This window comes from Phycodurus eques, chromosome 9, assembly GCF_024500275.1.
Source record: "Phycodurus eques isolate BA_2022a chromosome 9, UOR_Pequ_1.1, whole genome shotgun sequence".
NCBI lineage: Eukaryota > Metazoa > Chordata > Actinopteri > Syngnathiformes > Syngnathidae > Phycodurus > Phycodurus eques.
This window is the reverse complement of record NC_084533.1, coordinates 5,332,419-5,454,314: the sequence shown is the minus strand read 5'-3', so window position 1 is coordinate 5,454,314 and position 121,896 is coordinate 5,332,419. Positions and strand designations below refer to the sequence as shown.

Sequence of the window (121,896 nt, the reverse complement as noted above, 5' to 3'; positions counted from 1 at the left end):
TTCACAATTTAAAATAAAAATAAAAAGACATCTTGTGGTGTAATGTATCTCCCATCAAAGACTGGAACTAGAGTGCATAGTTTCATGGTTGCGGTGAAGCGATTTTCCTCCATATTATTCTGATTGTAGAAACCCACTGCATTACCAGCACCACCTCAAGACAATCAGCACTATTTCCTGGCATTTCACAATAAAGCCGTTTGGTCATCCGGAAGCATCGTGTGTGTGATGATGTGTTAAAATGATCTGTGCAATGTCTGTAGTAAAAGAGTGCATAATATAGGTCGGCCGGTCTAGCCTGTGAACTCAATCCCGACCATCGACATTAAGGCTGGTGGACGTACAACTGACGCACTGTAGCAGAGAGATGTACTTATACAAATGAGGACACAAATGATTCATTTCATGCAAGAACACAGATGCCAATGAACTTGATATTTTCACCATGGTGCATCTTATCAAACAGTCCAGTGGTACGATAACATAGGTCAAAATGAGTCGATGACATGGTTTAAGATTGACATCTATGCGGTTTATTGTTTGACTGTAAAAGCTTTTGAACACCAAAACCGCTTGCAAACGACAACATTTGAATTAGCCAACAGTGTGACGTCGTTTTGGTAATTAAATTCCTACATTATACTCGCCCACTCAACTCATGTGAACGATAACAGAGCATTTCCGGGTTTTGAGTGAACTTGTCTCAGCTGTCTAGTCTCAGTTTATTTTATTTTTTGTTTTACAACAACACTTTAATATATTTGTAATTTTTGATGTAACCGTGGATGATGAACTAGTGACACTTGCATTCATTGTCGCCAGCGATTAACGTCGTGGTCACTTCAATACACATGAATAGGAGCAGATGATGACCTCAAAAGGGCCCCCCTCTTATGTCAAATTGGACTCACAGCACTCCGCACTCTCGCCGTGCCATGTGAGAAGCAGCGGGGGGCAGGCTTAACTGTGGCGGCTCAGAGCTCTCTCTCACCCGGTGTGGGACACGATGATGAAAAAATGATGTATAATTGAAAATTATGGGCTTGGCTGACTTTGTGTACATATTTTCTTTTTTTCTGTACTTGATGCTGTAAACATACTTCCTGTGTTTGTGTACTGTATTTAAAAAAAACACTGAAATACAGAGGTTGGTAGTAACGCGTTACATTTACTCAAGTAACATTTTAGATAAACTGTATTTGTCAGAGTAGTTTGAATTGACCATACTTTTTGCTTTTACTTGAGTATTAATGTTAAGGAGAATCGATACTTTTACTATGATCGACACGTCGCTTCCGACTTTTATTTTTCTATTATTGCGTGCGCGATCTATTTTCAGACGTCATCTTTGACTTCCGCATAGGGCCCTCTTACACCAATCCAATGTGATCCCTAGTGTCATTTGACTCCAATTCACCAGTAAGATGGCACAAGGCAGTCACATGACTGCACACAAAGCCTTCGCGGGCCAATTAAAATGACTAATTTGGTGTGTGTGTGTGTGAGGGGGGGGGGGGAGTTTACAAACTCCGAAAAACAACAATTTTATGATGCAGTGTAGTTTAGAGTCTGCCCAAACGTGGATATTTCAGCTCACTTCTAACTTGAGAAAGCACCTTGCAGTAAATCGCAGACATTTCTATTGCTGTTTTGGCAGTGCATCTGGCAACATTAGCCCTATTTAATGGTTATAAGTCACTGTAAAACATGCTTCTTGGGGATACGTGCCATGCTGTAATCTTAAATTCGCTATCACACTCACACTCACTCACTCACTCACTCTCACACACACACACACACACACAATCAATAAGTCTGGTCAGCAAACAGCTTCTTCATTCAGTCACCGAAGTGAATAAAGCAAATAATGTTTCTGTCGGGCCAAATGCATGTGTTTTTGGTTTCTGGGCACTGAACAATTTAAATTATAACATTTTATTTTATTTGACGTTCATGGTCTGAGTATTATTATTTTAAATCAGAAGTTACTCACCAGTTACTCTTTACTTGAGTAGTTTTTTTCCCCCACTTAGTACTGTCTTACTCATACTCAAGTAAATATTTGGAGGACTACTTTTTATTTTACTGGAGTCATATTATTCTACAGTAACAGTACTTGATTACAATATTTGGCTACTGTATCGATCTCTGCTGAAATAACAACAAATCTAACAGTGACTTTGAACTTGACCATAAGAGCTGTAACGGACATGCTCTCGCCAGATGGCACCATGACCCCCAACCTCGGACTGGGACTGCATCCCTGTCTCCGCTCCCCCGCCGAGACAGACGGTCACAGAGATGCCTGGTCTATCTCACACGGATGCTAAATGAATTACCAGCCAGTCTGAAAGAGCTCATATAAACACATGTACCCAAAACATACTCAGTAAGTACTCCTTACATTTTTTTAATTGTACCTTATTGGATTCTGTAGGTGTACCTAATGCTGTGGCTGGTATGTCTTTGTACAGTATGAAATGGTAATGTATAAAATTACTGCTCGATAATTTTTTTAAACTAAAACAGAAATAAGATTTTCTTTTCTTATAACTATCAATGTTTTCATTGATAATGGAATGTTTTTTCAGTCTTGGATCCTGAGAATGCTCTTCTTCTCCAGATCATTCATCTCTTTGAGGATCAGAGCCACATTGTAGCGCAATTCCTGGAATTTAGCAGGTGGCACCTGCACAGGAAAACAATAAAATTATGTTATTTGATAAATTTGCACATCATGTGTTGATGCTCTGCTCCTGTTCTATAATCTGGTTGAATAACACAAATGGGTAGAAAGTATAATGACAGCCGGCTCACTCAGGCCTCCATTCAAGTCATTCATCAACCTCGAGCCTGAATTGAGGAACCTGGTATGGAGTGAGGCACCCCCTTTTGACTGAAGTAGCTTACTAATTTACAGAAAGTTTGGTATTTAAAATATTTTGGTGTAAAACTCGATGATTGCAACAACATATACATTACATAATAGAGCATTCTGTTTTAGATTGTAAACATTGTTTTGTGGCTTCTTCCTTGTTTTAGTTTTTTGTGTGTGACAGGAAACTGACTTTAAATAAATTGCTATCACACTACATTTATTAAAGTTCATTAAAACAAGTGCCTTCATCTCTTGTTGATTTTGGCTTTTAGTTGTATTGTAAATGTTTCTCAAACAACAACAAAAACTATTATCAAATCTGTCCAGACTTTACAGTCAGGTTCATAAATATTTGGTGAAGTATTTTATCTTCAGACTTTCAGCTTTAATTTGAGGGTATCTCCATCCAAATCAGGTGAACAGTATAGGAATTACAACAGTTTGCATATATGTCTCCCACTTTTTCAGGGATCAACTTTAATGGGAAAACTGAAGGGAAAATTCCCCAAGAAGAAGGAGGAACTGTAGACAGTTGTAGTAGAGGCCTGGCAGAGCATCACCACGAATGAAATCCAACGTCAAGTGATGTCTATGCGTTTCAGACTTCAGGCTCTAATTGACCGCAAAGGATGTGCGACCAAGTATTCAAAAGGGAAAGTTTGATTTATGATTGTTAATTTGTCCCATTACTTTTGGTCCCTGAAATAGTGGGACACGAACTGATGTAATCCCTACAATGTTTACCTGATTTGGATATCAATACCCTCAGATGGAAGTCTGCAGTTAAAGCACATCTTGTTCATTTAATTTCAAATCCATTGTGGTGGTGTTTAGACCCAAAAAGATGAGAATTGTGTCGATGTTCCAATATTTATCGGCCTGACTGTATATTTAAGAATTTAAAAAGTCGATTCCTGTTCATATAAATATAATCTGTTTTTTAAGTTGTTTTTTTTTTTGCGAGTGTTCTTTTTTTTTTTTCTTTTTTTTTTTAACTGAAAGTTTTGTTTGGTATTTATGATTGTATTATTATTATTCATTCATTCATTCATTTTCCATACCGCTTATTTTCACTGGGGTCGCACGCGTGCTTGAGCCTATCCCAGCTGACTCCGGGTGAGAGGCGGGGTACACCCTGAACTGGTCGCCAGCCAATCGCAGGGCACATAGAAACAAACAACCATTCGCACTCACATTCACACCTACGGGCAATTTAGAGTCTTCAATTAATTTACCAAGCATTGTTTTGGGATGTGGGAGGAAACCAGAGTACCCGGACAAAAGCCACACAGGCACTTGGGAGAACATGCAAAGTCCACACAGGCGAGGCCGGATTCGAACCCGGGTCCTCAGAACTCTGAGGCAGACGTGATAACCAACTGTAAACTGTGCCAGATTATCATTGCTATTATTATGTTTTGTGTACAGTGCTTTGTTACAGCTGTTGCGTAAGCGCTATATAAATAAAGCTGACTAGATTTTAGTAATTTAGTCAACCTCTTTCGATTGCAGTTTTGTTTTTAAGTTGTGCGTATATTCTATATGTCGTTTTTGGTGGTATGATCTACACACTCATTGGCCACAACAACAGGCTACTACTGCCAACTATATCAGCAATAATACACACAAGAGTATAAGAAGAGCTATACTCTTTGGATGTTGATGAACAAAGTTGAGCATTATCTTTGAAACAACATATTTTTAAGGTTGTACACAATATTATAATGTGCAGGTAGGTGTGCCTCATCTTTTGGCCAGGGAGAGTACACTATGTCTCTCGAGATAAGAAAAAAGTACATAAAGAATGCCTAACAACATTGTCTACTACAACATATTTTTTAGCATTGTACATATTCTTTAAGTTAGTTAACCTTATTGAAAATGATAAGAATAGTAAACGGCACATTGATAAATGAGTTGTTCCCATAGTAACGATATAATAGAATTTACTGATGAGGCCCAAATTCCAGATTAAAGTGCCACTAATTGTGCAAGTACCTCAAATTGGTGAAAATTTCCATCTGACATTTTCATCCGCATCAAGACAGACGGCTGCAGTGCTCTGGCCAACGAGCTGAGGAGACATAAGTGTCAAACTTACTCTACCAGACCCAGAACAGAGAAACATCTGTAAGATGATCAGCCTCCCGCTCTACATTACCTTGTAGAAATGGCCACATCCACTCTCCACTTAAATTCGTCGATTGTAGGCAGGTGGGGATCCCTCTGAGAAGTTGCTGTTTCTAGAGCTGCACGGCTGCAATTACAGAGAGGCAGCAAGGATGTTATCATTTCCCACGCTGAAGAAGCACAGTTAGTGTCACATGACCACTTCATTCAAAGGGACTACTCGAGAGTTGCTCAATTAGCTTGGTAAAAAAGTGATATCAGTTGGGACTTCAGAAGTGAGGGGATGCTCATCTTGCAGGTGGAGGCGATACAGTAAAAACTGAAAATGGAAATGTATAATTTCAGTACTATATGTGCTTTAATCATCCAACTTTATATGACGTATATGCAGTTGTCATTTTCTTTGAAATTGTGCAGCTGTTCTACATTCGCTCAGTTCATCAGGGAGACCTTTCACAACTTCACCCCACAGCCAGCTATGCACATGCTTTTTTTCAGTGTTGTGTGCATTGTTGACTGTTTAAATTTAAATAGCCCTCTTAAATTATATTGCCCATCTTTATCATTCAATCTTTTTGGGATGTTTAATGGTAAATTATGTCTGGCTTTATAAAGTATTTCATGCAGTTTTTAAGTCCACCAAATCCTGAAACTTCTATATATGTGATTTAAGAAAAAGACAATTTATGTTCGTAATTACCCTACATTATTCACGATCCTGATGGCTCTTGAATGTTACCCCACACCTCCACACAGTAAGAAAAGTATGGTTTATAAATAAATTAAACTAAAAAATAAAAAGTGCCGTGCAGTGTATACATTGACTTGTGAGTCAAAATGTGCCTTGTTTTACTTGGGCTAGTAATGGTTGGATATAAACTCATATTATACCGTGCCACCAGAAAGTATTCACACCCCTTCACTTTTTCCACGTTTTGCTATGTTACAGACGTATTCTAAAGATGATTTGTGTATAGTTTTTCTTAAAAAACAAAACAAAAACAAACGAAACCTCCATAAAGTATCCCATAATGACAAAGTAGAAACATATTTTCAGACAGTTGTGAAAATGTATTGAAAATGTAAACATCTAAAAGTCACGAACATTTTAATATTTAAAGATAACAGGTAAATAAGTATTCAGACCCTTGGCTTAATATTTTGTTGAAGCACCTTTGGCAGCAATCACAGCCTCAAGTCTTCTTGGGTATATCTCTACGAGCTTGCCACACCTGTTCTGGGGCACTTTCTCCCGTTCTTCTCAGCAGATCTTCTCAAAGTCAGTCGGGTTAGATGGGCAGTGTCAGTGGATAGCCATTTTGAGGTACTTCCAGAGATGTTCGATTGGATTGAAGTCCGGGCTCTGGCTGGGCCACTCAAGTACATCGACAGGCTGCTCCTGAAGCCACTCCTTTGTTATCTTGGATGTGTGCTTTCGGTCATTGTCATGATGGAAGGTGAATCGACGTCCTAGTCTGAGTTCCAGAGCACTCTGGAGGTAGTTCTCTTGAAGAATTTCTCTGCATTTGGCAGCTGTCATCTTGTGCTCTATGCGGACTAGTCGCCCAGTTCCTGCAGTAGAAAAACAGCCCCACAGCATGATGCTGCCACCATCATGCTTCACAGTAGGGATGGTGTTAGCCAGGTGATGAGCAGTGGCTCTTCTCCAGGTATGACGCTTTTAATTCAGGCCAAAAAGTTCTGTTTGATTTCACCAGACCTGAGAGTTTTGTTTCTGCAGGTCTGAGAATCCTTAAGGTGCCTTTTGGCAAACTCCAAGCGGACTGCCATATGCCTTTTAGTGAGAAGTGGCTTCCGTCTGGCCACTCGACCATAAAAGCCTGATTTGTGGGGTGTGTTCGCAATGGTTGACCTTCTGGATGGTTCTCCCATCTCTGAAAGGGAACACTGGAGCTCCGCCTTAGTGGCCATAGGGTTCTTGTTCACCTCTCTGACCAAGGCCCTTCTTCCTCAGTTACTCAGCTTGGTCAGACGGCCAGATCGAGGAAGGGTCCTGCATTTCAACTCCTCCACCAAGCTAAGAATGTTTTTTGTTGCTGCTCGATAGCGGCAACAACATCCTCCGCGAGTGTCAAGTTCTTTTTTGGTGGCATTATGTTTTTTTCTTTTTGCTTTGTTATGTTTCGTTAGTTTTGAGTCCGTTCACTTCTCCCCTTTTCTGTTCTCTAAAATTGTTTGGCACGGTGGAGCACAGCGGCATGCGACGTGGTCACTCACCGGAAACCCCCAAATAAGATTATTCTTTTCCTATATCCAGTAAACACGTTTTCACCATCAGTGTGAGGAACAGTGCAAATGATTAACCAGAAAATCACCCATTAACCACCATGTCCACATGGGCTGTTGTTCACGTCACTCAAGCATGGCAAGCTCAAATAGGCATGTGCTTGTATTTTGTGTGGATGGTGACCTCAAGTGGATAATTAAAATATCTGCACCTCCCGAAAGTGCAGTTCCACATATTAGCATTGATTTGCACATATGAAACTCATAAATGTATATAGTAATATAATTAACAATTGGTTGTTTTCCAGAACTTTGGAAATATAGTCATAGATTTTAACAAGAATACCCCAATCGCTAAACTGGACTTTTATGTTTGTTGCTGAACTGTGCCTAATGTTTCACGTAAGACTGTTGTGAGGGCTCTTGACTGTGGTGCACTTCATGGTCATCATCCAAGAACACTCCCAATAGTCTCAGAGCAGCACATCAAAGCCTAACTGAAGTTTGCCCAAGAAAAATGGAACACGGGGTTGACTTTTGGAAGTCGGTTCTTTGGTGTGAACAAAAGTTGAGCCGTGCGGACATAAGGATGCTGTTGAATGTTTGAAAAAGGAATGGCAAGGTCGACAATCCTAAAAATACAGTTTCAACAGTGAGGCATGATGATGGGAGCATAACAATGTGAGGCTGAACATTGTTTCATGGTACCATGAGGGGGGGAAGAGAAAAAAAAAAAAAAAAAAAAGGGATTATGTTGATATTTTGTGAACAACATCAAAACAGCTGCTGGAAGTCTAGGTTTGGGTTTTCACTAAGTTTTCTAATGTGAAAATTACCCAACGCATACATGAGAACTGGAACTGGAGGTAACTCCCTCTAGGAAAGTCATTCCTTTAAAACAGCTGTCATCATACCTCTTTTGGGGGGGAAAAAATCCAGCAATCTTGAATCCAGAAGTATTTACTAACGGCAGACCTATATGAAACCTCCATTCATTTCTAAAGTACCAGAGAAATTACTGACTACTAAGGTTCAGGAAAATCTAAGGGGAATAGCCTCTTTGAAAGGTTTCAGTCCGGCTTCTCCCCAACCCACAGCATAGTCATAAATCTGCTGGTGGAAGCAGATGCTGGATCACCATCATCACTGAGCCTCCCTTTTTCACTGCAGCTTTTTGACACAAAACCGGCCACGCGTCGAACTATCACACTCTGCAACAAACCGGTTCCAGTCATAACTCCTCGTCTCCTGTGGTGTCCCTCAAGGGTCGGCCCTTGGCCCAATTCTTTTCATTTTGTATATGCTCCCCGTGGGTCGTGTCACCAGCCAGCACGGAATAGCTTTTCATTAGTAGGCTGATGACACACACAGCCTTACATAAAAATGTACCATAAGTCCTCAGCAGTCACTCCGGCATCAGCAACACCATCATCCACATTCACCACCTTCCAGGAGATAGGTTTTTTTTCATTCACACCTTTCTGCAACTAAACACTTTTTCTTGCCAAGATATCCCCCTCTTATTATTTGTCATCTATTTGTCACCCATATACCCTCTGACAGAATACATCTATACAAAACCAGCTTCTTACGTCTTTAAAAACATTGTTTAATTCCTTCAGTCTGCGTCCCTGCCAGATGCTGAAACACGCCTTTGTCTCCTTCAGGCTGGACTACAGTACTATGATGACCTCTTTGGGATCCTGAGCAAGATCTTTCACAAGCTGCATTACATATTGAACAGCACTGCTCGTATCCTGATAAGTGTGAAAAAACAGGAACATATTACTCCCATCCGATACACTCACTTTAGTGGCTTACCTTTACCCAGCAGGTTGAATACAAAATCCTCGTGTTAAAACATCTCTGTATCCATTGCAAATAAATTGTATACGTATTATCATTGACAGCATAATCATACATAACAGTGGGAGAGGCAAGAAAAGAATGAATTGTAAATACACACCGATTTCCAAACACCACACTGCAGAAATCTGTGATGAAGTCTTCTGCTATCCTGGCGTCAAGACAAAAATGTTTCAAACAGGAAGGAAAGTAGCTGAAGTACATCAACACGATGTAATAAAGTCTACAGTTTTAGATGTCTTGTGGTTATCCGAATATTTTCCGGGTAAAGAGAAGTTCTATACCTTGCTACAGTGACGAAAGCTGAAGCATCAGCCAGGTAAAAGAATTTCTCTTTACCCGAATAATGTTTTTCTGACCACAAAAAATATCACATTTTTCATCAAAGAAGACATGATGAACACAATGGATGTAGCTAAGTCTTGATACTTGCCTCACTTCTCGAAGATCTTCTTTAAAGGCCTACACAGGAACATAAGCATTACGAGACAATTGCTTTCATATTTTAAACACCACTTTGTATCAAATATTAAGTTCCCTTTCAAACAAAAACTGAAGATTTTTAAAAATCTGAACAGGGAGAACATGAAAAATCCACACATTAAGGCTGGAGCTGAAACTTGAACCCAGAACCTCAGAACTGTGAGACTGATGTGCTCTCCACTGTCCAAACAAATGGGCATCCAGAGAGTAGGACTCTATGAGTATTGCTCTTACTCCCTTGAATGTGGGCTGTGGGTTAACTACTATTTATGAGGTCGTTTCAAAATGTGAGAAAGTGAAAATTCCTTCTGAGGTTGGACTATGAGGCCCCTTTTTATTATTTTGTTACTAAAATGATTTCCAAATTCCAACTGAAAACAAATGACATTATTTTGATATACAATGTTGTTGATAGATTCCTACACCATTTCTTCTCTCAATTACCGCTGTAGGGTTTTTTAATTTAAAAAAAATTATTGAAAAGATTCCTAAAAGAAACTAGGTCTGTTACATAATAACATGATTTACAAAACAGTGTCGCAAAAAAGTGTGGCACAAGTTTACCATAAATCAAATGGGATTTGAAAAATAATTTCATGGGACAGGCATAAGAGTACTGTTGTATCGATATCAAGTTGAGTAAACTAAAATATACACAAGATCCCAAACAGGAAGGTACTGTGTCTTTTCCCACACGCTATAGATCCAAATAAAGATGCAATTCATCCATCCATCCATTTTCTGTACCGCTTATCCACACGAAGGTCGGTCGAAGGAGCCTATCCAGTCATTTCAAATACTGCGGACCTCAAAACATAACAAAAAAAAGTAGAACAACTGATGGAAAGTTCACACTTTGAATCATATATTAGCGTGCTAACACACCTCATTCAGTTATTGCTGTTGTTTAATGTTTACTGTGCATCTGTTAAATGTTCAAATCCCCCAAAAAATTAAATACTGTGTATGTTCATGATGGCACCATGCAGACTAAAAACTACGTCATTTCACTTGTGCTTTTTCTCTTTTACCAAAAAAGTCATCCTGCTAATCCGTCTCAAGGTTCTGGAAGACAAAATTCTTGATTTGGGATTGTGTGCTGTATTGAGTTGCTACGCATCAGCTGCCTATTGCCATGATGACATGTCAGTAAACCTGAATGGGTCATTTTCCATATAATTTTATCTATAATGGTAAAGACACATTTAAAAAAAATAAAAATAAATAAAATGTGTGCATAAATGACCCTAACTACTCATTAAACTATTTTCTTTATACAATCGTAATAACGATAAAGACATGCAATAGTTGCGTCACTTTCACAAATTCCTGCATGTTCATTCATGTCAGAAATAACACATTTTATGTTGCGGTCTGCTATTGTGTGAATGCAAAATGGCTGCCACAGATACCTCTGGTGTACTGCAACAACATAATAAGGCGATCTTCAGTGGCATTAACAGTAAAGACAGCTTGAGTGACAAAGAAGGATCGTTCGTAAAAGAACCACACACAAAAAAGGAACTCTGAAGACACACAAATGCATTTGTGGTAGTTTTCATGGAAAATCAAATGCCTCCAAAAATGTAATTTGTATCTTTAGAAAACATGTTGCAAATCATGCAACTTAAATTGGGACACCTAACGGTAAAGACAAATGTCTGGCAGTAAAAGTTTGAAGTATTACTTCAGAATATGGTTTTCTTTGAAACAATTGTGACTTTTTGACAGATAACAACTGCCAATAATTAAAATACTAATACCAGTAAAATGTATTGATTGTCAAACGGATTTTTGGAATCAGAGGAGCATGTCTTTACAGTTATTGATCAAAATATGTAAACAAAAAATAGAAATTATATATATATATATATATATTTTTAAAGGCAAGAAACCAATAGGGCCTACTTTCTCTCACATTCTGAACCAGCTTTCAAGTTTATAACAATAAGCTCACCTCTTGTTTAAGTAATGACTGCGGTATACGAATAGCCTCAGACAACAATCTGTACATTCCAGCTACAATGTGACTGAGCTTCTCCTGTGGAAGGCCACTGTTGTCTGCTATTGACTTCATCGTGTCTCTGCAGTCCTTTCCCTCCAGGGCATTCACCACAACTGAAAATACAAAACATATTAAGTTGATGAACGTGTTTTTTGAAGCGGCTATTTCCTACAGTCACATTACTACAAACAAGCAATTACCTTTCAGTAATTTTCTGAACATCTCTTGCTCCACATCCTTCAAGCCATTTGACATCGACTCGATTTCAGGTGGTATTCTAGCACCCAGAAAGCTGGTGTCCTTTTCGTGGGAAAACGACATTCCTAAATATTATATTTTAAACTAAATACTCACTAATAAAACTTAAAACAGTCAAGTTTTGTTTTAGAAGACGTGACAACTTCCGCGTTGCGTCACATGACTTGTGGTAGCGATCGTAAACCTCGCGATAACGTATTTCTTGCGTTGACGATTGAGCTCACAGATTGAACAGAAAAAAGATACGCCAGCGCTGTGTAACAGCCCGGCGAACCAACGTGCCAATGTGGCTGTCATTTTGGCAGAGGCGACATTCCCATTAAAGGGAATTCGTAATTTGCTAATTTCTCGTATGATTTTCACGAGGTTTACTGTTTTGTTAATGCCGAACCGTGTATTATCAATAGAGAATATGGACTTGTGATAGGTTACTCCCAGTTCCTTTGTCGTAATTGTATGAAGTTCTGCGCATCCTTATGCAGCACAATGTGCCAAGCTACCAACATCCCTGTTCTTTGATATTCTTGTCGCACACACACAGATAAACACACACACACACACACACACACCCCCGGAATTCGCAGGCGACTTTGCCCCTACTAGCTTAGTTTTACCGTAGGCACGCAACTGAAGAGTGACGTGTCCTCTCTATCTATCTATATATCTATGATTGAGTTGGTCTGTGGTAAGGTTTTGCAAATGGAGGTTGCGGAAAATCTTTGAAAGACAATAGGTTGGTGTTTTCAGCCTTATTGTTTGCTCTCATTCGATTTAAGATGTGTTTAATGAGTTCAGAAGATACTCCTGTCTTAGTATAATCACTCTGGTGTCATTCGATGGCTGGTGTCAACGCCCCGTTGGTGTTTAGCAATAGCATCAATTATAGCCAGCGCAGCCTTACGACAGCACGTTGAGTTGCTAATCAAAACAATAACTTGCCAAACACATTACACCATCGATAATATTGTTGTATCTTTCTGCTGTATTTACTGCTCGCCAGTAGATTTGCCCTGTGTTTTACGGGACGATACAAATCGTGAACAGAAAGTAAAACAATAACGTAAAAGCTAGCCTGTGAAACTCTTCGGTTTACCGTATTTTACAATAATTTGGCCGAATAGGTCATTATGATGTAAATTGTGATGTGGTGATATCGGTATACTTATGTAGTTATGCAAGGAATACACTACAGACCGACTGGAAGCTAACTGATTAATTTTTTTTTAACACTTTTAAATCTAAACTGAAAGTTTTTTAGACTAATTCCACAATATACTCCCTATTTTTGTGTGTGTGTGTTTGTGTTTTTAATCTTCTGTGTCGTTTCTGTGTAAATATGTAACTGTATTTTGTATTTTCTGCTGCTTCTTGGCCAGGAATCCCTTGAAAAAGAGGTTCTTCATCTCAGTGGGTTATCTTCTGGCAAGTAAGTAAATAAATAAACAAAACGAAATAATCGCGTAGAATGCAGATCGGAAGAAAACTTGATGAACTTGTTCCCATCGGCTTTGGTGTTATGAAATGACTTGGAATATGTCTTCTCAGGTACATGTACACCATGTCGGATTCTCTGTATGAGAAGTTTCTGGCCCCAGAGGAGCCTTTCCCCCTCCTCTCCCAGAGAGCCAACCTCAGCGATGTGGGGACCCTGGACGTCAGTGATTTCAGCTGTCAGCTCTCATCCTGCCATAGGACGGACCCCCTACGCCGCTTCCACGGCAACAGGCGAGTACAATAATTTGTCTGACATCTATGAAACTTTTTGGAGACTTGGGCCAGGGAGGAACCTATTTTAAGATTTATCAGGAGACATTTTCTTCCATTTCCCTGTCAATGCATTAATCAGAATGCCCCCAAGTCCACCGACATCACACACAATAATGGAGAAAGCCAGCGTTTAAGCGATTTACACTGTATTTATTGATTATTATAAACACTTATGATCACCTATTTGTATCAAAATTGTCGTGGAGCTATGTCGTAGTCTCCATTATTTTGTAAAATCTAAAAAAAAAATTTAGTTTGATATTGCCATTCAACAATGAGTGTCTTTATTGTCACTGTAACAGGTAAAACAAAATTGATGGTGCATTCTCCTCAGACTGTAAAAAAGCAATTAAAATATATCACACAACAATAGAATCTCACACAGTAAATTTCTTTTAAAAGTGCAGTAGGTTAAGGCAATTTGACACAGTAGGGTTAGGGGCTCTCGTAAAGCTCTTGGATAAAAGCGTTTTCTTAGTCTGTTGGTTCTGACTTTTGATGTCTCGAAATTTTAGCTAGAAATTGTTGAAACTGTGAGTGTCCAGGGTGAGTCGGGTCCCTGAGGATGTTCGTTGCCTGCCTTAGGCAGCAATGCCAATAACTGTAGAGTTGCACCAAGGAAGGAAGAAAGAGCGTAGCCAGTAATCCTTGGGGCTGTGGTGACGACCCATTGGAGCACTTTCCTGTCTGCTGTCGTGCAGCTGCAAAAAAAAAAAAAAAAAAAACCCAGATGGAGTATGTTAGGATGCTTTCAACGCAGCATATCTGCTAGTTTTCAGCATAGTTGAATAAAATCTCTGAAGCTAAATGCCATGCATATCAAGGCGGTAATCAGCGTTTCTTTATTATTATTATATATATTTTTGAGTGGAACACTTTGAGGTCAGACCAAGTGACTTATTTCCTACTGCCCAGTAGTGAGGAATGCAGCAGCACAGTGGATCCTCGATTTACGACGATGCCAACACATGGTGTTTCGATCTTATGAACATGCTCAACAAAGTGTCGTCATGTGGCACAAGAAGCCATGCACAGTTACTGCCATACTTCCTGTTTGCCATTTGCCTGCTTTCTATTTATGGACTGTTTTTCATACAAATGTTACTGCTGCTTTAGTGTAGGTTAGTGATAGTATGGTTGGTTGAACACACTGGTCTCCACAATTGGTTGACAGGGACACGATTAAAGACAACAAGCTTTGTGGATTAAAACAGAGAGGAATTGTTTGTTTTGCTGGTTTACAGATGGCAGCATGCAACATAGCTGTGTTGTATTTAGAGGTGGGACAATTAATCGATTAATCAAAAACTGTTTTGATAATCGGTTAATCGTTTAAAGACATCGTTTGACTTACAATTGTCCAAATCCTCAGGATTTCAGCCTTTCAACAGTAAATATTCTCAGATTTCTGCAGTCCTCCATGAAAGTAGATTGATTATCTTTGTATTGAATCAAGAAATTTGCAAACGTCAGCTTTTACTTTGAAAAACAATGATGAAACTCTTTCCCAATTTTCTGACATGTTACGGAACAAACCACTTAGTAGGTATGGGAATCAAAAACCAGTTCCTGTCGAGAATCGGTTCTAAAATTTACAAATTATTTGCCAAATTTCCAATCGGTTTGCTTATCAATACTAAAAGGGAACAGTGACTTTATTGTGCACGTTTTGCAGCTAACGCAACATATGGACAATCTAACATTCATAAATTGCTTGGCCTGCAAGTGGTAATAATAGGGTATATACATCCCCTCCAAAAGGACGGCAAGGTAAATTCCTTTGTTTTTTGTTGTATACTGAAGACATTTGGGTTACAGATCAAAAGATGAATATGAGACAAAAGTTCACAAATTCTAGCTGTTATTTCATGGTAGTTACATCTAGATGTGTTAAACAACTCAGGACACAGCACCTCTTGTTCGAAGCCACCCACTTTTCAAGTGGGCAAAAGTATTGGACCAGACATTATTAAATTCACTTAAAGTGAATAACATTCAATATGTGGTGGCATTTCCCTTCTTGCAATAACTGCATCAAGCCTGTGACCCACTGACTTCACCAGACTGTTGCATTCTTCATTTGAAATTCTTTTCCAGGCCTTTACTGCAGCTTCTTTCAGTTGTTGTTTGTTTCTCTGGGTTTCTCCCGTCAGTCTCCTCTTCAGGAGGTAAAATGCATGCTCTATTGGGTTAAGGTCCGGTGATTGACTTAGCCAGTCTAAGACCTTCCACTTTTCCCCCTGATGAAGTCCTTTGTTGTGTTGGCAGTGAGTTTTGGGTCACAGCTTCTCCCGATTAGTTTGGATGCATTTTTCTATAAATTGCCGAACAAAATGGATTTGTAAACGTCAGAATTCATTCTGCTGCTACCATCATGAGTTACACCATCAATAAAGACCAGTGAGCCCGTTCCAAAAGCAGCCATGCAAGCCCAAGCCATGACATGACCTCCACCATGCTTCACAGATGAGCTTGTGTGTTTTGGATCATAAGAAGATCCTTTCACTCTCCATACTTTGGCCTTTCCATCTCTTTGGTAGACATTAATCTTGGTCTCAACAGTCCATAAAACTTTGTTCCAAAACTTTTGTGGCTCATTCCTGTATTTCTTTGCAAAATCCAATCTAGCCTTCCAATTCTTTTTGCTGATGAGAGGTTTGCATCTTGTGGTATGGCCTGTATATTTCTTTTCTCAAAGTCTTCGAATAGTGGATTGTGATACCTTCACCCCTGCCCTGGGGAGGTTGGCAGTGATGTCACTGACTTGTCTTTGGGTGTTTCTTCACAGCTCTCACAATGTTTCTGTCATCAACTGCTGTTGGCCGACCTGTATGATGTCTGTTGGTCAGTGCTAGGCTTTACACGATCAGGATTTTTGGGGCTGATCACCGATCACCAAGTTTAAAAAAACGATCACCGATTCGATCACAAGATGGAGCAATGTCTCCATTTGCATGACTTGTTCATTTATTGTATACACTTGTGTACTGTAACTGAGTACTGTATCAGAATCAGAATCATCTTTGTTTGCCAAGTACGTCCAAAAAACACAAGGAATTTGTCTCCGGTAGTCTGAGCCGCTCTAGTACGACAACTGACAGTCAATTGACAGAGAACACTTTTGAGACAAAAGGACATTGAGAAAAACTGTCACTGCGCAATAAAGGGTGGCTAGTTTTCGGGTAATGTCTTTACAGTGTTTTTGACATTTGTGCAACAAGATGCAGAGTCCTCTAGCAGTTAGAGCAGTTCGAATGACTAATATTGCAATAGTCCGGTGCAATGATCATTGTGCAAAGGGCGCCGAGACTTCAAGGAATGTATGCAGTTTAAAGTGACTAGTAGCGCGATAATCTGGGACAATGTTGATTGTGCAAATGTTGCAGATACTCCTCATGGATGAATCCATCCATCCATTTTCTGTACCACTTAGCCTCCTCAGGTCGCGGCCGTGCTGGAGCCCATCCCAGCTCAAAATTATTCTCTAGCATTTTAGAGAAAAGTTAAAACATCAATGACCTCGAGGGGGCATTCAAGGATTGGCCACTGACATATGTTTAGGTCAAATCAACATTACATGACAGAAATAATGGGTGCTAATTTACTGTAATTAAAGTGCTTTATTGCAATTAAATTACTTTAATAAATACTGTTAATGACATGCTTACTCTAATTTTCTCAATGTCCCGGCTATATGGACAGGTGTTGTCCAGAGGTTGCATCCGTTTGGCTTTTCTTTTTTTTTTATTTTTTTAATTTATTTATTTATTTGTTTTTCTTTCTTTCCCCCTCTCTCTCTCTCCCCCTCCACGCTACATTGCTTGAACACAGCATGCTCCTCCTTGTGTACATTCTTCAGGTGTGTTGAAGCATTTCGATGACGTTCCCCACAACATACTTCAGTTGTGCACAGACTGCAAATAAATTACGTGTTGTTTGTCTGAGACACCGGAAAATAGTCCCAGACCGGTGACATATTTTTCAACCGACATGATTGAAAAAAACTTTATTGGCTGTCAGGTAGTTACAGTACTGTGCCACAAGACACATGACAAGGCTAAAAATAAACTAGCTTTTGGATTCATACTCAACCACGAGTTAATGTCTTGTGCGAAGCCAATCGATGACGTCATTGATTAGATCGGCAAATTATGACATGAAAGCCGATCAGCATAAAATGCTAATTATCGACTGATACCGATCACACCGATCAGATCGGATTAAGTCTAGTCACTACACCAGTTGGTTCATTCTTTTTCAGGACATTCCAAATTGTGGTGTTGGCTATGCCCAATGTTTGTGCAATAGCTCTGATTGATTTTCCCTCTTCTCTCAGCTTCAAAATGGTTTGCTTTTCCCCATAGACAGCTCGCTGGTCTTCTTGTTTGCTCAATAGCAAATGCAGTTTTCAAAGGTGAAACCCAAAGCCAAAAACAAGCACTATCTAATGTTTAAGCAATCAATCTACAAGGCAACACCTGAGCAACTAGAAACATCCATCAGTCACATCTTCCAATACTTTCGCTCACTTGAAAAGTGCATGGCTTTGAACAAAAGGTGCTCTGTCCTGAGTTGTTTAACACATTATTTAGATGTAGATACCATCAAATAAAAGATGGAATTCTGAACTTTTGTCTCATATTCCTCTTTTAATCTGAAACCCAAATGTCTTCAGTACACAACAAAAACAAAAGAATTGACCCTGCTGTTCCCATAGTTTTGGAGGGGACTATAACTCTAACCATTCTGAGTAAGGGTGCCAAATTGCCACCAAAAGGAGCAGTAATTTGATGACTAGAAATGACACCAATTTAACTATACACTACTAAAAACGACACCACTGCAACCCTGTCTGTACAAAACACATTAAAAATGCATTTTAATGGCATCAAAACATGATACAGTTGCGGTGTCTCACTACAGCAATGCATTCTTGGAAACAGCACATGTAAATTTTCCGGATATTATGCTAAAATACAACCTACCAGAAACTGCGACCAGAAGTTTGCCTTGGCTTCTTAGGGGCAGTGTGGTGTGATGCATGCACGGAGCTACATGTTTACTGTAAGCTAAATTAAAAACAAAAAGGTGAGTCGAAGAAAGTCGCGATAGAACTTTAATAAACTCGTTTTTTCCCAGACTAGGTAGAATATATATACCTATGAGTATTGTTATATTGCTTGTCTGTATGTGTTGCTACATTGTTTGGGTGTTAATATTTGTTATTTGAAGGTAAAGCCCTCCTGTGATCAAATGCAAAATTTTGCTATCCAGTCAATAGGGTTTTACATTTAGTGTTAGCTTTAAAATGGCGATCTCTAAAACAATGTGTGCCTTATATTTAAATATACAATGTGTGTAATTGTGTGTATTGTGCGTTTAGCTTTACACTATACTCCAAGTGGGGTGTCACTAAACAGCTTAAACACACTCAGGGAGGGCAGAAAAATATAGGTTTCTCGTTTACTGAAAATTACACAGGGTGTGTTCAGGGTGCGTTTCCAACGCAGGAACTTGCATAGACAACCTGCACCACGGTACGTTAATAATGTTTCTTCTTCGTGAGAAGCCTGGATATAATATCCAGCGGGCATTTATCTTATTTTATTTCTTGAATTATTTTTTTAATGTACTTAAATTCCCGTGGGCATTTTTCTCCCACAAACCACAAATTTGAGAATCGACGTAGAATCAAACCATTAAGCAGCATTGAAAATGGAATCGGAATCAGAAAAATCTTATCAATTTCCATCCATACCAGTAACTCATAGATCATTTTACACTTGAGAATGAGTACCAGGATGCACATGTCTGGCAACAATGAGTCCCAGCCCTTGAACAATGAGTCCCTGCAATTTATATCACAGATTATAGATACAGTAATCCTCCGCTATATGACGGTTGTTACTTCTCTGTCCCGCTTTAATGCAGATTTTTGTTTGTACAATATGTTTGTCTTATACATTTCTCTTGGCTCTCACAATATATTATGTTTCAGCCTGCCACGATAAAAAACATTTTAGGACGAAATATTTTCAGCAAAACTACCGTATTTTCACGACCATAAAGCGCACCACATTAAAAGGCGCAGTCTCAGTTACGTGGTCCAGTTCTGTATTTAACACATACATAAGGCGCATCGTATTATTGGGCGCAGGCATGGTAAAACATACGCTAGCTTAAAACATACGGTAGCATGCATGCACGCTAAAACAATGTTATTAAAAAGGCAGCGGGAGCAAAACTGAGTTTGGTTGTACTTTATTGAAGTATTTAACAATGTACTCACGTTATTTTTTGATCAATCCTCATCCACAAATCCATCAAAGTCCTAATCTTCTGTATCCGAAATGAACAGCTGGGCAAGTTCTCAATCAAACACGCCAGGTTCGAGTCAGTCTCGTTGCCGTGCGGCTCCTCAGAAATAATGCCGGCGTTTGCGAAAGCTCGAACGAACAGTGCAAGCAGACACGTCAGCCCAAGCATCTACAATCCCTTCACAAATTGTGGCGTAACTCGCCCGGCGCTGCCTCCTAGTCTTAGTAAAGATGTGTTCGTCATCTGTCATCCATGGCTCCCACGCCCTCACTTCACTTTCAACGCCCTGTTTACACAAATGCCCAGCGGTTCGTCAGGCCTCCCGGAATAATGGCAAGCTTCCTCACTTGCTGCACATGGCAGAGTTACTGCACTCAGTCGAATTGTGACTTTACACGTTTCTCCCGGCTGTTCTTTGCCCATTAATCCATTGCTCGAGTTGGTCTTCCAACTTGGGCCACCTCGCCTTGTTTCCGCGTTTTGTTTTTCTTTTTTTTCCCCGCGGAAACTCAGCTTCGTCTTCTTGACTTGGCGAAGCTCGTTTTCCTGCTTCCTCCACTTGCGAACCGTGGATTCGTTGATCATGAATTCTCTCGCGGCTGCTCGATTCCCATGTTCCTCCGTGTAACTGATCGCTTGCAGTTTAAACTGTGCTTCGTAAGTGTGTCTCTTCGTAGGCGCCATTTTCGGGGGTCTTTAGCCAAACCGATGTTGTTTTGCACAATGCACACCCCGGCGCTATATACTTACTGGGGGCGTGCCTTTAGCGTTGTCCTTCACGCACCCTTCCCGCTTTACGTCCGCATGCTGTCCTCAGCCACGTCCGCTTTTCCTCTGTATAAGCAGCAGGAAATGCTCCCAGTCAGTCAAGCAGTCAAAAAAAGTAAAAAAAAAAATAAAAATAGACAGGTGGAGCGCTCATCACACAACATTTATAATGTTGGAACTCGTTGCACACACAAGGTGCCCCGTCCATTTTTCCATTTTTTTTCGTCCAGAAAATGTAAGACTTAAGTGCGACTTATGGTCGTGAAAATACAGTATTAGGATAAACAATAGTATCGTTGTTTTTTTTTTATGTGACTACTATAGAGCATAATCATTCAAGCACATCCTTTTTCAGAACACTTAACTTTCAATTCTAAAGCACATTGAACATTGGCATTGTAATGTCCATCCATCCATCCATCCATTTTCTGAGCCGCTTCTCCTCACTAGGGTCGCGGGCGTGCTGGAGCCTATCCCAGCTGTCATCGGGCAGGAGGCGGGGTACACCCTGAACTGGTTGCCAGCCAATCGCAGAGCACATAGAAACAAACAACCATTCCCACTCACAGTCATGCCTACGGGCAATTTAGGGTCTCCAATTAATGCATGTTTTTGGGATGTGGGAGGAAACCGGAGTGCCCGGAGAAAACCCACGCAGGCACGGGGAGAAGATGCAAACTCCACACAGGCGGGGCCGGGGATTGAACCTGGGTCCTCAGAACTGTGAGGCTGACGCTCTAACCAGTCGTCCACCGTGCCGCTGGCATTGTAATGTATCATTCAAAATAAAATATCTTAGATAAATACAAAATATAAGTCAGACTCAGGCTTTCTTCACAAAATTTACAATTTAACAAATATTAAACATTTGGCACATAAGTATAGAGTCACTAACCCACTAAAGAGGCCCAAAAAATGTCTTAAAGCCTGACAAATTTGTATTAATTAAAAAAAAAAAAAAAGAACACTGTGTTTGTACTCAAAAACATTTGAGCTTTGGAACTGTTTTTAAATCACATGCCATACATTTTATTATCACTGTTATTTTTCTCGTCTTTTTATTTATTGTATGAATGTTGTCTTATGTACTGTATAATTTCTGTTGCCTCTTGAAAAGAAGATTTTATCTCAATAAGCGTTTACCATGTTAAATAAAGGATAAATAAAATGTAAAATAAGGCCCGCCTTCAAGCTGCTGGACTGTGACGTGGGACCTTTACCTGTCAATCAAATGACGCTGAAAATCATCGTGTGTGTGTGTGTGTGTGTGTGCGTGTGTGTGTGCGTGCGTGTGTGTGTGCGTGTGTGGGTGCGTGAGCGCACGCGCGTGTGTTTGCTTGCACGCGCATGTATGTGGGGAGCACACACACAACTCCGAGCACTGACATTTTAACGATATTGCCTCGGTCGAGTGGTCGTTAGCTCGCAGGCTAGCGAATGTAATTAACAATTAACTTTCGCTTTGTCCCAGTTGTGTGCTTCTACTGAGCAAACGCCCTTCTGCCAGCGACTTGCAGAGTCGTGAGCGGCGTGGTGGGTGTTACGACCTCAAAGAAAATTTATCGAGTCCAGAAAAAACTCCCGTGTTCATTGTGTAGAATGATAACCTGCCCTACTCTGCCTCTGATTGGCTAGCATCAAGGCAGGATTTGCACTTTTGATTCACAGTGTGTGAAAGCTCTTCAACACACACACACACACACACATAAGGGGGGGACTTAAACCATGCATCTATAGATGCAGATTGAATATGTTTCATACGTCCCTGCTAATTTCTGTGCATCTCGATGCGGGACACACATCAGACCAGATCCCTGAAAGCACAAGGGCGTCTGACGCTCAGAGTTGCATCATCGGATAGAAACATTTTCTATTTGGGAGCATTGACACGGTTATGTCAAAAACTCCTCCACTGGGAGTGGGGCTGGTGGAGTAATTTCTGAGTGCGAGTTTGGCAGACTTTTACTGTAAACGGCAAAGGGAAAATGGAGGAAGGCATAATTGCGGTGTCCCACTATCCCGACCTCTGGGCCAATAAAAAAAAATATCGAGGCGCCTCTGCAGAGGCTTGCAAACTCCCTTTCAAAGCTTTTGCTCAGCATGAAATACGCTTTGAAGCGCTCTTCCTAGAACTCGAATGCTCACGAACGAGTTTTAACTCAGAGTTGCGGCCGTGAAATTAGTATGGGATATTTCCATTTCATTTTTTTGATGCTGTGTTCCCGCCTCCTCCTTAAAATAAGCAATGTTAGGGCTTTCTTTTCCAATAATGGCACATACATATTGCAGAGTTGCTGTCCGCTCAGCGGGGAAAGCCTCCCGACTTTCTTCTAGGCTGTTACATCGCTGCTTCCAAATATGGGATGGCCGCACCCCTATTGCTGTTGTCATCCTTTCACACTGAGCAAGTACAATGTGAAAAGGCCTTTACATGCTGTCTCACTGATTTGATAACGCTAGTTTCGTTTCTGATCACCATCCAGTCCATACATGCCAACTGATCTGATCTGAACTATACCATGGTGAAATGACCTGTATTGTTATACAATATGCCAATAGAATGGTTCCAATCCCAGTACTGACTGCGTCAAAACTGTTGTCTTTAACTGAGATTACGCTGTTTTCATTTCAAACATTGCTGTTATTGAATAGCCTGAATTTCCGTATAAACCAATTTGGAATTTTTGTAAACAATAGGCGTAGGGATACTTGCGGGTGGCAGAACGCGTGTTGACTAGCCCTGACCCGAAGTGAAAAAAAAATCAAAATGAATCCAACCATACATGTGGATGAAGTATCAACATTTCTGCAGAGAAGATGGTCCGATTTCCACTTGTAAAAGGACAGACCCCATCAGCGGGGTTTAAGGTTGAAGTGTGTGAAATTCAAAATTAATCCCTAGCTGAGTAGACTACAGCGTGCGATCTATTTCACTGTCAAAGAAGTATGTTAATGCTTCAATCCGAGCAACAGAAAAGCGAGTCTCAAGCAATCATCGCCATCTGAGTTAGATAACAGGGAAGAAGACTGTCTTCTTTTTGCCTAACAAATTGTTAGTCAAACAACATCAGTTAGCAAAAGAAACACTCATTGGTAGGCTAGGCTACTGTTTTAGTTCGGGTCAGGGCTAGTCAACACCCGTTCTGCCACCCGCAAGAATGCGTTATCACCGAGCACAAGAAGGCACGCTCAATCACTGCCATACTTACTGTTTTTTCGCTTGATTCTTTTCCATACCAGTATTTGCTGTAATTATGTCTTCTGTGTTAATTAATGTACAGTAGGTTAGTGATAAGGCTTTGGCGCTTACAAATTCAGGTTGTTGGCGCAGAACTCCTTCCTATTTGGCCTTAAACATGTACCTCTGCATTTTATTTGTACTGTAGATTTATTTGTATTTATCTTTTGCCGGTGCAGTTCTGAACACCTGACCCTTGAATTGATTCCTTGACATGTTGCTGTCCAGGTGGAACCTCACTTCCTGTGGCACTAGTGTGGCTAGCTCCGAATGCAGCGAAGAGCTCTTCTCTTCGGTGTCTGTGGGTGAACAGGACGACTGCTACTCCCTGCTGGATGATCAGGAGCTGACGTCCCTGGACCTGTTTCCAGAGGGCAGTGTTTGCAGTGATGTTTCCTCCTCCATCAGCACGTACTGGGACTGGTCTGATAGCGAGTTTGAGTGGCAGGTGGGTTTGTGGCGCAAAAACAAAACTATGTAAAGCAGTTTGGTCTCGTCCCAGACCGAAACATACATTGATGTAGATTCAGATTGTCAGATTATTATTATGAACGATCCACTCAAGATGGCCACTCATTCCCACCACCTACAGACCATAGTTGTTAGGCGCTATGTTCAGTGCTTGTCGTTACGAGATGTCAAGCACCAAATGGAGCAGAGTCACATCAACAATCTCATTCGGTGAAGCCAAGGACATGATTTGTATTCATACATTGGAAAAAGAAGGATTCAGAAAGCTGATGAAAACATTGGATCCCAGGTACGAGTTTCCCAGTAGGAAGTATTTTGCAGAAGACGCATTGCCTGAACTTTACAATAATGTCAGGGAGAAAGGTACGGCAAGTGTGTTGGCTATAAAACCGTTTTCTTTTCACTATCTGTAAGATGTCTGTGAAAAGTCCATATCGATGAACAGTCCATGTGTAAGAATGGTCTTTTTTCAAATCTGGGAATATTCCAGATACCATGTTAGGCCTTGGTGGCGGCCTGTGTGTTTTGTGAAACTCCTCACACTCCTAATCTGTCTTCCAGTTGCCAGGAAGCGACATCACTAGCAACAGTGACGTTCTGTCCGACATCATTCCGAGTGTCCCGAATTCACCTTGTTTGGTTCCCAAGAGGAAGCCGAAACCCCACCCTCACCGCAACCTGGATGAGCTGCCATGGAGTGCCATGACCAATGATGAACAAGTAATGCGACAGAAACCTGTCAGTTTTAACATTCGGGGACAAGATCAATGGGAACGCTAAAACCCGAAATTGTCTTCCAGGTGGAATACATCGAGTACTTGAGTCGTAAGGTCAGCACGGAAATGGGCCTGCGAGAGCAACTGGACATCATAAAGATCATCGATCCCTGTGCTCAAATCTCCCCCACGGACAGCGAGTTCATCATCGAGCTCAACTGTCTCACTGATGAGAAACTCAAGCAGGTGGGGCCACGAGTCAATTGCCCATAGAACGGGGCTTCCTATCAATTTTGTATCGTAGGTACCATTGTGGTATTACACACTGAACTGTATTACCTGATGGAAACGTCACTTACGAAAGAAACCAACAGTTCAACAGTGGCTGTTTGGAATCAGTCCGCTATATAATGATTTAGGAGTGTTGTTTGAATGTGCCCTTTTTTTGTCCCCTCAGTAATATCCCACAATGCATCTTGAAAACAAACTGGCTGCTCAAAAACACAGAAAAAATGTTTTCTGTTTCCTTTGTTGGATTGATTTTCAGCACGAGACAGATTCATGAGTTGTGACGCGAAAATATCTTTTACCTTTTAACTCCCTGCTCAACCAATTCGTACAGTACATTAAGAAAGCAAATAATCAGTTTTAAGGATCAGAGATGCTAGTTTGTTTGGTAGCTTGTGTTTTTAAAGGAGTGATTTAATTTGATATTTGTAAAACTCCAAGGTATGCTGTTTGAACCCTATACAGAGGAGATGAAAACAGAAACGTTCACTATTGTAATACAGTATTTCATATTTTATACAATAATTTAATGCATTGAAAAAACAGCAATGAACTAACCCCCCAAAAATGCAGTAAATCCAATGCCCACCCCCCCAAATAAAACCTTGAGCTGTGTATTTCTTTATGAAAGTTACTTCTCTCCCTGTTTTTGCCATTATTATGAATGTTTTAACCAAGTGACATCTCAACCATTTGGTAGAGGCTCATATTTTACCACCTGTTTGTGTTATAACTGCCCAAACGAAATATAAAGGGCAAACCTTTTGTGTTGATTGTTAAAAGCGTTAAAAAAGTAGAGCAACACATGACACCACAGATGAACAAAGTGATTTGTATTATTTTTTGTAAATTAAACTCTGCTAAAACAATATAACGTTGACCGTGTACATTTTAATTATACGAGACCGAGGCGTAATTAACGGCGCACCCAAGTAATTCAAATACTATTTTTCGCTTGACTGATGAGTGAACGATATTGTCTACGATAGAAAAATCCCCACATTAGGATTAGTGACTAGTGATTAGGGAGTCATGAATGAGTGAATGATTTTGATCTCACAGCGTGCGATCATTGATGTGTGTGCGCACCCATCTCCAGGTACGCAACTACATCAGAGAACATGGCCCGAGGCAGAGGGCCAGCAGCACCAGAGAGGGTTGGAAGAGGAGCAGCCACAGCAGCGCCAGCACAGGTGGCGTCAGCGGGGTCAGCAGCAGCAACGCCAGCATGGTCAGCTCCGCCAGCTCCTCTACCAGCTCCACGGCCTCCAACTCTGTCGCAGGTAGAATTGCTACTGAGTGGGACCTCCCAACCTCTTGCTATCTGACTTCTAAGCTCGAACGCAGTCCGTCTTTGCATTCTCCGGTGGAAACAGTTTTTCCATAGAAAACCATGGCAAGAGAAATAAACGGTCATACGTTAAACTAGCGATAAAATTATTCTCCCAGGACTCCCTGGAAGAAGATATCTTAATCTTAGAATTAACCATTTTATTTTCCAACACCAAAATGATCAATCAAACCATATAAATTCATTCATTTTCATTTACTCTAGTAACCTTGATATAGACATGTATACACACATACATACATTACAATGGATCTTAGTAATACTAAACCTTTAAACAACTGCAACCTGGACACACACAGAGTAGCAACCCATAAGTAGCATACAACAATACTCACAGGCATGTATTACCGGAGCTTACTTCATAGGGCACCACGTCTGCCCCCTTCTCCTTGCTTCTTAATTACGCTGCATCTCTTCCAGTAGACGTCAGTGCTGCCCGACATGCTACTACACTAAAGCGGCATGTCTCTAAATTCGGAACTGCCTCGAACAGTATACCAATAAAAATAAAAAATAAAATTATAGCTTACAAATCTGCGACATAAAGAGGGTGCAAACAATGAGCCGCGATATAGCAGGTTGACACTGTAGTTTGCGAGGGTCATTCTTTGTCATAAGTGTAAAATGAAGTCACCCAGAGTTAATCCTTTGTTTGTTGAACTGAGGTCAGTGAGAGCAGTGAGGTCTTGAAAGGTGGGTTGAATGCTGAACGTTTGTGCCCCTCTTGAGTCATATTACTCCTAGTAAAGTTTGGTCAAATTTCGAATACAACTGCGGGGTATGTATTGACTTGGGGGGGGGGGGGGGGGGATTGTCATGGGAAAATTGATTTGACATGAGTAAATTGAGTTATAGAACGAATTAAACTTGTTGTCAGGGTACCGCAGTATTTGTATTCACGCAATTAAAGATGATTACCAAGTCCAACACTTTGCTGTCACGGTGTTCTCCAGGTGGAACAGCTTCAGCCTGCAGTGGCAGCAGCATTGCTAACATTAGCAGAGCTCACAGTGACGGCAATCTTTCCAGCGCTGCAGAACGCATCAGAGATTCTAAAGTAAGACGGCTTTCAATCCACCAGCCCGGTCGTGTTTTTGCCAAGCGTCTCTCGTAACCTCCTCTTCTGGCGTGACGGTCACCTCTTTGTAGAAACGTTCGAAGCAGCGCAAGCTCCAGCAAAAAGCCCTGCGCAAGCGTCAGCTGAAGGAGCAACGGCAGGCCCGCAAGGAGCATCTGAGCGGCCTGTTCCTTAACGAGGAGGTGCTGTCGCTGCGGGTGACCGAGGAGGACGACCGCGGCGACGACCTGGACGTACTCATGTGACACCAGTGAATGAATCAGTGCTCCCTCTAACGCCCGTAGAGCTTGGCATGCTTAGTTTAGTGTTGGCTAACACAACCGTTTGGCTTTGCTGTTACTAAGAGCTTCTAGTAGCTCATGCTAAACGTGACCACTTATACAGTTAAGGTTTGACTAACCTACTCACAAAAAAGTTAGGGATTTTGGGCTGTTTGGGGAAGTATCAGGATGAAGCTAAAATGCAGGTGACATTAATTTGAGTCAATTCTGAATGCACGTGGTTTTAACTGTTCAGTTTTCCAGTTCTTTTTGCAAAACTTGTTCTCCCCAAAAAGAGCTGAACAGGAAAAATCACAAGAGCTGTTTGATCCATGAACATTTTCAACGATGTCCATTTCTGCGATTCCTCTCGTCTTTTATCTCCTTTGCAACCTGCTGATGACACGCTTGACGCTCTGCTCAGTGGCCAACATCCTCCGCCCAACAGTTGATCAACAAATGTGGGCACTGAGCTTAGTTTTCAGTGTCACCAGGAGGTTGCAATAGAGACTGGAAGAGTCACCGAAAGGCAGCTGTGGCATTCAGCTCCTTGTTAGAGAACAGCAAGTTGTGTAAGAAACACTGAAACATTGAACAAGTGGATTCAAATGTTTAGAGGTCAAATTAAGTTCACCCACAAAGTTATAGTGCATTTTGGGTTCATCCTGAGAATGTCACCTGAAAGCCCAATATCCCAACATTTTTGTGAGTAATGTACGAGAGGCAGTCCAAAAGTAACGGGCCCAATTTAATTTAACTGACTAATGATTGCATTTGTTTGCAATTCACTATATTCACTGTTTGGAGTTTCAATACTTGTTTAAAAAAAATAATAATAATAATAAAGCTTTGTTTAAGCCTATCCTCTTCCTGTCAGCCTTTTTGGAAATGACATCATTGGATGGTAGTCAGAAGCAGAGAGGTGTGATTGAATTTCTTGCTTTGGATGGGGAACCACCATTAAACATTTTCAGAAGGTTGGAAAATGTGAATGGGGTTATGGTTATGTCATGAATGATGACGCATGATGGTGATGTCATCAATGGTGACTGTACGATCTTCTCTGATCAGTGCCTCAAGATAGCACAAGTCCAAGGATTAACCACTGCTCTTCCTCTGCTTGTCATAGGGGTCACTCAAAGCAGGCTCTTGTTCTTCACCTTTGATCCCGGACCCCACTTTTGTATTTTGCTGCAGCCTATTGCAGCTTCCCCATATACAAAACTCAATGATTGGTAGGCTAAATTAAACTGGACTCATTGCTTGTTGACTACCCCTCATATATTTAAACTTGGCCGCTGTAATAGGCTAGAAGCTTGGATATTGTAGAAACAAAATTTAGCTGCGCTAAGCTCACTCACCGCTCCCTGAAACGCCAGGTCGAAAGTGTGAAGCGGACCAAGCTGAGCTTTGCTGTCGGTCTAATTTGTAGTTCCATTCTGCTGTTAAGGCTTAGAGGGAGCATTGAACCACATGCATGTTGAAGCCCGCGCCGCCTCTGTATGATTCAGTAACCTTCAGCATTGTTCCTTTTCCAGTCCATCCATTAACCAAATAAATGTATGTGTTGTAAATAATTGCATATTTACTGCTTGTTTTCATCTTAGCCCCAGCGATAATGGTTTAATTAAATGGGGTTTTCCCCTCTCTGTGTAAAAGTAGTGATGCCATTCAAATTTAGTGGTATTTTTCTTCATATTTAGAGTGGATAGTTTTGTTGGTTTAAGCATTTTTTTCACCCCCTGATAGCACTCCGAATGTAACTCTGCCACGCACAGATGAATGAATGAATGAATGAATCGACGGTCTTATTGGAAGTCTTATCACAGAGTGTGTTCATGTACCGTACTGTGCACGGCTACCACGGTTTCTGAATTCTCACGTCAAGCTAATAACTCCTTGAATTGATATACAAGGTTTGATGGCTTTGTAAGTCATAACCTTTTGGTTCGCTCCATCTCTTGACAGCCTTGACACGTCATCATATACTCTTAACTTTGGCTCTCCTGAATTGATTTTTAATTGCAGCAATTCTTCTTTTCAAAGCAGTTCTATGTATTCTGTAGTGTTTAAGTAGTAAAATTCTATTTTGGGAAGCAAAAAGATAATTTTGAAAAGAAAAAAGTCACAGTGTGATGCAATGAAAATGTGTAAATAATGTTTTGCTGATTATGACATTAAAATGATTGATGAAAATGTCAGCTGGCACGGTCATTTGACACTGAGGTTATGAACAACAGCACGTGAATACGTCGGGCACAAGAAGGCACGCTCAGTTACCATCGTACTACCTAGTTTTCATCTGATAGTTTTGGTCTTCATACTAATATTTACTGGAGTTATAGTATTATATTTATGGCCGAGACCTGGTGTTCATACTAATATTTACTGGAATTATGACTTTACTGCTGCATTAGCATAGACCAGTGATAGACAATCGAACGGAACCCAATAATAAACCGAGGACTCCTTGTAATTAAAAATGTAATATAACACGATGTATTTAGTATATCATGTTTGTCTACTGTTAAAATACTGAATACATGTTTGGTCTGGCAGTGTGGTGTATTGTGTGCAATATATAAAAGAAACTATACATCATGAATGCACAATGTTTTGTTCATCTTATAAGTAGTTGAAAAAAATTGTTCAGTCAACTAAAACCCCCCCCCCCCCCCCCCCCTCAAACAAAAAAGAAACATAGGCCTACCAGCTATAAATGAAAGGGCAGAAACTACGTTTAGGAAATTAAGACCTGAAGATTATACTTTCAAAAGTATACAAATTAATCTCAAGTACTAATTCAATACACTTGCCAATCGCAAAATGGGGAAAAGACCTCTTGGTGTCGACTGACAATGATTACTGGGCACAAATCTCTAGAAATATATTCTCAATGACCCAAAAAAAAGTCATTTACAGCTAAGCCAGTTCAAAGTACTCCATAGATCACACGTTACGCAATATAGTATGCATAAAGTGGGCTCTTCCAAATCAAACATTTGCACTCATTGTACTGAAAATGGTCCAGACACTTTTTTGCATGCTCTTTGGCATTGTACACCAATAAACCACTTCTGGTCACTAGTTACACAGCAACTTTCCTCAGTTTTGAACTGTTGGATTCCGATTTCTCCTAATCTTTGTCTGCTGCGTACTTTAAAAGGGAACGTTAAGAGAGTTGGTCACCTTTCATTAAAATGGTGACCCTTTAAGTTTGATTCTGTTTGCCTGGGAAACAATGTGATACAGAAATGTAATGTGTAATATAAAGTGACCAAATCATTTCTTGACATTTTAGACCCCTGTGTACACCATAGGGTCACTTGCATGCACTTGAACCCCTATCCTTCTGGATCTGTGAGGTTTTCCTCTGGGGATGTTGGGCCTGTTTCCCCCTCCTCCTCTTGGGTCTGGTTGTGTCCAAGTTGCCCTCCTCGGGGCTGCCGGGGAGGTGCCCGCTGGCCCCGCTCCGGGAGTCTGGTCCTGCTCCCCGGGTGCGGGCTTGGGGGCCGTCCTCTTCCTTCTTTCCGGGGCGCTCCGCCGTGGTTGTCGAGCCTCTCTCCCTTGGGCTGTGTGGGGTCCCCAGCTGCCTCGGGGCTTAAGGTAGGGTGCCGGCGTCTCCTGCCTTGGACGGACCCACCTTCTGGACCTTGTTCTGGTCGCTGGGCAATGGTCGGTATGGGGGATTACCTGTAGGTGCTCTGTCCTGAGATTTTTAACACATCTAGATGTAAATACCATGAAATAAAACCTGGATTTCTGAACTTTTGTCTCATATTCATCTTTTGATCTAAAACCCAAATGTCTTCAGTATACAACAAAAACAAAAGAATTGACCTTGCCGTTCCAATACTTTTGGAGGGAACTGCATATATATATATATATATATATATATACATGTATATATATATATATATATGGTTTGTCCATGTTGTTATTTTGAGAATGCCATATATATATTATATTTTTAAACTATTTTATTTATTGACAACAGAGCTACCGACTGAATACTCACAATAGGTTTTAGTGAGGATGATGAGTATTTTGATAATTCTACTACAGTCCATAGATATTACATAAAATCACGTACATGAGAATTGAATTTGAAACAAAAATTGGATACATGGAATTTCAATATTCACATGGAAATCGTTACGGTATTACAGTAGGGATTTTTGAATTTCAGAGTTAAAAATTGAACCTGGTTTAATACAATTAAGTTCTGGTGTTATTCCACAGTTCTTTTTATTGAAATAGAGTGCGATTTTAATGTTGTTCTGACATGTGTCCATTGGAATTGCTTAAGTGGCCTGGAAGAATATCATTGCAACTAATAATTTGGAAGTGTTGCTGTAAATCTCTAGTTTTTTTTTATTATTTAAAAAAAATGTATGAATTGAAGATATGTTTTAGTGCTACAATATCTAGAAGTGCTAAAAGTCCAATTTTTTTTAAAAATTATTATTCTGACGGTCTTCTTCATTGCGTTTGGTTATTTAAAAAACATTCCGGTTTCCGTAGAAACCGGAAGTACTTGGAATACGTGACGTAATTTTTATTTACAACGTCGAGAAGCTAGACTAGAAGCAAGGTAGTTTATGGTACAGTATTAGATGTTTTACAGTTATTCCGACAGTATCTAGTTGGAACTTTGAACGCTTACGAGGTGTTTGCATGGGGGCTCACGGCCATTTGGGGAATGAGCCCGAGTCTATCGACTACTCAGTTCACGAAGCGTGGAACGAGGCCACCAACGTTTACCTGCTGGTTATCCTGGTTAGCTTCGGCCTGCTCATGTACGCCAGAAAGTGAGCACACTCTGCTTCTGTTGCACCATTTCTATCGCTACATGCTTACTGTAATACTGTACAACGGGCATTCCACTATTGGAGGAACATTTTAGGCACCAACATTTTTGGGAAAAAAAAAAAACGGACCATTTAATTTAACACAATATTTTGTTTTTAAGTAAAAAAAAAAAAAAAACAAAAAACAGGTAATAAATTATTTAATTTGAGTCGTCCAGCCCAACCATCGACAATCCATGTTTAATTATTTTATTTTTCAACAAGGTCTGTTCACTGTACTTAATTTTTAAAGCTGTACTACGTAGACGTGTACTATGACATTTGCTATTTGATGAAATTGAGAAATGCAACTCTTAACAATTGCCAAATGGTTTGTCCATGTTATTTTGAAAATGCCATTCGGTTTGAAGAAATTAACCAAACCAATGGATAAAATCTGTAATTACCGTATTTTCACGACCATAGGACGGACCGTATTAAAAGGCATAATCTCAGTTACGGGGTCTATTTCTGTATTTAACACATACATAAGGCGCACCGCATTATTGGGCGCAGGCATGGTAAAACATACGCTATCTTAAAACATACGGTAGCATGCATGCACGCTAAAAAATTTTTTTTAAAAAGGCAGCGGGAGGAAAACTGAGTTTGGTTGTACTTTATTGGAAAGTGTGGAACAGAGTCTGGTAGAACAAATGGACCTTGACGAGCAGATGATACATTTAATTATTCTGCAATATCGATCGAGAAGGCGGCGGCGTAGGTGCTATGTGGAACGGCGATTACATCATCACAGCATGTGATTAAAACGGACCAATCACGAGAGATGATCTCCACGGCATTCTACGCGCGGCAAAATTGTTTTGCCGTGTGCGCGTCAAGCATAAAGTATAAAGAGGCCTTTAAGGTTTAAGTCAAAAACGTCCTATGTTGCTCTTATTAGTTGAACATAACATTTTGAAACAGGCCAAATTCAGATGTTTCAGTGGCATCCGCTCAAACTTCACAGAATACAATAATATTAGTTAGTCTTCTATCGTGTTGGATCCAGTAAATGTGTGATTTTTTTTTAGCGTCGAAGTCGAGGAACATTTTCATCTTTGTTAGAACCACAGAAAATCTCTACCGATTTTGAAAATTTCAAAAACTAGGTGGTCAAGGGATTTCCCAACAATGTAATCATCTGAAAAGAAAAAGTATTACCTTCCACGAAACGATGAGAACACGCGATTTTGGTGGACTTCCACTAAATTCACATGCCCGGAATCCGGCACAGCGAAATGGAAAGAAAATAGCGGCTGTTTCTCTGGATTTATTAACATACCTCCTGTAATGTCATTTTGTGATATAGTAACTGGATCGAGTTGGTTTGAGTAACACAACCCATTGCAGCTGAAAACATAAATATGAAGAAAAGAAAAATGCTGCTGAGTCATGTAGTTCACTCTCTTTTCCTCTCCCTCCAGATGGCTGCTGTTGCATGTAGTTTAGGGCCACTACTTTAGAACATAACTATAGCTATTTAAAATGTCAATGACAAAAAAAAAAAGTTTTAACAATTCCAAGAACCTCAACAAAATCACCCAAAAAGCTGATTCAAAACGTATTTTATCTATAATATTTTATATGTAAGTTGGTCATCAAGAGTTTTTTTGTTTTTTGTTTTACTGTAATATGTGAAATAAACGACAACTTGACATTTTCTATGGGTGATGCAGCCAAATGTTGTTTCGTTATGTAGAAATAAGCGGAAGATCATGCGCATCTTTACCCTGCCTCCCACTGCTGAGAGCAGCCCAGAGCCCAACTTCTATGACAGCCTGCAGAAGGTCCGCCTGAGACAACAGCTGGAAATGTACTCTCTAGGTTGGTATCAAGTCTGCTTCTCAGTTTAGCAGTAATTCAGTTGCCCCATCTGTAATGTGCTAAGGCAGGTATTTAGTATTGGAAAATGTCTCACACACCACCACACCGGTTTGAAATGACTGGCACCTGGTTGCTTTATGATATCCTAACCTAAAGTCCTGTTGTGTTCTAGCCAGGAAATATGATCAGCAACAGCATCAGGGCCAAGCAGACAGTGTGCAGCTTTCCATGGAATGAGGCTTCTTCTCTGGACAAGAAAGTCATGTACAGTAGCAAACAGATGCATGCCTTTATTTTGGCCAATTCTTGGGAAGACCGACGCATGAAGACTGAGATGTTCTGTTGTGGAATCAGTAGCTTATACATCTTGTGAGTTGCCACTTTAGCAACTTCAACTTCAAGTAACGACAAATGAGATGTTCTTTCATTTAAGACATGTTGGCATTTGGTTTCCATTATCCATTGAGTATCAAGTGATCAGGATTATCAAGAGGTTTTTTTTTTTGTTTTTTCTTCTCAGCGCCATTTAACATTCATAATCTTCAGTATTGAATGTTCTGAATTCATGGTTTTAAAATGAGAAAAATCTCTGCACCTCATTTTCTTCCCCCAGGTGGAGGGGGGCATTTCATGCTTTGCTGTCCCAGTTTTGCAGATTTTCATTACAGTAGCTTGATAGTTTTTGTTTTTTTTAATAGTGTTTGTACAATATTTTTGTGTTATTCATTGCTCTTGCTCTCAATATATTATGTTTAAATGTGTTTGTGTTGTTTTGTGTGTGTTAATAGACATTCAAAGATGTTAGGTGCCATAAATGCGACAAAAACATGCCAAGGGTATATTTAAATAGGCTATCACTTACTGCTGAGGTGGACTGGAATGTAAACCCCTACAATGGAGGGGGTGTTACTGCATACAAATAAGTTTATGAATGGGTAACCATAAGTTGTGGGCATCGTTTCTTGGCCAATGGACACTATATTGGTAAAATTGGCTTTATGAACAAGTTGTTATTCCGCCGAATGGCCACTGCATGGAATATGGGCGCTTGCTGCAATGTTGTCTGATGCTAGTGATGGCACAAGGATACTCGCCCACAAAACCAGGAACATTTCGGTGAAAATGAATCAACAATTCAGTTCTATATTGTTCTCAGTCTCTGCACAGGTTTTCAGCACTAAACGTACAATGTATTTAGCAACAAAACACAGATTTACATTTTGGGGCACTTATAGGACTTTATTGAGCTCAGGAAATAGGATCATTTTCTCAAATTCACACTTTAGTTGCTAATGAAGATTAATATTGATTGAACATTTTTGGTGGTAAATATTTGCTGGACAAGGGAGGAATGTTGAAACAGTCATGTATACTAACTTTAAGGACCTCCATATAGTGACTTTCTAATATGGACTTCGTATAAGTGTCACTTCGGTTTTGTGAAGGCCCCTCTGACTGCTACTTCTGTTTGACCCAGTTTTGTATTCACTTTGTCCCTATTTGGCTAAGACCACCCTGTTTCCTCTGCAGAGAGGACCCACTTTTGAGAGAGATGTTTATGTTGACAGCGCTGGCTTGGGAGTGGAGATCTTTGCTTGAGGCAGATAAGCTCCAAATTCGAATGCCCTGATTTCAGGCCTTTTGACACGAAAAACTGGCTGTGCTTAGCCAGCGCCAGCCCATATAACCAATGTGACAGCGTCATGGTGGATCAGTTGGTTTGTGCTAGCTAGCTTGCCAGCTAAACGTACGTCACGATTATCGACGCCGAATAACCTGCGGGCTAGGTTATTTGAAAGATTCGGGGCAGGGATAGGTTGGTGACCAGCTTAGTCAAGTTTTTGATCTGCACCCAGCCCTTGTTGACAAAATGGATATGATGTGACCGGACAAGTCTGCCCCCCCCCCCCAGAGAAAAAACAAACAAACAAACAAAAAAAACCCTAAACAAAACCCTTTGACCCAATCTGGTCGCCCAACTAAAATCGGGCTTGAACCGCCACTGGTGACAGATACCCACTGCTGGAGGCTTCTGGTTACCGATTGATTGAAGCTTGTGGCTGCTCGGCTCCCTGCACGTGAACGCTCGTGAGCCTGTCTGCAAGCCCCCCCCTACTCAGTAGCGGTGAGAGGGAAATATAAGCTCACCATACAATTACAAACAATATGGTAGAGGTTTTTACAGCTCGCATACACCTCTATCTGCCCCATTTGCTCAGTCACGTGAGTTTTTTTTTTTTTTTTTTTTTTAAACACACGAGTTAAGCGAGTCTAGTCAAAAATTCACATGCTGGGGTACTTTTAGCCATGTTTGAAGTTTAATACTAAAACGTCAGGGGAAAAACATGCTGAACATATACAAATTACCCACCCCCCCATCAAAAAAATTTACAGATCCAATATTGAGATCCTCGTCAATAATTCAGTGTGGTATGCGAGGACAAACTCTGACATCACCAGCAGAGAGCGAACTGGCGTAATGGGACCTCCAGTCTCGGAGGAAAAGCTCCTCTGCCTGGCTCTGCAGAGTCCACTGGCCTTGTTTGACCTCGGAGTCAGTCTGGTTCACCACCAAACCCACTCCGGCGGTCTCGGTGAAATAGTTCTCGGACCAGTTGGATGTGCCTGTCCGCACAGGAACATGTCGTTACTCTAATGCAGGAATGCCTGTGTCAAGAGTAGGAGTAACATACTGACCAATATAGAGAACTCTGTCGGTGACCATGTACTTAGCATGGTTGACTCGAGCAAAGGGGATCTTCATCTGCTCTGCTGTTGAAGGCACTGTGAAAACTTTCTGCATAGAAACCAAATACACAGTTTAGACTTGTTTGCAACCCTATTGGCAAATAATTGAGGCCATTGAATTCAATTGCACACCACTTCAATGTCACATTTCATCGGAGGCCTGTTGAGAACCAGCAGCGACTGCAGGAAGGTGAACATGGCGGCGGGCGAGTGCTCCCAGCAGCTGACCAGGAGACGGATTTTCACACCTCGAGTGCAAGCTGCCGCACGCAGGGCTGAGTCGATGGCGGGCCAGAACCTGAGACAAGGACAACAACAGTCTCAATGTGGAGGTCTTTCAAACAGTTATTAATACACAGTTACATTGCCTTGAAGCGTCCCAAATTGGGCGGCAGAATTTGAAGGTTGTCCCAGTGTAGCCAAGATTGCAATTGCTTCTCATAAATTACAGATATTTTTGCACGTCACTGCTCAGACTTGCAAAGTATTTTAATATGAAAGCTAAAAGTGGAGCGAAGTGAGCCTGGGCGTGTGACGAACATACAGTATCTCACAAAAGTTACTACACCCCTCACATTTTTGTCACTTCTTTTAAGGTCTATTCATGGGAGAACACTGAAGAAATGACACCTTTCTACAATGTAGTCAGTGTACAGCTTGTATAATGTTAACAGTGTTACGGTCCCCTAAAATAGCTATATACACAGCCATTAATGTCTGAACATCGAAGGATTTAAGCATTCATTGCTGGGAAATAATGGTGGCCACGCAAAATATGGACAACTTGGCAAAAACATTTGGACATTTTCACTAAGGACTACACTCACCTTTGCTGCCAGCAGTTTAGACGTTAAATAACAAAATAAATAAAACTAATAGCTTTGGGTTGAGATACAGTATTTTGAGGGGACACATTTCCACTGTTATACAAGCTAGTACACCAACTTATTTACATTGTAGCAGTATCACTTCTTCAGTGTTGTCCAATGAAAAGACACAATAAAGTAGGCAATACCTACCTTACTTCGTGAGTACCGATACCACGTATTGGGTATGCGTGAAGGTTGCCGATACTAGCCAACGAGACGTACGGCAAAAAAAAATAATATATATACATGCCTTGACCGTTATTGCTCAGGGCGGGCTTTAACATGGGCTCGCTTTTGGCGGACTGTAACCTTTTTTTTGGGTGGTAGCTGGCTCCTGCTTTGGGCGCACTGGGAGGGGGGGGGGGGGTGTTACGGCAGGGGATATCACCTCACAGGTTCTTACAGGTGTTTAGACACTATAAAAATTATATTGAACATCCCAATAATAAAGTATAAAATGTGAGGGGTGTACTCACTTTTGTGAGATACTGTAATTCAGGTCACATTGGTGCACAACCATTTGATTGGCTGTTATGATCAAAGGCACTGGTCTACAACTCAGGTGGTGACTACTCTACTCTTCCCCATACTTTTGTTAAATCCAAATGACAACTGTCCAAACAGCCAATTCGAAATTTTACATGCATTATACAATTCCAAAGGAACCAGATAGTAGTTGGTAACCTCAGTGGCTTGGTGAACTCAGACAGAGGAAGATAATCCATGACAGAGATGAAAACGAATTCTCGAGCATCACTGATGACGGACAAGATGGTGGTCAGATCATCTGAGCGGCCGCGGGCTGAGATCTGCGGGGGGGCACTCTATTGCAGATACAACCGTCAGGTAAAGTCTCTCAAATCTTTCATGAGACAAGTTCAACTGTCTCTAAAAGGATCAGTGTTTCAAAAAAACTACAGTTGAACTCACAGACAAATAGACTTTGGCGGCCACTCCGTTGAAGTTGACCTGCAGAGGATGCTGGGAGCTGGACAGGGCTGTGAAGCGAGCAGGCCAATACGGTGGCAGAGAGCCACTGAGGCTCCAGTACATCTCAAAGATACGAGCGGCGTCCTGAGCCAGGCAGCTGCAGTCCTCCACGGCAACACCCACCTCCTTCACCTGAATTCGTACAAAGTACAAAGAACGCGATTGACTTGCCAACGTAAGGTACAGTAAGTGCCCACATAAAGATAAAATATCATAATCCTATATGAGTCATTTTCATATAATTTGAGCAATAATGGTGAAGATGCGTTTAAAAAAATAAATACATAATTTTTAAAAAAATCCAATTGAGCATTTTTTTTCATGCCGGCTTGGTTTTGATATGGGTAAAAAAAAAAAAAAAACTCAAAACACTCAAGACGCATTTGTGGTAGTTGTCATGAAAAGGGCATCATAAGAAATAGGAGCAAATTTAATAAGCATCTTCAGAAAACGTTGCAAATCATGAAACTTCATTTCGGACGCCTAACGGAAAAGACATTTTGACAAAAGTTTGAAAAATTCTTAACTGTGGAATTTTTCTTTCTTAGAAACAATTTTTTGATGGATCATTTTTCTATTGATTATGTGAAAATGACCCATATTTATTTTAAAAAAACAAGTATCTGTATCCAAAGAATAAAAACTCTCCCTCCGCTTCTCCCTTTTACCTGACTCAAAGAACGCCAGTCCATGTTGGCACTACCCAAGTAGAAATGCTTCCGATCGATCACCAACAGCTTTGTGTGCACGATGCCTCCAGATAAAGACTTCAGATCCACCTCCCTGATGTTGGCACCTGATTTAAAAAAGGACACGGTCACACCGCCAATCAAGTTGAAAAGCTGCAAATGTCATCGTGACGTCATGTGTACAGTATAATTGTCAAACAAGGTCCTTCTATACCTGCCGCAGCCAATTCAGTCGTGTCTTGAGTCATGGTCTGAGGACCATTCACGGCTATATTGAGTTTCACATGTTTGGAAGGAAGTTGCTTCAGCCGCTCAAAGACCTCCCCCCCCTGTAAACATGCAGGAATGACATCAGAGAGATGTGGGCGGGCACAACTGCCGCACGATGTCGCGCCCCTCTTCTTGCCTGAGTATTGATGGAATTGGAAAACTCTGACTCGCTGCTCCGCAGCGACACGTACAAAGCGGCGATGCTGACCGAGCTGTTGGCCTCGTCGAGCAGCCTGAGCCAACTGGCGGCTGTACTCTGCTGCGGTGATGGGCTGGACGGGTACAGCCCAGCGGGGAAGCTCTCCACCAGATGAACTCTAAACATGGAAACCCTGTTTAAGTCATTTGCATCAACATATATGTCAAGACCTATTATTAACAATCAACCTTTGGTCTAAAATGCTCGAAATACAAAGCATTGTAATTCAACACACAGTAGGGCAAAAAAGTATTCAGCCAGCCAGCAATTGTGCAAGTTCTCCCACTTAAAAAGATGAGATGAGGCCTGTAATTTTCAGCAGAGGTATACCTCACCTATGTTAGACAAAATGAGAACCGTAAGTGGAGCAGAATTTCTTCGGGTAACCTTGGCCATATCTGTGCTTTGCCACAATTCTGTCTCTGAGCTCTTCAGGCAGTTCCTTTGACCTCATGATTCTCATTTGCTCCGACATGCACTGTGAGCTGTAAGGTCTTATATAGACAGGGGTGTGGCTTTCCTATTCAAGTCCAGTCAGTGTAATCAAACACAACTGGACTCCAATGAAGGTGGAGAACCATCTCAAGGATGATCAGAAGAAATGGACAGCGCCCGAGTTAAATATATGAGTGTCACAGCAAAGGGTCTGAAAACTTATAGCTGTGTGATATTTCAGTTTTTCTTTTTTACTAAATCTGCAAAAATTTAAACAATTCCAATTTGTATCTGTCAATATGGGGTTGTTGTGTGTACATTAATGAGGGGGAAAAAATGAAAAATGATTTTAGCAAATGGCTGGAATATAACAAAGTGAAAAATTTAAGGGGGTCTGAATACTTTCCGTACCCATTGTATGTCATGTCACATTTTTAAGCAATAAAACATCTGAAAATAAAAATGTCCATAACTTATTTGTATATATGGAGTACAAAAGTAAAAAAAAAATACAGCAGTTGTAGAAACACTAAAGGTGAAGTGCTTTTAAACGTAAATTGTTTATTTCCTCTAAGAGATTAATCAAAATGCACAATAACAACTTATTTGTTCACATGGAGACCAAAAGTTCAAACGTGATGACAGCTCTGTATTGAAAAAGTAAAATGCATGTATACTTCAACAATATTTCTTTATTAGGGTTACTAGGGTTATTCGGAAGGTATTTAAGTAACACCGAATGTGTTTAGTAGCATGTTTGCGGCATTGCGAGTCAAGCCGGTACCAGTACTTTCTTCGTCAAACCACACTCATTTTTTGCATCCGTCAACAAATTGGCTATATTGTGAGGCTTCTGTGGCCGTGTAGGGAGCTCTCGTCTGCACAACATGTGACAAAAATTCCCACTTGCTAGAAATGAAATGAGAAATGATAGTTAGGTACGTAGGGTTCAGTCACTCTTTCTATGGGTTTCAATCCATAATGACCCCAAATGTTAGATTTAAAAGTACAAGTCGCTCGCTTCACAGTTCACACTGCTGCTGCAAGCGCTCTCTGCTTGGGTAGCCATTGCGGTTGGGTTCCGTCCATTCAACGCGAACCACACCCCCAATATCCTGCAGCCCCACCTACCTACCTTTTTGCACATTTCCTACAGAAAATGTATTCTATACATGACCAAATCTATAAAAAGTACATATCCAATGTATTAGAATTATTTTACCTATCCCATTACAGAGGCAATAATGTGCTATAATTCGTAGCAGAGGCAGAGCGTCAAGAAATTACCCATATATATAAAAAATAAATACAAAACGACATACAAAGTCACAATTCTTTACATGCAACCATTTTCGGAAAAAAACATCCATCTCCTTTAAGATACAAGCCTCCTGTTATTGTTGGGACCTTGTTGTAATAAAGCAATGGGATTATAAAGGTCACTCTGCAAATTCCTCACCTACAATCTCTGCTACACTGCTCTGTGATGTGGCCCATGCCCTCCAGCCAGTGCAGCTCCAGATGAGCAGTGAGCTGGCTGACTGACATGGGAAGGCCAAAGCGCCAAATGTGCAGACCAAGAAGCAGCAGAGTCGCTGGAAGCAAGAAGCGGAGGGCGAAGCAGCTGCATCCAGATCCCTGCAAAAAGAGGGCATTTTTTTTAGCCTAATGGCAGCAGTGAAAATGGACAACAGCTTAGCTACAAGAATGAGAAACATCTTCAGAATGTGTTAGTGGTTCAAAAGCAGGGTGTGGGTAAACTCCTACACGGCAATAGGTCTCAATTGAGTCAATCATGTTTGCCAGCTTAATGCCCCCGTTTTTTTTCCAACCTGTCCCTGTTTGGCTGCTTAGTCAACCATACAGAAAGGTCGGTTTGTATGCCTTTTAAGGCCAAAAGAACGTTTCTGTGCCACAAGTGAGAGTTGGATATCGTCCATCGGTGGTTCTTTAAATATTGTGATGCCGGTAGGGATGTCCGATACCACTTTTTTCAGACCATTATCAGTTTTCACTCTTGATTACTCACCGATACCAGTAGTACTTTTGAGAAACAATGAGAGATAATTGTGAATTTCTTTCTGACGCACATGATGCGATGCTCTTGTGCCAAACTACTACAGTGTAACGCCAACTACTGTACAGGAGGACTTAATGTGAGATTTATTTGCCTTACAGTGGGGGAGTATTTAGTCAGCCACCAAATGTACAATTTCTCCCACTTAAAAAGATGGGAGAGGCCTGAAATTTTCATCATAGGTATACCTCACATATGAGAGACAACATAATGAAAAAAAAAAAATAAATCCAGAAAATCACATTGCCTGATTTTTAAAGAATGTATTAGCAAATTATGGTGGAAAATTTGGTCAATAACAAAAGTTCATCTCAATACTTTGTTATATACCCTTTGTTGGCAATGACAGCGGTCAAACGTTTTCTTGAAGTCTTCACAAGGTTTTCACACACTGTTGCTGGTATTTTGGCCCTCCATGCAGATCTCCTCGAGAACAGTGATGTTTTGGTGCTGTCACTGGGCAACACAGACTTTCAACTCACTCCAAAGAGTTTCTATGGAATTGAGATCTGGAGACTGGCTAGGCCAGTCCAGGACCATGAAATGCTTCTTACGAAGCCACTCCTTCGTTGCCCGGGCGGTGTGTTTGGGATCCTTGTCATGCTGAAAGACCCAGCCACGTTTCATCTACAATTCTTCCTGATGGAAGGAGGTTTTCACGCAAAATCACACAATACCCTTTGTTACTTTGGTCCCAGCTCTCTGCAGGTCATTCACTAGGTCCCCCCGTGTGGTTCTGGGATTTTTGCTCACCGATCATGAGAGATTATCAGTGGTCTTGTATGTCTTCCATTTTCTAATAATTGTTCCCACAGTTGATTTCTTCACACCAAGCTGCTTACTGATTACAGATTCAGTCTTCGGAGCCTGGTGCAGGTCTACAATTTTGTTTCTGGTGTCCTTTGGACAGCTCTTTGGTCTTGGTCATAGTGAAGTTTGGAGTGCGACTGTTTGAGGTTGTGGACAGGTGATTATCATACTGATAACGAGTTCAAACAGGTGAGATTAATACAGGTAATGAGTGGAGGACAGACTGAGCCTCTTCAAGAAGATGTTACAGGTCTGTGAGAGACAGAAATCCTGTCGGTGAATGTTTGTAGGTGACCAAATACTTATTTCCCACCATAATTTGCTATTAAAGTCTTTAAAAATCAGACAAGGTGATTGTCTGGATCCCCCCTGCCCCCCATTTTGTCTCTCATAGGTGAGGTATACCGTACCTATGATGAAAATTACAGGCCTCTCTCATCTTTTTAAGTGGGAGAACTTGCACAGTTGGTGGCTGACTAAATACTTTTTTGCCCCACTGTAAGTATCAGTGGCTGGTTTCATATTTTGAAATATGAAATAAGGCCGGTATCATCTCAATACCAAAAGGACCGGTGTGGTCGCCTCGGTAACGTGCTCTCTAGTATAGTTTTTGTTTTTGTGTTTTTCGTTCGTCTTTAGAGACATTACACGACTCACTTACACAAGGGGAGACTTGCTAACCATCAAGGAGGCTACTCCGGACTTTCTTTCACCTTTCTTTCGCGCAAATCCGCTCATTTCTTCCCCCGAGTTACTTACCGGGGACGGCGTCCGCGGTTTTCGGCCGCATGGAGACGGAAACGGCGCCACAGAGGGAAGCGAGCTGGCATTCAGGTGAAACTACGCAAGAGAGGACACAGATTGACGTTCCCGTCGATCCACCTCACGAATGTACGCTCCCTACCCAACAAAATGAATGAACTTCATCTTCTGTTAAAGACCAGTAAAGACTTCGGACGTTCAGCCGCCATGTGCTTCATGGAGACCTGGCTTTGCGACGCTGTACCCGATGGCGCCGACATGCTTCCCGGCTTCCATATTCATCGAGCGGACCGCGACGTGGACTCATCGGGGAAAACGAAGGGCGGCGGGATATGCGTCTATATCAACGAAAAATTATGTACGGACGTCACGGAGCTCAGCACACACTGCAGCCCACATTTGGAGTCGCTGTTTTTGAACTTTAAGCCATTCTACTCGCCGCGTGAGTTCGCATCATTCATTCTCGCTGGCGCCTATATTCCGCCTCAAGCTAACACGAACGCCGCACTGCTAACGCTCGCCGAACAAGTCAACAACATTTTTAAAAAACACCCGGACTCACTCCTCATTATTCTCGGGGACTTTAACAAAGCTAAACTCAACCACGAACTCCCTAAATACAAGCATTACATCTACTGTCCTACCAGGGAAAATAACATTTTAGACCACTGCTACACTACGCTGAAAAACGCAGACCGTGCTATACCTCGTGCAGCCCTGGGCTCGTCTGATCACTGCTTAATTCACTTAATACCGACATACAGGTAAGAACTTAAATGCGCGAAGCCTAGAGTGAAAACAGTGAAAAAGTGGACCAATGAAGCAAAGATGGAACTTCAAAGCTGTTTAGACTGCACAGACTGGAGTGTCTTTGAAAATTCAGCTGGCAGCCTGGATGAATATACGGACACTGTTACATGCTATATCAGTTTTTGTGAAGATGTGTGTGTCCCAACAAAATAATTTCGCATATTCAACAACAACAAGCCGTGGTTCACTGCTAAACTTCAGAAGCTTCGCCAAGCTAAGGAGGACGCATATCAGAGCGGGGACAGGGCCCTGTATAATCGAGCTAGAAACCAGCTGACTAAAGAAATTAACATTGCAAAGAGGAACTATGCAGCAAAGTTGGAAAAACAGTTTTGCGCTAACGGCTCTAAATAAGTCTGGCATGCATTCCAATCGCTGACTAATTACAAGCGACGATCCCCCCAAGCTGAGAACAATTGCACACTAGCCTACGACTTAAACGCCTTCAACTGCAGATTTGAAAAGGACACTTTCACACCCCACACCCACCTGGCCGCACCCCCGACCACAACCACACCTCTGACTTATGCGTTAACCATCCATGAACAGGATGTGAGTCTCAGCGCCCTTTGCACAGTGGTCATTGCACCGGACTATTGCAATATGAGTCATTCGAACTGCTCTAAGTGCTCGAGGACTCTGCATCTTTTTGCACAATTGTTTTTTGTCAACCTCTTTATGTCTCCAAAGTGTTCTGTAAATTGACTGTCTGTTGTACTAGAGCGGCTCCAACTACCGGAGACAAATTCCTTGTGTGTTTTGGACATACTTGGCAAATAAAGATGATTCTGATCTTCAAACTAACAAAAGATTGACAAAGCGGCAGGCCCAGACCATGTGTCCCCATCCTGCCTCAAAGTCTGCGCGGACCATCTCGCTCCAGTCTTCACACAGATCTTCAATAGATCTCTGGAACTGTGCGAAGTACCATCCTGTTTCAAACGCTCCACCATCATTCCAGTCCCCAAGGAACCTGCAATCTCGCGTCTAAATGACTACAGGCCTGTCGCTTTGACATCTGTGGTCCTGAAGTCCTTTGAACGTCTCGTGCTGGACCACCTCAAGAGTGTCACAGGTCCCCTGCTGGACCCCCTGGAGTTTGCCTACCAAGCGAACAGGTCTGCAGATGATGCAGTCAACATGGGACTGCACTTCATCCTAGAACACCTCGACAGTGCAGGGACCTACGCGAGGATCCTGTTCGTGGACTTCAGCTCAGCATTCAACACCATCATCCCTGAACTCCTTTCATCCAAGCTTCTCCAGCTCAGCGTCTCACCTGCCATCTGCCAGTGGATTTACAGCTTTCTGACGGGCAGGTCAGGCTGGGGGAGGCCACCTCATCCACACGCAGCATCAGCACTGGGGCGCCCCAAGGTTGTGTCATCTCTCCGCTGCTCTTCTCTCTCTACACGAATGACTGCACCTCAGCGCACCAGTCTGTCAAACTCCTGAAGTTTGCAGATGACACCACTCTCATCGGCCTCATCAAGGACGGTGACGAGTCTGCATATCGACAGGAAGCGGAGCGGCTGGAGCTGTGGTGCGGCCGACACAACCTGGAGCTGAACACGCTCAAGACTGTAGAGATGATCGTGGACTTCAGGAGGCATCCTTCGCCACAGCTGCCCCTCATGTTGTCCAGCTGCCTTGTGTCAACCGTCGAGACCTTCAAGTTCCTGGGAATTACAATCTCTCAGGACCTGAAGTGGGCGACCAACATCAACTCCGTCCTCAAAAAGGCCCAGCAGAGGATGTACTTCCTGCGGCTTATGAGAAAGCACAGTCTGCCACCGGAGCTGCTGAGACAGTTCTACACAGCGGTCATCGAATCAGTCCTGTGTTCTTCCATCAGTCTGGTTTGGTGCTGCTACAAAAAAGGAGAAACTCAGACTGCAACGGACAATCAAAACTGCTGAAAGGATTGTCGGTACCCCCCTACACACCATTGAGGACTTGCACGCTGCCAGAACTAAGACAAGAGTGTGCAAAATCCTCTCGGACCCTGCCCATCCCGGTCACCAGCTCTTCCAGCTCCTTCCCTCAGGTATGCGCTACCGAGCAATGCAAACTAGAACTAGCAGACATTCCAACAGCTTCTTCCCTCTTGCGATCAACTTCTTAAACACCTAACCTACAATTCCATTACAACATGCTGGCAATTGTTTGACTTGAGTTCGTTGTCACATTTCTGTAGGGCCAATCATACATTACTCGTGCACTCACTGTAGTTGTCTCGCCATGCTGCACTATTTGCATATACTGGCCACTCATGCCAGAGTAGCATCTGCTCCATTTGCACACTGAGTGAGGAGTATCTGCAACATTTGCACAACCAACATTGTTATCGCACTACTCGTCACTTTAAACCGCATACACTTCTTGAAGTCTTGGCGCCCTTTGCACAATGGTCATTGCACCGGACTATTGCAATATTAGTCATTCGAACTGCTCTAAGTGCTAGAGGACTCTGCATCTTTTTGCACAATTGTCAAAAAAATAAAAAATTTACCGGTATTACCAGATAACTAGAAACCCTTTACTGCTTCAGTGACTGTTTTTTTTGTCAGTGTCTTTATGTCTCAAAAGTGTTCTCTGTAAATTGACTGTTTGTTGTACTAGAGCGGCTCCAACTACCGGAGACAAATTCCTTGTGTGTTTTTGGACATACTTGGCAAATAAAGATGATTCTGATTCTGATTCTGATTCTGATCAGGGGGTTCGGCAACCCATACTCTCGAAGCACCCCCCATAAAACACTCCATGGGACACGATCAAAAGCCTTCTCCAAGTCCACAAAACCTATGTAGACTGGTTGGCTGAACTCCCATGCACCCTCGAGGACCCTGCTGAGGGTGTAGAGTTGGTCCACTGTTCCACGGCACAAAGGACATAAAGACATTGACAAAAAACAATTGTGCAAAAAGATGCAGAGTCCTCTAGCACTTAGAGCAGTTCGAACGACTAATATTGCAATAGTCCGGTGCAATGACCATTGTGCAAAGGGCGCTGAGACTTCAAGGAGTGTATGCGGTTTAAAGTGACGAGTAGTGCGATCATCTGGGACAATGTCGGTTGTGCAAATGTTACAGATACTCCTCAATTAGTGTGCAAATGGAGCAGATGCTACTCTGGCATGAGTGGCCAGTATATGCAAATAGTGCAGCATGGCGAGACAACTACAGTGAGTGCACAAGTAATACATAATTGGCCCCACAGAAATGTGACAACGAACTCAAGTCAAAAAATTGCCAGCTTGTTGTAATGGAATTATAGGTTAGGTGTTTAAGAAGTTGATCGCAAGAGGGAAGAAGCTGTTGGAATGTCTACTAGTTCTAGTTTGCGTTGATCGGTAGCGCCTACCTGAGGGAAGGAGCCGGAAGAGCTGGTGACCGGGGTGCAGACGGTCCGAGAGGATTTTGCACGCCCTTGTCTTAGTTCTGGCAGCGTGCAAGTCCTCAATGGTGGGTAGGGGGGTACCGACAATCCTTTCAGCAGTTTTGATTGTCCGTTGCAGTCGGAGTTTGTCCTTTTTTGTAGCAGCACCAAACCAGACTGTGATGGAAGAACACAGGACCGATTCGATGACCGCTGTGTAGAACTGTCTCAGCAGCTCCGGTGGCAGGCCGTGCTTTCTCAGAAGCCGCAGGAAGTACATCCTCTGCTGGGCCTTTTTGAGGACGGAGTTGATGTTGTTCGCCCACTTCAGGTCCTGAGAGATTGTAATTCCCAGGAACTTGAAGGTCTCGACGGTTGACACAAGGCAGCTGGACAACGTGAGGGGCAGTTGTGGCGAAGGATGCCTCCTGAAGTCCACGATCATCTCTACCGTCTTGAGCGTGTTCAGCTCCAGGTTGTGTCGCCCGCACCACAGCTCCAGCCGCTCCGCTTCCTGTCGATATGCAGACTCGTCACCGTCCTTGATGAAGCCGATGACAGTGGTGTCATCTGCAAACTTCAGGAGCTTGACAGTCGGGTTCGCTGAGGTGCAGTCGTTCGTGTAGAGAGAGAAGAGCAGCGGAGAGAGGACACAACCTTGGGGCGCCCCAGTGCTGATGCTGCGTGTGGATGAGGTGGCCTCCCCCAGCCTGACCTGCTGTGTCCTGCCCGTCAGAAAGCTGTAAATCCACTGGCAGATGGCAGGTGAGACGCTGAGCTGGAGAAGCTTGGTTGAAAGGAGTTCAGGGATGATGGTGTTGAACGCTGAGCTGAAGTCCACGAACAGGATCCTCGCGTAGGTCCCTGCACTGTCGAGGTGTTCTAGGATGAAGTGCAGTCCCATGTTGACTGCATCATCCGCAGACCTGTTCGCTTGGTAGGCAAACTGCAGGGGGTCCAGCAGGGGACCTGTGACACTCTTGAGGTGGTCCAGCACGAGACGTTCAAAGGACTTCATGACCACAGATGTCAAAGCGACAGGCCTGTAGTCATTCAGACTAGAGATTGCAGGTTTCTTGGGGACTGGAATGATGGTGGAGCGTTTGAAGCAGGATGGAACTTCGCACATTTCCAAAGATCTGTTAAAGATCTGAGTGAAGACTGGAGCGAGCTGGTCCGCGCAGACTTTGAGGCAGGATGGGGACACATGGTCCGGTCCTGTTGCTTTGTTAATCTTCTGTTGTTTGAAGATGCGTCTCACATCCTGTTCATGGATGGTTAACGCAGAAGTCAGAGGTGTGGTTGTGGTCGCGGGTGCGGCCGGGTGGGTGTGTGGAGTGAAACTGTCCTTTTCAAATCTGCAATAGAAGGTATTCAAGTCGTTGGCTAGTGTGCTATTGTTCTCAGCTTGGGGGGATCGTCGCTTGTAATTAGTCAGCGATTGGAATGCACGCCAGACTGATTTCGAGTCGTTCGGGCTAAACTGTTTTTCCAACTTTGCTGCATAGATCCTCTTTGCAATGTTAATTTCTTTAGTAAGCTGGTTTCTAGCTCGATTATACAGGGCCCTGTCCCCGCTCTGATATGCATCTTCCTTAGCTTGGCGAAGCTGCTTAAGTTTAGCAGTGAACCACGGCTTGTTGAATGTCCGAAATGATTTTGTTGGTACACAAACCTCTTCACAGAAACTGATATAGGATGTGACAGTGTCCGTATATTCATCCAGGGTGCCAGCTGAATTTTCAAAGACACTCCAGTCTGTGCAGTCTAAACAGCTTTGAAGTTCCATCTTTGCTTCATTGGTCCACTTTTTGATTGTTTTCACTGTAGGCTTCGCACATTTAAGTTCTTGCTTGTACGTCGGTATTAAGTGAATTAAGCAGTGATCAGACGAGCCCAGGGCTGCACGAGGTATAGCACGGTATGCGTTTTTTACCGTAGTGTAGTAGTGGTCTAAAGTATTATTTTCCCTGGTAGGACAGTCGATGTGCTGCTTGTATTTAGGGAGTTTGTGGTTGAGTTTAGCTTTGTTAAAGTCCCCGAGAATAATGAGGGGTGAGTCAGGGTGTTTTTTTTCAATTTCGTTGACTTGTTCGGCGAGCGTTAGCAATGCGGCGCTCGTGTTAGCTTGCGGTGTGATATAGACTCCAGCCAGTATAAACGATGCAAACTCACGTGGCGAGTAAAATGGTTTACAGTTCAGAAACAGCGACTCCAAATGCGGGCTGCAGTGTGTGCTGAGCACCGTGACGTCCGTACACCATTTTTCGTTTATATGGAGGCATATCCCGCCGCCCTTCGTTTTTCCCGATGATTCCATGTCGCGGTCCGCTCGATGAATGTTGAAGCCGGGAAGCGTGACGGCGCCATCGGGTACAGCGTCGCAAAGCCAGGTCTCCGTGAAGCACATGGCCGCGGAACGTCCGAAGTCTTTACTGGTCTTTAACAGAAGATGAAGCTCGTCCATTTTGTTGGGTAGGGAGCGTACATTCGCGAGGTGGATCGACGGGAACGCCAATCTGTGTCCTCTCTTGCGGAGTTTCACCTGAATGCCGGCTCGTTTTCCTCTGTGGCGCCGCTTCCGCATCCATGCGGCGAAAACCGCGGACGCCGCTCCGGTGAGTAACTCGGGGAAAAAACTGAGCGGATTTTCAAAAGTTGGTGACAGAAAGTCCGGAGTAGCCTCCTTGATGGTTAGCAGGTCTCCCCTTGTGTAAGTGAGTCGTGTAAGGTCTCCAAAGACGGACGAAAAACACAAAAACAAAGACAATACTAGAGAGCGCGTTACCGAGGCGGCCACACTGGTAGGCGCCATCTTGGAAAATATGGGCTGTTCGGTCCCTGTACGACCAATGTCCGAGTTTGGTCCGCATTGTTGGCAGTAAGTCGGACTCATTTCCAGTGAGGGTTGGACTCCGCCAAGGCTGCCCTTTGTCACCGATTCTGTTCATAACTTTAATGGACAGAATTTCGTGGGAAAGCCAAGGCATAGAGGGGTTCCGGTTTGGTGGCCTCAGTATTGCATCTCTGCTTTTTGCAGATGATGTGGTTCTGTTGGCTTCATCAAGTCGTGATCTCCAACTCTCACTGGAGCGGTTCGCAGCTGAGTGTGAAGTGGTTGGGATGAAAATCAGCAACTCCAAATCTGAGACCATTGTCCTCAGTCTGAAAAGGGTGGAGTGCCCGCTACGGGTCGGGGATGAGATCCTGCCCCAAGTGGAGGAGTTAAAATATCTTGGGGTCTTGTTCATGAGTGAGGGAAGAAGGGAACGGGAAATCGACAGGCGGATCGGTGCAATGTCTGCAGTGATGCGGACCTTGTATCGAGCCGTTGTGGTGAAGAAGGAGATAAGCCGAAGCTCTCGATTTACCGGTCGGTCTACATTCCTACCCTTACCTATGGTCACGAGCTGTGGGTCGTGACCGAAAGAACAAGATCCCAGATACAAGCGGGCGAAATTAGTTTCCTCCGCAGATAGGCCACTATCGAAGGGCGATTGGCCCTTGGAGATAGAGTGAGAAGCTCGGTCATCCGGGTGTGGCTCAGAGTAGAGACGCTGCTCTTCCGTATTGAGAGGAGCCAGATGAGGTGGCTCGGGCCTCTGATTAGGACGCCTCCCTGGTGAAGTATTCCGGGCATGTCCCACCGGGAGGAGAACCCAGGGACGACCCAGGACACGCTGGAGAGACTATGTCCCTCGGCTGGCCTAGGAACACCTCAGGATCCCCTTGGAAGAGCTGGAGGAAGTGGTTGGGGAGAGGGAAGTCTGGGCTTCCCTGCTGAAGCTGCTCCCCCCGCGACCTGACCTCGGATAAGCGGAGGAAAATGGATGGAGCATGCAAGAGAAGACATCTGTGCAGGAAGTATATTATAGGTACAGTGGGTATGGAAAGTATTCAGACCCCGTTAAATTTTTCACTTTTTGTTATATGGCAACAATTTGCTAAAATGATTTAAATTTATTTTTTCCCCTCGATGTACACACAGCACCCCATATTGACAGAAAAAAATTGAATTGTTGACATTTTTGCAGATTTATTAAAAAAGAAAAACAAATATCACACAGCCATAAGTATTCAGACCCTTTCCTGTGAAACTCATATTTAACTTGGGTGCTGTCAATTTCTTCTGATCATCCTTGTGATGGTTCTACACCTTCATTTGAGTGCAGCTGTATTTGATTATACTGATTGGACTTGATGAGGAAAGCCACACATGTCTATATAAGACCTTACAGCGCATAGTGAATGTCAGAGCAAATGAGAATTGTGAGGTCGAAGGAACTGCCTGACGAGCTCAGAGACAGAATTGTGGCAAGGCACAGATCTGGCCAAGGTTACAAAAAAAAAATTGTGCTGCACTTAAGGTTCCTAAGAGAACAGTCACCTCCAAAATCCTTAAATGGAAGACCTTTGGGACGACCAGAACCCTTCCGAGAGCTGGCTGTCCGGCCAAACTGAGCAATCGGGGGAGAAGAGCCTTGAGAGGTAAAGAAGAACCCAAAGATCACTGTGGCTGAGCTCCAGAGATGCAGTCAGGAGATAGGAGAATGTTCGAGAAAGTCAACCATCGCTGCATCCCTCCACCAGTCGGGGCTTTATGGCAGAGTGGCCCGACGGAAGCCTCTCCTCGGTGCAAGACACATTAAAGCCCGCAAGGAGTTTGCTCAAAAACACCTGAGGGACTCCAAGATAGTGAGAAATAAGATTATCTGGTGTGATGAGACCAGGATAGAACCTTTTGGCCTTAATTATAAGCGGTATGTGCGGAGAAAACCAGGCACTGCTCATCACCTGTCCAATACAGACCCAACAGTGAAGCATGGTGGTGGCAGCATCATGCTTTGGGGGTGGTTTTTAGATGCAGGGACAGGGAGACTGGTTACAATTGAAGGAAAGATGAATGCAACTAAGTACAGGGATATCCTGGACTTTCTTCAGAGTGCTCAGGACCTCAGACTGGGCCAAAGGTTAACCTTCCAACAAGAAGATGAACCTAAGCGCACAGCTAAAATAACGAAGGAGTGGCTTCAGAACAGCTCCGTGACTGTTCTTGAATGGCCCAGCCAGAGCCCTGACTTAAACCCAATTGAGCATCTCTGGAGAGACCTGAACATGGCTGTCCACCAATATTCACCATCCAACCTGACAGAACTGGAGATGATCTGCAAGGATTCCCAAATCCAGGTGTGAAAAAACTCATCACTGCATCATTCCCAAAACGAATCATGTCTGTATTAGCTCAAAAGGGTGCTTCTACTAAATACTGAGCCGGAATACTTATGGCTGTGTGATATTTCAGTTTTTCTTTTTTAATAAATCTGCAAAAATGTCAACAATTCAGTTTTTTTCTGTCGATATGGGGTGCTGTCTGTACATTAATGAGGAAAAAAATGAACTTAAATGAGTTTAGTAAATGGCTGTAATATAATAAAGAGTGAAAAACTTTTAACGGGACTTTCCGTACCCACTGTATGTTACTAAAAAATTCAAACCAACTGTATATCGAAATAGAGGATATCATTGGATAGAGGTTTGAAACAAACAATTTGTAAGAATCGGAAAGGATTAAGGGTTTGTGCCACTTTTTATGTCGCAAATCCGGCCAAATTTACTTGTCCAGAAATCATTGTAACTCATTAGGAAATTTGTGAACGAAATTTTTACTCTTTGGTATAAAAATGCCGGTATGTTAGTCTTATTAGTTGAAAATGTTATGCTTAAACGGGCCATTTTTAGATTTTTTTAATGGCGGCGTCCGCTCGAGCCATCTCATTTCAGGCCACACCGAGAGCAAGCAAATCGTCCGATGTGACTTGACAGAAAACAACTTGGTAAATAGCTAACTGCAAAGGATTTTGAGGCGGCACGGTGAATAACTGGTTTACACATCTGTCTCACAATTCTCAGGACCCGGGGTTCAAATCCGGCCTTGCCTGTGTGGAGTTGGCATGTTCTCCCGTTGCCTGCGTGGGTTTTCTGTAGGTATTCTGGTTTCCTCCCACATCACAAAAACATGCATGGTAGGTTAATTGAAGCTTCTAAGCTTACCCGCGACCCTGGTGAGGATATGCGGTGTAGAAAATAGATGGATGAAATGATATCGTTGCGTATGTGCAATCAATAAGCGTATCTCATAAACCTTTGTTGGACCTGATTATTTTGAATGCGCTTATCAAACACCAGCGCACCACGCTGCCCACCACCGGGTTGAAGTACATTTTCAACTTAGAGGAAACACCGCATTAGTTGGAACCTAGGGTTGCACAATTACATGGAATTTTACTCGTGATCGCGATTTTGGCTGCCACGATTAAATGAGCCTGATCGGCTGCAATTTTTTACATTTGAAATGCGGGCACTGCTGCATACGAAAAGTGCTTCAGTTGCAGCAGTGCCCACAACCTAGTCAGCCGGCCACTAGGTGGTGAACGTATGGTTAAGGCTTCATTAAGCGCCGAGAACGCACTCCAAGGCAAACTTCAACATAAAAGCCTAAAATGGCAATGATGTCCAGTTTAGTTATATATGAAGCTTTTATTTGGTTACGTTGGCGTGTCACGGTAGGGAGCGATTCACAATCGTTTTAACAGCTGCCTTCACTTCAACTTTTCGGCTGACCGCAATGATAAAACGCCGGGAGTAATCAGAGAGGGAAATCACAACTGTCGAGTTTTTTGCAGTTTGTGACCGAACTGTATTTGTTTCCATTAAATTGCAATTTATGATTCACACTTTGAATTGTATATTTATTCAGTTAGCCCTTGGTAAAGTAGAATTTCTTGGGGTATATTTATTTTTTATTATTATCTATCATTTATTCTTATTTGAAGATTCATTTTGCACCGAAAACTGTTACATGTTGTTTGTTGAAAAGTAGTGCAATAAAAATAACCTTTTTTCCCCCCAACATGAAGAATAATTGTGATTACAATATCGTGATTATTATTTTGGCCATAATTGTGTAGCCCTTTTGGAACTGTTTCCCGAAATTTTAATGGCATCATCTTGTGAATTTATGCCCCCCGTGACATCCTGCATGGCACTATCAAGTTAAGTGGGATGCTGTATAGTAGTAGTCTTCTATTAATTGTTTGCATGGGAGTTACTGTATGTGAGACACGACTGTTGAGAAATTATTGTAGTCGTCCTGTTCATAAAATGAGTTGTTACTCAATTACTATTTGTTTACAGACACCCCATGTAGTTCATTTTTACTAGGTTTCATTGTCTAAAATTGGTGTTTCAGACTTGTAAGTGAAGACGTCATGCACGGATTTTCTTGTGTGTGTGTGTGTTGAATGTAACTTGAAGTGAAGTGAGCTTTTGTACAGAAATGTTTGGCTTTCACAATACAGCTGATGTCAAAAAGGCAACTAACTCCTGCAGTCATTTGTGCACATCCTGTAGTTGCAACAGCAAATAAACAAGGTTTCTACAGTTACTGGTAATGGACAGGTTTAGTGGAAATTGAAACGGACTTTTCAAAACGACGGTAAACCTTTAACATGTAATCGGTCCGTGTCTAGACAGGAGTCAGGTTCTTTCCATGTTATGTGGAGTGGGAGTACTGATGAAAGGATGCAATGATTGGCAGGCATACACCTGTAAACTCACTTTTGTTGGCTGGGTCGATGGAGCTGTGGCAGGCTTCTCTGCTACCGCTGGACAGCCTGCTTCGTCATCAATTTCAGCTTCTTCCTTTACAACATCCTCACTGTCCATTTCGCTTGTTTGCGGCTCATTTCGGTCCTTGGCATCCCTGGAATCACCCATTGCCAGATCATCCTCGCTATCTATGTCTGATGAAGATCTCAAGTCCTTTGACTCAACTACATTTGCATCTTCGCTCTCCCATGGTGGTTTTTCGTCAACAATAGCCATTGTTTGGCTAACATCAGGCATGCAAGTGAGCTCTTTGAAAATTGTAAGAGGAATATTTCTTTTGGTTGCAATATAAGGCTTCTGGGGAGTTTCTTCCTGAGGCAAACTATGGCAGAGGGAGTCCATACACAGAAGGTGAGCAGTGGCAACGTCAATCTCTGTGTGTTGGATTTTGTTTTCCTCTGGTGAGAGACTCTCCTCTGCTCTAAGGGCAGGCCTGGGGCTTACCACCAGACTGGGCTGCACTCCCTCAGACAACACGTAGCCTTTGGGTGCAGCCCCTGCAGCCGCTTGGTCTGTGGTGCTCAGGATGATGAGGGCCTCAAGGCCAACTCTGGGGGAGCGGACTGATGGCTGGGAGTGTGCTTTGTCACGAGCGTCAGGAAACTTGGACTTTGATGCGTCAACACTTGCAGGTTTGTCAGCAGGCTGAAATCCAGTGACAGGAGGATCCTTTTTGGAGACAGGCAGCTCAACGCTCATAAGAGCAGGCCGCTTATGGAAAGTAGGGATGCGGGAGGCAGGCTTCGCACTTTTGCGGCTCATGTCGTCTCTTTCCTCGGGTTCTCTTCTTGGGGCCTTATCACCAAGACGGTCCAGCACAACGCTGCAGTGCTTTACTTCCTGAATAGGACATAACACTGCTTAGAATATGGGGTAAAGACAAGAACCCTGGGTGTTTCAAGTTAAAAACAACACTAGAAAATATTGATTACTATTACATCTAACTCCTAATCAAACAACTCGCGGACAAATTGATGCCATCTATTTAACAATGTTTTGTCAACTGTCTGTACTTGGGGGTCATCGGTCTACAACTGAGCAAAAACAAATCATACCAATGCGCCGCAGTCTGTCAGTCACTGTCTGCACACATTATGTTTACCATTTCCTTTCAGGTATCATTCGGACAGATGTGAGGCCATCAGTATTTGACAGCTTATGCATTGCAATTTTTATGGGCATATAATTCCCTTGCTCGTGTCTACCCAATTGACATTAGATCATTGTTTCAAAATTGCCGCTGGCAAGCAGTTTTTCTGTCCCTGACTTCATCCATCCATCCATCCATCCATTTTCTGAGCCGCTTATCCTCACAAGGGTCGCGAGGGAGTGCTGGAGACCATCCCAGCTATCATCGGGCAGGAGGCGGGGCACACCCCGAACCGGTTGCCAGCCAATCGCAGGGCACACATAAACAAACAACCATTCACACTCACACCCACGGGCAATTTAGACTCTTCAATTAACCTACCATGTATGTTTTTGGGATGTGGGAGAAAACCCACGCAGGCACAAGGAGAACATGCAAACTCCACACAGGCGGGGCCGGGGTTTGAACCCCGGTCTTCAGAACCGTGAGGCAGACGCTCTAACCAGTCCTCCACCGTGCCGCCCCCGCATAATCCATTTAAGAAAATAACACTTACACTGTCTAATACTCGGGCATGGGTAGCAAAAAGCAGCACCTGATGTGAAATAAAATTATCCATTAATACCAAAATTATTTCACCGGTGATATGGAAAATCTGCTTTTCTGACTGAGAATGTGAATTCGTCTCTCTGGGGCTCATCATTTTGGTTTGCAGGGTCACAAAAACACAACACAGCGACTCAATTCAGTTATCAAGTAAAAACTAGCTGACTTCAGTTTATCAAAAATCTAATCAAAGGGCTGCGTTGGGACTGAGCATCAACAAAAGCTTGATTTTGTCTTAATGTAAGGTTATCGCAATGTGTGCACCACACTGCTCCCAAGAGGTCAACCGTTTTTTTTTTGTTTTTTTTAATGGCTACTGTTTTGATACTGTATATTATTAACTTACTTGTTATTTATTTATTTTCCTGTTGTCCTTTGAAGTTATATTTAAAGTTGAGTTTTGGTAGTGGAGTAAGGTGCTATATTTCGAAATCAATAACTAATCATGTTTATTAATCATTATGTCAATAACAATCAAAAGAATCTTCTTTTTTCCCCCCCCCCATAATCACCCAGCCCTAGGATAGACTGAAAGATCAGTACTGTACATTGACACATAGGCGGCTAGATGTATAGACACATAGAGAGTTAAGTGGCTAGAGGGCGATGATAGACGCGCATTCAGTGTGTTCCAGATACCGTGTCATCGGTCTCCCCCACGGATTCCTCGTCACTGTGCAGTCTCTCCATCTCTCGGCTGTGCACAGTGTCGGAGTCCGACCCTTCTGACTCCTGTGCAACGGCAACCAAAAAAAAAAAAGGCAGTTGGGCCAATAGAATGAACACAGTGTAGGTGAATCGCGTGCCAACAAAGCGATGAGTCATCTCGGCCACGTGAAAAACGTGCTCGGAATGAAAAGACCTACCATGACGCAGTCGCTTGCGAGCTTGAACGCTTCACAGTCAGCAATGCGAAGCTCGCAAATGCTTCTACCAACATCAACCGGTGGTTTCGGAGCACCCTGATGCCTCCTCGCCTCGCCCCTCCCCCCGGTTAGCGACGCTACCGTTGGCGTGAGCGAGGAACTACGTGGCTCGCTGTCAAGTTTGGTTCTCTCGGCGGCGCAGGAGGGAAAAGGAAGGAAGCGGAAAAGTTGAGTTACTCACAGTGGACGTGGGCCTCTCCGGCAGGCGGGGGGACTTCCTCTTCACTGTCGCTGTCATTTCTGCTGCCTCACTCTCCTCCTGCTCCTCCTCGTCGTCGTCGTCTCCATCATTGCGGTGCATTGATTTTCTGGGCCGCAAAACCATCGGCATTGTTGAACCCTTGACCTTGAAGATGAAAGCGTGAATGCAAACTAAGTAATACACTACATTGGCTATCTGCTCGTTTTGGCGCCCGATAAATACTGCGGATTCGCTCAGTTTTAACATGCACTTTCTTTCGTAGGGTGAGTAAACAACAAACTGAAGTAACCGCGATTTCCTCCTATCGCTGATTGGTGGTTGGAAACAAAAACGGAGGCTACGCCTATTAAAGATGACGCACACGACGTAACGCGGAAGTAACGACGCGAACGTCGTCTGCTGAAGACACCGAAGCTTCGCCGTCAAATAAGGTGTGTATTTCTTACACTCCAGTCGTCATTTTATACGTTATACTCAAAAACATGTGACGGAGAGACATTATGAAATTGAGTCTCTTCGCGTTGTTGCGTTTAAAAGGGAACGCCAATGGCGTTTAGCTTAGTCCCTTGAAAGTTAGCATGTTGTTTATTATGGGTCGAACATCCGACCTGGTTGTCACGGCTGTCAATATTGTGTAGACGCCTCAACGTTGTACGAGTCTCAAGGTCCTCGTACCACTCCAGAAAAGTGATTTGAAGTACAGTTATAGTTCCATGATGTTAACCGGCTTAGTGATAGCGGTGTATTTAATTATGAACCCGTAAAGGACGACCAAGATGATCACATTCCCAAAAGCGGCTGTAACGTTATCTATAATAATGTGTCTCCTTGAAACAAGCTAACCTTTTTTTTTTTTTTAACCATTTACAGACCCTGAACAAGATAATAAAAAAAACTATAAATGCCATTTTAAATTTCATATCCATCAAAGCAAAGGTAATGTTAAGATTTCAATTTGGAGTTACTTAATCGCCTGCACATCTATATACAGTTAGCCTTGTTGGCTATATGAGTTTTAATGTGGGAGCAATTAGTCACATGGTCAATTGGGCTCTTATTCTTAGCAGAAAAAGAACCCTTACTGTGTAATCTCAGCTCATACATTTGGCAACGCACCAAATTACTTGAGGATTAAACGAACATGAAGGGAAAGACAAGCCACAGTTAATTTTATGAAATAAATTCAGAAATACCAACCTTAGCCTGCTGAATAGCTAATGCATGCACTCAAACCAATATCAACAAGAACAAATCCAAGAGCAACATTTAGCTTGATTTTCTACAACTAGAGAACTTTATTTAAAAACATCACTACATTGAATTCTGGGTTCCCATAATACATTTCGTTGACAACTTTGCCATGACTGTTAGTGTGAAGAATGCAGGAAATTGCCTGTTCACAGCGTGTCCTTTTGAGCTGTTGATCATCATATGATGTATATATATGATGTATATATGTATGTATATACATATATACATAAATATATTGTCACGATCGGATAGAGGCTGGAACCAAGAGCAGGTGGAGACAGAAAGGTTGTGATGAACAGTTTATTGAAAGGGGAATGGTCCTTGAGGTGCACTGGCGGGTGTTGGAGGCAGGGACGTGCGGCAGGCGGTGACAAGGACCGGCAGCAGGCTTGACGGTGTGGTGGCAGGAGTCCACTTGACGAGGAGCACGGAGGGAACGCTGATGACAAGGAGAAACACAGTGGTCAGAGAGATGGCAAGAAATTAGGTTGCTTACTTGAGACAGGTGACCTGTGGTACCGCTGGAGAAGCTGCAATACTCTGGCAAGGTTTTCCAGGATCAGGCAGGCTTAAATGCAGGTGGTAACGAGGGCTGATTCCTGACAGGTGCGCGGCCGAGGAAGGTGCTGGAAAGAAAGCGCCACCCAGGCTCCAACAATAGAACTGCAGGGCAGCTCATGACATATATATGTCTATATACATCCATCCATCCATTTTCTGAACCGCTTATCCTCACTAGGGTCGCGGCCTATCCCAGCTATCTTCGGGCGAGAGGTGGGGTACACGCTGAACTGGTCGCGAGCCAATTGCGGGGCACATAGAAACAAACAACCATTCGCACTTACATTCACACCTACGAGCAATTTAGAGTCTTCAATCAACCTACCGTGCATGCTATTGGGACGTGCCGCCTATATGTGTGTTTATAATGTGTATATATATGTATGGGTGTGTATGTATGTATACACACACACGGGGACAGTGCATCACTGGTTAGCACATCTGCCTCACAGTTCTGAGGACTGGGGTTAAAATCCCGGACCCGCCTGTGTGGAGTCAGCATGGTAAGCATTAAGAGACCCCAAAAAATTATTTTATTCATTACATATATTTTTAAATTAATCAGCCGATGAATCTGTTATCTGGCGGCACGGTGGACGACTGGTTAGCACACCTGCCTGTGTGGAGTTTGCATGTTCTCCCCGTGCCTGTGTGGATTTTCTCCAGGTACTCTGGTTTCCGCCCACATCCCAAGAATATGCGTGGTATGTTGATTGAAGACTCTAAATTGGCCGTAGGTGTGAATGTGAGTGTGAATGGTTTTTTTGTTTATATGTGCCCTGCGATTGGCTGGCAACCGGTTCAGGGTGTACCCTGCCTCCTGCCCGCAGTTAAATGGGATAGGCTCCAGCATACCCGGGACCCTAGTGACGATAAGCGGTTTAGGAAATGGATAGATGGATTAATCGGTTATCAGAATTTTATTCTGCCAAATATCGGAATCAGCATCGGCCTAAAAAAATCCATATCAATTGGGTCCTTTTTGACACAATGGAAAAAATAAGTCAAATCACTTGCATAACTAATATTTAACATTTAATTTCTGCTCATTTCATGCAGTCATTTTCTGCTTGGACTTTGAGTTTTCTGTTGTGAACCGTCCGACTTAATGAGTCCACCTGTCTGCCATCAGGTAACCAATGTTAAATTCTAGTTGAGAGCGAAGGGTCGTCATCATGGACCTTTAAGAGCGTTCGCGACCGCCATGGAAGCTCCAGTCGCAGCCGGCCCTCCTCCCAACTCTTCCACGCTGCCCGCCCCTCTGCCCCTGCGTCCGGCTCTGGCCCCTTCAGTCCAGCTCGGCTTCACCGCCCTTTACACCACGCTGTACGGCGGTCTCTTCCTGGTTGTGTACGCCCAGCTCTGGCTTCTTTATCTCTACAAACACAAACGATGGAGCTATCAGAGCATCTTTCTCTTCCTCTGCCTGCTTTGGGCCGCCCTACGCACCACCTTGTTTTCATTTTACTTTCGGAACGCACTGGAGGCCAACCACCTCCCTGTGGTGGTCTACTGGCTGCTCTACTGCTTCCCTGTCTGCTTGCAGTTTTTTACTCTGGGCCTTATCAACTTGTACTTCACTCAGGTGAGACTTGAGTGGGATTTCCCACTTTTAGAATAGATGCTGGATTAAAGTGATTTTTCGCAACATGATAAACATGATTGTCTCATTTTTCTGGTATTACAGGTGCTACTTAAAGCCAGAGAGACTTACAGCTCAGATGTGGAAAAACTGCTGTGAGTAAAAGTTGTAAAGGTGAACTAAACCCAAATATAAATATACAATCCATAATTCATTTTGGCTCAGGTGCACTGCCCGCTGCATGTACGGGGCGCTGAACGCTATCTTTTTCTGCGTCAACGTGGCCTGCGCGGCTCTCGGAGGCCGCGGTGATAGCGCAGAGCCGGGGGAGCGGACCTGGACCCTGGTCCTGGTCCGAGTGCTCGTCAACGACTTGTTGTTCATCCTGGACGCGGTGTTGCTCGCCGCCTTGCTGCTGCTTCTGACGCGGCACTCTCACTCCACCGGCCCTTACCTGACCAGCAAGGTGAGTCCATTTTTTTCTTTTTCTTTTTTTATTATTGTTGTTTTCATTTAACACACAATGAAAAGACAAAGGAAAATGTGGAGATACAAGTTTTGTATGGTGACAGTGATCTCAATTCACCTCACTTCGCACCAGGCAGTTTGGCAAATAGTGAAAAATTCTTAAAAAAAAAGAAGCTCCCAGTTGAAGTTTACTGTCAAACTTAGCATACAATGAAGACAATCACACCTCGTGTATTTAAAACAACCACATAACTTTGCCTTATACAAAATTCGGCTTGCCTAATGCTAACAAACAATGCAAAATGCCATAGACTGTAATTAATAGTAGTGGTGTCTTGGTGTTCACCGGATATTCGAACACAAATGGTGCATCAACACGTTTAAATAAGCATACAACACTACTCACTGGCATGTATTATCCCCTGCGAAAAACGGCTAATATTACTTGGCCTGACCGATACAGATTTTTTGAGGCCGATTCTGATATTTGGCAGAATAAAGTTCCGATAACCGGTTATTCGGCTGTTTATTTTTCAAAATATATAATGAATAAAATCTTTTTGGTCGCTTATCTCTTATAAGCATGAATATATTCATTACAGCCTAAATAAAAATTTGACTGTTTTACAACAATCGGTCCTTCAGTGTTTAACTTAACAACATGGAGAAAACATGGCCCTTTTTTTGCAGATTTTGTATTTTTGTTTTATGTTGTCTTATGTTTTAATGTGTGGGGAAAAAATCTGGAAAAGTCTGCAAAAAGCTAATGTCGGCCGATTAAATCCGTCGGGCCTTAAATAATATTACAGCTTACTAATTCTAAATTGGCGGCACGGTGGCCGACTGGTTAGAGCGTCAGCCTCACAGTTCTGAGGTGCGGGGTTCAATCCCCGTCCCCGCCTGTGTGGAGTTTGCATGTTCCCCCCGTGCCTGCGTGGGTTTTCTCCGGGCACTCCGGTTTCCTCCCACATCCCAAAAACATGCATTAATTGGAGTCTCTAAATTGCCCGTAGGCATGACTGTGAGTGCGAATGGTTGGTTGTTTCTATGTCCCCCTGCGATTGGCTGGCAACCAGTTCAGGGTGTACCCCGCCTCCTGCCCGATGACAGCTGGGATAGGCTCCAGCACGCCCGCGACCCTAGTGAGGAGAAGCGGCTCAGAAAATGGATGGATGGACAATTCTCAATTGTTGTGAAACTCTTCTTCGCTTGTGTCCGCATGAATGTATTACACTGCCCCTTGGTGGCCGAGTCACAGACACCAGAAGGATTTACAATGAATTCATCATGATGCACAAACTCTCAGATTCTTTACATTTGAATTAATTATGTTATATTTTTGTAAATTGCCATTGTTGGTTCTGCGATTTGTATACTGAATTCCGATTCCCATTTTTCTTAATATCGTTGGTTTGTCAATGCAATGCTTTGTATTTTGCCGATAAGTGAGTGACTTTTTAACACAATGTCATGAAAGCACACACAGTGATTGCAAGGGAAATTAATTTTTTTCGTCGGGGTCGGGGGGGTGATCGTTACAGGGGACCACAGTGTGTCGCACAGGAGTGCTCGGCGCCACAGTCATCTTGCTGTTTGCCAGCCGAGCTTGCTACAACCTGAGCGCCCTGGTTCTGTCTCAGAACCACCATGTTGAGTCTTTTGACTTTGACTGGTATAACGTCTCTGACCAGGTACTTGTTCCATGGTTTGGACTGAATTTTCCATTTGCCACAAGTTTCTTATGTTTTGGTTCGTCAGAGCTCATTTACAAGTTTTCTGTGCGCTGAAACAAAAAACTTGCACAAAACCTCTTTGCATGTGTTTTGTTTACAGGCTGACCTACGTAATGAATTAGGTGACAGGGGCTATCTGGCCTTTGGCGCCATCCTCTTCATATGGGAGCTACTACCAACCAGTCTGCTCATCCTCATCTTCAGAGTTCGCCGGCCTACTCAAGAGGTAGTTAAGAGTAGCTGGCTCATAAACTCAACTGCGTTCTCGAGGGAAAAGACCATTTTCAATTTGATATCGTAGAAATAATGTTTTCAATGGTCAAAAAGTTGACATGAAACCTTTTGTCAACTGTACTGGCAGTATTTTGAAGGGAAAATAAATGCATTTTTTTTTGGGGGGGGGGGGGTAAGAATATGTTGAATGTGCCCCCACTAGTCCAAACACAATATTCTGCTTAATATTTCGTTCGTGGGAAAATAATTCAACAGAGTAATTCCTCAATTTTCATTCATCTATGGGGGCCGCCTATGGGCTAAAATATGTACCACCAGGAATTGAATTAGAATTTACGAACTGAATTTGAAAAACATAATTTGAATTTGTATTAACCGAAGTCCAATAAACTTGAAAGTGAATGTAAGAATTTTTTGTCCGCAATGAAAATTCAAATTACATATTTTCACATTCAGTTTGATCATTTCATATCCAGTTAGACAAATTCAATTTCAAATGAGCTGTGGCAGACATCCGGGAACTGTAAGGAATAGCAATCAATGGCGATACACATATCTCGTCTTCGGCCAGTCAGCGCCTTCGTTTCTTATCACGTGACAGGGATTCTCCGGGAAGTCAAATCTTCTAACCGGAGACAGTATTTGAACCCTTATGCCACCTTTCCTTATCCCTTGTGGAATGTATCATGCGGTCAGAAAGAGATAAAAAGGTGCTTCCTTTCGAACGTAGCAAAGGACATATCAAACCGGCGTGATTAAGTCATCTTTCCGGTTCTTTTCCAACATAACGTCACCCAGGCATTGAACTCCATGCTTTAGCTTTACTGACACCTAGGGGTAGAAACCGCGCAGAGCACATCTTGATACAGACAGCACTGTTTCAAATGAATTTAGGGGGTTTACATGAATGAATTGGAGCATCCCTTGTCCATTTTCTTTTAGACATTAGCAGGAGATAAGCAGCTTGGATTTGCACAAAAAAATCATGCTTTGACCTCTGGTTCCATTTGGTGGTTTAGGGGTGTAAGTACACACCAAACACACCCCAATGCTTGGATTCATTCAGTATTTATAGGAAAAGCATTATAACACATCAGGTTCACAGTGTATTGAAAAATGTGATTTATAATGGGAATTAATAGTGTCATAGAATGGAATAATAGTGTCTCATCAATGTTTATCTCCTATTTCTAATAACTTGGAAAACGCACCATTTCTTTTTTAAGTTGAACTTGTTCATAACTGTGAGGCCAAATTTCAGCCCTGTTACCTTTGACTTTAACTGGTTTGTCTTTGGTAGAGTACATCAAAGTCCACAAATGTCCCCAAAAAATGGACAACGGCTGCGTAAGGGCTGGACTCCAATTCATTCATGTAAAGCCCTAAATTCATTTGAAACACTGCTGTCTGTATCGAGATGTGCTGTGTGCTGTTTCTATCTCTAGATGTTAGGAAAGCCTAAGGCATGGAGTTCAATGCCTGGGTGACGTTACGTAAGACGACTTAGTCACGTCGGTGTGATAGGCCCTTTCCTATGTTCGAAAGGAAGCACCTTTTTTTTTTTTTTTTTTTTTTTTTTTTTTTTTTTTTAAAATCTCTTTCTGACCGTATGATGCATTCCACAAAGGTTAATGGAAAGTGGTATAAAGGTTAAAATACTGTTGCCGGTTAGAAGCTTTGACTTCCCGGAGAAGCCCTATGCCACGTGATAAGAAACGGAGGCGCTGATTGGCCAAAGACGAGATCGGTGTATCTCCGATCGATTGCTCTTCCTCACAGTTCCCGGATGTTTGTCACCGCTAATTTGAAACAGAATTTGTCGAACTGAATCTGAAATGATCAAACTGAATGTCAAAATATTTAATTAGAATTTTCATCACGGATACAAAATTCGTATTCACTTTCAGGTTTATTGGACTTCAGTTAATTCAAATTCAAATTGCTGGTGGCACATATTTCAGCCCACAGCCGCCATGTTTGGCAATATCACACTCTGCTGTTAACTGAATTTAACGTAACAACTGCTTGTGCTCCTGCGCTTGCATTGCAAACATGCGTGACCAAACCCGGAAAACAGGATAAAAAGGCTCCCCGAGTCTGCTGCGATAGCTATCAGAACTACGGGTTGATAAGGCAGACATCCAACACGTAAATACTACTGTATGTACAGTAATACACTTTATAAAACCAGTGTATGTTTTTGACAATTGAGTTTTCTAAGTTAAAACTGTTTTCTTTTTTGGGGGGGGCTGGAATGGATTTAGTGTTTAAATTCATTTCAATAAGGAAAATGTATTTGATCCACATATGAATAAATTGAATGATGAACTTAGACAACGAATGGCATACTGTACTGTGTTTCTTTTACTCTAGATTTTATTTCCCGAAAATTATACTTGAATTCTGAATTGTATGAACACAAAGGTGCATGACTCAGTAGGTTCAACTGTATTTTACTATATGCTTTCCTACCAATTTTCTGCAAAGTAACGTGAAGTGCTCCTGGCAGGTCAGCAACTTGACCGTCAACAACAGGGTCCTATCTCGTCCTTATTTCTTCGATGACCCTCAAGGCAGCGATGAGGAAGTAGCCGCTCCGTGGACTTCGACCTACCAGCCTCACTCAAGGTTTGCTGACTGACTGCACCCATAGAGCCGGCACATCACGTGTTCATTTAATTTAACCTTAATGTCCTTCCTTTTTGCCAGCTGGTACGGATCAGAGACCACGCCTCTCCTGTTTGCTACCAACCCCCCAGACCAGAATCACCAGCACCACTCTTTCTACTCCACCCCCCAAAACTGACGGCTGAACGTGGTCGTGGGTCATGGCGTTCATCTCAAGGCAAAAAAACAAAACAAAAAACAGCTTGCTAGCCAGTAGAACCTCAGTCTATGTATTATTAGTGTATTTTTGCACTGAAAACCTCAGGAATTGTCACCAAACATTTAATACGCACCTTCTAGTGTTTTTACCTTTAAGATATATTGTTGTCGTCTCGCAAAGGGAAGCGACTTGTCATTGGGAAGACGTAGATTGCCAAACATTGAGACAGACAAGGTTAAATTTGGGTTTAACTGCATTTTGTCACTTTTTTAAAGAGGACAATCTACTATTAAAGTGGTTAAACACTGTGAATGAGCTCTTACAATTCCTTGAAAACATTAACATTCAAATACATTCCTTTTTAATAGAATGTATTTAAGAGTGGGATAGCCTGTCATAACAGAATGGAAATGCATCCACCAGTGGAAGATTTTCATTGTTACTGCACTCTTCCATCCCACAGTAATATTTATTTTGTGATTTCCCTGTATTTTGATGACATTTGTAACTTAATTGTATTTACAGTTTGGCTGAGAATTATAGACCGTACTTTTACATGCAGCTTTGACTTTATCACATTTACTGTTAAAAAAAAGATTGTCCAGCCTGTTGCCAAGAGCATGTCTGAACTTTAAGCTACATGAAAAAGGAGTTCTATTCTTGAGTGCTGATTAATCTGAACAACTAGTAGTAATTCTATGAAAATGCAATTTTTTCATCACTTCATAGATACTTGACAAGCAACCCCCCCCCCCCAATCCCTTATATTTAAATTGCAAATTAGTATATTTGCTTTTCACTTTTTCTAAGCTTCTGATTTCAAACTATGCTAAAAATGTGAAATGCAGGGCCAATTGTGTAAAATGTATATCCATTTTTTGTACAGCTTTATGCATTTTTGTTTTTCGTTCATAAAGTCCCTCTGAGGGATACTACAACTATGATGTGTTCCAAATGCCATAACAGTAAACGCTTTCATTCTCATTTTATTGATAAACTTCCTAGAATTAGTTTTAAACACAGCCTGAAAGAAAATGTTGCAGTTTTTCCTTTATGTACAGATCACCTTAATAAAACTCTATACAGTATGTACACATTCAAATCTGTTACAGCACCTGCAACGTTGGGGGGAAAAGAAAGAAGAAAAAATAAACAGGACACAGAGTCCTGATTTGTAAAGGAGAAAATGTTGATCAACTTATTTTTTTTTTTTTTTTTTTTTTAAGATCTTGTAAGTGCAGTGTAACAAGCCTTCTACTGAAGCCAGCTGATTAAAGGAAAAAAAAAAAACATGCAGGCACTGGGCTCACTGACAGCCAAATACTAATCGAAACCCCCATTTAAGTTCCTTTCAACTTAAGTGCCTGCAGTCCTCTCATTCCACTATTTATTGTTGAGTGAAACAGAAGGGGGGAAAACATGCTAGAATTCAGACACAGGAGTGAAAAAGAGCCCCTGGTTTAACCTCCCGCAGTTTTGAGTCCGACTCAAATTGGATCCTGTAGAAGGTGAGCGCAGCACGACCAACAGATCATCGATGTTCTGTTGGTCCACAACCATTTGCCGCCATGTCGGCTCAATCGTCTGCAGGCGGAAGAGGTGCCGTTTCGAGCTTCCGAAGCCGCCGGCGCCTCAACTCTGCAGCGTTTGGCTCGCCAACCTCGTCCTCCGATCCTTCATCAGTCTTGTCTCTTCTCTCGCTATCCCAAGTGGTGGATGTGGGAGTCGAGTCGTCCATTTGGACTGGAGCGCTGCTCACTTAGTCACAAAGAAGCACATTACTGGGATCAAAACATGACAGCAATTTGAACTTCGAAAGTTCAGGTTGAAGTTCTTACAGCTGGGGGAGGAGTTTTTCTCCCGACTCGGCTTGTCTGTGCCTGCACTAGCGGTGGCTAATGAAGCCAAGTTGTTTGTCCCGCTGGCTTCTCCTGCGCTGCCACTGTCAGACCTCGGAGGACTGCAGAAGAACAAAACATCGTTTTAGCCGGTAACACCGCGACTGATTGTCCTCTTGGGTTCATAGACCTTTTCGTAATGTTTCTAAACAATAGGCTCCAGGGTACGTCTGGATGCCGGAAAGTGACTATTGCTAATCTAAACTGAAAGCTATGACAATGTTGTTTGGGGTTGCGCCAACAAATAAACCCCAAAAGGTTTAAGGTTTTTTTTATTTCCTTAAAAAGAACTTAGCCAGTGGAACCCATGGGTGAGGAGGATAAATCAAGTGTATGTCATAAGAACGCATAGTAGCTGCTAACGTCAGCTCTACAGGGCGCTATCAATTTCAGCGTCAAAAGAGCACATCAAGGCCAGTGTTCTGTGTTCCTAGGAAGCAATTTACCTCATGGACTAACTATTAAATCACTATTAAAAACACTGATTTTAATAGTGTAAATAGGTGGTCTCAATTTTTCTGGGTGGGTCATAGACGACTAGTCAAAAATAAGAAATATAAAGATTCTTGCAAATTTGAGGGTGGCCTTTTATATATATATTTTTTATTCCCGTTACAGTATTTTGTAGAGGTTGAGAACCTTCGGTTTAACTCGCGCAGATGGAAAAACAATTGAGATACTTTTGGCAACATACAGACCCCCTTTCTAAAAGCAAATTAATATCAGGGAAATGTTTTCCATAACTCCATTCAAAAAGTTAAACTTTCATCGATTATAGATTCAGGGCACACAATTAAAACAATTTCAAGTATTTATTAGTTGGTATTTACATAATTTGGGCTTCCAGGTCATAAAACCTACAAAATCAGTAATTTCAAAAATGTGAATACTGTAAAGAAACCAGCCCAAATTTTGCAGGCCATAAATGTTTTAAACTGAGTGTCACACACTAGTCATCTACTAAACTCAAAGCACCTGCACAGGTTTCCCCAGGTGTCATTAAATTGCTTCAGTTTGGTTCAATTGTCATCAATATGGGGAAGACTGCAGACTTGACAACTGCCCAGAAGATCATCATTGATACCCTCCATAGGATGGGTAAGCCACAAAGGTTCATCGCTAAGGAGGCTGGCTGTTCACAGAGTGCTGTGTCCAAGCATATCAATGGAAAGTCTCGTGGAAGGACATAATGTGGCAGGAGAAGGTGCACCAGCAAAAGAGATGACCGTGTGCTTCAGCGCATTATCAAACAGAGAAGATTCAAGAATCTAGCAGAGCTCCACAAAGAGTGGTATGAGGCGGCTTCAAAAACCACCACATTCAGACTCATCCGGGAGATGGGCTACAACTGTCGGGTTCCTCGGGTCAAGCCATTTCTGAGCCTGAGCCACAATAGGAAGCGGCTCAACTGGGCCAAGGAGAAGAAGGACAGGACTGTTGGCCAGTGGTCTGAGGACCTCTTTTCCGATGAAAGTAAAGTGTGCCTTCATTTGGGAATCAGGGTCCAAGGGTTTGGAGGAAGACGGGGGAAGCTGCTTGAGGTCCAGTGTGAAATATCAAGTCAGTCAGTCATGATTTGGGGTGCAATGTTTGTAAACTCTGCTTTCTTAAATCCAAGGTCACCGCAATAGTCTTACCAGAATGTTTTAGAGGACTTCATGATTCCTTCTGCTGAGGATCAGTATGGAGATGCAGATTTCAGCAGGACCTGGCACCTGCCCATACCGCTAGAAGCACCAAAACCTGGTTTGATGCCCATGCCATCACACTGCTTGACTGGCCAGCCAACTCGCCGGATCTAAACCCCATTGAGAATCTATGGGGTATTTTCAAGAGGAAAATGAGGGGCACCAGACCCAAAAACAAAGAACTGACAGCAAGCATCAAGGATTAAAGCAAAGTGATTCCCAACGAAGTATTGATTAATGTAATGTTTGGAAAGTACCATATTTTTGTTGATTTAATGTAACCTTAATTTCTTTTTTTTCTACAACAACTGAGGTGTAAATGGTGCTTTTTTTTTTTTTTACCCCACAGTATTCAAATTTTTTAAATTGATTGTTTTTGTGGGTTTTATGAGCAGGAAACTCAAATTATGTAAAAATAAACAAATAAATACCTGAAATTGTTTAAATTGTGGCCCCTGAATCTATGAAAGTTAAACTTTTTGAATGGCTTTTCCATGATATTCACATTTTTTGGAAAGGGTGTGTAGCATCTGATTTCACACAGAAAATTAGAAGAAAATGAAGGGTGCTTACTTACGTAAGTGTGGCGACTGTGCTGAGGTAATGGTGGATGTTAAGCATGGCGGCATCCAGCAGGGTATGGATGTTTTGGAGACACTGCAGCCTGGCCTCCAGGCCCCGTCGACCCTCAGCCTCCAGCTCCCTCAGCTCCTCCTCTGACAGTTGGGACAGAGACGGAGGAGGAGGAGGCATGGACGACACTAAATGTGAAGAGAGGAGTGGCCCGTTTGCAAACCGATTTCAATGAAACGTGGGTAGGGGTCCAGCCTGCCTTATTGATGGAGGCTGTTTCCATAAATACTGTCATTTCCAAAATACTGTGAACATACGGTATATTGAGATTCCTCTCACACGACACTAAATTGTAGATTTTTGAGTTTTTTTATGGGTCTTAACAATATACAGGCAAGTTCAAATTTAGAGTGCGCACCTTCAGTGTAATACCACATTATGCCGTAACATGCCGGGGAGAAGTGAGGTCTACTAGAAGGGTAATGAATGGACGAACAGCCAGGGAAGGTCTCCCAACTCCCAAACTCCAAACAAAGTAATAGTTGTTGTTCCCAGAGCATAGAGAATATTTTAGAGACGGTGAAGTCTTGCACATTGTAAATAGTTGTAATAAAACAAGCTAAACGTTGCTATTTACTTAGTTCCTGCATGCTTGAGTGTTTGCCTTAGCTATACATCGGGCAAGGTTGACGTGTGCATTTTATTTCATGAAACCCTGACTGTTGGTTGTGTGGTAATTATTGGCCTTCCGGTCAGGTTTGCTGTATTGCAAATAAGTTACCTGGCGAGTCACCACCTTTGTATTCCTTGTGCAACTCATCAGCACTACAGTATATACCTGTGAATATTGCTGTATGCTCTGTTTTGTGTTGCTGCTACATGTGTGTTCAAGTAGCAGTTGATTGAATGTCTATAATTACCGTAATGTCAATGCTAAATTCTATTAGCCAGTCTATTGTGTCTTATTACATCTTACCATTAGGCTTGCAAACGTTTGTCAGGCGAACTTATATGGTTTAACATTCGGGTGTTTAAATATACTTGTTTTTGTTTTATGTGTCAGTTTTGCAAGAAACAATTGGAGATCACTCCTAAAACAGTTGAAAGAGAACAGCTGGGAATGAACAAGTTCTTTCCGACTGTAAATTTGTTAGGCTATTTTGCAGATTTTTAAACAAGTAAATGTTTCTTTTATAACCAAGAACGTCTGTTTTTTAAGGAAAAAAAACAAATGATCATTACACTATGTTTTTTGTCTTTTCAGAGATGTAAAATAAACAATAATTTTTCAAGGTAAGGTGGGAACAAGTACTTTTAACAAAAACTAAATTTTAACTAACAAAATACATGTACAGTGTTCCCTTGCTATATTGCGGTTCACGCACAGTGCAATGCAGATTTTGTTTTCATATTCATAGAGCGCATAATTCGCCATATCGTGGGATTTTGAGTGTATGCTGTTTAAAAAAAAAAAAACTAGTTTTCATTAAAACACCCTGCAAGAAATAAAATGTACAGTGTACCGTACTATTGTGCACTACTGTATTTTTAAGAGTTAAAAAGTGTTTAAGAGTTTAGAATCTGTTTATAAGTGTATGGTAGGGGTTAATGGGAGTGTGGGGAAGACAAATGAGAGTCTGAGGATGGTCATAAAGCTCAAAAAATATAAAAATAAGTTAAAATAATTAAAAAATATGTAGTCCCAACTTCCCGGATTTCACTTATTCCAGGGCTGATCCGGCACCTAATTTTGGCAATAAGCCAGGAAAAAGTCAAGAAAAACTCTGGTAAGCTTTAAATTGATAAATAGTGGCCTAACTTCACTGATTCTATGTATTCCTTATATTTCGATTCACTTTCTGATGTGATTATATGGCGAAATGTGGAAATGTTACATCTTGATATTCTCATACAAAGGCAAAGTGACTACACAAATACGTTTTTTTTAATATTAATAGTATTAATAGTACGATAGCTAAGCCTGTCACAATAATTACTATCTCGACTTATCGTTTGATAAATAAAATGTTTTTCTGGACTCGATAAATCGTCATTGTTGTGGTGAGTCAGCGCAAGGATCACCCAGTGAGCCAACAAAGTCGGACAGCTGTGTCATTAGCCGATGGATCGGTACACTCTTGCCGATGTTGGCTCCGTCCAATACGCCACAGCCTTTCTCCTCGTGCAGCGCGCACATTCACACAACTGACACACTTAAGCAAACGTTAACTATTATGTTCGTTAGCCTGCGAGCTAAGGAACTAAGCAGCTCGCTAAACCGCGGCAAAGTCGTTTAAAACGTCAGCACCTAGATCCGAGGTGTGCGTTAGTCCCCGATTAACACACACACACAAGGGAAAGTTAACTGTTTATTAAGCATAACCTCAGTGGCAGACCTTTTTTCAGCCAGTAGCTGGCTCCACCGAACATCAACATATTTGATTGACAGGTGAAAGGCTCCTCTTCAGTGGACCAACCACACAGTTTTGCAGCCCAAGGGTGGGCCGTATTTTTCAAGATTTCAGAAGCATTAAAAAAAAATAATAATAATAAAATAAAGATATCATTTATCGTGATAGTTTTAGGGAAAATATATAATCTTAAATTATCGTGACTAACTGTAGCAGTGATACACGGTGCAATTCATTTTAATTGCAAATAACTTGAAAACCCTGAAAAGACCACTGTGTTTAAAACACAGAAACTGTATGTAAAAATACTACTAAAACTTACTGAAAGGAGGAGGAGGTGGTGGCATGGGCAGCCACGGTGCAGTTGGGAAGGGAGATGGGGGAATGGAGAAGGGAAATCCAGGCATCGCAGAGCCCGGAGTGGCAGCTGTGGCCGGGTCTGCACCGGATGAAGTGGACTGGCTGGTACCTGATGGAAACATGGACTCAAGTTTAGCAACTCCGCAAACTGTATTCACTCGAAGGGTACATACGGCTGCTTGGCGTCATGGGACCAACCAGCTGCCTGTGCTGCCTCTGTGCTGCCCTGTGGTGCGTCGGCAGCACCGGGAGGAGCTGCCGCAGCTGGAGGAGGCATGGCAGGAAAGGGACCCCAGAAGGGAAAGAGACCTGGTGGGAAGCCAGGCAACATGCCGGGTGCCACTAGAAACAGAACCATATTAAAAGTATTACTTCCAATGATGCTCATATTGTCCACTGCTGTATTGCGGTTCATCATTCTCTCCCCCCCCCCCCCCGCTATAACACAGATTTATTTTAAGTAATTTTTTTATGGGTTTTACACAGGCCAGGCCAGATTTCGAGTTGCCCACCTTTAGTTTAGTACGAAATTCTGCCTCAACATAGCACTGACATCAACTGGAGGAGATACAGCGTAATATGTAGAAGAGCAAGAAGAAGAGGCAGAGAAGGTCCTCAACTCCATTAATAGGCATTGTTCCCACAGAGCAGAGAAAATATGTCTGAGTATTTGTATGTGTTGCTGCTGTGGACGTGTTAAAATAGCAGCTGTTTGAAAATATATAATCACTGTAGTCATCACCTATGCTAATTTCCATGAGCCTACTGTGTTTCCCATTGTTATTACGGTAAATTAGCTGACTTCCGTTAGATTAAATTATATGGTTTAGGTGAACATTTTGGTGCTTAAATATGTTTGTCTTTTATTTGTGTCAGTTTTACAGTAAACTTCATCTGGGAGTGACAAACAGCTTGAATCAAGCACGCTTTGCCCCTCTTTTGGAAAACTGTGCGAGTGAGAGTGCGAACAGGTGCTGAGGAATAATTTGAAAAGTGTTTTGTTTAAATGTGTTTAAAGTATGTAGGACAAAAAAAAACGTTTCTTTTTTTTTTTTTTTTTTTATACAGTCTCTCTATTGCAGATTTTCGCCCATTGCTGGTAGGTCTGGAATGTATCGCCCTCCATAAACGAGGGTTCACTTCATATGAATTTGCTCGCGCAGAAACAAAGAATGCAGCAGTTAAGATTCTGAATTCCAGAGTTCCATTCCTATGGTGGTGGCGTAACCAGAATTTGTACATCGAAATGTTTCTTAGAGGTTACACAGTTTAGCTCTGCAGTAAAGTCATAAATACAGTGAATACACTTTTAGGCCATAAATATACAACAATCAAAACATAAAACAACAAGTACGGCACTAACCAAGTGTGCCTTCTTGTGCTGAATGACGACGACTAACTTGCTTTGGCAATTTAATAGCTGAGGACACTTTAATGACATCTGACTATAGTGTTGTTGACAGGCAAGACGACAAAATTTTGGTTTCTTGATGCTCTCTCACCATTAGCTGGCTGGGCAGCAGGAGCATGCGCAGGGGCTACTGGAGCAGGGGGCGCAGCCTGGGCAGGGGTAGGGGTCTGATTATTAGACGCCCGAAGGACGTCCATACGACAGGTGGGGCAGGTCTGCTGCCTCTGGAACCAGGACCGCAAGCAACTGCGTGCGGAGAGAAATACAGAGAAGCTTTGGTTGTTTATTGCTTATCAATAACTACAGTAAAAACAATTCACAGATTAATTTATTAGGATGCTTTCTGTGCTCACCTCGGGGACATTTTAGTTTCGAGTATGTTTTTATTGACATGTTCATTTCTTAAGAAATTGCAGGTTGCATGTTTGTTTGTAGTCTACTTTTTATTTCATTCAGGTCTTACCTGGAGTGGAAAATGTGATTACAAGGTAGTTTCTTTGCTCCAGTGACCATTTCCTCCCGACAGATGATACAAACGTTGTCAGAGGCCTGCAGATCTTCAGGAGTGGCGTCAGGGTAGCTGATAATCAAACAAAGTCAAAAACAAAATTTAATTAAGTCTTCATTTTGACTTGTCCTAGCTGGAAATTAAATGATAGTGCTCCCATATGTTAGGTTAACATTTTAAATTTCAAATTAATATATAATTTGAGGATGTGAATTTATCAGTTGATCAATACCAGTTATAGCTTGTGGGAATGGGTATGCCTCCTTGGGTCCCTTGAAAGGCGCTATATTACTGTAAAATTGTATTAATTATCATTTATTCCTGGGATTTATAAAAATATAAAATTAAAAATAGTGGGTAAAAGTTAAAGTCCAGTCTCCTTTATGTTGACACAAAGAGGCATACACATGATGATCAAAGACAGCAACGCCCGGATTATGCTTGAAGATGACGTGTTTTTGTGTGCGTGTTAAGAGTGATTTCTTCTCCATGATCTGTTCGTAAAATGGTCAAGCACACAATCCTAAATGTTAAAACATGTTCAAGATAAACTGGTTGTGTTGATTTTATAATGTGCCCGCCGAAGTCATTAACCATAGTAAAAATGACAAGGAGAAGAGTTTTACTGCAACATTATATCTAGATGGGCTAACAGTTAGCCAAGCTGCTACCATTTCTTCTCCTATTTCTGTATCTTTGTATTTTACACCAGTCAGGATGTCCAGCGGCACTGTGCTGCCTCCCTCTCACAGGTGTGCTTTTGGGGTGGAGACTCCCAAGTTTAAGTGTAGAGATCATTTGTGTGGTGTGCTGTGTTTTTCATATCGACTGGACTTCACATTCATTATAAGAGCAATCAGAAAAGATACAGATGTATTTTTTCCCCCTCGTCGTGTGTGGTCTCTCACATTTTAAAATTCAGTTAAGATGTCAAAAACCATTACGGGTGTTCCAGGCTTAAGGTGACCATAAAATATTACCATCTTCCCTGTAGGCATTAAGTTGCTCGTGTCTGACTGTTAAGTTTTGAATCGAACCAGGACAATTGTGCTTGTTGAAGACATCTGGTCAGCAATAATTAAGTGTGATTCCAGACTTAACATTTTTTTTACTTAAAGTGGCACTAAGCAGATATCAGTGTTTTGTTTCTAAGTACATTAAATATGTTTGAAGATAAGTGCTGAAAACATATGAAAAGACAAAACAATATATTGCTGAATTGTTGAGATATAGCTTAAACATCTTTTTCACCATTTGAATTTTCCTGATTTTGTGGGCGGTGCTAAAACCCAGCCCCATAACGTCAATGGGCTGGTGCGTATACTTTCTAGCTTAAGTTCCCTCCCCCACTATATAAGGACAAAGTGACGTTGTTTCGTTTGGCTATGCTGCTCAGTTGTGAGTTAGCTGTGCTTAAAAAGGCCCATTTACCACTCCAGTGTGCAATTAGCAAGCTAACGATGGCCACACCCTGAAAATCTGTCTCCGCTGGATGCTTCAATTTACAGAACAGCTTGGTGATGTTTTTTAAGTTCCCAAAAAATGAGGAAATAAAAAAGTGATGGATTCACTTTTTGAAGACACGCAGATGGCAAGCTGAACAACAACACCACCACCCGATTCTGCAGTGCGCATTTTTCAACAGTTTTGTAAACTTTCACCAAAGACAACATGGCTTTGTGGGTAATTTAATACTAGTGAATCGGGCAGTGCCGACTGTCTAACTACCTGGGCTTTCTCTTACCATGCCGCTGTCGTCTGGTGCCATGTTCGGCTGTGACATTATGTCACCAACAATGAGGGTAAGTTGACAAGTTGACTTGTGTGCTTATTTTTATGATTATGGTCCACAATAACCATTCAATTTTGAAGTTGAGCCTCCTCACGTGATTTTACATTGTATAAGCTCCCTCAGTATGTTTGATTCATTTTGGCGCATCCATTCGACAGGCCCACAGTGTCAGAAAGCCGAGAGGTGGCCCTTATTAAAGCCTGATTTTATATGCTTAGCGATTTTTTATTCATTCAAATTTGGCAGGCTTGTTAACATTACTCTTCTCTGTGGTGTGTCAATTTTTTTTTGGGGTCTGTTTAGTGCCACTGTAAAATAAACTCTGTTCCGTTTTCTCAGAGAGTAGGGTTTGTTTAATGAATTGTGAACGCGATCTTGAACCACCAAACAAGCGGTCTGTATGTCTTTTCCTGGAATCACACGTGATGCGCATCATCATGTTATTCTAATGTTGTTCTACCCTTTGAAAAATGCTTCAGACTAAACTTTTGAACAGCACATAATAGCGTTCATTTCACAAATGATTTAAAGTCAAGTCATCCACAGCCTTTTACAGAGTATTTTTAAAAATATGTTATTGAGAAATGGCTGGCATTACTTACAGTGTATTCATGTTGCGGATGGCTCTCCGAGACATTATAGCATCAGTTACAGCTTTCTTAAATTGTCTGAAAAGCGAAGAAACACAAACATATGTAAAACAAGCCTAGTAAATAATGTTTAAAAAAAAGTCAGCGGTGGAAATAAACTGCATTCATACTAAAAGATGTTTGAGTATTTTTGGTTAAACTGATTTAGCTAAACGGACAACACAGAAGAACTTCCACTTTGATTCGGGGTAGTTCTACATGACTAAAAAAGGCAACTATAATAATGAACATACTGTGAAATTAATACAGTGGTGCCTTGAAAAATGAGTTTAATTTGTTCCGTCCACTTTTAACTCAAAACACTCAACGCTTCCCCACTGAAAATGAATTGAAAAGCCATAAAGCCTTTCCAGTCTCCCCCCAAAAACAACAAATTTGTAACATGTTTTTTAATAAGGAAAATAGGACTCCATAATAATGTGTTTCATAAAAACATATAGTAATAAAATTAAACGATCTAAAGAATGGCGGCTGGGTGACCAACTGGTTAGCACATCTGCCTCACATTTCTGAGGACCGGGGTTCAAATCCAGCCTCATCTGTGTGGAGTTTTCTCCGGGTACTCCGGTTTCCTCCCATATCCCAAAAACATGCATGGTAGGTTAGTTGAAGATTCCAAATTGTCCATAGGTGTGAATGTAAGTGTGAATGGTTGTTTGTTTTGATGTGCCCTGCGATTAGCTGGCGACCAGTTCAGGGTGTATCCCGCCTCTCGCTAAGAGTCAGCTGGGATAGGCTCCAGCACGCCCGTGACCCTAGTGAGGATAAGCGGTATAGAATATGGATCGATGGATATAAAGAGTTCAACTGTTTGTGCATTATGTTAAATGAATTGCAGCTCCTGGTGTGTGTAACTAATCCACTGGGATACAATAATACGTTCATGCTGACACAAATGAAGACTTTCACAACTACTGTGACTCAGTAACTCCATTCATATTTGTTGTTTTTGGCAGAGAATAAAGAATATATGACAGCGAATACTGTTATAGTCTGTATATGTCTAGCTGCACTCTTTGTGTTTAAAACATCCGTTGCTTCAGACATTTTAACACTGTAGCTGATATACGTTAGTCTGTCTATTGCGTTTCTCATTATGTATTAGCCTTAAGATCGTGGACTTAAAGGCAGTTGTGTTTCTTTTAAGTACACAACACCTAATCCTTTGTTTTATTCTTAGTCTGACAATAAACTTCAACTAGGAGTTGAATTAAAGAGCTTGAAGCCTCTTTTTTGATTAATTGTTCTCTATCTGCCAAACTGCTGCTTGTGAAGTTGAGTTGACTTTCCACCATACAGTGTCCCTATATAAAATTTTTGCTCGCACATCAAAGCAAAAATATCATCCAAAAAACTCTCACTCATAAGTCGAGTCACTTGTATCTTAATGCACCACTGTACAATGTTTACGGTCTTAATCAAAATTGAGCATTATTAAAGCAGAAAGAGTTTATCTCAAACTCCCTGTTGCACAGCAAAACTGTTCCACCACAAAGGCATACAGATCTTCCATACTGCAAGGCCATGCAGCTTAACAGGATAGTTTTAAAAAAACAAACAAATAAAATAAAAAATTAAAATACATTTAATTAAAAAGCAGAAAGGGTGGACTGTAATTGTGTATATTCTAGGGATAGAACACTTTTTGAAAACTGTCCAAATGGTTCAATTCAACTGTTTTGGCTCAGTCCACATGTGTCAGTTCAGAGCCCCCCCCCCTATTATTTGCTGACGTGTCAAAGCAGTTAGCAGCAGCACTAATGCAAGGCATAACAGCGGCTCGCATGTTCGGAAATTCAATCTGACGTGCTCACTCTACTTTGTGAGTGAGTGTGCTCACCACATTCCAACAGCGCTCTGACTTTCCGAACGGTCCGGCATGTATTTTTTAACACACCCTTTAATGCCTTTGGACCAACCAGAGTCGGTGTTGAATTCTGGGTAACATACAGTGCCACCAGAAAGTATTCACATCCCTTCACGTTTTCTACTTTTGCCATGTTGGACTTATTGTAAAGCTGATTTGAGGATAGTTTTCTTTTTTAAAAAAATTACATAAAATATCCCATAATGACAAAGTAAAAACATTTTTCAGACATTTGTTTAAATTTATAAAACATTTAAACATGCAAACATAATAGATACATACATAATAATAATACATAAGTAGTCACACCCTTTGCTATGACACTCAAACTTAAGCTCAGGTGCATGTGATTTCCACTGATCATCCTTGAGATGGTTCTACAACTTGAATGGAGTCCACCTGTGGTAAATTCAGTTGATTGAATATCATTAGGAATAACACACACCTGTCTATATAAGGTCTCATAGTTGGCGGTGCATAGCAGAGCAGAATCCAGGAATTAAGTCTAAGGAATTGTCTGCAGACCTCCGAGACTGGATTGTGTCAAGACACAATCAGTTGATTGAACATCATTTGGAATGGCACAGACCTGTCTATATAAGGTCTCATAGTTGGAGGTGCATAGCAGAGCAGAAACCAGGAATTTAGTCTAAAGAACTGTCTGCAGACATCCGAGACCGGATTGTGTGAAGACACAAATCTGGGAAAGGATACAAAATAATTTCAGCAGCATTGAAGGTCCCGAAAACCACTGTGGTCTCGATTATTCGGAAATGGAAGAAGTTAGGAACCACAAGGACCCTTCTTAGTTCTGGCCGTCCGACCAAGCTGAGTAACCGGGGAAGAAGGGCCTTGGTCAGAGAGGTGAACAAGAACCCTACGGAAGCCACTTCTCACTAAAAGGCACATGGATGCCTGCTTGGAGGTTGCCAAAAGGCACCTTAAGGATTCTCTGACCTGCAGAAACAAAATTCTCAGGTCTGATGAAACCAAAATAGAACGTTTTGGCCTGAATTGCAAGCGTCATATCTGGAGAAGAGCTACTGTTCATCACCTGGCTAACACCATCCCTACTGTGAAGCATGGTGGTGGCAGCATCATGCTGTGGGGCTGTTTTTCTACTGCAGGAACTGGGCGACTAGTCCGCATAGAGCATAAGATGACAGCTACCAAATACAGAGAAATTCTTCGAGAACTAGCTCCAGAGTGCTCTGGAACTCAGACTAGGGCGTCAATTCACCTTCCAACACGACAATAGCCCAAAGCACACACCCAAGATAAGAAAGGATTGGCTTAAGGTGCAGCCTGTGAAGGCCCTTGAGTGGCCCAGCCAGAGCCCGGGCTTGAATCCAATCAAACACCTCTGGAAAGACCTAAAAACCGATGCTGCCCATCCAACCTTACTTTGAGAGGATCTGCAGAGAAGAATGGGAGAAAGTGTCCAAAAACAGGTGTGTCAAGCTCATAGAGACATACCTGTGAAGACGAGGCTGTGATTGCTGCCAAAGGTGCTTCAACAAAATATTAAGCCAAGGGTCTGAATACTTATGTACCTATTATCTTTAAATGTTTACATTTTCAATAAATTTGCACAACTGTCTGAAAATGTTTTAATTTGTCATTATGGGATATTTTATGTAGATTTTTTAAAGAAGAAAACTATCCTCAAATCAGCTTTTGAATAAAGCTGATTAAAATGTGGAAAAAGTGAAGGGGTGTGAATACTTTCTGGTGGCACTGTAATAACAATGCCCGTTTGTAGCGTTGTCAATGAGTTGTGACATTACATAAACTACATTTCCCAACATCTCAAATTCCAGCCCAAAGAGATTAGTTTTTAGCATTTTTTGGGCTCTGGGGCAGCATTATAGGGTAGGAAAGATAAGTTTGGACATATTTACTTAATAAAAATAAAATTAATAGTGTTGAAACAAACCAACGGTAAATGCATTTGGTGAGTCCCAATTTTGTACTGAGAGAGATGTGTCAGACCTACTTGAGGAGGAGCAACTCGAGGATATGCGTTGCTATCATACAAGGCTAGCTAGCCATCCCCCTTAAAAAGTGGGAGGCTTCACAAACTGTTTTAATTCCGAAACGGTTTACTTGATTTGCATGTAAATACCATCAAATTAAAGCTAAAAGTCTGCAGTTGAAGCATACCCCGTTCGTTTCAATTAAAATCCATTGTAGTGGTATTTAGAACCAAAAAGATGAGAATAGTGTCCATGTATGAAGAGATGACGTTGATGGAGTGTAATTTATGCATGAGCTGAGGTCGCCTGTCACAATATGCTCCTGGTATAGACAGAACAACAAATATATATTTTTGATGAATAAAAATAATTTAAATAATTACGCAATAACAGACATTAATAATAATGCTTTGAAGATATACTTTCAATTTTAACGTTAACTATACAAGACAATTGATTTTCCTAAGAGCAGAGGTGGGTAGGAATGCACTACATTTACGCCGTTGCAATAACTCAAGTAACATTTTGGATAAATTGCACTTGTCAGGGTAGTTTTAATGCATCATACTTTTTACTTTTACTTGAATATTTATGTTAAAAAGAAATGGTATTTTTACTCCGCTACAATGATCGACATGCCACTTGCTTCTTTTATTTATTAATTATTGCATGCGCCATTTATTTTAAGACTTTTGTTTTTTATTTTTATAACAGCCAATCCAAAGTAACCACAGTGCTGTTTGACTCAAGTTCACCAATCAAACGACAAAAGAAAGTCACGTCAACACACAAAGTTTTCTATCGGGCTTCGCGGGCCAATCACTCATCTCAAACTTGAGAAAACATCTTGCAGTAAGTTGAAGATGTTTTTGTTTTGGCTGTGTGTGTATGGCAACATTAGCTTTATTTCATAGTCGTAACTGTAAAACATGCACCTCTGCTGTGGTGTAATCGCTCTCTCTCTATCATAAGCTCGCTATGCACACACACACACACACACACACACACACACGCGCACACACACACACACACACGCGCACGCGCACACACACACCACAGTTGAAGTGCATGTACCATAAAACAGATCTTGTAAAAAGCCTATACTCTATCAATAAATCTGGTCACCAAAAAGCTTCTTCATTCAGCCATTGCAGTTAATAACGCAAATAATGTTTCTGAGAGGCATGTGTAGGGTTTTTGAGCACTTGAAATGGTGACAGATGTGTGTGCACTCCCATTTATAACATGAATTTGAATGACATTGATTACTCCTGAACACAGCCGCATTCCATTTATAAAAGGGGTGCGCCTTTGTGCAACCTGATTTATTTTGTATATAATCTTTATTTAACCAGGTAAAAGACCAGTTGAGACGGAACATCTCTTTTGTAAAAGTGACCAGGCCAAGAAGGCAGCAAGTTAAACCCCAAGTCCAAGTCAATCACATACAAAAAATTTTCAGTGGTTTATTTTGACCTCCCCTATCAAAAAGATCCAAAAATAAATAAATTGAGTTTTACAAATTCTAGGTTCCATTAATGGTGGAAAATGTATTTACTTTGGTCTAAATTCTTTTACATCACAAAAACGTGGCATTTGAACAGGGGTGTGTAGACCTTTTATATCTACTGCAGCCTTGTTCTTGCTTTTGTAATCTCTGACCAGTGCGCCTATTGTGCTGTTTAACAAGTGGAAACAAAATAGTACAATACCATTTCTTGGAGCTGAATTTACCTTATTATTATTATTCTTTTTTTAAAATAAAGATTTTATTCATCATTTGCTATTATATAAATATGTTCATTATGTTTTAGATGATGTGATATTGTTCAGGAACATCTGAATGTACACATGCATATTTTATTTAGTTATGTTTTTATTTTATTTGACGTTCATGATCTGATTTAAACAAAAACAAATCAGAAGTTACTCAGTGCTGGAGTAGCTTTTTCACTGAGTACTTTCTTACTCTTCCTCAAGTAATTATTTTGATGACTACTTTTTACTTGAGTAATATTATTTTAAAGTAACAGTACTCATACTTGCGTACAATATTTGGCTACTCTACCCACCTCTTCCTCAGAGTAAATGTGTACCGAACGGCGCAAAAAACTGTGACCACTAAACAGAGATACGAACCGAACCGTGGATTTTGTGAACTGTTCCACCCTTAGTATATTAGAATATATGTAAGACTCCTTACCTCATAGCCAGATACATTGGCCGAATGGCAAACAGGGGGAAAGTGTGAACCTTCATCATAATAGTCATAAAGGCAATGTACAGGAGAACTTTGATGAAACCTGAAACAGAAAAATATACGACTATTATTACAATATAAATAATGACTTTTTAAGTATGCAAGAAGCACACAATTACCAGTGAAGAGCTCGGTATAGAGCATAAAGACAGCCTTGTTGTCCCAAGGATTGTCACTTTGCAAATCAACAGTGTGCAGGACGTACTTGATGAACACTGTCAATACCATGGTCAACAGGATGGCATACTGGAGTGCACATAAGAGGAAACAATTTAGGAATATGTGGCGTAAATTAGAAAGCACATCATATTTAAATGTAATTTAGTGATTCTAACGTGACAAACCTCAAAGCCAAAAACAAGTTGGACAGAGGCTCCTCGGTTGATGATACTTTGACAGGCATGGTAAACAAACAGAAAGTCCAACACTCCCAACAGCCCCATCAATGCTGGAGACCATTGGAAACCAGAATCAAATTTTCAAAATATCCATGCAACAGCAACTTGACAGTGAAATATATTAAGTATAGTGTAGGTGTGGAAAACTACACTGCTGACTTAGAGCACCTGAACATTTGCATAAAGATTTATTTCAGTGGACCAAAGAAAGAAGTGAAAATAACTAAATGAGGCCAACATAAAAATTGAAAAAGCATCTCTTGGCTCATCGTGTGTGTACTTACATAAGACTCTAAAGTGAAAAAGACAGGATATGTTTGGACTTCGTTCCATCTGAAAGAGATTGAACAGAGAGAAAATAAAAATATATACATAATTTATGAAACACGGGTAGTTCTATATTCCATTTGCTGTAAGTATTCAAGACAAGTACAATATATTTTTACCCTATTTCCTCTATTAACGGCCTCCGCTCAATTCGACAGCATGGTTCATTTGCCAGGGTGGTTGTCCAAATGAACAAAATCCACACAACAAGACCCCTCCAAAAGTATTGGAACGGCAAGGTCAATTCCTTTGTTTTTGTTGCAGACTGAAGACATTTGGGTTTCAGATCAAAAGATGAATACGAGACAAAAGTTCAGAATTCCAGGTTTTAGTTCATGGTATTTACATCTACAACCCCAATTCCAATGAAGTTGGGACTTTGTGTTAAACAAATAAAAACAGAATAAAATTTGCAAATCATGTTCAACCTATATTTAATTGAATACACTACAAAGACAAGATATTTAATGGTAAAAGTGATCAACTTGACTGTTTTTAGCAAATAATCATTAACTGAGAATTTTATGGCTGCAACATGTTCCAAAAAGCTGGGACAGGGTCATGTTTACCACTGTGTTACACCTTTTCTTTTAACAACATTCAATAAATGTTTGGGAACTGAGGACACTAATTGTTGAAGCTTTGTAGGTGGAATTCTTTCCCATTCTTGCTTGAGGTACAGCTTCAGCTGTTCAACAGCCCGGGGTCTCCGTTGTCGTATTTTACGCTTCATAATGCGCCACACATTTTCAATAGGAGACAGTTCTGGACTGCAGGCATGCCAATCTAGTACCCGTATTATTTTACTACGAAGCTACGCTGTTGTAACACGTGCAGAATGTGGTTTGGCATTGTCTTGCTGAAATAAGCAGGGGCGTCCATGAAAAAGACGATGCTTGGATGGCAGCATGTTTCTCCAAAACCTATATGTACCTTTCAGCATTAATGGTGCCTTCACAGATGTGTAAGTTACCCATGCCATGGGCACGAAGACTCGTCGGACCACAGAACACTTTTCCACTTTTCATCAGTCCATCTTAGATGAGCTCGGCCCTGAGAAGCCGGCGGCGTTTCTGGGTGTTGTTGATAAATGGCTTTTGCTTTGCATAGTAGAGTTTTAAGTTGCACTTACAGATGTAGCGGCGAACTGTATTTTGACATTGGTTTTCTGAAGTGTTCCTGATCCCATGTGGTGATATCCTTTACACATTGATGTCGGTTTTTGATGCAGTGCCGCCTGAGGGATCGAAGGTCACAGGCATTCAATGTTGGTTTTTCGGCCTTGCCTGCAGTTATTTCTCCAGATTCTCTGAACCTTTTGATATTATGGACCGTAGATGATGACATCCCTAAATTCCTTGCAATTGTACATTGAGGAACATTGACCTTAAACTGTTCTACTATTTTCTCACGCACTTGTTCACAAAGAGGTGAACATCACCCCATCTTTGCTTCTGAATGACTGAGCAATTCAGGGAAGCTCCTATTATACCCAATCATGGCACCAGCCTGTTTCCAATTAGCCTGTTCACCTGCGAGATATTCCAAACAGGTGTTTGATGAGCATTCCTCAACTTTCTCAGTATTTTTTGCCACCTGTCCCAGCCATAAAATTTTAAGTTAATGATTATTTACTAAAAACAATACAGTTTATCAGTTTGAACATTAAATATCGGTTGAACATGATTTGCAAATCACTGCATTCTGTTTTTATTTATGTCTAACACAATGTCCCAGTATGCACATGACTGGAAACAGTGAGTCCCAGGATATAGTAATCCTCCACTATATCACGGTTCTTGCTCTGCTGTCCCGCTATATTGTAGATTTTTATGACAGTTGTTACTCTATTTTTTATACTATTTGTACAACATTTTGTGTTATCTATTTTTCTCTCTCAATATACGCATTTAGTTTTTTATTAATTTTTTTTAGGACAATATTTTCCCCAACACTATCACGACAAACAATAGTATCATGTTTTTTATGCTACTGATAGTGATAGAGCATAATAATGCTAGTAAATCCTTTTGAAGAACAATTAACAAAGAATACATGAACATTGGCAATGTAATGTAGAACAATAAATAAAATATTTTAGATAAATAAAAAATAAATATAAACAAACGCAGGCTCTGTTCACAATAATTGGACTTGAACAAAGAAGAATTTGGCACAAATTAACAGATTACACACATTAATGCCTTAACAGGCAATATACTGCAATCAAGTTTCCAGTTGGTTACGAAAAAACACAAAGTATAGCAACATTAATAACAGCACTAGAAGTAAATCTAAGTAACCTGTTTTGATTCAAGATTTGTACTACTTTTCAAAAGTTTGTAGCCTCTCTTTAAACACTGCTTTGTCAACATGTTCAATGGCAACATCTCTTATAATAGTGATACTTGTATACTGTACATACAGTGGGTACGGAAAGTATTCAGACCCACTTAAATTTTTCACGCTTTGCTATATTGCAGCCATTTGCTAAAATCATTTAAGTTCATTTTTTTCCACAATGTACACACAGCACCCCATGTTGACAGAAAAAAACGGAATTGTGGAAAGATTTTGCAGATTTATTAAAAAATAAAAACTGAAATATCACACAGCCATAGGTATTCAGACCCTTTTCTGGGACACTCATATTTAAGTCAGGTGATGTCCATTTCTTGTGATCATCCTTGAGATGGTTCAACTTCATTGGAGTCCAGCTGTGTTTAATTATACTGATTGGATTTGATTAGGAAAGCCACACACCTGTCTATATAATACCTTACAGCTCACAGTGCATGTCGGAGCAAATGAGAATCATGAGGTCAAAGGAACTGCCTGAAGAGCTCAGAGACAGAATTTGTGGCAAGGCACACATCTGGTCAAGATTACAAAAATATTTCTGCTGCACAAGAAGGTTCCGAAGAGCACAGTGGCCTCCATAATCCTTAAATGGAAGACTTTGGGACGACCAGAACCTTTCCTAGAGCTGGCCATCCGGCCAAACTGAGCAATCAGGGGAGAAGCGGCTTGGTGAGAGAGGTAAAGAAGAACCCAAAGATTAGAGATGCAGTCGGGAGATGGGAGAAAGTTCTAGAAAGTCAACTATCACTGCAGCCCTCCACCAGTCGGGGCTTTATAGCAGAGTGGACAGACGGAACCCTCTCCTCAGTGCAAGACACAAGAAAGCCTGCATGGAGTTTGCTAAAAAACACGTGAAGGACTCCAAGATGGTGAGAAAGAAGATTCTCTGGTCTGATGAGACGAAGATAGAACTTTTTGGCCTCAATTCTAAGCGGTTTGTGTGGAGAAAAGCAGGCACTGCTCATCACCTGTCCAATACAGTCCCAACGGTGAAGCATGGTGGTGGCAGAATCATGCTGTGGGGGTGTTTTTCAGCTGCAGGGACTGGACGACTGGTTGCAATCGAAGGAAAGAAGAATGCGGCCAACTACAGGGATTACCTGGACGAAAATCTTCTCCAGAGTGCTCAGGACCTCAAACTGGGCCGAAGGTTCACCTTCCAATAAGACATTGAACCTAAGCATACAGCTAAAATAAAGGAGTGGCTTCAGAACAACTCCGTGACTGTTCTTGAATGGCCCAGCCAGAGCCCTGACTTAAACCCAATTGACCATCTCTGGAGAGACCTGAAAATGGCTATCCACCAACGTTCACCATCCAACCTGACAGAATTGAAGAGGATTTGCAAGGAGGAATGGCAGAGGATCCCCAAATCTAGGTATGAAAAACTTGTTGCATCATTCCCAAAAAGACTCATGGCTGTATTAGCTCAAAAGGGTGCTTCTACTAAATACTGAGCAACTTGGTTAATCAACGAAATTTCTATAGGATAATGGATTCTAAAAAGATCCAATAGTGCCAGCCCTAATGGACAGGAGACAATTCTAACCTGGTGTGTGTTTTCTAGTGGGCAGAGCAGCTGTAAGCCATGCCCACCAATCTCGTCTCATTTATTGGACACCAGGTTGACACTTGACTCTGATTAGCTCTTGAAAAATCCGTAGCCTAGAGATTGACTTATTTTTTCCTCTCGTTCCTGTTAATGTTATTTTAAATACATAAATAACAAAAACACAATTGTTTGTGTGGTATTATTTTAAGCAGACTGTTCGCTTATTCTTGTGATTTAGATCAGATCACATTTCATGACGAATTTATGAAGAAATTTAACAAATGCCAAAGAGTTCACATACTTTTTCCACCCACTATATGAGTAAATATGGTAGTTTGAAACAGAACAATGAAGAAACCTCAGCCACACTGTAGAATGTGGACAAGATAGAAAGACTTATCTGTGATCACTTACAAAATCCACTCGGTCCTCAGCCAACCAGTGGAAGCACTTAAGGAAGACCAGAAGTGTGAAGAGGGCAACAAAGCGTGGGGAGAAGTCATCCCTGAAGACAGTGAAGGCCAGGCACGTCTCGGTCACTGCGTACCACGAACGTTCAATGAGATGCTGATGGGAGAGAGTAAGGCATGTCACGTGATACATATAGTGGATACAAAATTTCTACACACCCCTGTTCAAACATCAGCTTTTTGTGATATAAAAACATGAGACCAAGATAAATCATTTCAAACCTTTTTTTTTTTTTTTAAACCATTAATATGACCTACACAGGGCTCAATAGTGTGACTAATTTGGTCACACATGCACACTAATTTCTGAATGGTGCGCCGAAGGGAGGAAAGAAAAAAAAAAAAAAAAAGAGGATACCAGATGAATGCGGCCATCCAGCTAACACAAACAAGCTGGTATGTTGAATTTGTATGAAGTCGCAACAAAAACTGAGAACACAGCATAAACCTCTAAGTGACAAAATCCATTTTTAAGAACCATCCCACCCAATTTCTCCAGCTGGGAACAAAAAACACTGTGGGACATTTCCCGTTTTACCATCAGCTTGCAACGTGACAGCGTATATGGCACACGCGCACATATATAGTATCGTAATACTCGGTGTTCTAAGGAAACTTGTAATTGCTCTTAAAAAGGCTATATTTGAATTATTATGCTAAAATATATCAGCGGCATAAAAACACAAAATCAATGATAGTGTTGTTTATTGTGATAGTTGCTGGGAAAATACACCATCCTAAAAATATCATAGTGACAGGCCAAGGTCAGTGGAAATAGCCACAGATGATAAGATGAAAAGAATGGCAACTTCTTTATGGAGAATGTTAAGTTAAGGCCTGATTCGTCCAAGTCCTAATCAACACTCTGACATGGAGCACTTTAAGCACCAACACTTTTCTGTAAGTTACCTGTGTTGTCAAACTGTGCTTCAAATAAACAAACTTGACCAGACTGTTAGTTAATCATTTATGAGTCAATACTGCCTTAAAAGATAGGCATCTATTTTTCTTCTTTAGTCTTGACCTGCTAAGAATACGGTGTTGAATGCGATGCGGTCGAAAATGTGGGTGCACCTAACTTTTATGCTGGTGCACCCCTGGGGCCACATCTAGCACAATGCAAAAAGTTAGTCTACATCCCTGCTATAACTAGTAGAACTCAAATAAACAACTGAGATAATGTGGTGATTACTGTCGCCGTTGTGTTCCATGGTATATTTATTTTTTGAGAAATTAAGTTATCGCATAATTCTGACTGATACTTTTGAACGAAGAGATTCCTCTGATGCTGTGGAGGCGCTCTGCAGACCATGTCTTATGCTGTAACATGCGGACAAAAAAAAAATATCAGGAAAAGACAACTACAACATTTTAATTTTATTTGGGGTGAATCAAAGGCATTTTAAATGGTGGGAGGTGTGGGAGGACTCCCATTTACCATGAGTTTGAATGTGATTGGTTAAATCTGAACAGGCACACTGCCAGAGATAACAGGGTGTGCACACCTGTGCAACAACATTACCGCAGTTGATGTGGATTTTTTAAATGATTTATATTGGCCTCATTTGTTAACAAAAACCTGGCATTTGAACAGGTGTTTGTAGAGTTTTTATATCTATCGTAGTTATCCACAATAACGCTTGATACAATTCCCTCCAAAAGTATTGGAACGGCCATGTCAATTCCTTTGTTTTTGTTGAATACTGAAGACATTTGGGATTCAGATCAAAAGATGAATATGAGACACAGTTCAGAACTCCAGCTTTTATTTCATGGTATTTACAACCCCAATTCCAATGAAGTTGGGACGTTGTATTAAACAAATAAAAATAGAATACAATGATTTGTAAATCATGTTCAGCCTATATTTAATTGAATACACTACAAAGACAAGATATTTAATGTCCAAAGTGATAAACTTTGTTTTTAGTAAATAATCATTAACTTAAAATTTTATGGCTGCAACACGTTCCAAAAAGGCTGGGACAGGTGGCAAAAAAGAGAAAGTTGAGGAACGCTCATCAAACACCTGTTTGGAACATCCCACAGGTGAACAGGCTAATTGGGAACAGGTAGTTGCCATGATTGGGTATAAAAGCAGCTTCCCTGAATTGCTCCGTCATTCACAAGCAAAGATGGGGCGAGATTCACCTCTTTGTGAACAAGCGCGTGAGAAAATAGTCGAACAGTTTAAGGACAATGTTCCCCAACGTACAATTGCAAGGAATTCAGGGACTTCATCATCTACAGTCCATAATATCATCAAAAGGTTCAGAGAATCTGGAGAAATCACTCCATCTAAGCAGCAAGGCCGAAAACCAACATTGAATGCACGTGACCTTCGATCCCTCAGGCGGCACTGCATCAAAAACCGACATCATTGTGTAAAGGATATCACCACATGGGCTCAGGAACACTTCAGAAAACCAATGTCAGTAAATACATTTCGGCGCTACACCCGTAAGTGCAACTTGAAACTCTACTATGCAAAGCAAAAGCCATTTATCAACAACACCCAGAAACGCCGCCGGCCCGAGCTCATCTAAGATGCACTGATGCAAAATGGAAAAGTGTTCTGTGGTCCAACAAGTCCCCATTTCAAATTGTTTTTGGAAATTGTGGACATCGTGTCCTCCGGGCCAAAGAGGAAAAGAACCATCCGGACTGTGATGGATGCAGAGTTCAAACGCCAGCATCTGTGATGGCATGGGTAACTTACACATCTGTGAAGGCACCATTAATGCTGAAAGGTACATACAGGTTTTAGGAGAAACATATGCTGCCATCCAAGCAACGTCTTTTTCATGGACGCCCCTGCTTATTTCAGCAAGACAATGCCAAACCACATTCTGCACGTGTTACAACAGCGTGGCTTCGTCGTAAAAGAGTGTGGGTACTAGACTGGCCTGCCTGCAGTCCAGACCTGTCTCCCATTGAAAATGTGTGGCGCATTATGAAGCGTAAAATACGACAACGGAGACCCCGGACTGTTGAACAGGTGAAGCTGTACATCAAGCAAGAATGGGAAATAATTCCACCTACAAAGCTTCAACAATTAGTGTCCTCAGTTCCCAAACGTTTATTGAATGTTGTTAAAAGAAAAGGTGATGTAACACAGTGGTAAACATAACCCTGTCCCAGCTTTTTTGGAACGTGTTGCAGCCATAAAATTCTAAGCTAATGATTATTTGCTAAAAACAAAGTTTATCAGTTTGAACATTAAATATCTTGTCTTTATAGTGTATTCAATTAAATATAGGTTGAACATGATTCACAAATCATTGTATTCTATTTGTATTTATGTTTAACACAACGTCCTAACTTCATTGGAATTGGGGTTGTACATCGAGATGTGTTAAACAACTCAAGACAGACCACCTTTTGTTTGAAACCACCCACTTTTCAGGTGAGCAAACCTATTGGAACAGACATGATTAAATTAACTTTTGAATAAGATTTAATATTTAGTTGCATATGCCTTACTTGCAATAACTGCATCAAGCCTGTGACCCACTGATTTCAGCAGACTGTTGCACTCTTCATTTGAAATGCTTTTCCAGGACTTTACTGTAGCCTCTTTCAGTTCTTGTTCATTTGCGGGGGCTTCTCCTTTCAGTCTCCTCTTCAGGAGGTAAAATGCATGCTCTATTGGATTAAGGTCCGGTGATTGACTTGGCCAGTCTAAGACCTTTCACTTTTTCCCCCTGATGAAGTCCTTTGTTGTTTTGGCAGTGTGTTTTGGGTCATTATCCTGTTGCACGATGAAGCTTCCCCGATTAGTTTGGATGCATTTTTCTGTAAATTGCCAGACAAAATGGTTTTGTAGACATCAGAATTCATTCTGCTGCTACCATCATGAGTTACATCATCAATTCAGACAAGTGAGACCGTTCCAGAAGCAGCCATGCAAGCCCAAGCCATGACATTACCTCTACCATGAAAGTTGGAGTTCAGAACTTTTGTCTCATATTCATCTTTTGATCAGAAACCTAAATGTCTTCAGTGTACAAAAAAACAAAGGAACTGACCTTGCCATTCCAATACTTTTTGAAGGGAATGTACATAAAACTATGTACAAACCCCAATTCTAATGAAGTTGCCAAATTGTGTAAAATGTAAATAAAACAGGATGATTTGCAAATCCTCTGAACAGGATACACTACAAAGAAAAGGTATTTTATATTCAACACTGATGAACGCACTGGGGTGTTTTTGCAAATATTCTCGTGTTTTTAATTTTAAGTCTTGAACATTCCAAAAAAGCTGGGACAGCGACAACAAAAGACTGGGAAAGGTGAGGAAAGCTAAAAAAAACCATCTGTTTAGAACATTGCACATCTGAACAGGTTAGTTGGAAACAGGCAAGTGTCATGATTGGGTATAAAAGCAGCATCCCCAAAAGGCTCAGATGTTCACAAGCAAGGATGGGGAAAGGTTCACTACTTCGTGAACAACTTCTTGGGCAAATAGTCCAACAGTTTAAGAACAATGTTTCTCAATGTACAATTGCAGGGAATGTATTAATTTCATGATCTATTGTCCATAATAACATTAAAAGATTCTGAGAATTTGGATAAATCTCTGCACGTAAGCAACAATACTGAAAACCAACATTGAATGCCCGTGACCTTCAATCCCTCAGGGGGTACAGCACTAAACATTGGCAACATTATGTAAAGGATATTGCCACGCGGGCTAATGAACACTTCAAAAAACCGTTGTCAGTTAACAGAGTTTTTTGCAACATCTAAAAATGCAACTTAAAACTCTACCATGCAAAGCGAAAGCCATATATCAACAACACCCAGAAATGCTGATGGCTTCTCTGGGCACAAGCTCATCTGAGATGGACTGATGCAAAGTGGAAAACTGTGCAGTGGTCTGACGAGTCCACATTGCAAATTATTTTTGGAAATCATGGATGTCGTGTCTTCCGGGCCAAACAGGAAAAGCAGCATCTGGATTGTTATCAGCGCAAATCTCAAAAGCCAGCATCTTTGATGGTATGGGGGTATCTTCGTGCCCATGGGATGGGTAACTTGCACATCTGTAAAGGCACCACTAATGCTAAAAAGGTACATACAGGCTTTGGAGCAACATATTCTGCCAATCAAGCAATGTCTTTTTCAGGGACATCCCTGCTTATTTCACCAAGACAATGCCAAGCCACATTGACGTGTTACAACACTGTGGCTTTATAGTAGTGGCTTTATAGTAAAAGAGTGTGAGTACTAGAATGGCCTGACCGATCTCCTATTGAAGATATGTGGCGCATTATGAAGTGCAAAACACCACAATGGAAACCCCGGGCTGCTGAGCAACGGAAGTTGTACATCAAGCGAGAATAGGAATGAATTCCACCTACAAAGCTTCAGCAAGTACTTTCCTCAGTTCCCAAACACTTTTTGAGTGTTGTTAAAAGGAAAGGTGATGTAACACAGTAGTATACATGCCCGTCTCAGATTTCTTGGAACGTGTTGCAAGGCATTAATTTCAAAATGAGTAAATATTTGTAACAACAACAAAAAAAAGTTTATCAGTTGGAACAGTAAATATCTTGTTTTTGTAGTACATGTGTAGTCCATCCATCCATTTTCTGTACCGCTTATCCTCACTAGTGTTAAATTGAATTCAATTCGATTCATTTTATTGTAGGTGGAACATGATTTGCAAATCATTGTATTGTTTTTATTTACATTTTAAACAACACCTTAACTTCATTGGAATTAGTCTGTACTTTACATCCAAACTACCTCCATTTCTGCAGCCCTTAGCTGTCCAAAAAACACTTTCCGCATGAACTTTCCCAGAAGAAACACCAATACAAAGGCCTGAATGTACAAGACCTACAGCAACACAAAAAAAAAGTGTCAGTGCTTGATGAGTTGGTGATTCTTTAAAACACCAACAAATTAACTTTAATTTTAGTTGTGTACCACCTTACCGCCATGCTGGGGCTGCTCTTGGTGAGGTAGACTACAGTTGGGTAAAACTGGTGTTTGAGGAGGTAAGCGTGCACCACCACAGCACCAGTCAATGCCAGACTGGTGACGGTCACCAAGGTTGCTCGCGCCATGCTGTACTGAACTGCAGCTTCTGTAGAGGAAGGGGAAAAGTGATCTTTTCATTTTTATTAGGATCTGACTGATTAATCGGCTGGCTGATTAATCGGCCGACATTAGCCCTTTTTTCATACTCGAGTAATATTCTAAAGGGAGGCTTGTATTACTACCAGTTATGTTCTGCTAAAATAATTATCATTTTATTCAACTTCCAGTTACTTTATATCGGACCGCACAAAGAAAATTCGTAATATACAATTTGAGCCACCAGATGCGTTTTTCAATGGTATACACACCCTAGAAACGTTTTGCCTTGGCCTGCTGATTAGCTAATGAGACTATGTAATAATCCCTTAAACTAATAAAAAATAAATATAATAATTTTACGTAATTACGAACCTTTATCACACTTTCTCCCACGTAAAACGTTATCATCATGTCCCTTTACTCATGCTTCACCTCACAGTTCTAAACAACGCTGACAAGGATAAAAGACATACATACACGACTTAATTTGACTAAAATCTGGAGTTACGGTCTTTTACTTAATTTGGCCAAGAAATTTTTCGCTCAAATTGGGTCGTCTTCAAAGCTTGCAAAAGATGAGACAGGTATACGGCTGTAAAGTAATAACGAACAAAAAGCGACGGCAAAGTATCAAACGATCAATTGTTTGGCAAGGTTAAGTTATCCCATAAAGAAGCCACGAACGGCAGGTAGTTCATTAGATGGTTAGCTAATGTCAGCTAACAGCAGCTAGCTTAGCCAGCAGCATTCCAGTTGTCAGTGTTCTTGTGAACTCACCAAACCGATGTATGCGGAAGACTTGCTCCTTATTTGCAACAAAATTGTTTTCTAAGATATGTATGTCCTCGGTAATTACTTCATTTCGAGAATTTAAAGCAGCCTTTCAATGCTATTTCAGATTCTCGCCCCTCTTGTTAGGGCGACGTGTTTATCTTTGGCTTGCTGTCTGGCAGCCACATCACATCCGGCTCGTACGGTAACACAACACAACAACTAAATTAGCGCAATTGCACTTTTACCCAAGAACAATTAGCCTCACTCGCACTCTAAACGAACTATTTACTATGTGTAACAAATGTTTGTGACCTATTTGAAAATGTTTAGGTTCTGGCTGTATTATGAGCGCTACACGTCATAGCGTTTTATAAGTATTACGGTACAGCTCAACGTGGACCAATAGGAAGTTGTCTGCCTGCCTCTTGAGCTACGTCAGTTTCATCAGGCAAATCGCCCTTCAAATACAGGACAAATGCAGTAAGTTGGCTGCTCACGCTCCACACACATAATTTAAACCAATAATAAAGTTAAAAAGACAGTGACGTAGAAATTACAACAAATACATCAATTGAGAAGATAGTAAAGCCGTAACTTAAAAATTCAGTACAAAACAAGGAACAACAAAATCCAATTACTGTGCAGTGTTCAATGTTTTAATGGCTACAAAACTGCCTCTGTTGAGAGAAGAAGCTGAAATTCTCAGTTTAGAGGGTGGCAGCCATCTTCTAGGCATCTTTCAACTAGCCTCTTGTCACTATTTGTAAAACATGGGTTCTAGGTTCAGCTGTGATTCCCCTATCCATCTACTAGCTCGTTTCCAAATTTGGTTGAGCAATTTCTTGTCTTCAAGGTTTAGGTTGCTGAACCAAGACATCAGGCTGTAATGTACATTCTAATGGCATAAATGTTTTATTTTTAAAATTGTATATGTTCAGGGTTGCTCACAGAAAGTTTTCAACATAAAAACAGGGCATTGCTAATATACATGAAGCTCGGTCACCTGGGAGGGGCTCAGAGTAGAGCTGCTGCTCCTCCACTTTGAGAGGAGCAAGATGAGGTGGCTGGGGCATTTGATTAGGATGCCTCCCGGGCGCCTACCTGGTGAGGTGTTCCGGGAACGTCCCACGTTTAGTGCATCTAAAATGTCCTTGTTTGTGATGACTAAAAGGAGACCCCGGGGACGAACCAGAACACGCTGGAGAGACTACGTCTCTCGGCTGGCCTGGGAACCCCTCGGGATCCCACCGGAAGAGCTGGATGAAGTGGCTGGGGAGAGGGAAGTATGGGCGTCCCTGCTAAAGCTACTGCCCCCGCGACCCGACCTCAGATAAGCAGTAGAAAATGGATGGATGGATGGACAATAAAAACATCATCAATCAGTTGCTTCATTACAATTAGAATGCTATTTCGCTTCGTAATGTTGTAATATTCTATAGCAGTGAGAGTGTTGCATTAAAAACAATACAAACTAGAGCTGCGAGCAACTATAATCGGGCCCTTGCACCCCAGCCCTGTAGTTCGTCGGATTAAAAAACTTTAGATAACTTTTAATGTACCATGTCTTGAGATGTTACAGACCAAGTTTGAAGGGAATCGGATGAAAGCTGTAGAAGGAGTTCGCAAAAGTATAAACCTGGAAAAAAATGCTAAAATTTTGCACTTTTTTCCTTCAGAAGGTCATAGGTCACTTCCTGTTTTAGTTACGATATCGCTCACTCTCGCTATTTTGTGCATTTGGGTGTCCTCTATATGTGTACCAATTTTCAGAGCCGTAGGCCAAACTTATCACCGAGTTGTGGTTTGATGTAGTTTAGTCATGGTTCTAAGGGGAGGGGGGGGTCTGTCGAGCTATTTTTGGGTCATCGGAATTAATTACAAATTAATTAATATTATAAAAATTTTCAACAATGCGCTAGTCAAATTTATTGAGTTTTTGTGCATGTTTAGTGCATCAAAAATGGCCCTGTTTGTGATGACTAAAATGATAATAACTAGCGCTGTGAGAAGCTATAATCGGGCCCTTGCACCCCTCCCTGTTAGGTTACTGGCAGTTTGAGATACAGGCAGGTTGGGGAATTGGCACGATGAAGTAAGGGCCCCAAATGGCCCCCGGGCTGTAATTTGGACACCACGCTGTAAGACAAGTGCAAAAGTATGACCCATGCAAATGTTGGAAAAAGGTCCGGCCACACAAAATGGGAAGCAAATGGGCCCTGGGCCGTAGGTTGGACACTACTGCTGTCAGAGAAGTGCAAAACCGTGTCAAAGCTAATATTCAGAAAATGCTGGCCGCACAAAAATGGGGAATGGCCAGCAAATGGCCCCTAGGCCATAGGTTGAGGTCCTGGCAGGTTGGTGGTCTTGGCATGATGAATTAAGGGCCACAAATGGCCCCCGGGCGGTAGTTTGGACACCACGCTGTAGGACAAGTGCAAAGGTATGGCCCATATTGAGTAAATGTGGGCCAAACAAAAATGAAGGATGCCCCGCAAATGGCCCGTCAGGCCGTCAGTTGAGGTCCTGGCAGGTTGGTGTAGTGGCATGATGAAGTAAGGGCCGCAAATGGGCAGTAGTTTGGACACCACTGCTACAGGACAAGTGCAAAAGTATGACCTATGCAAATGTTGGAAAAAGGTAAAACTTTTGCAAAAAAGGTCATTTGAACTCATAGGCCTACAACACTACTGTATTTATTGTTGGTAATTATGGTGGGACTTTTAAGTACTGTGATGGTAAATGTTGGAACAAGATACAATAATATTCAATATACTCCTCATTTTTTAATAAACTCTTAGGCCTACGACACTACTGTATCCATTGTTGAACATTATTGTGGGACTTTAAAGTACTGTGAATTGTCACAATACGAAGGTATCAGTTGTGACTGGACCCAGAAGCAAGCGGAGGCTGAGAGGTTTGTGGTGAAGGGTTTATGGAAAAGGAATTGGGAATTGGACCTTTGAGCCGTAATGGTGGGTCGTTGAGACAGGGAGCGTGCGGCAGGTGGTGGCGTGAGCAGGTGGATGGCTTGGCGGCGTGGTGGAAGAGGTCAGCAAGGCGGGGATCACGGAAGGAGCAGTGAGGATGAAGAACAGCATGGAAATCATGGCCTGGACCCTGCGCAGGTGATCCTTCACCGCGAGAACCGCCACTGCATGGTCTTGTTCCCTAAACAACAGATGTTGGAAACCATAACAGGTCGTGAACGGGGACATACCAGTGGCAGAGCTGGTGAGAGACTTGTGGGCATATTCAATCCAGGGGAGGAATGTGCTCCAGGAAGCGGGGTTGCGTGCTGCAACGCAGCGAAGGGCCGATTCCAGGGACTGATTAGCCCGGTCCGTCTGGCCGTTGGACTGAGGATGGTAACCGGAAGACAGTGATAGCTGCACCCACTGCTTCTATACTAGGGAGGAGAACTGAGGACCTCGGTCCGAGACGATGTCGATGTGAATTCCGTGGAGTTTGAAGACATGATTGAAGGAGGTTAGCGGTTTCAAAGGCACAGGGTAGCTTGGGGAGGGGTATGTAATGGACATATTTGGTATATATGATAGCAAGGATGATAGAGTTACCTTCAGAAGGGGGTAGGCCGTTAACAAAGCCAGAACAGATCAGAATCATCTTTATTTGCCAAGTATGTCCAAAAAACACACAAGGAATTTGTCTCCGGTAATTGGAGCCGCTCTACTACGACAACAGACAGTCTGTTGACAGAGAACACTTTTGAGACATAAAGACATTGAGAAAAACAGTCACTGAGCAATAAAGGGTTGCTAGTTATCTGGTAATGCCGGTACATTATTATTATTTTTTTTGACAATTGTGCAAAAGATGCAGAGTCCTCTTGCACTTAGAGCAGTTCGAATGACTAATATTACAATAGTCCGGTGCAATGACCATTGTGCAAATGGCGCCGAGACTTCACGCGAGTAGTACGATAGTCTGGGACAATGTTGATTGTGCAAATGTTGCAAATACTCATCAGTCAGTGTGCAAATGGAGCAGATGCTACTCTGGCATGAGTGGCCAACAACAGATATGCAAATAGTGCAGTGTGGCGAGACAATCCTTTCAGCAGTTTTGATTGTCCGTTGCAGTCGGAGTTTGTCCTTTTTTGTAGCAGCACCAAACCAGACTGTGATGGAAGAACACAGGACTGATTCGATGACCGCTGTGTAGAACTGCTTCAGCAGCTCCCGTGACAGGCCGTGCTTTCTCAGAAGCCGCAGGAAGTACATCCTCTGCTGGGCCTTTTTGAGGATGGAGTTGATGTTGATCGCCCACTTCAGGTCTTGAGAGACTGTAATTCCTAGGAACTTGAAGGTCTCGACGGTTGCCACAAGGCAGCTGGACAGCGTGAGGGGCAGCTGTGGCGAAGGATGCCTCCTGAAGTCCACGATCATCTCTACAGTCTTGACCGTGTTCAGCTCCAGGTTGTGTCGGCCGCACCACAGCTCCAGCCGCTCCGCTTCCTGTCGATATGCAGACTCGTCACCGTTCTTGATGAGGCCGATGACAGTGGTGTCATCTGCAAACATCAGGAGTTTTACAGACGGGTGCGTTGAGTGCAGTCGTTCGTGTAGAGAGAGAAGAGCAGCGGAGAGAGGACACAACTTTGGGGCGGCCCAGTGCTGATGCTGCGTGTGGATGAGGTGGTCTCTCCCAGCCTCACCTGCTGTGTCCTGCCCGTCAGGAAGCTGTAAATCCACTGGCAGTTGGCAGGCGAGACGCTGAGCTGGAGAAGCTTGGAGGAAAGGAGTTCAGGGATGATGGTGTTGAACACTGAGCTGAAGTCCACGAACAGGATCCTCGCGTAGGTCCCTGCACTATTCTATATATATATATATATATATATATATATCCATCCATCCATTTTCTGAGCCGCTTCTCCTCACTAGGGTCGCGGGCGTGCTGGAGCCTATCCCAGCTGTCATCGGGCAGGAGGCGGGGTACACCCTGAACTGGTTGCCAGCCAATCGCAGGGCACATACAAACAAACAACCAGTCGCACTCACAGTCACACCTACGGGCAATTTAGAGTCTCCAATTAATGCATGTTTTTGGGATGTGGGAGGAAACCGGAGTGCCCGGAGAAAACCCATGCAGGCACGGGGAGAATATGCAAACTCCACACAGGCGGGGCCGGGCATTGAACCCCGGTCCTCAGAACTGTGAGGGTTACGCTATAATAATAATAATAATAATAATAACAATAATAATAATAACAATAATAATAATAATTTCTATAAATACAATAGTGACCTCACAGGTCACTGCTCGGGCCCTAACTAGAGCTGCGACCAGCAATAATTGGGCCCTCGCACCCCATTGGGGTACTGGCAGTTTGAGGTCCTGGCAGGTTGGGGCAGTGGCACGATGACGCAAGGGCCGAAAATTTACCCTGGGTGGTAGGTTGGCCACCATACTGTAGGACAAGTGCAAACATTTATTTTAAATATGTGTGCTTGTTTTCATGTGCTTGACTAATTCAACATTAGCCCTTAGCTGGAAGAAATGGCTGCTAGTGAAAGCCTGACGTCCTTGCGGTTTAAATCGCTCATGAGTACATTTACTGCATAGGACTTCGTTCCTTGCGCAAACTAATCACTCATTGTACTAGCACATTGCAACGAAGTTCAATGAACGAATCACCCTTCAGTTCTTCAGTACAATAGTGTGACCAGTGTGCTTCTGCGAATGATACTGTGACACCAGGACCTTTTCGGATACGATCTCCCTTTATTCGGATAAAACAGACAACAGCAGAACCGCCATGTAAATTGTACTGTCCACTCGACCTCCTCTCCCACAGGAGGATTGTACAAAAGGGCATAAAGCATTCATAGTGGGGACCACAGAAGAAGAAATTACAGAGGAGGAGCACCGAGCTACATACACACAGTTGACACTGGAGGCATTTTCTTGACAGGCAGTAACAGATTTTGTGTCACGATATATATATACACGGTACTTCATTAAACACACAGGTTGACCCGCTTACATCAGTTCACTTAAGTCCCTCCCCTGAACTAATCACTCTTCAGTTCTTCAGTAAATTCACTTCACTTAAATCCCTCGGCCGCCTGCACGGCGCTGCCTTACGCTGGCTGCTCATTGGTCATTCGCCGAAGTGAGTGACAACGCTGTGGCGAATTGCAAAACACATGGCACTACGTTGAATTAATTCCCGCCCCCGCCTGCACGTTACCGCCCCCGCCTGCTCATTGATCATTCGCCGAAGATTCAGAAGTGAGTGACAGACGCTTCAGCAGTTCTGTTTTCGCTCCCAGCCGACTCTCTCTCCAAGCACAAAGAACGAATCATTTCATAAACAGATTCAGTTTAGTTCGGTCAGTAAAAATATTCGTTCTTCTGAACGAAACAACACGAGCTAGGAGCGCTACTGGGTGCCGATAGACCCTTGATGGGGACACAGACGATTTTTCATTTCACTGATGAGTACACCTTATAGTCCACATAATAAAAATCGAGATATAATGATTTAGGAGTAGAGAATGAGTGAACGTTTCCGAACCCACCCTCTGAATTGGGGGGAAAGCCGTCCTGAGTGCTCCATTTTGCCACATCCAATATGGCGGCGCCGGCGACGCCAAAGAAGAAGAAAAAGAAGAAGAAGAAGAAGAAGAAGAAAAGAAGAAGAGCAACAAGAACAACGGGAAGAAAAACAACGTAGGTGCGTCATGTACAGTTTGCACCCAAAAAATTGTTTACTGTATACCAAAACTGCTGCATCAGTTGACTTAGTAAATGACTAAGAACACATCTGAATAAGTTGAAATCTGGACCAAGGTTTAGGATCCTAACAAGCTGGTAAGTGCAATGGAACAAACAAACTAAATATATAAATACTATGGGCGGGGGCGGCACGGTGACCGACTGGCTAGCACCTCTGCCTCGGAATTCTGAGGACCTGGGTTCAAATCCGGCCTCGCCTGTGTAGAGTTTGCATGTTCTCCCCGTGCCTGCGTGGGTTTCCTCCCACATCCCGAAAACATGCACATTAGGTTAATTGAAAACCCAAAATTGCCTATTGGTGTGAATGTGAGTATGAATGGTTGTTTGTTTATATGTGCCCTGCGATTGGCTGGCTGGGATAGGCTCCAGCACGCCCACCCACCCTAGTGAGGATAAGGGGTATGGAAAATGGATTGATGGCTATTTTCATTTCACTATACCCCCGCATTAGCACCCCCAATTGCAAGGCGGACGTAAGCAACTTGACATGTTTCTATCGGTTTCATATCAGGGCTCTACTGATGTTGTATTTTGGTTGTGGCCGTGTATGATTTTTGCTCCAGCTGACCATGCTCAGACCTGATTGAACTAATTCAGATCAGCTGTTGTGGAACTGCCTGAATTTCAAGTTCAGGGAAAAGCACCTCAGGACTCAGGCATAGATTAAGAGCATGTTGAAGTATTTTCTTGCCATGTTGCTGAGCCGAGGAAAGTGGAGTCACTTAGCAATTTTTTTTCCCAAGAGCGACCTGCACAACACCTCACTCTGGTTAAGATCCTCTTTTTTTCAATTCAAAGTACCTCCAAATAATGGAGGAAAACCTATTTTTGCCACTGAAGCAGTCAGGGTGTACTAATTCTGTACTGACTGTGTGTGCGTGTGTGTGCCCATCGCTCCCTCCCTTTGGCTAGCATGAAATGAGGTTTGTGATTTTCTGGCCTAAGTGGTTAAGGTAAGCGTAAGCAGCCCTAAATTATTTTTACGACTGGCTGAGCTGTACATGCAGTTGCAAGTGGGAAAAGTATATATCGTTGTAGCTTTTGCCATATTCATATCTTAAATGTTAAATGTTCATATCTAGATATCGATACGATAACGATAGATTGTTCAGCCCTAGTGCATGGACATGTTATATGAACTCCTCTTCCCCAGCCCTGCTAATATTTTCTTAAAATCATTCAAGTAAGTTTATTTGTCAGGAACCATGGAAGGAAAACAGTCCCTGTAAAGCAAAAATATGTCTTTGGGCCAGAGCATACCGGTACCATCAGAAGCGTGTCAAACAGGATGGCCCCAAACATCCAGAGCCTTTAGTAAGTCTTGGAGGATCCCATCCACCCCAAGCGCCCTGCTACCGAGGAGCTTTTTAACCACCTCAGTGATCTCAACCTCAGAGATTGGAGAATCTGCATCAGAGTCCCCATACAGGAAGGGGCTCAGGGCTGATCCCTGATTCACTCCCACCTCCATCTTAAACTCCTCTGTCACACTGACCGCACACCTCACCACTGTTCTACAGCCCTTATACAGTGGGGCAAAAAAGTATTTAGTCAGCCACCCATTGTGCAAGGTCTCCCATTTAAAAAGATGAGAGAGGCCTGTAATTTTCATCATAGTGATACCTCACCTATGAGAGACAAAATGAGAGGAATAAAAAAAATATATTTTTAAAGAATTATTAACAAATTATAGTGGTAAATAAGTATTTGGTCACCTACAAACAAGCAAGATTTCTGGATCTCACAGACCTGAAACTTCTTTAAGAGGCTCCTCTGTCCTCCTCTCGTTTCCTGTATTAATGGCAACTGTTTGAACTCGTTATCAAGTATAAAAGACACCTGTCCACAACCTCAAACAGTCACACTCCAAACTTCACCACAGCCAAGACCAAAGAGCTCTCTTGTTAGGAAACGGAATTCGATTCACTCCCTCGATCTGGGCCCCCACTCAAGATCTCACCCCGTGGGGTCAAAATGATTGCAAGAACGGTGAGCCAAAATCCCAGAACCACACGGGGGGACAAAGTGAATGACCTGCAGCGAGCTGGGACCAAAGTAACAAAGGCTACCATCAGTAACACCCTACGCTGCCAGGGACTCAAATCCTGCAGTGCCGGACGTGTCCCCCTGCTTAAGCCAGTACATGTGCAGGCACGTCTGAAGTTTGCCAGAGAAGGTTTGGATGATCCAGAAGAGGATTGGGAGAATGTCAAACCAAAATAAAACGTTTTGGTAAAAACTCAACTTGTTGTGTTTGGAGGAGAAAGAATGCTGAGTTGCATCCAAAGAACACCCTACATACTGTGAAGCATGGGGGTGGAAGCATCATGCTTTGGGGCAGTTTGTCTGCAAAGGGACCAGGATGACTGATCTGTGTAAAGGAAAGAATGATGGGGCCATGTCTTGTGAGATTTTGAGTGAAAACCCCCTTCCATCAGCAAGGGCATTGAAGATGAAATGTGGCTGGGTTTTTCAGCATGGCATGGACCCCAAACACACCACCCGGGCAACGAAAGAGTGGCTTCGTAAAAAAGCATTTCAAGGTCCTGGACTGGCCTAGCCGGGTCTCCAGATCTCAACCCCATAGAAAATCTTTGGAGGGAGTTGAAAGTCTGTGTTGCCCAGCAACAGCCCCAAAACTGCCATACTTATTTTCCACCATAATTTGCTAATAAATTCTTTAAAAATCACATTTGGATTTTTTTATTTTTTTTATTTTGTCTCTCATAGGTGAGGTATACCTATGACAAAAATTACAGGCCTCTCTCATCTTTTTAAGTGGGAGAACTTGCACAATTGGTGGCTGACTAAATACTTTTTTGGCCCACTGCAGTTAATCTGCCGATCACAAGTGATTAGAAAACACAGACGCTCGACAAGGGCACATTATTTGTAGGCTTTACACGATCAAGAGTTTTGGGGCTGATCACTGATCAGGAGTTTAAAAAAACGATTACCGATCACCGATCCGATGACAAAATGGAGCAATGTATCTATTGAAATGACCTGTTCATTTACTGTACATACTTGTGTACTTAATTGTTAAAAAATTATATTTACAATAAATAATGTATCTTTGTTCATCTATTTATGCCAGTGAGGCATAGTGACATACAGAACAACTGAATGGTCTTCAATTAGATGTCAGGAAGTACATACAGTGATTAATGTATCCACTTTTTGTGACATTTTTGTTTGTTGGTGTGCCGTGAGATTTTTCAATTGTAAAATATGTGGCTTGGCTCCACAAAGATTGGAAAACATTGCTCTAGTGTCAGATCATCAGAATCAGAATCAGAATAATCTTTATTTGCCAAGTATGTCCAAAACACACAAGGAATTTGTCTCCGGTAGTTGGAGCCGCTCGAGTACAACAGTTTACAGAACAGTTTGGGTACATAAAGACATTGACAAAAAACAATTGTGCAAAAAGATGCAGAATCCTCTAGTACTTAGAGCAGTTCGAATGACTAATATTGCAATAGTCCGTATTCTAATCATCCATCCATCCATCCATTTTCTGAGCAGCTTCTCCTCAATAGGGTCGTGGGCGTGCTGGAGCCTATCCCAGCCATCATCGGGCAGGTGGCGGGGTACACCCTGAACTGGTTGCCAGCCAATCGCATGGCACATTCAAACAAACAACCATTCGCACTCATAGTCACACCTACGGGCAATTTAGAGTCTACAATTAATGCATGTTTTTGGGATGTGGGAGGAAACCGGAGTGCCCAGAGAAAACCCACGCAGGCACGGGGAGAACATGCAAACTCCACACAGGCGGGGCCGGGCATTGAACCCCGGTCCTCAGAACTGTGAGGCTGACGCTCTAACCAGTCGGTCACCGTGCCGCCTATTCTAATCAGTCCAATCAAACCAACATTACATGACAGAAATAATGGGTGCTAACTTAATGTTAAGTTACTTTATTGTAATTAAATTCAGACACACCAAAACCTTAGAGCACGATTCGACAGAACGGCTGCATGTTTGCTTACAACCGTTAGTGCTAGCACTATCTTGCTAGGCTACATAACGTTTTGTGGCCTGCTTGCAAGCCGTAAAAGTACGTGAACATACCTCAAGCAAGCCTTAAACGAACGTTCTCTCCTGAGCACCGGTGACCACCAACACACGTTTTTTCCCTATTTTGTTCTTATAAACACACGGCGCGATCCATTGTTGTCATCGGCGTGGTAACGCGTGTGTCCGGTCGTGTTTGAGTTGACAAGATGAAGCCCAGTGATCGTAAAAAACGGGATTCGGTAGTATCGGAATACAAGATTTTATTGCAGGAGTCTGACATAGTACAATCGTGAAAGACCAAATTTGTCTTGTAGTCTGATCCGGGCATTACGTGTTGTCTGTCCCACACCGCTGACATGTTTTAAAAAAAAAATGACTTCATTGGTGGTCAGATATTTACATTACTACATCAAAAGACACCTGACAAGGCTAAAAATAAACTAGTTTTTGAATACGAATGTACTGTACACGATGGCGACGTGAAGTAAATTTCTTTTGCGGAGTCATTGATCAGATCTGTGATTTATGACATTAAAGCCGATCAGCATAAAATGCTAATTATCGGGCGATACCGATCAGATCGGTGTAAAGTCTAATTATTTTAGGATAATAACTAATTCGTTTTCAAAAAATATTTTTTAGACCAATTAGGTAAAATTGGAACTTTTCCACAGCACAAAAGACAATATCTCGCGGCACACTAGTGTGCCATGGCACAGTGGTTGAAAAACACTGCCTTATGGACAGTTTGAACATAGTATTCAGTGATTCTTTGGCTTGACATGAGCAGGAGACCGCATACCACTAGTGTTTCTCTCTCTCTCTCTCTCTCTCGCTCTGCCTCTCTCTCTTTCTCTCTCTCACCTTTATCACTCTCATCTTTATCAGTCTATCCCCCCCTCCCTGTTTTCCTCCCTCCTGAAGTCCGGTGAGCAGCTCAGGTGAGTTTTACATTGTTCAGGGAATTGTGCAATACAAGGGCAAAGTGCGATACTGGAGTTGTAATTTATTCTGACTGTTGTGGTTAAACCTGCATGTGACTCTCCATAGGTGTTACTGTTAGGAATGGAATTGTCTCAAAGGGACAGGCTCTCTGAGCTTGTGGAGGAGCTTACCACTTCTGGACAGCTACAGATCAACATGGAAAAAATGAAGGAAATCAAGAAGATATGCAAGTAAGTAAAATCTTGAAAGTCACAAAACTACATGTTTAGGCCAGGGGTGTCAAACTCTCTCTCTTTTGTCTCGGGCTGCATTGTAGTTATGATTTTCCCTCAGAGGGCTGTTAAAACAGTGAAACCATAGAAATGTTTAATCATCACCAAAACATATTATTACCATTACACAACAAATTGAGGGATAACTAATTTGAAATCAGAAGACAAGGATAATAGTTTGTTCAAGTATTGTTTAAGTTACTTATTGTTTATTATGACAATTTGGAATTTGTATACAGATTTTAGCAAAAATCACGGAAGTTGCCGAGCATGATTTACTTTTGCGGGCCACATAAAATGATGTGGCGGGCCACATCTGGCCCCCGGGCCTTGAGTTTGACACCTATGGTTTCGGCTTTTTTTCCTAAGTTGAATGCATTTATCAGGGTCCGATATTAACGATGGCGTGGGGCCACCACAAACCTCACTGATGTTTCCAGTACAAATTTCATAAATAAATACGATGAAATCAACACATTCTTATAAAAATACTCTGATTCCACGTTGAATAGTCACTCATCCTCCCTGCTATCGGGAAATAATTAGAATTAGGGCTGTGGAAAGAGGGGCGCAGGTGGAGACAGGTTTGAGCAACGAAACGTGGAATGTGGGATTAATCTTTCGGGACTGTGGCAGTTTTAACTAGAAGGAAGTGGGATTAATGATTTTGGTGATGGGAAAAGGACCAATGAAGTGTGGAGCAAGTTCACTGGGACTCTGTTTGAAGGGGAAGGTCGTGGGAAGAGAGCCAGACAGATTGACCCACCTTGTATTCGGGCGTCGGGGAGCGATGAAGGTCTGCGTGTTACTTGTTGCGTGCCGCGGACCGGTTCAGCGCTGCCCGGACGTCCTTCCAAACCGCCTGGGCCCTCTGGAGGGGATCTTGTACGGAGGGGACTGCCACCGCCTGCTCCTGTATGTCAAACAGTGGAGGTTGGAAACCGTAGCAAGCTATGAATGGGGACATACTGGTAGCGGAGCTGGTGAGGGAATTATGAGCGTATTCAATCCATAGGTGGAAGGCACTCCATGAGGAGGGGTTGCGGGCGGCCACACAGCGGAGTGCCGTTTCCAGGGTTTGGTTGGTCCGCTCCGTCTGGCCGTTGGTCTGCGGGTGATACCCCAAGGATAAGATGGTTGCTGCGCCCACCGCCTTGCAGAATTCCTTCCAGACCCAAGAGGAAAACTGGGGACCTCGATCGGAGACTGTGTCGATGGGGATACCATGGAGTTTGAAGACATGTAAGACAAGGATGTTAGCAGTTTCCAGGGCGGACAGGAGTTTGAGGAGGAGCACATAATGGACACACTTGGAAAACCGATCGATACTTGTGAGAATAACAGTGTTACCTTCAGAGGGGGGCAGGCCGGTAACGAAGTCCACAGCGATGTGAGACCAAGGGTGGCTGGGAATTGGCAGGGGGCGCAGCAAGGCAGCTGGAGGTAGGTGAAAAGACTTCCCTCGGGCGCAGACGGAGCAGGCTTGAACGAACTCTCGGGTTTCTTTGATGAGGCTGGGCCACCAGAAGTGCTGTTGAATGAACTGGGTAGTACGGGTGATGCCAGGGTGACAAGTTAATTTAGAGTTGTGGGCCCACTGCAAGACTTCCGAACGTGCTGAATCCGGGACAAACAGGTAGTCAGGAGGCCCGGTCTTGAGATCAGGTTGGGTCTTTTGGACCTCCTTGACCACCTGATCGATCTCCCACGTGGCCGCTCCAACGAAACAGGAGGCCGGAAGGATGGATTAGGGTTCTGCTGTGCTCGAAGGAGGTGAGTGAATACGGCAGAGGGCATCTGCCTTGGTGTTACGGGAACCGGGACGGAAGGAGAGACTGAAATTTAATCTGCTGAGGAATAGTGCCCAGCGTGCTTGTCGGGGGTTGAGACATTTCGCGGTATGGAGGTAAGCGAGGTTATTGTGGTCAGTCAAATTGAGAAATGGTTGTTTAGATCCCTCCAGCCAGTGCCTCCATTCTTCCAGGGCCCTATAATGGCCAGCAGCTTGCGGTTTCCGACGTCATAATTTCTTCCTGATGAAGATAGGCGACGGGGGAAAAAAAGCACGGGTGAAGTTTATGGGTCGGTCGTGGGATCTCGCTGCGAGAGGACTGCTCCAGCTCCGGCATCCGAGGCGTCAACCTCCACCACGAACTGAAGGGACGGGTCAGGGTGGCGCAGAATGGGAGCAGTGGTGAACAGGGATTTGAGTTTATTGAATCCTTGTGAGGCTGCTGGGGTCCACTGAAAGGGGGAGCTGGTGGATGTGAGACTGGTGAGGGGAATAGCGACCTTGCTGTTATTATGGATGAATCAGCGGTAGAAATTGGCGAATCCAAGGAAACTCAGTTCTTTGCGGGTCGCGGGGATGGGCCAGTCGATGATGGCTTAGATTTTGGTGCGGTCCGGTTGTAGTTGTCCTTTTGCAATGATGTAGCCTAGGAAATGTACTGAGGATAGGTGGAATTCACGTTTTTCCGGTTTGACGTATAGACGGTTTTCGAGGAGGCGCTGGAGGACTTGGCGTACATTGATGCGGTGTTCTTCGGGGGAGCGGGAGAAAATGAGGATGTCATCGAGGTACACAAACACGAACCGGTTGAGCATGTCACGGAGGACGTCAGTAATTAATGTTTGGAAAACTGCAGGGGCGTTGTCCGGGGGGGTATTGAAGGCGGTCTTCCACTCGTCCCCCTATCGGATACGGATGAGGTGGTAGGCGTTACGGAGGTCCAATTTGGTAAAGATTTGGGCTTCGCAGAGGGGTTAAAAGGACGGGTCAATGAGGTAGCGGTGATTTATTTTTAATTGTAATATCATTGAGTCCTCGGTGGTCGATGCATGGGCGGGGAGAGGTGTCTTTTTTCTCAGCGAAAGAAAATCCAGCCTCAACCGGCTACGAGGAGGGGCGTATGAGGCCAGCAGCCAAGGAGTCGCGAATGTAATCCTCCATAGCCTTTTTTTCGGGACGGGGGAGATTGTAGAGTCGGCTGGTGGGAAGTGGAGCTCCTGGCAAGAGGTCTATGGCGCAATCATACAAGTCCTTGCTGAATACTGGGGAGAGGTCATGATATTCTTCTGGAATTTGTGAGAGGTCCACTGGGGCGGCAGAGGGTGGGGGGTATTCTGAGGGTGGAATGGCAGAAAGCAGACAGTAGGAATGGCAATGAGGATTCCATCCGGTGATGGATAAACAAGCCCAGTCTATGGCGGGGTTGTGGAGTTTGAGCCAGGGAATACCAAGAACTAAGGGGGTCTCAGGGGAAGGAATGACAAAAAGGGAAATGTTTTCATGGTGATTGCCTGAAATAAAGCGTGTGATGGGCACTGTTTGATGGGTGACCAGGGAAATTACTCGGCCATCCAGGGCTGTGACTTTTTTCAAGGATGGATGTGGTTGGAGAGGGATTTGGAACTATTTCTTTATGAATAAAATGATCATCAGCACCGGAATCAATAAGGGCAGCGATGGGGGTGATATGAGCAGAAATGACAATGCAAGCGGGAACGGTTATGCGGGAGGGAGAGCTTGCGGGAACGGAGGTTTGGCTCACCGCGACGCTCTCGGGACGCGGTGAGTCTGGTCTTTCTGGTCGGAAGGGGCACGAGGAAATAAAGTGACCGGATTGACCGCAATAGATGCACAGCCGCTGGATGACACGACGCTGATGTTCTTGTGGATCTAAATGTGTTGGACCAATTTGAATGGATTCATCGGATGCAACGGAGAGTGACAAAAGTGCGGAAGACGACTGCGTGGTGCTCAGAGTGGGAGAGTGTTTACGCGATCATAGCCCTTTCTCAAGGGCTCTCTCTCGCAGTCTGTTATCCAGATGGATGGAGAGGGCGATAAGAGCCTCGAGAGAGGAGGGCTCGTCCCGGACCGCAAGCTCGTCTTTGATTTGTTCGGAGAGACCGTTTGAAAAGATTCCCCTAAGGGCTGCGTCATCCCACCCGCGTTCAGCAGCAAGGATACGGAAATCGATGGAATATTCTGCGACGGATTTAGGACAGTGTCACATCCTATATCAGTTTTTGTGAAGGTGTGTGGACCAACAAAGACATTTTGCACGTTCAATAAAAACAAGCTGTGGTTCACTGCAAAACTTCGCCAGGCTAAAGACGACGCCTATTGAAGTGGGGACACAGTCCTGTACAATCGCGCAAGGAATCAGCTAACAAAAGAAATCAACATTGCAAAGAGAAATTATGTAGAAAAGATGGCAAAAAACAGATTACTGCTAATGACTGTCAGTCTGGCGAGGATTAAAATTGCTAACCAACTAAAAGCGACCATCCCCCCCAAGCGGAGAACAAAAGAGGACTGGCTGACGACTTGAACACCTTCTCCTGCAGATTTGAAAAGGACACTTTCGCAGCCCACACCCACCCAACCGCACCACTGACCCCCATTGCACCTCTGACTTCTGCGTTGACCATTCATGAACAGGATGTGGGGCCTGCACCCATGGGCCCGAAAGGGTAACGTGGGTCCCCCTTCCCATGGGCTCGCCACCTGTGGGAGGGGCCATAGGGGTCGGGTGCAGTGTGAGCTGGGTGGTGGCCGAAGGCAGGGACCTTGGCGATCCGATCCCCGGCTACAGAAGCTGGCTCTAGGGATGTGGAACGCCACCTCTCTGGCAGGAAAGGAGCTCGAGCTGGTGTGTGAGGTCGAGAAGTTCCGACTAGATATAGTCGGACTCGCCTCCACACACAGCTTGGGCTCTGGTACCAGTCCTCTTGAGAAGGGTTGGACTCTCTTCCACTCTGGAGTTGCCCACGGTGAGAGGCGCCGAGCAGGTGTGGGTATACTTATTGCCCCCTGGCTTGACGCCTGTACGTTGGGGTTCACCCCGGTGGACGAGAGGGGAGCCTCTCTCCGCCTTTGGGTGGGGGGACGGGTCCTGACTGTTGTTTGTGCCTATGCACCAAACAGCAGTTCAGAGTATCCACCCTTTTTGGAGTCCTTAGAGGGGGTGCTGGAGAGCGCTCCCGCTGGGGACTCCATTGTTCTGTTGGGGGACTTCAATGCTCACGTGCAATGACAGTGAGACCTGGAAGGGCGTGAGTGGGAGGAACGGCTCCCCCAATCAGAATCCGAGCGGTGTTCTGTTATTGGACTTCTGTGCTCGTCACGGATTGTCCATAACGAACACCATGTTCAAGCATAAGGGTGTCCACACGTGCACTTGGCACCAGGACACCCTATGTCGCAGTTCGATGAGCGACTTTGTGGTCTTGTCATCGGACTTGCGGCCGCATGTCTTGGACAAGAGAGGGACGGAGCTGTCAACTGATCACCACCTGGTGGTGAGTTGGCTCTGATGGTGGGGTAAGATGCCGGTCCGACGTGGCAGGCCCAAACGTATTGTGAGGGTCTGGTGGGAACGTCTGGCAGAATCCCCTCTCAGAAGGAGTTTTAACTCCCACCTCCGACAGAACTTTGCTCATGTTCCGGGGGAGGTGGGGGACATCGAGTCCGAGTGGACCATGTTCCGCGCCTCCATTGCTGAGGCGTCCGACCGGAGCTGTGGCCGTAAGGTGGTCGGTGCCTGTCGAGGTGGCAATCCCCGAACCCGTTGGTGGACACCAACGGTGAGGGATGCCGTCAAGCTGAAGAAGGAGTCCTACTGGGCCTTTTTGGCCTGTGGGACTCCTGAGGCAGCTGATGGGTACCGGCTGGCCAAGCGGAATGCAGCTCTGGTGGTCTCTGAAGCAAAAACTCTGGTATGGGAGGAGTTCGGTGAGGCCATGGAGAAAGACTTCCGGACGGCTTCGAGGAAATTCTGGTCCAGCATCCGACGTCTCAGGAGAGGAAAGCAGTGCACCACCAACACTGTGTATAGTGGGGATGGGGCGCTGCTGACCTCGACTCGGGACGTTGTGAGTCGGTGGGGAGAATACTTCGAAGACCTCCGAAATTCCACCGACACGCCTTCCCATGAGGAAGCAGAGTGTGGGTTCTCTGAGGCGAGCTCTCCTATCTCTGGGTTTGAGGTCACAGAGGTAGTTAAAAAGTTCCTTGGTGGCAGGGCCCCGGGGGTGGATGAGATTCGCCCGGAGTTCCTAAAGGCTCTGGATGTTGTGGGGCTGTCCTGGTTGACACGCCTCTCCAACATCGCGTGGACATCGGGGATAGTGCCTCTGGATTGGCAGACTGGGGTGGTGGCCCCCCTTTTTCGGCAGGGGCCTCGAGGGTGCATGGGAGTTCGCCCAACCAGTCTACATGTGTTTTGTGGACTTGGAGAAGGCGTTTGACCGTGTCCCTCAGGGAGTCATGTGGAGGGTGCTTCGGGAGTATGGGGTACCGAACCCCCTGATACGGGCTGTTCGGTCCCTGTACGACCGGAGTCAGAGTTTGGTCCGCATATCCGGCAGTAAGTCGGACTCGTTCCCGGTGAGGGTTGTACTCCGCCAAGGCTGCCCTTTGTCCCCGATTCTGTTCCTAACTTTTATGGACAGAATTTCTAGGCGCAGCCGAGGCGTAGAGGGGGTCCGATTTGGTGGCCTCAGTATTGCATCTCTGCTTTCGCAGCAGAGTGTGAAGCGGCTGGGATGAGAATCAGCACCTCCAATCTGAGACCATGGTCCTCAGCCGGAAAAGGGTGGCATGCCCTCTCCAGGTCGGGGATGAGATCCTGCCCCAAGTGGAGGAGTTCAAGTATCTTGGGGTCTTGTTCACGAGTGAGGGAAGAATGGAACGAGAGATCGACAGGCGGATCGGTGCAGCGTCTGCAGTGATGCGGACTTTGTATCGGTCCGTTGTGGTAAAGAAGGAGCTAAGCCGAAAGGCGAAGCTCTCAATTTACCGGTTGATCTACGTTCCTACCCTCACCTATGGTCACGAGCTGTGGGTCGTGACCGAAAGAACAAGATCCCGGATACAAGCGGCCGAAATGAGTTTCCTCCGCAAGGTGTCCGGGCTCTCCCTTAGAGAGAGGGTGAGAAGCTCAGTCATCCGAGAGGATCTCAGAGTAGAGCCGCTGCTCCTCCGCATTGAGAGGAGCCAGATGAGGTGGTTGGGGCATCTGATTCGGATGCCTCCCGGACGCCTCCCTGGTGAGGTGTTCCGGGCACGTCCCACCGGGAGGAGACCCCGGGGACGACCCAGGACACGCTGGAGAGACTACGTCCTTCGGCTGGCCTGGGAACGCCTCGGGATCTCCCCGGAAGAGCTGGATGAAGTGGCTGGGGAGAGGGAAGTCTGGGCGTCCGTGCTAAAGCTACTGCCCCCGCGACCGGATAAGTGGTAGAAAATTGATGGATGGATTTTTCTTATTTTTATTCTCCCCAATGAATCACATTTTTGAACACCCCAAAACGAATGAAACTTTGCATGCACATTGGGCCCGGCAAATCTGATATTTTAAAGTTGTCATACAAGAGTTAAAAAACAAACAAACAAAACAAAAAAGGATCAAGAGCGCACCTCCTATAGTTTTGTTAATTTCTGGTTTGCAACACAGATAGGAAGTCTGTTACCTTAGTGTTTATATTCTTGCAATTTATGGCACAGACAGCAACTTTGTCTCCTAAACACCACAGTGCAGTTTAGTTCTAAGTTTAATTTCTGGCTTATAGCACAGACCTGAAGTCATTCCTTCATTTTCCGTACCGCTTATCCTCACAAGCATCGCGGGTGTGCTGCAGCCTATCCCAGCTAGCTTCGGGCGAGAGGCGTGGTACACCCTGAACTGTTCGCCAGCCAAACGCAGGGCACATGTAAACAAACACATTTTTGCACTCACATTCACACCTACAGGCAATTTAGAGCCTTCAATTAACCTACCGCGGCACGGTGGATGACTGGTTAGAGTGTCAGCCTCACAGTTCTGAGGACCAGGTTTCAATCCCCGGCCCCGCCTCTGTGGAGTTTGCATGTTCTCCCTGTGCCTGCGTGGGTTTTCTCCGGGCACTCCGGTTTACGCCCACATCCCAAAAACTTGCATGACTCTAAATTGCCTGCAGGTGTGAGAGCGAATGGTTGTTTGTATGTATGTGCCCTGTGATTGATGATGATGATAGCTGGGATAGGCTCCAGCACGCCCGCGACCCTAGTGAGGAGAAGCGGCTCAGAAAATGGATGGATGGAATTAACTTACCATGCATGTTTTTGGGATGTTTGGAGGAAACCAGAGTACCCGAGTCTCAAATTTGTGAGGGCAAATCCCGACACACAATCAGCATATTTTAGAAAAACGGAAGCTAAATTTATTAAGATTGTGTAAACAGTATTAGAGGTGTAAAAAAACAAAAACAAATGGTGCTGGGCATGGCTCAAGGAAAAGGTGGAGATGAAAATTTGGTGCCACAAATTGAAGGAGCCTGGTTAGCTTTTGCAGCATGTGCTAAAGGTGTAACAGGAGCAGTGGAAAGGAAGTGCTTGTTTGCCACGAAACTGACCCCAACCGCGACGGCAGACTTTCAGCTTTTATTTGAGGGTATTTTCATCCAAATCAGGTAAACTGTGCAGAAATGACAATAGTCTGTGTTTATGCCTCTAACTTTTTAAAGCCTAGCTCCCGACATGCTAGCATTGCGTATCCTCAGGTGAAGCAAAGTTTCAGTTCTCCTGTGCTGTAACGTGACTCTGCTCGCGGATGTTATGAAGCAAATGGAATGCACGCGTAACGAAGGGAAATAGTCGAACCGAGCTGTTTTTATCGATTTCAAAAACTGTTCCATCCCGATGATCCATTCTGTATGCAGTAATCCCCTCTTCATCGCAGGGGTTACATTCCAGTCCACCCCCACAATACGTGTAATCTGCATGTTTTTATAACATGTACAGCATTTACATTTTTAAAAGGTCTTTAAAGACACTTTCAAAACAATACAAACACATTTAAACACAAATCTACTGAGGGAGGGCAAGCGCAATGAATAACACAAAAATATTGTACAGACATCCATCCATCCATCCATCCATCCATTTATTTTCCATAGCGCTTTTTTTCTTGGTGCTGTCTGTGCTACTGTATGTACCTGATTCTTGGAATTGTATAGAAATTACCATTCATATAGAGTTGCTATGGACAACTTACGTGCACCAAATCATTTTGAAATAATTGTTTTTTGTTGTTGTTATTTCCCATAGGGAGTCTAATGACTGCATCGATCATGTCTACCACTCAATAATGTCCCAGCTCAACCAAGAACATGCTGAGATCCGTCTATCGGCCTTTCAGATAGCCAGTGAGCTTTTCCCCAAATCACATCACTTCAGAACACTCCTGGTGGACAACTTCCAGGTATTAGGATAATTTTAACCATTACTTTTGTAATATGCACTCTAAAAATATGTTCTTAAGTGAAAATACTAATCATGACTGCTAATGCAGGCTGAGTTGTTTTGATGTGTCTGCTTACAGAAGAAACAAGATTAATTCTGAGGTGTACAGGGGTACAGTGCATGTTAAAATGTTACCACATTGTTTTTAAAATGCTTGTTTTTTGTGATGTAAAAACAAATGGCGCCAAGATGAATCATATCAGAACTTTGCTGCCTGTAATGTGAGCTATTACGTGAACAATTCAATTGAAAAACAAATAGAAATGTTTCAGGAAGACTGTAAAAATGAAATAATCGGAGTAATCAGTCACTTTTAAGACACGATTTACACACATGGACAAAATTGTTGGTGATATCAAGTGCGTTTTTCAATGGTGATGGCGGGGAGGCTCATATAGTTTGGGTGTGAAAATTAGGTTTGTGAACAACTGCACTGACAAGCTGCCGCCTGCAGAGGGCAGCAATGCATTAGAATTAGAGCTCAATAGGAAGAGAAGGTGAGATTAGAGACAAGGAGCGAGAGAGAGAAAATGGAGAAATAAAATGCAAGCAGTTTATACACAAAGAGAGTATTTTACACAATAGTGAGAAAAATAATATTCCTGCGATTGTCAGAAATGGCGACTGAGGAATGATGGCTGCCGCAGAGCCAATTACTTTTGTGAAAAGTGATTGAAAAGTGATTGAGCCAGGTCAGGTTACAAGGACCATTGGAGGCTACCCATCTCATCAGACGAAGAGAGGTGGGATGAATTAAACCGGAGTTTCGAGTTCGATCCGGATGAATCTAAAGGGTGGTTGCCCTCAGATTGCCTACAAGCCACCACGCTTACTAACCAGAAACCCCGGAGGATCACTGTGAAGGTAAGGACTAAATAATACTAAGCGCTAACTTGCCAAAGCTTGCGCTAACTCAGAAAATTATTGTACTTAATGTTTTCCTGCAGGATGCATTTGGGATTAGCCTTTGAAGTTGGTAACAGTGAAAAATGAAGTGAAACGGACAATGATTTTAGTCAAATGTTTTCCAGAATGAGAGTGCTTAAAAGGGGGTTTGCAATTCATGTGGCACAGCTGGAAGCAGGCATCAGCTGCAGGTGGAAATGGGCCTAGCTCAAGTTGGAGGCCAAAACAAAAAAAAGGCAAATGTAATTTTTAATTTGGATATCAACATGTACTTGAGCGGTGTAAATAAATGTTTTTCTGCGTGAAGAAAATGTGTTGATTTTGCCTTATTGTACTCTTCAGAGTCTTCCAGATTTCTTAATTTATGTTAAAATAAAAAAAAAATCTCTGCGGGGGCCCGTGGGATCCCCCCAGGACCCTCCTACAATGTTTTTTTTTTTTTTTTTTTTTTGTCACCTTTTTCATGCCTTTGGTGTCTGAAAAAGAGCACTCCCCACAGAACACGGTAGAATAAAAACATGCATTCTTTGGTAATTGTAAATATTTTTATAACTAACTGATCATGCATCTAGCATACGTTCCTACTGGACGCATGCAACCTCCTGGACCATCAAACAAAAGGAGGAGGAGTATGAAGAAAACGAGGATAATTACAGATGTGGGAGTCAGTTTGAGGGACAGAGTTCAATGGTTCCTTACTGACACCTAAAGCAGACTTGACGGACAGGTTGACGGACACTTGAACGCCAAAAGCCCACCAACAAGGAGGCGATACAGCAAGGAGGTATACGGTCTGCACATGAAAAGTCAGCGAAATGAGATAAAATTGTGGTGCAGATTTGATCGTAATGATTAAATTTAAAATATAAAAATATAATAAATTATTTTGGTATTAAAAGCCAGTTATCAGTGGTGTGTTCATGTACTGATGTTTGTGCTCATCACTAAAGTAAAAAAAAAAAAAAAAGCAATTAATGTCAGTCACTTTTCTGCTTGATGTAACTGCACAAAAAGGCTTTTTCTTTTGGTCAGAAACACAGATTTGGGTGAAATGAGCTTATATTTGGCTGCTGGTTATTAAAGAGAGGAAAAACCTACAAACATATTTTCCCTATGAAAGAATCTAATCTTTAGTGTTTCTTTCTGTGTTTACATAGCGATAATACACTATTTTGTGGGGCTTAAAAAATCAGTGAAATTAAAACGCCTGTCTGGAAACAGCTCAATGAAAGTAAAACCCACAATGGTCTGAAATAACCTGAAACTCAACTCAAAATTGAAACTCAAAATTGACAAAACTGATACCTGCTGAGATCTCTTGACAAACATTAAACAAGAATGAATGTCTTTGGAGGACACCATGGTAGATGCCACTGGTGTTCCAAAATACATTGCCACAGAATTGCAGTTTGCTAAAGAATACATAAATGTTCCACAGCATGTGTAGACAGATGAAATCAAATTAGATTTGAAGCCCTCATCCCAACTGTGGAGGGGTCATTGTGGTGTGGACTGATTTGCTGCCTCAAGGCCTGGAAATATTGCTATTATTAATGGATAATGAATCCCCAAGTTTATCATGATATTGTGCATGCAGAAGAACTTAAGACCTGTCAATTGAAGCTCAAAGAGGATGTCCATCCTTTGGACAATGACCCAAATACGTTTGTACAGCACACCAATACTACTGCGATACCTTGTCAAAAATGAAACAATACCACATATTTGTAGAACAGGTACTTCTGCGCAGTTTGGCAAATAGCGAACAATTCTCCAAAAGTGGTTGGTCATACTATTGAATGATTTATTCATTGCATTTAGTGAATAATGCTGAAGAAAACAAACTTAACCCCAAAAATCGCATGCTAAATCACAATTGTAATATTTGTTAAAAAAACAACGTAGTCCCAATCAATCAAGTGGCCTTCCCATACAGATACAAACAGCTTGCTACTAGAAGCCACCATGAAATGGGGATAGAAACAAGAGAATGCTGTGCTGATATGGTTTGCTTTGCTTAAAGGTGTTAGTAAAATGTGAATGATTGTGTTGTCTTGTAGTTTTGACCAAACAATGGGCTAGTGCTATCACGATAACAAACAAAAGAGGCTACTGTGCTCTTTTTTTTTGTAACCTTGGCCAGATCTGTGCCTTGCCACAATTCTGTCTCTGAGCTCTTCAGGCAGTTCCTTTGACCTCATGATTCTCATTTTCTCAGACATGCACTGTGAGCTGCAAGGACTTATATAGAGAGGTATGTGGCTTTCCTAATCAGAATCAGAATCTGAATCATCTTTATTTGCCAAGTATGTCCAAAACACACAAGGAATTTGTCTCCGGTAGT

General features: G+C 42.5%; 7 protein-coding genes across 11 annotated transcripts in view; 4 read left to right on the top strand and 3 right to left on the bottom strand.

The window, feature by feature from the left end:
* Positions 1 to 350: 350 nt before the first annotated feature.
* commd5 (COMM domain containing 5) lies at positions 351 to 12,031 on the bottom strand. Its single transcript, XM_061686325.1, has 7 exons — positions 11,810 to 12,031; positions 11,562 to 11,722; positions 9,555 to 9,583; positions 9,222 to 9,272; positions 5,040 to 5,135; positions 4,877 to 4,952; positions 351 to 2,689 (listed from the first exon to the last, which is right to left on the bottom strand). The coding sequence occupies exons 1-7, from the start codon at positions 11,928 to 11,930 to the stop codon at positions 2,588 to 2,590; spliced, it is 636 nt and encodes a 211-aa protein (XP_061542309.1). The 5' UTR covers positions 11,931 to 12,031; the 3' UTR covers positions 351 to 2,587.
* Positions 12,032 to 12,536: 505 nt separating this feature from the next.
* Positions 12,537 to 30,321, top strand: fam199x (family with sequence similarity 199, X-linked). 3 transcript variants are annotated; one of them, XM_061686367.1, is made up of 9 exons: positions 12,537 to 12,600; positions 13,244 to 13,289; positions 13,413 to 13,592; positions 24,187 to 24,406; positions 24,991 to 25,149; positions 25,230 to 25,391; positions 26,533 to 26,716; positions 27,738 to 27,841; positions 27,934 to 30,321. In XM_061686367.1, exons 3-9 carry the CDS (start codon positions 13,417 to 13,419, stop codon positions 28,105 to 28,107), a joined length of 1,179 nt encoding a protein of 392 aa, XP_061542351.1. In that variant the 5' UTR covers positions 12,537 to 12,600; positions 13,244 to 13,289; positions 13,413 to 13,416; the 3' UTR covers positions 28,108 to 30,321. The 3 variants fall into 3 exon arrangements, with proteins under 3 accessions (XP_061542351.1, XP_061542350.1, XP_061542349.1); XM_061686366.1 differs by having other exon boundaries at positions 13,244 to 13,294; XM_061686365.1 differs by having other exon boundaries at positions 13,244 to 13,592.
* Positions 30,322 to 32,660: 2,339 nt separating this feature from the next.
* smim19 (small integral membrane protein 19) lies at positions 32,661 to 35,560 on the top strand. 2 transcript variants are annotated; one of them, XM_061685941.1, is made up of 3 exons: positions 32,661 to 32,921; positions 34,675 to 34,799; positions 34,972 to 35,560. In XM_061685941.1, exons 1-3 carry the CDS (start codon positions 32,800 to 32,802, stop codon positions 35,034 to 35,036), a joined length of 312 nt encoding a protein of 103 aa, XP_061541925.1. In that variant the 5' UTR covers positions 32,661 to 32,799; the 3' UTR covers positions 35,037 to 35,560. The 2 variants fall into 2 exon arrangements, with proteins under 2 accessions (XP_061541925.1, XP_061541924.1); XM_061685940.1 differs by having other exon boundaries at positions 32,661 to 32,933.
* Positions 35,561 to 37,004: 1,444 nt separating this feature from the next.
* pld7 (phospholipase D family, member 7) lies at positions 37,005 to 59,664 on the bottom strand. The gene is made up of 12 exons (XM_061685269.1): positions 59,308 to 59,664; positions 58,840 to 58,932; positions 56,454 to 57,344; positions 42,459 to 42,637; positions 40,502 to 40,682; positions 40,310 to 40,424; positions 40,075 to 40,202; positions 39,347 to 39,538; positions 39,101 to 39,240; positions 37,680 to 37,845; positions 37,497 to 37,596; positions 37,005 to 37,424 (listed from the first exon to the last, which is right to left on the bottom strand). Exons 1-12 carry the CDS (start codon positions 59,572 to 59,574, stop codon positions 37,222 to 37,224), a joined length of 2,655 nt encoding a protein of 884 aa, XP_061541253.1. The 5' UTR covers positions 59,575 to 59,664; the 3' UTR covers positions 37,005 to 37,221.
* gpr137 (G protein-coupled receptor 137) lies at positions 59,065 to 69,076 on the top strand. The gene is made up of 9 exons (XM_061685272.1): positions 59,065 to 59,502; positions 59,591 to 59,759; positions 62,273 to 62,725; positions 62,828 to 62,877; positions 62,948 to 63,188; positions 64,732 to 64,881; positions 65,024 to 65,149; positions 67,667 to 67,785; positions 67,867 to 69,076. Exons 3-9 carry the CDS (start codon positions 62,345 to 62,347, stop codon positions 67,961 to 67,963), a joined length of 1,164 nt encoding a protein of 387 aa, XP_061541256.1. The 5' UTR covers positions 59,065 to 59,502; positions 59,591 to 59,759; positions 62,273 to 62,344; the 3' UTR covers positions 67,964 to 69,076.
* On the bottom strand, positions 68,955 to 97,703 carry syvn1 (synovial apoptosis inhibitor 1, synoviolin). Of its 2 annotated transcripts, XM_061685270.1 has the most exons (16): positions 97,353 to 97,703; positions 96,431 to 96,582; positions 96,240 to 96,332; positions 90,431 to 90,583; positions 86,061 to 86,109; positions 85,723 to 85,826; positions 85,498 to 85,624; positions 85,322 to 85,421; positions 79,228 to 79,293; positions 76,789 to 76,905; positions 76,417 to 76,571; positions 75,113 to 75,256; positions 74,877 to 75,023; positions 72,148 to 72,331; positions 69,823 to 69,944; positions 68,955 to 69,742 (listed from the first exon to the last, which is right to left on the bottom strand). In XM_061685270.1, the coding sequence occupies exons 2-16, from the start codon at positions 96,560 to 96,562 to the stop codon at positions 69,561 to 69,563; spliced, it is 1,875 nt and encodes a 624-aa protein (XP_061541254.1). In that variant the 5' UTR covers positions 96,563 to 96,582; positions 97,353 to 97,703; the 3' UTR covers positions 68,955 to 69,560. The 2 variants fall into 2 exon arrangements, with proteins under 2 accessions (XP_061541254.1, XP_061541255.1); XM_061685271.1 differs by lacking the exon at positions 96,240 to 96,332.
* A 6,202-nt stretch (positions 97,704 to 103,905) lies between these two features.
* uvssa (UV-stimulated scaffold protein A) overlaps positions 103,906 to 121,896 on the top strand; it is a 125,937-nt gene continuing 107,946 nt past the window's right edge. The window contains exons 1-3 of the mRNA XM_061685342.1: positions 103,906 to 104,045; positions 109,188 to 109,312; positions 118,452 to 118,605. Coding sequence (XP_061541326.1) covers positions 109,203 to 109,312; positions 118,452 to 118,605 — 264 coding nt within the window. The 5' untranslated portion in view covers positions 103,906 to 104,045; positions 109,188 to 109,202. The remainder of the gene's footprint in view (positions 104,046 to 109,187; positions 109,313 to 118,451; positions 118,606 to 121,896) is intronic.

What these genes read in the sequence shown, in the direction of transcription:
- commd5 (XM_061686325.1), bottom strand. Translation starts at nt 11,930, where the DNA reads ATGTCGTTTTCCCACGAAAAGGACACCAGCTTTCTGGGTGCTAGAATA. An exon ending in GAAGATCTTCGAGAAGTGAG is followed by an intron (nt 9,273 to 9,554) that starts GCAAGTATCAAG and finishes TCTTGACGCCAG; the next exon opens with GATAGCAGAAGACTTCATCA. An exon ending in AGTGTGGTGTTTGGAAATCG is followed by an intron (nt 5,136 to 9,221) that starts GTGTGTATTTAC and finishes CTGTAATTGCAG; the next exon opens with CCGTGCAGCTCTAGAAACAG.
- fam199x (XM_061686367.1), top strand. Translation starts at nt 13,417, where the DNA reads ATGTACACCATGTCGGATTCTCTGTATGAGAAGTTTCTGGCCCCAGAG. An exon ending in ATAGCGAGTTTGAGTGGCAG is followed by an intron (nt 24,407 to 24,990) that starts GTGGGTTTGTGG and finishes TCTGTCTTCCAG; the next exon opens with TTGCCAGGAAGCGACATCAC. An exon ending in CTGATGAGAAACTCAAGCAG is followed by an intron (nt 25,392 to 26,532) that starts GTGGGGCCACGA and finishes ACCCATCTCCAG; the next exon opens with GTACGCAACTACATCAGAGA.
- smim19 (XM_061685940.1), top strand. Translation starts at nt 32,800, where the DNA reads ATGGGGGCTCACGGCCATTTGGGGAATGAGCCCGAGTCTATCGACTAC. An exon ending in CTGCTCATGTACGCCAGAAA is followed by an intron (nt 32,934 to 34,674) that starts GTGAGCACACTC and finishes TTCGTTATGTAG; the next exon opens with AAATAAGCGGAAGATCATGC. An exon ending in GCTGGAAATGTACTCTCTAG is followed by an intron (nt 34,800 to 34,971) that starts GTTGGTATCAAG and finishes GTTGTGTTCTAG; the next exon opens with CCAGGAAATATGATCAGCAA.
- pld7 (XM_061685269.1), bottom strand. Translation starts at nt 59,574, where the DNA reads ATGTTAAAACTGAGCGAATCCGCAGTATTTATCGGGCGCCAAAACGAG. An exon ending in CGGAGAGGCCCACGTCCACT is followed by an intron (nt 58,933 to 59,307) that starts GTGAGTAACTCA and finishes GCCGTTGCACAG; the next exon opens with GAGTCAGAAGGGTCGGACTC. An exon ending in CATCGACCCAGCCAACAAAA is followed by an intron (nt 42,638 to 56,453) that starts GTGAGTTTACAG and finishes CTCTTTTTGCAG; the next exon opens with GGATCTGGATGCAGCTGCTT.
- gpr137 (XM_061685272.1), top strand. Translation starts at nt 62,345, where the DNA reads ATGGAAGCTCCAGTCGCAGCCGGCCCTCCTCCCAACTCTTCCACGCTG. An exon ending in TCAGATGTGGAAAAACTGCT is followed by an intron (nt 62,878 to 62,947) that starts GTGAGTAAAAGT and finishes ATTTTGGCTCAG; the next exon opens with GTGCACTGCCCGCTGCATGT. An exon ending in ACCTACCAGCCTCACTCAAG is followed by an intron (nt 67,786 to 67,866) that starts GTTTGCTGACTG and finishes CCTTTTTGCCAG; the next exon opens with CTGGTACGGATCAGAGACCA.
- syvn1 (XM_061685270.1), bottom strand. Translation starts at nt 96,562, where the DNA reads ATGGCGCGAGCAACCTTGGTGACCGTCACCAGTCTGGCATTGACTGGT. An exon ending in TAAGGGCTGCAGAAATGGAG is followed by an intron (nt 90,584 to 96,239) that starts GTAGTTTGGATG and finishes CTCTCCCATCAG; the next exon opens with CATCTCATTGAACGTTCGTG. An exon ending in TGCTGCCCAGCCAGCTAATG is followed by an intron (nt 75,257 to 76,416) that starts GTGAGAGAGCAT and finishes TTCTGTTTCTAG; the next exon opens with TGGCACCCGGCATGTTGCCT.